The sequence below is a fragment of the Engystomops pustulosus genome, chromosome 3, assembly GCF_040894005.1.
Source record: "Engystomops pustulosus chromosome 3, aEngPut4.maternal, whole genome shotgun sequence".
Taxonomy (NCBI): Eukaryota; Metazoa; Chordata; class Amphibia; order Anura; family Leptodactylidae; genus Engystomops; species Engystomops pustulosus.
Genome location: NC_092413.1, coordinates 42,849,391 through 42,993,569, shown reverse-complemented (window position 1 = coordinate 42,993,569; position 144,179 = coordinate 42,849,391). Strand labels below are relative to the sequence as shown.

The following is a 144,179-nucleotide window of genomic DNA, read 5'->3' as shown; positions in this document are numbered from 1 at the left end:
CATCACTATCTACTGTTTAGTGTCTATAGGAACCTGTCACCAGTGAGAAATATCCTTCTGTTGACAGGTTCCCGACTTAAAGGGCATCTACCACCAGGATGAAGGACTGTATACAAATTAGCCTGAGGGGCTCCAGGCTCTATTAACACCTATGGAGCCTGGAGCCCCTCAGGGTAATTTGCATACAGTCCTTCATCCTGGTGGTAGATGTTCTTTAAGTCGAGAACTGCCTGTATATCCAAATACTGTATATTATATGTACATCCTTTCATATAGCGGCTGCAATTCTTTATATACAATGACATCCTGGATATCCTCTAATATGCAGCGACCCTCCCCCCATTACATAGATTTATCTCATATACAGTTATATATGCATCCTTATATACAGTGATCTATAGGACATTATACACAGTTATGTATAGGAAATTATATACATTGATATTCACATTCCCCATATACACATCAGACACATCTCCCTACAGTAATAAATGTCTCCTCCTGTGTGATATGTGTAATAGGGCAATTATCCTTAGAAGAATTGTCTATTTTTGAAGCTCCACCCACATGACTCCCACTGATAAGGTAATTCCTAGACCCCCTGCTGTCACTGCTATAGGGTCAGGGAGGTGTATTCTCAACCCCATTAACATCAATGGCCATCACTCCAAGTCCTGGGTAACCAGTTAGGGGACAGGGGGCGCTCTACCCCGACTCTCACCTGCATTATAGTGCTCCTCCGGCCATAGATGAAGCCTCCCCATGAGTCCTTCTGTGCAGTAACTGTGTGACCTCCTTCTCTTCAGATGTCTCCGGGGAGCAGGAGGAGTCCTTCTTGCTGGAGGTCTGGATGGAGGGGCAGCGGCGTCTTCTGGTGTAAACATGGCCGCCATCCCCTACTCCTGGTCTCCATGAAGTCATTGTCACAGCCGGAGTCATGAAGCGGCTGAGCTGTGACCTCACTGTGACAGGTTCTGAGGTTCTGCTGTCTGTATATATGGAGGATGACAGGACCTGAGGTTCTGCTGTCTGTATATATGGAGGATGACAGGACCTGAGGTTCTGCTGTCTGTATATATGGAGGATGACAGGACCTGAGGTTCTGCTGTCTGTATATATGGAGGATGACAGGACCTGAGGTTCTGCTGTCTGTATATATGGAGGATGACAGGACCTGAGGTTCTGCTGTCTGTATATATGGAGGATGACAGGGCCTGAGGTTCTGCTGCCTGTATATATGGAGGATGACAGGACCTGAGGTTCTGCTGTCTGTATATATGGAGGATGACAGGACCTGAGGTTCTGCTGTCTGTATATATGGAGGATCACAGGACCTGAGGTTCTGCTGTCTGTATATATGGAGGATGACAGGACCTGAGGTTCTGCTGTCTGTATATATGGAGGATGACAGGACCTGAGGTTCTGCTGTCTGTATATATGGAGGATGACAAGACCTGAGGTTCTGCTGTCTGTATATATGGAGGATGACAGGTCCTAAAGATGAGGCCTATCTCCCCCTGTGTGTTGACATGTCCTGATCTCCTCTAGTTATATATTTACTGGACGTCTTCTGCCAACTGTCACCACCAGTCATGTACCAGTCATATACCAGTCATATACCAGTCATGTGCCAGTCATATACCAGTCATACACCAGTCATTTACCAGTCATACACCAGTCATATACCAGTCATACACCAGTCATTTACCAGTCATACACCAGTCTTGTGCCAGTCATACACCAGTCATATACCAGTCATACACCAGTCATGTACCAGTCATGTACCAGTCATGTGCCAGTCATATAACAGTCATATAACAGTCATACACCAGTCATATACCACTCATGTGCCAGTCATACACTAGTCATGTGCTAGTCATGTGCCAATCATATACCAGTCATACACCAGTCACACACCAGTCATACACCAGTCATGTGCCAGTCATAAACCAGTCATATACCAGTCATACACTAGTCATGTGCTAGTCATGTGCCAGTCATACACCAGTCATACACCAGTCATATACCAGTCATATACCAGTCATACACCAGTCATGTGCCAGTCATACACCAGTCCAGGGGCGTTGCTAGGATGGTAAAAGATCCGGGGCACGGGCCCCAATGTATGTGTATCGCACTTTCAGTAATGCCCGCTACTGTACATACTCTCCCTCACATTTGGTTCTGCCAATAATAACGTTATTGAGGGTATATGCAGCTACAGAAACACAGGAGAAATCCCTACGTGTAAGGCTACATTCCCACTGCCGTGAGCCCGCCGCAGCGTAGCACGGCGGGCACAAGGCAACGCGGGGAGAGGAGGAGGAGGTGAGCATAGCTCACCCCTGCCCCTCTCCATAGCGATCTATGGCCGTGGCGCGGTAATACGGGAAAAGATAGGACATGTCCTATCTTTTCCCGGGCTACGGAGCGGTACGGTGCCGCACGTGTGCGGCACCGTACCACTCCTGTAGGGCGCCGCGAGCCCATAGGAGTGTATGGGGGACGTAAATCGGCCGCATATACGTCCCCTATACTGTAGTGTGAATGTAGTCTTACAGACAGTGACTGCTGGTGACATGTCCACTATACCAGTGATTTTCAACCTGTGACACATGGTTGAGTGTGCCGCGGGGAAAGTTCCCCGAACCATGGTGTCCATGTGTTGTGCTCCCGCCGCGCCCCTGTATTTCAGCCCCCATACTTACCTACAAGCCCTGCGTCGGCGATCCGCCCATCTTCTGTAGCTCCTGCACCGCGCGGCCCATGTCACGTGCGCGGTGCAGGAGCTACAGGGGGCTCTTAATTAGTAAAGGGAGGCCGCTAGGGGCTCTTAATTAGTAAAGGGAGGCCGCTAGGGGCTCTTAATTAGTAAAGGGAGGCCGCTAGGGGCTTTTAATTAGTAAAGGGAGGCCGCTAGGGGCTCTTAATTAGTAAAGGGAGGCCGCAAGGGGCTCTTAATTAGTAAAGGGAGGCCTTTAGAGGCTCTTAATTAGTAAAGGGAGGCCGCTAGGGGCTCTTAATTAGTAAAGGGAGGCCGCTAGGGGCTCTTAATTAGTAAAGGGAGGCCGCTAGGGTCTTTTAATTAGTAAAGGGAGGCCGCTAGGGTCTTTTAATTAGTAAAGGGAGGCCGCTATGGGCTCTTAATTAGTAAAGGGAGGCCGCTAGAGGTTTTTATTAGTAAAGGGAGGCCGCTAGAGGCTCTTAATTAGTAAAGGGAGGCCGCTAGAGGCTCTTAATTAGTAAAGGGAGGCCGCTAGAGGCTCTTAATTAGTAAAGGGGGGCCGCTAGGGGCTCTTAATTAGTAAAGGGAGGCTGCTAGGGGCTCTTAATTAGTAAAGGGAGGCCGCTAGGGGCTCTTAATTAGTAAAGGGAGGCCGCTAGAGGCTCTTAATTAGGAAAGGGAGGCCGCTAGGGGCTCTTAATTAGTAAAGGGAGGCCGCTAGGGGCTCTTAATTAGTAAATGGAGGCCGCTAGGGGCTCTTAATTAGTAAAGGGAGGCCGCGAGGGGCTCTTAATTAGTAAAGGGAGGCCGCGAGGGGCTCTTAATTAGCAAATGGAGGCCACTAGGGGCTCTAAATTAGTAAAGGGAGGCCGCTAGGGTCTTTTAATTAGTAAAGGGAGGCCGCTAGGGGCTCTTAATTAGTAAAGGGAGGCCGCTAGGGGCTCTTAATTAGTAAAGGGAGGCCGCTAGAGGTTTTTATTAGTAAAGGGAGGCCGCTAGAGGCTCTTAATTAGTAAAGGGAGGCCGCTAGGGGCTCTTAATTAGTAAAGGGAGGCAGCTAGAGGCTCTTAATTAGTAAAGGGAGGCCGCTAGGGACTCTTAATTAGTAAAGGGAGGCCGCTAGGGGCTCTTAATTAGTAAAGGGAGGCCGCTAGGGGCTCTTAATTAGTAAAGGGAGGCCGCTAGGGGCTTTTAATTAGTAAAGGGAGGCCGCTAGGGGCTCTTAATCAGTAAAGGGAGGCCGCTAGAGGTTTTTATTAGTAAAGGGAGGCCGCTAGGGGCTCTCAATTAGTAAAGGGAGGCCGCTAGAGGTTTTTATTAGTAAAGGGAGGCCGCTAGAGGCTCTTAATTAGTAAAGGGAGGCCGCTAGGGGCTCTTAATTAGTAAAGGGAGGCCGCTAGAGGTTTTTTATTAGTAAAGGGAGGCCGCTAGGGGCTCTTAATTAGTAAATGGAGGCCACTAGGGGCTCTAAATTAGTAAAGGGAGGCCGCTAGGGTCTTTTAATTAGTAAAGGGAGGCCGCTAGGGGCTCTTAATTAGTAAAGGGAGGCCGCTAGAGGTTTTTATTAGTAAAGGGAGGCCGCTAGGGGCTCTTAATTAGTAAAGGGAGGCCGCTAGAGGTTTTTATTAGTAAAGGGAGGCCGCTAGAGGCTCTTAATTAGTAAAGGGAGGCCGCTAGGGGCTCTTAGTTAGTAAAGGGAGGCAGCTAGAGGCTCTTAATCAGTAAAGGGAGGCCGCTAGGGACTCTTAATTAGTAAAGGGAGGCCGCTAGGGGCTCATAATTAGTAAAGGGAGGCCGCTAGGGGCTCTTAATTAGTAAAGGGAGGCCGCTAGGGGCTTTTAATTAGTAAAGGGAGGCCGCTAGGGGCTCATAATTAGTAAAGGGAGGCCGCTAGAGGTTTTTATTAGTAAAGGGAGGCCGCTAGGGGCTCTTAATAAGTAAAGGGAGGCCGCTAGAGGTTTTTATTAGTAAAGGGAGGCCGCTAGAGGTTCTTAATTAGTAAAGGGAGGCCGCTAGGGGCTCTTAATTAGTAAAGGGAGGCCGCTAGGGGCTCTTAATTAGTAAAGGGAGGCCGCTAGAGGTTTTTTATTAGTAAAGGGAGGCCGCTAGGGGATGTTAATTAGTAAAGGGAGGCTGCTAGAAGTTTTTTATTAGTAAAGGGAGGCCGCTGGAGGCTCTTAATTAGGAAAGGGAGGCCGCTAGAGGCTCTTAATTAGGAAAGGGAGGCCGCTAGGTGCTCTTAATTAGTAAAGGGAGGCCGCTAGGGGCTCTTAATTAGTAAAGGGAGGCCGCTAGGGGCTCTTAATTAGTAAAGGGAGGTCGCTAGGGGCTCTTAATTAGTAAAGGGAGGCTGCTAGGGGCTCTTAATTAGTAAAGGGAGGCCGCTAGGGGCTCTTAATTAGTAAAGGGAGGCCGCTAGAGGTTTTTATTAGTAAAGGGAGGCCGCTAGGGTTTTTTTTATTAGTAAAGGGAGGCCGCTAAGGGGCTCTTAATTAGGAAAGGGAGGCCACTAGGTGCTCTTAATTAGTAAAGGGAGGCCGCTAGGGGCTCTTAATTAGTAAATGGAGGCCGCTAGGAGCTCTTAATTAGTAAAGGGAGGCCGCTAGGGGCTCTTAATTAGTAAATGGAGGCCACTAGGGGCTCTTAATTAGTAAAGGGAGGCCGCTAGGGGCTCTTAATTAGTAAATGGAGGCCACTAGGAGCTCTTAATTAGTAAATGGAGGCCGCTAGGGTCTTTTAATTAGTAAAGGGAGGCCGCTAGGGGCTCTTAATTAATAAAGGGAGGCCGCTAGGGGCTCTTAATTAGTAAAGGGAGGCCGCTAAGGGCTCTTAATTAGTAAAGGGAGGCCGCTAGGGGCTCTTAATTAGTAAAGGGAGGCCGCTAGGGGCTATTAATTAGTAAAGGGAGGCCGCTAGGGGCTCTTAATTAGTAAAGGGAGGCCGCTAGGGGCTCTTAATTAGTAAAGGGAGGCCGCTAGGGGCTCTTAATTAGTAAAGGGAGGCCGCTAGAGGTTTTTTATTAGTAAAGGGAGGTCGCTAGGGTTTTTTTTATTAGTAAAGGGAGGCCGCTAGGGGCTCTTAATTAGTAAAGGGAGGCCGCTAGGGGCTTTTTATTAGTAAAGGGAGGCCGCTAGAGGCTCTTAATTAGTAAAGGGAGGCCGCTAGGGGCTTTTTATTAGTAAAGGGAGGCCGCTAGAGGCTCTTAATTAGTAAAGGGAGGCCGCTAGGGGTTCTTTATTAGTAAAGGGAGGCCTTTTATGACTGTTTTAGTGTCATTTTGTGCTATTTTGGTTGGTGGTGTGCCTCAGGATTTTCTAAGTATAAAAAGTGTGCCGCGGCTCAAAAAAGGTTGAAAATCACTGGACTATACTATTAGGCATCACCACATGTCCTTCATTGTCCCTATATCTTGGTTCTCCGAAGGCGCGTTAACATGTTGCAATTAAAAATGCATCGCAATCAGTTTTGAGGTGGTTTTAGGTGCATTTTGTTATTTTAAGTGAACAACATTTGTGGAATAGGTTTCCCCTTCAAACTCAAATTCACCCGTTCAGATCAGGTCTTTCACCTGTTAAATTGACAAAACTGCACCTAAAACCACCTCAAAACTGCAACATGTGAACACACCCTCCTATGTTGCTGCCCTAACACTCTCCCAAAATACTGTAAGGCTGCGCTCACACGTTTGCATCTAAACAAATACAAGACACCAGGTGCTCTTATCCATCACATAACCATCACTGGAAACTCATGTGTGAGCAAACCGAGGCCTCATCCTACTGCCACGTGTGAACACGCCCCAAGAAATGTCCCCACAGCCCCCAGCAAATCCTCTCAGTAATGTCTCCCCCACACAGCCCCCCTGCAATGTCCCCCACACAGCCCCCCTGCAATGTCCCCCACACAGCCCCCCTACAATGTCCCCCACACAGCCCCCCTGCAATGTCCCCATTTATGTCCCCACAGAGAGCCCCCCCTGTAAGGTCCCCCAGTAATGTCCCCACACACAGCCCCCCTGCAATGTCCCCATTTATGTCCCCACACACAGCACCCCTGTAATGTCCCCCACACAGCTCCCCTGCAATGTCCCCATTTATGTCCCCACACACAGCACCCCTGTAATGTCCCCATACACAGCACCCCTGTAATGTCCCCACACACAGCACCCCTGTAATGTTCCCAATAATTTCCCCATACACAGTCTCCCTGTAACGTCCCCCTCAAACAGCACCCATGTAATGTCCTCCTGTAATGTCTCCAAACACAGCCCCCCTGTAATGTCCCCCAGTAATGTACCCACACACAGCCCTCACCTGTAATGTCCCCCACACACAGCCCCCTGTAATGTCCCCCCGTAATGTCCCCACACACAGCCCCCCTGTAATGTCCCCACTCACACAGCCCCCCTGTAATGTCCCCACACACACAGCCCCCCTGTAATGTCCCCACACACACACAGCCCCCCTGCAATGTCCCCACACACAGCACCCCTGTAATGTCCCCACACACAGCACCCCTGTAATGTCCCCATACACAGCACCCCTGTAATGTCCCCACACACAGCACCCCTGTAATGTACCCACACACAGCACCCCTGTAATGTCCCCAAACACAGCACCCCTGTAATGTCCCCACACACAGCACTCCTGTAATGTCCCCACACACACAGCACCCCTGTAATGTCCCCACACACAGCCCCCCTGTAATGTCCCCACACACAGCCCCCCTGTAATGTCCCCACACACAGCCCCCCTGTAATGTCCCCACACACAGCCCCCCTGTAATGTCCCCACACACAGCCCCCCTGTAATGTCCTCAGTAATGTCCCCACACATATCCCCCTGTAATGTCCCCAGTAATGTCCCCACACACAGCCCCCCTGTAATGTCCCCAGCAATGTCCCCACACACAGCCCCCCTGTAATGTCCCCAGTAATGTCCTGGCCGTCACTATATAGTGCTCGATGCGGCCATTTCCGGCCGCTCGAGCACTATTACTGGAGCGATGTGGCCGGAAGACAACCCCGGTGCACATCGCTCCATGAACTGGGATGCGCGGCCGCGTGATGATGTCACCACGCGGCCGCGCACCCCTTCCTTCCCGGATGCAGCAAGAAGAAGCAAGACACGGGACCTGAGGTGAGTAAAATGGTTTTTTTTTTATCAAACAGTATTAAAAGATGGTGGGGGCAGAAATATCTAAAATAATTAATTTGTCGTGGGCAGCACATTAAATAGTTAATTGTGTGTGGGGGGGGGCAGCAGCATATTAAATAGTTTATTATGAGGGGGCAGCATATTAAATAGTTAATGGTGGGGGGCAGCATATTAAATAATTAATGGTGGGGGGCAGCATATAAAATAGTTAATTGTGGGGGGGGGCAGCATATAAAATAGTTAATTGTGGGGGGGGGGGGGCAGCATATAAAATAGTTAATTGTGGGGGGCCAGCATATAAAATATTTTATTATGGGGGGCAGCATATTAAATAGTTTATTATGGGGGCATTAAGTAGTTAATTCTGGGAGGGGCAGCATATTAAATAGTTAATTGTGTGTGTGGGGGGGGGTGTGGAATATTAACTCCCTCACGCTCTGAGGTTTACATGTATGGCACAGAGGTGCGGCGCCACCATCTTTATTCCTATCATCGGTTGCCATAATAGCCTTGGGTCTTCATCAGACCCAAGGCTGCATGGCATCTGCAGTTTCGTTACAATGTACCAGTGGCTCATTGTAATGAATACTTTATAAAAATGCCATAAACTGCAATACATATACAGTAGTATTGTAGTATATGGTAGGAATGATAACACCATCTAGGGTTAAAGTACTCTAAAAAGTAGTAAAAAAAAAGTATAAAAAATAAATCCCCCCCTTCCCTAGAACTGATATTAAATTTAATAAACAGTAAAAATCACAAACACATTAGGGATTGCGCATCTCAAAATATCTGATCTATCAAAATATAAAAACGGTTATTGCTGGTGTTGAACCACATTACTGAAAATAGCGCCCAAATATCCGAAACGCAACTTTTACACAATTTTACATCACATAAAAAATGTAATAAAAACTGATCAAAATGTCGCACAGCCCTCAAAATGGTAGCAATGAAAACGTCAGCTCATGACTCCTCACACATCTCAGTACCTTATACACTCAAGTATAAGCCAACCCTTATATAGCCAGCAACTGAACCTGATATAGCCTTCCACCTGCCCCGTATACAGCCAGCCAGCCCCCATATATACCCAGCACCTGCCCCCGATATAGCCTGCCCCTGCCTCCGTATATAGCCAGCTCCTGCCATTGTATAGCCTTCCTCCTGTCCCGTATATATAACCAGATCCTGCCCTTGTATAGCCTTCCTCCTGCCCGTACATATAACCAGATCCTTCCCCCGTTTAGCCTTCCTCCTGCCCCAGTATATAGCCAGCTCCTGCCCCGTATATAGCCAGCTCCTGCCCCTATATAGCCTTCCTCCTGCCCCCGTATATAGCCAGCTCCTGCCCCTGTATATAGCCAGCTCCTGCCCCCGTATATAGCCAGCTCCTGCCCCCGTATATAGCCTTCCTCCTGCCCCCGTATATAGCCTTCCTCCTGCCCCCATATATAGCCTTCCTCCTGCCCCCGTATATAGCCTTCCTCCTGCCCCCGTATATAGCCTTCCTCCTGCCCCCTTATATAGCCTTCCTCCTGCCCCCTTATATAGCCTTCCTCCTGCCCCCGTATATAGCCTTCCTCCTGCCCCCGTATATAGCATTCCTCCTGCCCCCACATATAGCCTTCCTCCTGCCCCCTGTATATAGCCTTCCTCCTGCCCCCGTATATAGCCAGCTCCTGCCCCTTGTAGCACTCAAAAAAAGAAAGTCAAAACGCACCTTTCCTATGCTTCTCTTGTTCCGTCAGCAGCGTCTACGGACCTGCCGCAGGAAAGGTGGGTTTTGACTTTCTTTTTTTTTATTGACTCGAGTATAAGCTGAGTTTGAGGTTTTAGCACATTTTTTGTGCTGAAAAACTTGGCTTATACTCGTGATGAGGTTTTAATTTTTTAAGATGTATTAAAACTCAATAAAACCTGTATAAATGTAGTTTCCCTGTGATCTTACTGAACCAAAGAGTAAAGTGTACAAAATTCATTTGGGGGCCCAGTATACTGCATAATTAATGGAGGGGGCAGAATATAAAATAGTTTAGAGCAGCGATGGCGAACCTATGGCACGCGTGCCAGAGAGGGCACGCAGAGCCCTCGCTGCTGGCACGCGCCCCATCCTCCTAACCACTGCCAGGTGCGGACAACCACTGACCACACCTGGTTGTCATGGCTGCTAGCAGTATCGGAGCTGCGCTCCGATACTGCTAACAGCCATGACAGAGCAGGGTGCTGACACTTCCTGCTCTGTCACTCGGATCACAGCAGCGCACAGGACGGTAAGCGTCCCAGCGTTGGCAGCAAAATGATGTCATTACGCTGCCAGCGCTGGGCACCTTACTCTGTGTGCGCTGCAGTGATCAGCCGGAGGAACGCCGAGTCTGAGGTGAGTTTTTTTTTTTTTAACTCAGCGCTTCCACGGGGCATAGTAGATCAGCAGGAGGCTGATGTCCTGCCCGCTCCCGCCCCTCCCCTAAGCAACCGGCCCGAAACTTACTGCGCCGCTACCACAAGCCCCCGCGCCCGAAACCCAGCCCGCTATTGCAACGCTACCCCCCCCCCGCCCAAACTCCGCCCACTACTGCAATTTGCCTGCCCGAACTCCGGCCGCTCTCACTACCCCCCCCCCATCTCCGGTCACTGCCCCGCATCACCCTCTCCCCTGGAACTCATGCCTCATAACCCCATTGCCCCGAACTCCAGATGCTGCATTACCCCACCCCTTCCCAGCCCTAACTCTGGCCGCCCACCCTCTGCCCATCTACCCTACTGACCCCCCCCCCCCCCCCCGAGACAACAGACACCTGAACTTCTGCCCGCCAGCATGGACAACCAAAGAGTAAGTAACATATGTATTTCTATGTATGTATTTATGTATATGCATATTATATTATATATTTATATGCATATGTGCATTTATATATTTATAGCTGTGTGAGGGCTTATTTTTTGCGTAACATATTTTACTTCTCATTTATTATTCCATGTTGTGTACTGGGAAGCTGTAGATTTTAATACTTTCGCTGTGCGCTCCAAATCATTTGTCTCCTTTATTCTTTGGTTCGGTCCTATCGCAGTGATACCAGATTTGTAGGTTTTATTGTGTTTTAATACTTTTTCAATAATTAAAACAGTGTACGAAAAAGAAAATAGTTTCGCCATCTTGTGACGCTAATAACTTTAGTGCACGGAGCTGGGGAGGGGTGATTTTTTTGCTTAATGAGCCGTTATTTTCATTGCTACCATTTTGAGGACTGCGTGACCTTTTGATAACTTTTTATTACTCTTTTATGTGATGTAAAATGGTGTAAAAGTGGCGTTTCAGTGTGTATAGGACTGCTGGAATCCGAGCTCAGACAGTCCTGTGTAAATTGATTCTAAACTAAACCGTCAGTTTTATGGTTAAATTGCCGTACTGGCACTTTGCGATAAGTAATTAGGTTTTGGGTTGCAGTTTGGGCACTCGGTCTCTAAAAGGTTCGCCATCACTGGTTTAGAGGAAGCCAGTGTATGAAATTTATTGGGGGTGAGGCCCAGTATGTAAAATAGTTCACAGGGTGGGGTGAGGGGGCAGTATATTAAATAACTAAATAGGAGGGGCAGTATATTAAATAATTAAATTAGAGGGTCCAGTCTCTAAAATTCATGTGGCGCCCCAGTATATTAGAAAGGGCCATAAGTCGGTAAATTAATTCATTAATGGGGGCAATATATAAATGAAGTCATGGGGGAACCATATATTGTGTAATTGGGGGGTGACATATAATTAGGGGTACAGTATTACTCAGGGTCTGTAGTATAGTAATATATGCAGGGAACACAGAGGTTTTATTGTGGGGTATATTTGGGGGGGGGGGCATATTTCTGTTATCCAGGTGACATTATACTGTGAGTAACTGTGGTATTTTTAGGTGAACAGTGTGGGGTATGCGCTGCCAGGAGCAAAAGACATCTGGTGGAAGATTCTTCAGCCATAGGTTACGTCGATTCTGGCCCTGAAGTAGAAGAAGTAGAAGTCACCTGTGAGGTACTAGACGCCACTTCTGCAGTACCGGTAATGTATTAACTGACTAACCTTCTAGTGTGAGACATCTCTGAGCTTGTACTGTACATGTCCTGTTATATTCCTAGTGTCTATAGTGAGCCAGCATTGTAGTGTGGGGTTATTGTCATCAGTTATTGTTATGGTTTTCAGCGTTTTCTTATTTATCAAGCTTGATAAAGGCTCCCTGTGAGCCAAAACATCGCTCTACTTTATTGTACTCTTGCTAAACATTGAATAAAGAAGACTACTTGTTTCACCTTACATTGGATATTTTGGAGTGGGTGTGAGGGGTATATATGATATATGTGGGGCACAGTGTGGTCAGTTGTGGTGTGTGAGGAGTATATATGATATATGTGGGGGCACAGTGTGGGCAGTTGTGGTGTGAGCGGTATATATGATATGTGGGGGTACAGTGTGGTCAGTTGTGGTGTGAGCGGTATATTTGATATATGTGGGGGCACAGTGTGGTCAGTTGTGGTGTGAGGGGTATATATGATATATGTGGGGGCACAGTGTGGTCAGTTGTGGTGTGAGGGGTATATATGATATATGTGGGAGCACAGTGTGGTCAGTTGTGGTGTGAGGGGTATATATGATATATGTGGGGGCACAGTGTGGTCAGTTGTGGTGTGAGGGGTATATATGATATATGTGGGGGCACAGTGTGGTCAGTTATGGTGTGAGGGGTATATATGATATTTGTGGGGGCACAGTGTGATCAGTTGTGGTGTGAGTGGTATATATGATATATGTGGGGGCACAGTGTGATCAGTTGTGGTGTGAGTGGTATATATGATATATGTGGGGGCACAGTGTGGTCAGTTATGGTGTGAGTGGTATATATGATATATGTGGGGGCACAGTGTGGTCAGTTGTGGTGTGAGGGGTATATATGATATATGTGGGGGCACAGTGTGGTCAGTAGTGGTGTGAGGGGTATATATGATATATGTGGGGGCACAGTGTGGTCAGTAGTGGTGTGAGGGGTATATATGATATATGTGGGGGCACAGTGTGGTCAGTTGTGGTGTGAGGGGTATATATGATATATGTGGGGGCACAGTGTGGTCAGTAGTGGTGTGAGGGGTATATATGATATATGTGGGGGCACAGTGTGGTCAGTAGTGGTGTGAGGCTTATATATGATATATGTGGGGGCACAGTGTGGTCAGTTGTGGTGTGAGGGGTATATATGATATATGTGGGGGCACAGTGTGGTCAGTAGTGGTGTGAGGGGTATATATGATATATGTGGGGGCACAGTGTGGTCAGTTATGGTGTGAGGGGTATATATGATATATGTGGGGGCACAGTGTGGACAGTTGTGGTGTGAGGGGTATATATGATATATTTGGGGCACAGTGTGGTCAGTAGTGGTGTGAGTGGTATATATGATATATGTGGGGGCACAGTGTGGTCAGTTATGGTGTGAGGGGTATATATGATATATGTGGGGGCACAGTGTGTTCAGTTGTGGTGTGAGGGGTATATATGAAATATGTGGGTACAGTGGTCAGTTGTGGTGTGAGCGGTATATATGATATATGTGGGGGCACAGTGTGGTCAGATGTGGTGTGAGGGGTATATATTATATATGTGGGGGCACAGTGTGGTCAGTTGTGGTGTGAGGGATACTACTACTATATGGTTACTATATGCTGGTATATACTGGTCTGCGTGTGTAGGTTATTATGTAGTACAGGCAGTCCCCGGGTTACGTACAAGATAGGGTCTGGAGGTTTGTTCTTAAGTTGAATTTGTATGTAAGTCGAAACTGTATATTTTATAATTGTAGATCCAGACAAAAAAAAATTGGCCCCAGTGCCAATTGCAATTTAAACATTTTTTGCTGTAATGGGACCAAGGATTATCAATAAAGCTTCATTACAGACACCTTACAGCAATCTGGGACTATAGTAAAGCATACAGAGAGCTTCACCAGAGGTCAGAGGGGTCTGTCTGTAACTATGAGTTGTCTGTAAGTCGGGTGTCCTTAAGTAGGGGACCGCCTGTATTGCAGTATTATCCAGTCATTATGTAGTGGTGATAATCAGGATGTAATGTTATTATTTGGGCCCTGTACAGCGGTATCATTAGTGATATTGCACTTTGCCCGGTGGTGTTTGTATTATAACAATACAGATCATCAGTAAATGGAGTTTCTATGTGGTAAATTATTGGTAATACTGGTCACGTTGTGGTAATCCTGTGGGTCAGTTTCGAGGTATCCTTTGCAAATAGTAGCACTATTGTTTGGATTTTGGTCTTATGGTACTTTTATTTGGTAACAGTATTGTGGTATCATTATTCGGTAATAATATGGCGGGCGTATTTTTTAGTTGGTCATGGGCCAAAATTGGAAATGGTTTAGTAAAGGTAGGAATTTATCTAAAACTAAAGATACCATTGTTTCTAATATCTCTAGAGCTTTGAAACTGTAACTATGTGATATCTTTTTACTTATATTGTTGTGGGAGGGGGCCCCTCATTGGCTAACGAGCTGGGGGGCCCCATCCTAAATGAGGTGCTCCATAGCACTGGGACCCTTAATCTGGCCCTGCCCACACACAGCCCTCCTATAATGTGCCCATACAGATCCCCCTGTGTGCTCCCTCTCACCTCATTCGTGCAGCTCCGTGCACTGCTTCCCCCTGCAGGTCATGTGATCGTGACGTCATCACAGGTCCTGCAGGGAAAGCAATGTACACTGTGCATTGTGAAGCTTCTCATCACGATCTATGTCCAGAGGACACGAATTGTGATGAGACAGGGAAGGATGCCCGGGCAGTGGGATAATGGTCCTGCTGACCCAGGGAGATCCGGGTCACCAGCCAAAAGATCCGGGGCACGAGCCCCGAATCTTTTGACCTAGTGACGCCCCTGCACCAGTAATATAACAGTCATATACCAGTCATACACGAGTCATGTGCCAGTCATATACCTAACAGTCATACGCCAGTCATACACCAGTCATGTACCAGTCATACACTAGTCATATACCAGTCATACACTAGTCATGTGCTAGTCATATACCAGTCATGTGCCAGTCATACACCAGACATACACTAGTTATGTGCCAGTCATACACCAGTCATGTGCTAGTCATATACCAGTCATGTGCCAGTCATACACCAGTCATACACTAGTTATGTGCCAGTCATACACCAGTCATGTGCTAGTCATATACCAGTCATGTGCCAGTCATACACCAGTCATGTGCTAGTCATATACCAGTCATGTGCCAGTCATACACCAGTCATGTGCTAGTCATATACCAGTCATGTGCCAGTCATACACCAGTCATGTGCCAGTCATACACCAGTCATATACCAGTCATATACCAGTCATGTGCCAGTCATACACCAGTCATGTGCCAGTCATATACCAGTCATACACCAGTCATGTGCCAGTCATACACCAGTCATATACCAGTCATACACCAGTCATGTACCAGTCATACACCAGTCATATACCAGTAATACACCAGTCATGTGCCAGTCATATACCAGTCATATGTAACAGCCACACACGCCAGACCACGATGGTCTAGCAGGGGCGAGTTCTTTTAGGATTCTGAGGGTGTTTAGTTCAGGGGATATAAGGCCCAGATAGATAAGCACATGTTCCACAGTCTCTTTGAACAGTTTATTCTCAGCAGTATAAACACTTCAGTCAGCAATCACAGTAATAATAATCCAAGACAAGTTCTAGGGACCGGGGCAGTGACTTCAGTACCTGATGTATGAGGCTGAGGGGTCTCTGTGCTCCAGTGTCCTCCCTCTGCACATGTCTCTGCATCTGGCTCTCAGACAGATCTTTAATAAATAGTGATGGCTGCTGCCAGGGGTGTACCAAGCCTGTCTGCTGCCTGAGGCGAGCCATAGAAAGACGCCCCCCCCCCCCCCGCCCATATATGATATATTGCAGGGAATGTCAGGACCAGATCCATCATATTGGTTTGATGTAAAAATAAAGCAATGCAAAATGCATACAGCGTGCCGTCATGTAGTATAAGATAGATAAAGCATATCGTACCGCCATGTAGTATAAAATGCATACAGCATATCGCCTGTAGTATAAAATACATACAGCATATCGCCTGTAGTATAAAATGCATACAGCATATCGCCTGTAGTATAAAATGCATACAGCATATCGCCTGTAGTATAAAATGCATACAGAATATCGCCATGTAGAATAAAATGCATACAGCGTATCGCCATGTAGTATAAAATGCATACAGCATACCACCATGTAGTATAAAATGCATACGGAATATCGCCATGTAGTATAAAATGCATACAGCGTGCCACCATCTAGTAGAAAATGCATACAGCGTACAGCCATGTAGTATAAAATGCATAGTTTCCCCCCATGTAGTATAAAATGCATACAGCGTCCCACCATGAAGTACAAAATAGAAGTCCTGATAAATATCACAAATACTCCATATACATACAGCATATATATACATATACAAATAGTAGATACAGCATATACACACACTGCACATATATACACACATACACACGCATATACATATATACACACACACATACACACGCATATACATATATACACACACACATACACACGCATATACATATATACACATACACATATACATATATACACACACATACACACGCATATACATATATACACACACACATACACATATACATATATACACACACACATACACACGCATATACATATATACACACACACATACACACGCATATACATATATACACACACACATACGCATATACATATACACACACACATATACACACGCATATACATATATACACACACACATAAACATACGCATATACACACACACACATATATATATATATATACATATATATTTATATATGCAAAGATAAATACCTTTACCTTTCTTTTACGGTTTTGGGGTCTTTTCTGCCTTGTCCTGCAGCACAGCAGGCGGTATCAGGCCGGGAGTGAGGGTTGGAGGGGGGGAGAGTCGGGACCGTGAGCGGGGGAGGTCGGAGCCGGATGCAAGGGATTGGGGGGGGGTTGAGAGCCGGGACCGTGGGAGCGTGGTCGGAACTGGGAGCTTGGGGGGAGTGCAGCCGGCTACGGGGTCGGAGCTGAGAGCGGACCGGGGGGGGGGGGGGGTGCGCTGGTGTCGGCCGGCGTCGGGACCAGCGGGGAGAGCAGCGGGGGGAGCGGTGGAGTGTGGGGGGCAGGAGAAGAGGTATGCGGGAGTGTAATTATGCGGGGGCGGGAGTGTCTGCCAGCGGCCGGAAGCACGGAGCTGGACAGAGCACTGGAGTGCCAGAAGCACGGTGTCAGCGCCAGCAGGGAGCGGGCGCATGGTGGCAGCGGGGAACATGGTACCGGACGGTGGACTGCAACGTGGCAGCGGGAGTGGGAGCACGGTGCCGCCCCCTCGTCGAGCAGGAGGCGCGCCGCCTGAGGCGAGATGCTCAACTCGCCTCATGGCAGGTGCGCCCATGGCTGCTGCTGTGTCTCTTAGACTAATCACTGGACACAGGCAGCAATGTTACCGCTGCCCACGTCCTTTGTACGACCCAGGTGCCATCGCCGCCATCGTCTAAGCCTGGGTCAAAGAGAAGAGCGTGGGAGCGTGGGAGCTGGCCGCAGGGAGCGCTGGTAAGTTAATATTTTTTTTTTTTGTGACTACCTATCTACTAGGGGGCATGTGCTGTGGCTACCTATCTAATGGGGGGCATGTGCTGTGGTTACCTATATACTGGGAGTATCTTCTGTGGCTACCTCCCTACTGGGAGTATGTGCTGTGGCTACCTCTCTAATTAGAGTATGGCTACCTATATACTGGGTTGTGTGCTGTGGCTACCTATATACTGGGGGACATGTGCTATGGCTACCAATCTAATAGCTGCCAGTCTTTATAGGAACCCGGGAAGTGGGTGGCACCAATCAGCGCACTGGCCCTTTAAATCCGCGAGTGCAGGAGGGCGTGCTGGCCAACCGGGACAGAAGCCGGAAAGTGGTGGGATGAGTGAGCACGAAAAGCGGCGCCGCCAGGGAGAGGGGCACAGGTGTGCCTGCAATCCGCTAGCAATCTACTGTGGGGCATGTGCATATGCTACGGCTCTTATGGAATAACATTTTAAAATATGCGGCGTTCGTGGCTCTCTCAGCCAAAAAGGTTCCTGACCTCTGCTCTATGGCCTTCTGATATTGTGTACCTTAGCAGCAGTTCCCCCTCATATTGGGCCTCCCCAGCAGCTACCTTTCACAATGTACCCCCTAGGTCAGGGGTAGGGAACCTATGGCTCGGGAGCCAGATATGGCTCTTTTGTTGGCTGCATCTGGCTCTCAGACAGATCTTTAATAAATAGTGACGGCTGCTGCTGTGTCTCTTAGACTAATCACTGGACACAGGCAGCAATGTTACCGCTGCCCACGTCCTTTGTACGACCCAGGTGCCATCGCCGCCATCGTCTAAGCCTGGGTCAAAGAGAAGAGCGTGAAAGCGATGAGGAGCTGGTAAGTGAATATTCTTTTTTTTTTGTGACTACCTATCTACTGGGGGGCATGTGCTGTGGCTACCTATCTAATGGGGGGCATGTGCTTTGGCTATCTATCTACTTGGGGGCATGTGCTGTGGTTACCTATATACTGGGAGTATCTGCTGTGGCTACCTCCCTACTTGGAGTATGTGCTGTGGCTACCTCTCTAATTAGAGTATGGCTACCTATATACTGGGGTGTGTGCTGTGGCTACCTATATACTGGGGGACATGTGCTATGGCTACCAATCTAATAGCTGCCAGTCTTTATAGGAACCCGGGAAGTGGGTGGCACCAATCAGCGCACTGGCCCTTTATATCCGCGAGTGCAGGAGCGCGTGCTGGCCAAGCGGGACAGAAGACGGAAAGTGGTGGGATGAGTGAGCACGGAAAGGGGCGCCGCCACGGAGAGGGGCACGGGTGTGCCTGCAATCCGCTAGCAATCTACTGTGGGGCATGTGCATATGCTACGGCTCTTATAGAATAACATTTTAAAATATACATAGGCAAAGATTTGGGTCATAAATATTTTTGTAAACATCCAAAATATCACTGCATTAAGTTTAGAAAAGGAAAAGCGGATGTCCAAGAGGAATGTAATAATAACAATCGCTTTATTAAATCAAAATAAGAGAGAGTAAAAACATTTAAAATAGCACATGCAAGTTCTACATGAATCCTAGTGTCCCCAGTGCAGCAATACATAATACATTTTAAGGTAAGGCAGGCTTGTATAGCTATAATCACATTAGGTCAGATAACAATCTACACGAGTGTGGTATCAAAAGAAGTCATAATAAGAGTGAAGCATAATCACAGCCATATATTACCTAGGTGAACACTTGATCGATGCTAGGCACTAGGGGCAATGATCCCCACGCGTTTCGCCTGAGTACACAGGCTTCCTCAGGGGTCATATACGTGAGGGGGTTATATACAGGAGAGGATACAAGTCACGTGAGGGGTTATATACAGGAGAGGATACAAGCCATGTGAGGGGTTATATACAGGAGTGGACACAAGCCACGTGAGGGGGTTATATACAGGAGAGGACACAAGCCATGTGAGAGGGTTATATACAGGAGAGGACACAAGCCATGTGAGAGGGTTATATACAGGAGAGGACACAAGCCATGTGAGAGGGTTATACAGTGGACACTACTGTTAATTTGGGATTTAACATGTTGCATTTTTAATCCGTTTGAAACTAATTACAACAGCTGATTTTCCAGCCAGATCTTGTGCAGTGAGCTCTGCAGATTTTTGTGGCAGATAACTTTTAAAAAAGCATTAGCAAAGCGAGTGTGTGAGCTTGGCGGCGAGTGTGCATTGATCTGAAGTGTGTGCAGTGTCTTAAGTGTGACTTAGGTTTAAGGGACTTAAGTTTGAGGGGCTTTAGCAGGTAACTTCTGTGTTTTGTGTTACTTTGACTGTAAATTCTTCTTTCTGTGCATAATTCTATTGTAATCCCCATTAGAATAATGGACTCCATAAGTGGCATTGCTACACGGTGTACATCCTGTGCCATGTATGCTTTCCTTGAACAGCCGTTCGAGGGGGAATACTGCTGTGTGGGGTGTGTGAAAATTGCTCATCTGGAAGCCCAGATTCTGGATCTAAATGAGCAAGTTTCAAGGCTACGGGCAATTGATAATATGGAACGAAGTTTGCTGCTCCTGGAGCACAAACTCTCTGGGGAAGATGGGTGTGGGGAGGGAAGTATGGAGGTGCAGAGTGAGGGGGCAGCTAGTTGGGTAACATGTAGAAGGCGGGGTAGAGGGAAGAGTTGTAGAGAGTCTAGTCCTGATCTGGTGCACCCCAATAAGTTTGCCAGGCTGGCGGATGAGGGGGATATCAGCTCTGGGGTAGCAATGCTGCAGAAAGACGTGGCCGCTAGCAACCAGGGGAATGTCTGCTCCAGTAAGAAGGGTAATGGGAGCACAGGCAAGGTCAGACAGGTGCTGGTAGTGGGAGATTCCATTATTAGGGGAACACACAGGGCAATCTGTCACAAAGACCGTGCATACCGAACAGTGTGTTGTTTGCCGGGTGCTCGGGTTCGGCATGTTGCGGATCGGGTTGATGGATTACTGGGAGGGGCTGGTGAGGAACCAGCGGTCATGGTCCACATTGGCACTAATGACAAAGTAAGAGGTAGGTGGAAGGTCCTTAAAAATGATTTCAGAGATTTAGGCCATAAGCTCAGGGCAAGGACCTCAAAGGTAATTTTCTCCGAAATACTGCCTGTACCACGTGCCACACCAGAAAGGCAGCGGGAGATCAAGGAGGTAAATAAGTGGCTCAAAAGTTGGTGTAGGAAGGAGGGGTTTGGGTTCATGGAGAACTGGACTGACTTTTCTGTTGGCTACAGGCTCTACAGTAGGGATGGGCTGCACCTCAATGGGGAGGGGGCCGCTGTTTTAGGGGAAAAAATGGCTAGAAGGTTGGAGGAGTGTTTAAACTAGAGACCTGGGGGGAGGGCAACTACACTTGTGCAGGGCAAATAGACGGTGTACATAGAGAGCTGGGAAGAGTCATAGTCCATGGGGGAGGAAGGGGGGCTGGAATGAGATTGGGGAAGACAGAAGGAATACGGACAGGGAAAACCATATAAAGTGTATGTACACAAATGCCAGAAGCCTCACAAACAAAATGGAGGAACTGGAACTCTTGATGTTGGAACGGAAATATGATATAGTGGGTATCAGCGAGACATGGCTGGACAGTAGCTATGACTGGGCTGTTACTATAGATGGTTATAGTCTTTTTAGAAAGGATCGTATAAATAAAAAAGGGGGAGGGGTTTGTTTATATGTGAATTATTGCCTCAAGCCCATCTTGCGAGATGACATCAGTAACGCAAATGTGGAGTCCCTATGGGTGGAGATAAGAGGAGGGAAAAAGAATAATAAAATATTACTAGGGGTTTGTTATAAGGCTCCAAATATAATGGAGGCAGCAGAGGAAATGCTGATAAGTGAAATGGATGCGGCTTCAAAGCATGGTGAAGTACTTATCATGGGGGACTTCAATTACCCAGATATTGACTGGGGGGCAGAAACCTGCAGGTCCTGCAAAGGTAGCAGGTTCTTGTCAACAACAAAAGACAATTACCTGTCGCAACTAGTCCTGGAGCCAACAAGAGGGGGGGCACTGCTGGACCTTATCCTTACCAACAGACCTGATAGGGTATCAAAACTACAGGTTGGGGGGAACCTGGGGAATAGTGATCATAATATCATTGATTTTGTATTACGCTTCACTAAGAGCGTTAGTGAAGGGGCAACCAACACTCTAAACTTCAGGAGGGCAAATTTTCAGCAACTAAGGGAAGACCTTAAAGGCATAGACTGGGATAATGCTCTCAAAGACAAAAGCCCCCCCAAAAAATGGGACTTTTTCTCATATATTCTGAAAAAGTCCTGTGAGAAACACATACCTTATGGGAAAAATCATAAAAGGAACAAGAAAAAGCCTATGTGGCTAACTAGTCTTGTAAGGAAAGCAATAAGCGAGAAAGATAAAGCGTTTAAGGTGCTAAAATGTAAAGGTAGCGATGAGGCATTACAGAATTATAGAGAGAAAAATAAATCCTGTAAAAAGCAGATAAAGGCCGCAAAAATAGAGACTGAAAGAAATATTGCCAGGGAGAGCAAAAATAATCCCAAATTATTTTTCAAGTATATAAATGATAAGAAACTAAAAACAGAGAGTGTGGGTCCCCTTAGAAATAACATGGGGGTCATGGTGGAAGGAGATGAGGAAAGGGCCAATCTACTGAATGTCGCCTTCTCAACTGTCTTTACCCAGGAAAATCCCCTGGTGGAAGACACAATGAGGAATAATGTAAATTCTTTTTATAATGTCAACAGTTTAACCCAGGAAGAGGTACGGCGCCGCCTCGCAACCACTAAGATAGATAAATCACCTGGGCCAGATGGCATACACCCCCGGGTTCTGCATGAATTATGTACGGTGATAGACAGACCGTTATTTTTAATATTTGAAGATTCACTGAGGACTGGTTATGTTCCACAGGAATGGCGCATAGCAAATGTGGTACCAATATACAAAAAAGGATCAAATAGCGATCCTGGAAACTACAGACCCGTAAGTCTAACTGCTGTGGTGGGGAAAATATTTGAGGGGTTTATTAGAGATACTATCCTGGAGTATCTCACTGTGCACAACCTTATAACCCAGCGTCAGCATGGGTTTATGAGAGATCGGTCCTGTCAGACTAATCTGATTGGTTTCTACGAGGAGGTAAGTTCAAGACTGGATCTGGGGGACGCTGTGGATGTTGTATATCTGGACTTTTCAAAGGCATTTGACACCGTGCCACATAAAAGGTTGGTATATAAAATGAGACTGCTGGGAATAGGAGAAAATCTGTGTATCTGGGTAAGTAATTGGCTTAGTGATAGAAAACAGAGGGTGGTCATTAATGGCACATTCTCAGATTGGCTTGATGTTACCAGTGGAGTGCCACAGGGGTCAGTATTGGGGCCACTTCTTTTTAATATTTTTATTAGTGACCTTGTAGTGGGTTTACACAGTCAAGTTTAAATATTTGCAGATGATACTAAGCTGTGTAAAGTAATAAATACTGAGGTCGATAGTTTAGCATTACAGAGGGATTTGTGGAAGCTTGAGGGATGGGCAGAGAAATGGTTGATGAGGTTTAATGTAGATAAATGTAAAGTTATGCACTTGGGCCATGGAAACAAAAAGTATAATTATGTTCTAAACGGTCAATTACTTAGTAAAACTGAAGCTGAAAAGGACTTGGGGGTATTGGTGGATGGTAAACTTAATTTTAGTGACCAGAGCCAGGCGGCTGCTGCTAAAGCAAATAAAATAATGGGATGTATCAAGAGAGGAATAGATTCTCATGATAAAGACATAGTTCTGCCCTTATACAAATCCCTGGTCAGACCACACATGGAATATTGTGTACAGTTTTGGGCACCAGTGTATAAAAAGGACATAGTAGAGCTGGAACGGGTGCAGAGGAGAGCAACCAGGATTATTAGGGGAATGGGGGGACTAGAATACAATGACAGATTACAAAATTTGGGATTATTCAGTTTAGAAAAAAGACGACTGAGGGGAGACCTCATTACAATGTACAAATACCTGAACGGACAGTACAAGGATCTCTCCAAAGATCTTTTTATACCTCGGCCTGTGACCAGGACAAGGGGGCATCCTCTACGCCTAGAGGAGAGGCAATTCTACCATCACCATAGACAAAGGTACTTTACTGTAAGAGCAGTGAGACTATGGAACTCTCTGCCGCAGGAGGTTGTTATGGCCGACTCTATGTACATGTTCAAGAGAGGCCTGGATGCCTTTCTGGAGAGAAAAAATATCACGGGTTATGGGGATAAAACATTTATTTAATTCTTGAAGGTTGGACTTGATGGACTTGCGTCTCCTTCCAGCCTTATATACTATGATACTATGATACATTACTGTTAACATTTGAATAAAAAAAAAAAAAAAGTAAACGCAATGTTAACACATGCATTAACATGGCGTTTATATTGCGTTTTGTAAACGCAAATGTTAAAAGTAATGAAATAAGGCAAATCACCTTTCCTCAGCTGTTGTAATTAGTTTCAAAATGCATTAAAAAAGCAATTAAACTTCTACATGTGACCTCACCCTTAGAAGTAACCAAAAAAAAAAAATGCAAAAATGTAAAAATTTTGACAAAAGAGGTTACTGTGCAAAATGTTAAACAGTTAAAGCATGTGAAATAATTACAATATACATGTTAAAATCGGGTCCATGAAAAAAAAAATTCCTTTGCACCTGCCCTGGACCAGGTGCAGAATTGCGACAAAATTGTAGCAAAAATGTCACAAAAACGGCAAAATGTCACACGGAACATCTGGAAAACTAAGATACATAAGGCACACTGGACAAGGTGCAGACCAAGGCGTACTTGAAAAAGAAAAAAGTTAAAAGTCACAAAAATGGCGCAAAAACAGACAAAGTCGCTAAAATTAGACCCTGCTTGGATCTTTCCCTTTCTCACCTAAGACCATAATTGACTTTTTTTTGACAGTCACAGAGAACAAGGTGAATTATTTTTGGTACTTTCCCTAGGAGTCTCATAGACTTACTTTACCTCTGATCCCTGAGATATACGAACAATAAATAAGGTGAGCCCTTGATATTATATTCACGTTATCATATCATCACGAGGTCACCGCCATTAGATTCTCATACGCTCAATCACAGACTGACCATCAGTGCAGAGGCCACGATTACATCATAAACACTCCATGAGCTTTACTCTCTGTTTAAATCAACTAATAAAAGCAAGCGTATTTTTAAAGGAAACCTACCATTTAGAATGGTCGGTGTAAGCTGTAAGTACCGGGCACCAGCTCAGGGTGAGCTGGTGCCGGTACTTTCTTTCGTTAGTGTTATAAACCGCGGTATCGCGGTTTTAACACTTTTTAAACTTAAGAGCAGAAGGGGCTTCGGCCCTGTGCGCGACCATGCTCGCGCAACATCTCCGCTATTTCCTATGTAGGCGCGTGCAGCGCCGAAGCCTCCTCTGCTCTAAAGTTTAAAAAGTGAGCTGGTGCCCGGTACTTACAGCTTACACCGATCATTCTAAATGGTAGGTTTCCTTTAAATCATTCAATGTTTCTATGTAGCAGGAGGGTGGGCCCCAGAATCATTTCCTCTGGTGGGCCCCAGGCAGCCTCGGGGCGGCACGATCTTCCCAGTGAGCCAGGTCTTGCCTCCTGCAGGACCCAGCTGTACATGTTTCATAAAATCCCTTTACAAAACTGTTTCCAAAAGTTATGTGCGCCAAAATCTTTCCACCGCAAAGGACAACTCAACATGTAAAAAATAAGCCCCAAACCAGATCTGTCACCCAAAAAGTATTACAGTTATTAAAGTTATTAAGGTTATATCTCCTAAAAGATGACGATACCAAAATAAATGAGATTTTCTCTATATTAGTTTTTCTTCAGTAAAAATTGTAAAAATATATTAAAAACTATATAATGAGGTATCACCGTAATCATAGTGATCTATAGATTAAAGATAATATATTACTTTTATAAGATTATTTTTAAAAAGATACAAAAAGAAAGGAAACCAAAATTGATAATTTTCTTTCACCCATACATTCAAATAGAATCTCATCAATAAGCTAATGACCGACTAAAATGAAGTAGGCAGTCCCCTACTTAAGGACACCCGACTTACAGACAACCCATAGTTACAGACGGACCCCACTGACCTCTGGTGAAGCTCTCTGGATGCTTTACTATAGTCCCAGACTGCAATGATCAGCTGTAACATGTCTGTAATGAAGCTTTATTGATAATCCTTGGTCCAATTACAGCAAAAATTTTGAAACTCCAATTGTCACTGGGGCAAAAGAAAAAAATTTGTCTAGAATTTCAATTATAAAATATTCAGTTTCGACTTACATACAAATTCAACTTAAGAACAAACCTCCGGACCCTATCTTGTATGTAACCCGGGGACTGCCTTGTACAGGCGGTCCCCTACTTAAGAACACCTGACTTACATACGACCCCTAGTTACAAACGGACCTCTGGATGTTGCTAATTTACTGTACTCTAGTCCTAGACTACAATAATCAGCTATAACAGTAATCACTGGTGTCTGTAATGAAGCTTTAGTGTTAATCCTTTTTTAAAAATCCAGTTGTCACAGAGACCAAAAAAAATTTGGCTGGGCTTTACAATGATAAAGTAAACGGTTCCGACTTACATACAAATTCAACTTAAGAACAAACCTACCTATCTTTTATGTAACCCGGGGACTGCCTGTAATTGTAAAGTGCATCTATTGTGGCAGTAAATATTTCCAAATTGCCAAAAAATAAAGATTGTGTAGCCACTAAAAAGTGACAATACAAACCTGCTCTGAATGGCGCAGCTTCCCTTCCATGCCCTGGCGTGCGCCCATACAGCAGGTTACCACCACATATGGGGCATTGTTATACACGGGAGGGATTGGGTATCAAGCTTTGTGGCGTTTTGGTATTTTATCCACTGAGAATTTGCACATTTTATAAAAAACACATTCATTTAGCCCAAGAAATTTAAATTTCACAATTTTGTTTTATCCCCTTTTCATAGTTTTGTTTTATCCCCTGTTAAACAGTTATAGGGTTAACAAACTTCATAAAAGTTATTTTACATACGTTAAGGAGTGTAGTTTCTATAATGGGGTCATTTATGGGGTTTTAAAATACCAAAAAACAGCTGTAAAAACTTTTTTTTATGTAAAAATATAATATTCTTTATTGAAAGTAAATACAAATATTATACATATATTTCCCTCGAAAGGGAAAATCCAATACAATACATGGGGGCAGGGGCGGACTGGGAATTTAAAATGGCCCTGGAAAAACTATGAAAGTGGCCCCATTTTATGGGCGGAGTCAAAACAAGTGGGTGTGGTCAGATAATGTGGATGGGGTTATAACAGACAAATTGTTGGTAGATGGCATTACTGGAAAAGATGTTCTTGTTTTGCTTTAAGTGAATTTAATGTGCAAAGAATGTGACCTGTCGATCAGTAAATGATGCAAACACACGACCCGATAAGCCTTAAATACCTTTCCCCTGTGCCATACATGTACAATTCAGAGATATAATATATTGATACTGCCTCCTATGTACAAGAATAATGCTGCAATAACACAGTTCGAATAACACATTCAATCCTGCCTTCTATATACAAAATAAAACTACTACAATACCTTCTCCCATATACAAGCCAATTACTATAATACTGCCTCCTATGTACAGGAATATAACTACTATAATACTGCCCCCTATGTACAGGAATATAACTACTATAATACTGCCCCCTATGTACAAGACTATAACTACTATAATACTGCCCCCTATGTACAAGAATATAACTACTATTATACTGCCCCTATGTACAAGAATATAACTACTATAATACTGCCCCCTATGTACAGGAATATAACTACTATAATACTGCCTCCTATGTACAGGAATATAACTACTATAATACTGCCCCCTATGTACAAGACTATAACTACTATAATACTGCCCCTATGTACAAGAATATAACTACTATAATACTGCCCCTATGTACAAGAATATAACTACTATAATACTGCCCCTATGTACAAGAATATAACTACTATAATACTGCCCCCTATGTACAAGAATATAACTACTATAATACTGCCCCCTATGTACAAGAATATAACTACTATAATACTGCCCCCTATGTGCAGGAATATAACTACTATAATACTGCCCCTATGTACAAGAATATAACTACTATAATACTGCCCCTATGTACAAGAATATAACTACTATAATACTGCCCCCTATGTACAAGAATATAACTACTATAATACTGCCCCTATGTACAAGAATATAACTACTATAATACTGCCCCTATGTACAAGAATATAACTACTATAATACTGCCCCCTATGTACAGGAATATAACTACTATAATACTGCCCCCTATGTACAAGAATATAACTACTATAATACTGCCTCCTATGTACAAGACTATAACTACTATAATACTGCCCCCTGTGTACAAGAATATAACTACTATAATACTGCCCCCTATGTACAGGAATATAACTACTATAATACTGCCCCCTATGTACAAGAATAGAACTACTATAATACTGCCCCCTATGTACAAGAATATAACTACTATAATACTGCCCCTATGTACAAGAATATAACTACTATAATACTGCCCCTATGTACAAGAATATAACTACTATAATACTGCCCCCTATGTACAAGAATATAACTACTATAATACTGCCCCCTATGTACAAGAATATAACTACTATAATACTGCCCCCTATGTACAAGAATATAACTACTATAATACTGCCCTTATGTACAAGAATATAACTACTATAATACTGCCTCTATGTACAAGAATATAACTACTATAATACTGCCCCCTATGTACAGGAATATAACTACTATAATACTGCCTCCTATGTACAAGAATATAACTACTATAATACTGCCCCTATGTACAAGAATATAACTACTATAATACTGCCCCCTATGTACAGGAATATAACTACTATAATACTGCCTCCTATGTACAGGAATATAACTACTATAATACTGCCTCCTATGTACAAGACTATAACTACTATAATACTGCCCCCTATGTACAAGAATATAACTACTATAATACTGCCCCTATGTACAAGAATATAACTACTATAATACTGCCCCCTATGTACAGGAATATAACTACTATAATACTGCCTCCTATGTACAGGAATATAACTACTATAATACTGCCCCCTATGTACAAGACTATAACTACTATAATACTGCCCCCTATGTACAAGAATATAACTACTATAATACTGCCCCTATGTACAAGAATATAACTACTATAATACTGCCCCTATGTACAAGAATATAACTACTATAATACTGCCCCCTATGTACAAGAATATAACTACTATAATACTGCCCCCTATGTACAAGAATATAACTACTATAATACTGCCCCCTATGTGCAGGAATATAACTACTATAATACTGCCCCTATGTACAAGAATATAACTACTATAATACTGCCCCTATGTACAAGAATATAACTACTATAATACTGCCCCCTATGTACAAGAATATAACTACTATAATACTGCCCCTATGTACAAGAATATAACTACTATAATACTGCCCCTATGTACAAGAATATAACTACTATAATACTGCCCCCTATGTACAGGAATATAACTACTATAATACTGCCCCCTATGTACAAGAATATAACTACTATAATACTGCCTCCTATGTACAAGACTATAACTACTATAATACTGCCCCCTGTGTACAAGAATATAACTACTATAATACTGCCCCCTATGTACAGGAATATAACTACTATAATACTGCCCCCTATGTACAAGAATAGAACTACTATAATACTGCCCCCTATGTACAAGAATATAACTACTATAATACTGCCCCTATGTACAAGAATATAACTACTATAATACTGCCCCTATGTACAAGAATATAACTACTATAATACTGCCCCCTATGTACAAGAATATAACTACTATAATACTGCCCCCTATGTACAAGAATATAACTACTATAATACTGCCCCCTATGTACAGGAATATAACTACTATAATACTGCCCCTATGTACAAGAATATAACTACTATAATACTGCCCCTATGTACAAGAATATAACTACTATAATACTGCCCCCTATGTACAAGAATATAACTACTATAATACTGCCCCTATGTACAAGAATATAACTACTATAATACTGCCCCTATGTACAAGAATATAACTACTATAATACTGCCCCCTATGTACAGGAATATAACTACTATAATACTGCCCCCTATGTACAAGAATATAACTACTATAATACTGCCTCCTATGTACAAGACTATAACTACTATAATACTGCCCCCTGTGTACAAGAATATAACTACTATAATACTGCCCCTATGTACAAGAATATAACTACTATAATACTGCCCCCTATGTACAGGAATATAACTACTATAATACTGCCTCCTATGTACAGGAATATAACTACTATAATACTGCCCCCTATGTACAAGACTATAACTACTATAATACTGCCCCCTATGTACAAGAATATAACTACTATAATACTGCCCCTATGTACAAGAATATAACTACTATAATACTGCCCCTATGTACAAGAATATAACTACTATAATACTGCCCCCTATGTACAAGAATATAACTACTATAATACTGCCCCCTATGTACAAGAATATAACTACTATAATACTGCCCCCTATGTGCAGGAATATAACTACTATAATACTGCCCCTATGTACAAGAATATAACTACTATAATACTGCCCCTATGTACAAGAATATAACTACTATAATACTGCCCCCTATGTACAAGAATATAACTACTATAATACTGCCCCTATGTACAAGAATATAACTACTATAATACTGCCCCTATGTACAAGAATATAACTACTATAATACTGCCCCCTATGTACAGGAATATAACTACTATAATACTGCCCCCTATGTACAAGAATATAACTACTATAATACTGCCTCCTATGTACAAGACTATAACTACTATAATACTGCCCCCTGTGTACAAGAATATAACTACTATAATACTGCCCCCTATGTACAGGAATATAACTACTATAATACTGCCCCCTATGTACAAGAATAGAACTACTATAATACTGCCCCCTATGTACAAGAATAGAACTACTATAATACTGCCCCTATGTACAAGAATATAACTACTATAATACTGCCCCTATGTACAAGAATATAACTACTATAATACTGCCCCCTATGTACAAGAATATAACTACTATAATACTGCCCCCTATGTACAAGAATATAACTACTATAATACTGCCCCCTATGTACAGGAATATAACTACTATAATACTGCCCCTATGTACAAGAATATAACTACTATAATACTGCCCCTATGTACAAGAATATAACTACTATAATACTGCCCCCTATGTACAAGAATATAACTACTATAATACTGCCCCTATGTACAAGAATATAACTACTATAATACTGCCCCTATGTACAAGAATATAACTACTATAATACTGCCCCCTATGTACAGGAATATAACTACTATAATACTGCCCCCTATGTACAAGAATATAACTACTATAATACTGCCTCCTATGTACAAGACTATAACTACTATAATACTGCCCCCTGTGTACAAGAATATAACTACTATAATACTGCCCCCTATGTACAGGAATATAACTACTATAATACTGCCCCCTATGTACAAGAATAGAACTACTATAATACTGCCCCCTATGTACAAGAATATAACTACTATAATACTACATATATAAACAGAAGTAAACATGAAAAAAATCAGTATGTATCATATACAGCTACAGAAAACACATGAGATCCTCACCTATTGCATCCAGTGACATCAGGTGACGTCTCCCTGGATTGTTCTCGTTCCTCATCTTCTCCATTAGTTCCACCATCTCCTTGTCTCTTTCTCCAGGTACACAGCTTTCCTACAGAGTTTACCACACAGACGTCTTATGTTCTGCACTTTCCCATTGTCCCTTCTTCTGCTACCACCAATACTGTGCCCCAAATACTGTAATAGAGCCCCCTGAAATATTAGCACCACACAAATAGTGCCCCATAATGTAACATACTGTAATAGTATAGGATATTTTATTTCTTCTTTCTCTCCTTTAACCCCCATCCCCCCACCCCCCAGTATTGATAGAGCTCCTACTATGACCCAGGCATAATAATAATGGCCCCAGCCTTCCCCAGTCATAAAATGAATGCCCCCAGCCTGCCCCAGACATAAAATTAATGGCCCCAGCCTACCCCAGACATATAATATATGCCCCCAACCTACCCCAGACATAGAATTAATGGCCCCAGACATAGAATTAATGGCCCCAGCCTGCCCCAGACATAGAATTAATGGCCCCAGCCTGCCCCAGACATAGAATTAATGGCCCCAGCCTACCCCAGACATAGAATTAATGGCCCCAGCCTACCCCAGACATACAATATATGCCCCCAGCCTACCCCAGACATAGAATTAATGGCCCCAGCCTGCCCCAGACATAGAATTAATGGCCCCAGCCTGCCCCAGACATAGAATTAATGGCCCCAGCCTGCCCCAGACATAGAATTAATGGCCCCAGCCTACCCCAGACATACAATATATGCCCCCAACCTACCCCAGACATAGAATTAATGGCCCCAGCCTGCCCCAGACATAGAATTAATGGCCCCAGCCTGCCCTAGACATAGAATTAATGGCCCCAGCCTGCCCCAGACATAGAATTAATGGCCCCAGCCTGCCCCAGACATAGAATTAATGGCCCCAGTCTGCCCCAGACTTAGAATTAATGGCCCCAGCCTGCCCCAGACATAGAATTAATGGCCCCAGCCTGCCCCAGACATAGAATTAATGGCCCCAGCCTGCCCCAGACATAGAATTAATGGCCCCAGCCTACCCCAGACATACAATATATGCCCCCAACCTACCCCAGACATAGAATTAATGGCCCCAGCCTGCCCCAGACATAGAATTAATGGCCCCAGCCTGCCCCAGACATAGAATTAATGGCCCCAGCCTGCCCCAGACTTAGAATTAATGGCCCCAGCCTGCCCCAGACATAGAATTAATGGCCCCAGCCTGCCCCAGACATAGAATTAATGGCCCCAGCCTACCCCAGACATACAATATATGCCCCCAACCTACCCCAGACATAGAATTAATGGCCCCAGCCTACCCCAGAAATAGAATTAATGGCCCCAGTCGGCCCCAAAAAAAGAATTAATGGACCCAGCCTACCCCAGAAATAGAATTAATGGCCCCAGCCTACCCCAGAAATAGAATTAATGGCCCCAGTCGGCCCCAGATAAAGAATTAATGGACCCAGCCCGCTCCAGACATAAAATTAATGCCTCCTGACAGCCCCAGATATTGAATAATGCCCCCCCCCGCACGCCCCAGACATATAATTAATGCCCCCTGACAGCCCCAAATATAGAATAATGCCCCCCCCGGCAGACATATAATCAATGCCCCTTGCTAGCCCCAGATATAGAATAATGCCCCCCCCCAGACATATGATTAATGCCCCCTGCCAGCCCCAGAAATAGAATAAGGCCCCCCCTCATGCGCCCCAGACATATAATCAATGCCCCTTGCATGCCCCAGATATAGAATAATGCCCCCCCACCCCAGACATATAATTTATCCCCCCTGCCAGCCCCAGATAAAGAATAATGCCCCCCCCCCGCCCCAGACATATAATTTATGGCCCCGCCAGCCCCAGATAAAGAATAATGTCCCCCCCCCGCCCCAGATAAAGATTTAATGTCCCAATTCTATAATTTAAACAAAAAAAAAAACCCATAATACTCACCTCTATGGCGCAGGTTCGTCTCGTCCCCGGTCTTCAGCAGCTTGGTGTAGAGGCGCGGGATAGTGACGTCACTGCTCCGCGCCTCTCACATCAAGCCGCGGAGCTACATGGAGGCAGACTGACATCTGCTAGGTGTCAGCGCTCCTCCACTGAGTGTATGCACAGACGCAGAAGCAGCGGCGCTGCGCTGCGTCTGTGTACTAATCGTACGATGCAGGTACTATAGATTAGATGAAAAGTTGAAGGGAGGGAGTGCGGACCGGCCCCGGACGAGCTCTGCACCGGCCCAGGACCGACCGGCCCACCGGGAAAATTCCCGGTGGGTACTATGGCCAGTCCGCCCCTGCATGGGGGACACAAGTAGCCCCAGATGGAAATAGGGAAAACACAGAAGACCAATGGCCCCCCTTTAACCCAGGGTCAAAAAAGTGTAATATATGGGGTTTTACTATTATTTAGGCCTCTAAAAGTAACTTGAAATCTGAGCAGGTCCCTCAATAGCTGAGTTTGCCTTTTTATGAAAATGTGAAAAATCGCACCTAAAGTTCAAAGCCCCATAACATCCTACAAAAATGAGAAGATGCATAAAAAGCCAAGTCCACATAAAGCCGACATTCGGTTAAAGTTAATGATCAAGTATTTTTGCTCTTATGAAACGCATCCGCTTTTTTTTAAAAGGGATGCATTTTTTAAACCGCATGCGTGTTTGTCAGTTTTTCAGAATTTGCATAATTAAACCCCTTAGGGTGAAGACACATGTGGCGTTTTTAGGCAGTTTTTACTAAGTGCGTTTTCAGATCGTAAAAAACGCATCAGTTTTTTAAAAACGCATGCGTTTTCGTCCGTTTTTAATTACGCAATTTTGGAAAAACTGACAAAAACGCATGCGTTTTCAAAAAATGGATGCGTTTTTAAAAAAAGGATGGTTTTTTTTGCATTTTTAACAATCTGAAAATGCACTAACTAAAAACGGCCCAAAAACGGCCTAAAAACGCCACGTGTGTCTTCACCCTTAGGGTGATGCCACACATGACATTTTGAACCAGTTTTTGGTCCGTTTTTAATCAGTCTGTTGAAAACGCATCAGTTTTTGACAGGTTTTACCAATTATCTTAATTAAAACTGGTCAAAAACGCATGCGTTTTCGGACTGACTGCTTAAAAACGAAACAAAAACGGGATAAAAACGCCATGTGTGGCATCACCCTTTTAATGACACGGGGCAGATTTGAAAAAATGGGCCGTGTCAGGAAGGTGAAAAGTGGCTTTGGCATTAAGGGGTTAAAGGGGAAACATATCCAATAAATCAGATTCACCTGTTCAGTTCATGTTGTTCACCTGTTAAAATAAGAAACTGCACCTAAAACCTCCTCCAATCTGATTATCAAGTAGTTTTTCAGACGCAGTTTTGAAGGCCAAAAACAGGAGTGGATAACAATGGGTGAGAACTGCTCCTCTGCTTTCTTCACTCCACTCCTGATTTGGACATCGAAAAATGGATCTGAAAATCTGAAGTGTGAACACTCCCTAACCGCTTGTGATTGGTAACGAGTATCTTGTGTTCTGAATCTGTTAGAACACGACACATGTTACTTGTCTCCATATACATCTGTGATCAGGACCCCCCCCTCCTCCGCAGTGTGTGAACACGTCCTCATAAATGTTCCCTCATTTTTTTCTTGATAAGGTGAGTGAGATGTGAAAGGGCGTGACCTCTGCAACCTCAATTTTTATATATTTGTGGTAAAAGTGGCCTAAACAATAGTGTCCTAGTTGTCACATCCCTTTCTATCCGCTCTCTGGCAGATATAGATATAGATGATATAACACACGTCACTCACACATCAGATGGAAAGACAACGTTTAATCCCACTTGGACCCTAAATGACAGATCACAGCTGAGCTCTTCCCATCTCTCCATGATGGGGGATTTCCCACAGTCTGGACAATATACAGTAACAGCGGAGCCTCCATGACGTCTTACTATACAATGTGATCATTAGTCTGAGGAGGAATCCCAGGTCAGTGCCTCATCTTCTGGGTGGGAGAAGGAGGCAGAGACGTGAGGCAGTGATGGAGAACCTGGCGCTCGTATAGTAGTCATCAGCCTCAGCTTCTCCAGGTCAGGACAGGAAGCGATGGCTGAGGGGGAATCCTGGGGGATCTGTGTCTTTCTCTTCTCTGGATTCTCCATCTGTAGGATATGGATGAGCGGTCGGATTCCTTGTAGGGATCAGGACACTGTGATGGATGTGATGTCCTGGAGGAAGAAAGGAGACAAATGGCAATGAGGAACAGCAGAGAAAATAATCCTTTATTAAAGGTGCTGGACATCATCGAGGAGAGTCACCCCAATTCCCTTGTTCCCCCTATCAGTGAGAATTGTGGGGCGCTCTCTATTGGTAGGGATTAGACACATAGCACCCCCTCTATCACCTGCCGCAGATCACAGAGCCCCCGTGCTGACCCCCCATAAATGGGTGACCTGGTGCTGTGCACTTACCAGTGACACCCCGGTCTGTACAGGTGGGGTACAGCACTGCGCACCTCCTCCCCCCATGTCCTATCTTATATTAGACACCAAGAAACACATCAGTAATTGTTCCATTATCCTCAATCATAAACACAAGTCACCATCCTGGACACAGTTTGTATATGATATTACAGCTCAGACATATACACTGCAATACAGCTGAAAATCCTGCAAATATATATTTTTACATCCGTATTCCCAATCTCCAGGCCTGACACTTCTCCTTGGAGATCATATAACTATTATAGAATAGATATAATGTAGTCAGTGCAGGTAAGTACCAGGGATGAGACGTTGTGGACTGGAGAACGCCCCTTCCTCAGGCTGTGATGCTGTGTATCCGGAGCATATTCCTGGAAGCTCTGCTGCCGCTGATCTGGAGCCTATATACAGATCCTGTGATCCCTCTATGGCCTGGGTGACCTACTGACATATACAAACACGTCATAAACATGTGTAATTATATATGGTAACAGTAACATAATATAATATCACTACTTACCGGAGAGGAGCGGCTGTGCAGGATCCCTGCAGCTCATCTTCCATCCACCTCCCATGTACTGATTCTGGTACCTAGATATTTGTGTATGTCCTGACGGGTGCAGTTACTCACCTCTTCCTCCAGGAGTCCAGGAGTCTCAATATTAACCCCTCGATCAAATGTACAACTATCTCTTTAAGACACCAGTACAATTGATTACTATATCAATGCACACAGAGATTTCCTCTATATACACTGCCATTGAGTGCAGCATGTGATACTGGCGCCTCTCACAGAAGGTACACGGCGTATGGTGGCACAATCAGCACATATGGGATATATACTGCTTGTACCACACATGAGCTCTGCAAGAAAACAAAAGAGAAATTAAAAAATGCAGGAGAATCAGCAGCACAATAATATACAATAATCAGATGACATTTCAGCTAAGGATTTGGTCCACACACGGGCACCATTAGTTTGGTCCACACTCGGGCACCATTAGTTTGGTCCACACTCGGGCACCATCAGTTTGGTCCACACTCGGGCACCATCAGTTTGGTCCACACTCGGGCACCATCAGTTTGGTCCACACTCGGGCACCATCAGTTTGGTCCACACTCGGGCACCATCAGTTTGGTCCACACTCGGGCACCATCAGTTTGGTCCACACTCGGGCACCATTAGTTTGGTCCGCACTCGGGCACCATTAGTTTGGTCCGCACTCGGGCACCATTAGTTTGGTCCGCACTCGGGCACCATTAGTTTGGTCCGCACTCGGGCACCATTAGTTTGGTCCACACTCGGGCACCATTAGTTTGGTCAGCACTCGAGCACCAATAGTTTGGTCCGCACTCGGGCACCATTAGTTTGGTCCGCACTCGGGCACCATTAGTTTGGTTCTCTCTTGGGCACCATACATTTTGGCCTCTCTTGGGCACCATACATTTTGGCCTCTCTTGGGCATCATACATTTTGGCCTCTCTTGGGCACCATACATTTTGGCCTCTCTTGGGCACCATACATTTTGGCCTCTCTTGGGCACCATACATTTTGGCCTCTCTTGGGCATCATACATTTTGGCCTCTCTTGGGCATCATACATTTTGGCCTCTCTTGGGCACCATACATTTTGGCCTCTCTTGGGCACCATACATTTTGGCCTCTCTTGGGCATCATACATTTTGGCCTCTCTTGGGCATCATACATTTTGGCCTCTTGGGCATCATACATTTTGGCCTCTCTTGGGCATCATACATTTTGGCCTCTTGGGCATCACACATTTTGGCCTCTTGGGCATCACACATTTTGGCCTCTCTTGGGCATAATACAAAGTGGCCTCTTGGGCATCATACATTTTGGACTCTCTTGGGCATCATACATTTTGCCTCTTGGGCATCACACATTTTGCCTCTTGGGCATGGCATCACACATTTGCCTCTTGGGCATGGCATCACACATTTTGGCCTCTTTTGGGCATAATACAAAGTGGCCTCTTGGGCATCACACCTTTTGCCTCTCTTGGGCATCATACATTTTGCCTCTTGGGCATCACACATTTTGCCTCTTGGGCATGGCATCACACATTTTGCCTCTTGGGCTTAGCATCACACATTTTGCCTCTCTTGGGCACAATAGGAAGTGGCCTCTTGGGCATCACACCTTTTGCCTCTCTTGGGCATCATACATTTTGGCCACTTGGGCATCACACCTTTGCCTCTTGGGCATCACACCTTTTGCCTCTCTTGGGCATCATACATTTTGGCCACTTGGGCATCACACCTTTTGCCTCTCTTGGGCATCATACATTTTGGCCACTTGGGCATCACACCTTTGCCTCTTGGGCATCACACCTTTTGCCTCTTGGGCATCACACCTTTTACCTCTTGGGCATCACACCTTTTGCCTCTTGGGCATCACACCTTTTGCCTCTTGGGCATCACACCTTTTGCCTCTTGGGCATCACACCTTTTGCCTCTCTAGGGCATCAGACATTTTGCCTCTCTTGGGCACCACACCTTTTGCCTCTCTTGGGCATCACACATTTTGCCTCTCCTGGGCATCAGACATTTTGACCTATCTGTGGCACCATATATTTTGGCCTCTCTTGGGCACTATTCAATGTAAATATTACAGCTGATACAATAGAACTGAAGCCTCTGAGCAAAACACAACATTTTTTACCGAAAAAATGTGGTGTTCTGCTCAAAGGAAATAAAATACACAAAGCTAAATAAAGTTTTCGATGGGGTCAGCAATCAAGTACAGCACCGAAGCACATAAATAATGATGAAAGGCCCCAAAACTTCTGCTTGTCATCACATTAGTATATTATAGAGAATCTGGCCCAGACTATTACTAAATACCCAAGTCACCCCAGCCCCCACACACATAACCAGACTGAGGCCCTATCATTCCTGTCCCCCAACATGACCCCTCCCTAATCTTACTCCAGCACAAGGCTCTCTTCTCATGGTCCCTATTCTTATAATAATAAACTTTATTTATATAGCACCACCAAATTCTGCAGCGCTTGAAAGCAAGCAGAGATCTTGAAAATTGATACAGAAAGTAGATTGGAGAATTCATGACTCTTCATGACACAAACAATATAAATGATATTCCAGGTTGATGACCCCCCCCCCATTGTTACCCTCTACTACCCCCAGTGTGGCTTCCCTTCCATTGTTACACATCAGCGTGACCCTCTTATTCCATTCCCCCTGAAATCTCATTTTCCAAAATTCATATAATTTACATACGACCTTTCACCACCTCCATCACCTCCATCCTGTAATATATGTGACTCCACTCATTGCAGCGCAGATGGAAGTGTTTTCTTACAATTGTAGTAATTTTTTTTTTCTCAAATGTGTAAAGCAATAAAAAAAGATTTCATCAACAATTAGTAAAAGGTTAAAAAAACAATTCTCATTAATAAAAAATCTGGATTATTTTGGTGACACATTTCCTTTTAGCCCCCATCATTCCTGGGCAAACTTATTTCTGATGTCTAGGGCCGCCCATCTGACAGTAAGAAGCCTATTTAGCATATTGTGTACTGACCCTACCCAGGAACTATTCTAATTAGACTCTCTACTGTCAGGTGATTGGCCCTAGGCTGGAGAAAACGCTCTGGCTCCACCCAATTGACAAGAAAGCAAAAATACTAATGACACTGATGCTTGGGAAATGAGGGGGGAGGGTGGTGGAAGGTCTTTGAGCTCAGCCCAAAAGTGATTGATTTTAGGGGGTTGAGTTTATAAAATTCCATTTTCTCCGCTCATAGAGGGGAAGGTTTTATAGAGTATAAACAAAAATGATTGCTAAAAAACTTGGTCTTTTAGGTAGGTGGTCTTCTCTATGGGGTGGTCTTATGTAGAAATGTGTGGATTTGTCCAGTATCTACTTTAACTTTCATGAAGTTTTCAATAAATTTCCATTTCTTATAAGAATTATCCTGCGAGTAGCATCTCTATCTTCCTCTCTTGGGTAATGTAAGGCAGCGGGTGAGGACCCACTGTGCCACTGAACTGGTTTGGCTTAGGGCTAATCCTGAGGGCGTTGTCTAAGTGATTCCCTGGTTTTCACCCTTTAACCCCCATACGGGGATCTGGTCTTCGCTGCAGGGAACCACCAGGTCGCTACCCCAGGAGTAGTCCCAGTTCAGTGACAGCTGACCCCGAAGGGTTTAGAGGAACTGGTGCGTGACCCTGAAGGGACCTGAAGGGGGATAGTAGCTTGACCTACAGGTACTTGCTTTACTTACATCTTCTCCATTATATTGCTACTGCCTGTCACTAGTGACCCTGCTAGTGATGTCACTCTTGTTCCCGATGACCCTGCTTATGTGGATGCTCTTGTTCTTGATGGCTCTACTGCCCCTGCACCTCTTGTTCCTAATGAGTTTTCTGCTGGGTTTCTCCTATTTGCTGGGACACTTGGTTTCATTCCTGATATGTTCTCATCTTGTCCCATAGAACTTTACAGTATCTTCTGGTGTCAAACATCATCTCTGTCCCTGACCACAATACTTCTCCATCATCACCAGCAATAACCCATGACAACCTCCTTGGTGGGATAATCCCAGTCTATCCGGTGTGAAATGGATGGAGAGAAACCCCACATTCCAGTATGTGACCAAGATATAAGCCCCTTACCCCTGGCTGGGTACCGGCTCGGCTCCATTTGCCTCATCTCTACTGCACTTGGGTTGTTTTTCACTGCAGAAAGTCCCACCTCGCTCCCACACTCATAGTTATGCTATGAGACTGATTGTCTGTATAAAGGAAATCAACCAGCAGGAAAAAGTAAAAAAACACTGAAAATACTGACCGGAGCCCAGAGCACCCGACATCTCGTCCCCATGATCGGCTTTTTCTAAGTCTCTTTTCTAGGTGATCCCGGGATGTCAAGACTAGCAAAGACAAGCGCCGGGATCAAGATGAAGAGTAGGTGAGTATTTTCAGTGGTTTTTTTTTACTTTGTCATACTGGATGATTTCCTTTAATTTCCATTAAATATTTATTTGTCTAATCTTATATCCAGATAATAAATCATAGCACAATCATAAACCTACATAATTATCATACAAACCCACACCCACCCACTTGTTGAGCTTGGTAACGTTTGGCCCCTTTAGGACCCCATAAATTAAGGTGAGATTGATGTATGTACCACTCCTCTCATGGTCTTTGCGTTTGTTCTTAAGTTGAATTTGCATTTAGCTTTAATGGCACCAAAGATTATCATTAAAACTTTATTGCAGAGTAAAGCATCCAGAGAGCTTCACCAGAGGTCACAGTAATTGAAGAGTGGGCTTTAAGTCAGGTGTCTTTAAGTAAGTGACTGCCTGTACTGTGCTCCCTGCAGATTCCGCTCTTGGTTCTCCATTCATCATCAAAGAAACAATATTTATATCCTCTTAGTGTCTCACCTATCCTGGGTCTAAAGGGGTTTAAGATCCAAACTATTATTGACCCATCTATAGGGTAATCTGTAGGTGACTCCGCTGCTCGGCTGTGTTACCCTAAGGAGGGAGCCAGAAGCAGACGTCTGTAGTGTAGCGGCTATCCTGGTTACCACAGTGCACAGTTATACTAGACAGTCATATTCTGCGCCAGGTCTATCCCAGGGTCTGAGGCTGGAGGATAAATCTGGTGGAGGATGAGACGGTCTAGTATAACTCTGCTCCTCCTGTTGTCTTTACTTTACACCAGAAAATGCACTAAAATTCTGCCATTTTCGGTGTTGTCTCCCCCCAACTTTTACCCGACCCCCCGCCCCCCACCAACACCCCACTCCCCTACAACTTTTACCCTGATCCCCCCACCACCAACCCAATCCCCGCAACTTTTACCCTCCACCAACACCCCACTCCCCAAAGACCTTTACCCTGACCCCCCCACTATTAACCCAATCCCCACAACTCCCCCCCCCCACGACCACCCACTCCCATACACCCTTTACCCTGATACCTCCACCACCAACCCAATCCCCACAACTTTTTCCCTCCCCCCACAACACCCCACTCCCCTACAACTTTTACCCTGATCCCCCCACCACCAACCCAATCCCCACAACTTTTACCCTCCCCCTCCACCAACACCCCACTCCCATACAACCTTTACCCTGATCCCTCCACCCACAAACCCAATCCCCACAACTTTTACCCTGATACCCCACTACCAACCCAATCCCCACAGCTTTTACCCTCCCCCTCCACTGACACCCAACTCCCATACAAATTTTTCCCTGATCCCCCCCCCCACCATCTACCCAATCCCCACACATTTTAGCCTGACCACCCACCACCACCCTGATCTTCACAACGTTTACTCTGCCCCATCGCCACCCCACTCCTATACAACTTTTACATTGTTACCCACCATCCTGCAACCCACCACCAATCTAGCGTCCCAAAACTTTTATCCTATTGCCCACCAACCTGATCCCCACAACTTTTATGCTTCCACCACCAGCCCAATGCACACAACACTTACCCTGCTCCCTACCCAGCCCCAATTAACACATCTTTTACTCTACCCCACCACCGGCACTCCACTCACCCAAAACTTTTACCCTGCCACCCACCACCAGTCAGCAATCCCAAAACTTTTACCCTGACACCCTCCACCAATGCCCTCAACTCTTAGGCTACATGCACACTGCCGCTCACCCCCACCCCTCTCCATAGGAACATATGGGCCACGGCACCGTAATACGGGAAAAGATAGGACATGTCCTATCTTTTCCTGGGCTACGGAGCGGTACGGTGCCGCACGTGTGCTGCACCGTACCGTTCCTATACCCTGCCGTGAGCCCATAGAAGTGTATGGGGGACGTATATCGGCTGTATATACATCCCCCATACATGTGTGTGAATGCAGCCTTACCCTGTTCCCCACCACTCTGATCCCCACAACTTTTACCCTGTTCCCCACCACTCTGATCCCCACAACTTTTACCCTGCAATCCCCCACCAATCTTCCATTCCAAAATGTTTACAGCAGAGGGAGGAAGCTGCTAGAAAATGAAGGTTACAAGTCACACAATGAGCAGACATAGAGTTATTCCTTAGTGGACACTGATATCTGTACAGTGTGTAGAAAATTGAAGAACAGCTTTAACATTTCTGTTCCTAACAAACCCAATGATGAGTTTAAATTTTTCTGTTTTCATATTGCAGAGTGGTAGAGGTCGGGTACAATTATTGTGGGGGGACCCTATATCCCTCCCTAGACCACTCATGGTCTAAGGACAAATATTTTTGGAAGTCTCTTTTCTAGGTGATCCCGGCGTGTCAAGAAGCAGACGTCTGTAGTGTAGCGGCTATCCTGGTTACCCCAATGGGACAGATTTATCAAAAGTATCTAAAACTCAGACAGTGCACAGTTATACTAGACAGTCATATTCTGCGCCAGGTCTATCCCAGGGTCTGAGGCTGGAGGATAAATCTGGAGGAGGATGAGACGGTCTAGTATAACTTTGCTCCTCCTATTGTCTTTACTTACACCAGAAAATGCACTAATATTCTACCATTTTCGGTGTTGTCTCCCCCCAACTTTTACCCTCCCCCTCCACCAACACCCCACTCCCCTACAACTTTTACCCTGACCCCCCCCCCCACCAACCCAATCCCCACAACTTTTAGCCTACCTACCACAACTCTACCATCCCAAAACTTTTACCCTAATCCCCACTAGCTCAATGCCCACAACACTTACCCTCCTCCCTACCCAACCCCGATCCATACATCTTTTACCCTGCCCCACCACCGTCACCACACTCACCCAAAATATTTACCCTGCTACCCTCCACCAATGCCCACAATATTTACCCTGTTCCCCACAACTTATACCCTGATCCTCCACCACTGCCATACATCCCAACAGCTTTTACCTTGACCCACAACTACCACCCAGACCCCCCATAACTTTTACCCTGCCCAGAAGCCCGTGCTACCCCAATAATGCTCAGTAATTTTTTACAGAAGCTGTGTAATATATAAAAAGCTATTTGACAAGCGCTGCATAATCTGTGTGCACTATATAAATAAAGGAATTATTATTATTATGAAAGTGCCTCCTCATCATCTTACTATATCTCCATCATCCTCCCTCCTTCCCTCCTAATCGGCTTTTCCCTCTGAAGTCTCTGATTTATGTCATCTTTTCCAGGCACAATCTCACAGAGGAGTCGGATTATATAGAAGTCTATGGAGAGGGGGGGCAGTGAGAAGGAGGAGAAACGCCTCCACCCACCGGCACAGAGGGGACAGAAAATTTAGAGACACAGACCGCAGAGGGAGGAAGCTGCTAGAAAATGTAGATTACAAGTCACACAATGAGTAAACATAAAGTTATTCCAAAGTTGAAGAACAGCCCAACATTTCTGCCCCTTTAACCCCGATGATGAGTTTCAATTTAAATTGCAGAGGGAGGGGCCTAGTATGGTTATGATGGGGGGACCCTATATCCCTCCCTAGACCACTCAGGGGTAAAACATGTTTCAGTGTTACTGAATGTTATTTTATGTTACTCCCCTGTCCTGGAGAATGACATCATAGTATACATTACTAGATACATCACAGAGAGGGCGGAGCCTGGAGGTGCAGGGTTCTGTGTATGCGCCCCCTGTAGGCCAGTGCCCTGTATAACTGCAGGGGGTGCATGTAGCCAAGTCCAGGCATGAATGTACATATCTAATACACAGAATATAAATCCATCATATACAGTCACTTACCTCCTGTTACTTACCCACTCAGCACACAGGAGAGCGACCAATGGCATCACTCAAATAAGAAATTCTTTCTAAACAAGGAAAAAGATTAAAAGACAATAAACCTCTACAATTTTGGGATATTTTGCAGCAAATCATGTGAGTAGTAAAACTAGTTATAGGTGTAACCAGTCTCCTATACAGGCGGCCCCCGGGCTACGTACAGGAGGGGTTTGTTAGGTTTGTTCTTAAGTTGAATTTGCAAGTTGGATTTGGTAGATTTTATAAATTTAGTTCCAAAGTTTAATTTTTGTCCCTTTGACCATTGGATTTTCAAAATGTTGTGCTGTCATGGGAACAAGGATTATCAATAAAACTTCATTACAAACACCTTACAGCTGAACAAAGCACCCAGAGAGCTTCACCAGAGGTTACAGTGGGCAGAGAGGTCCGTCTGTAACTAGGGGTCGCCTGTAAGTCGGGTGTCCTTAAAAGGAACCTGTCACCAGAGGGGTAATTTTCACTGGTGACAGGTTCCTATAGACACTACACAGTAGATAGTGATGATGTGGTTTTTATCAAGTGTGTGACTTACTTTGTTAGTAAATTTGCAATATCAAACTTTACCTGGTTCCCTCCACCACCCGCAGTGATGTCCCGGGGGGGGGGGGGGAGGTGCGCATTTCAAATTCTAACATCCGATTGCTTGTTTGATATTGTATATTTAACTAACAAAGTAAGCCACACATTTGATAGAAATGTCATCACTATCTACTGTTTAGTGTCTATAGGAACCTGTCACCAGTGAGAAATATCCTTCTGTTGACAGGTTCCCTTTTAAGGACATCCACCAACAGCATGAAGGACTGTATGCAAATAAGCCTGAGGGGCTCCAGGCTCCAGAGGTGTAAATGGAGCCTGGAGCCCCTCAGGCTCATTTGGATACAGTCCTTCATGCTGGTGGTAGATGTCCTTGGAGCAGGAACCACCTGTAAATCCAAATACTGTATATTATATGCAGGGGCGTTGCTAGGGTGGTAAAACATCCGGGGCACTGGCCCCAACGTGTATACATAACACTTTCAGTAATGCCCCCTCCTGTACACAACACATACAGCTACATAAAACACAGGAGAAATCCCTACCTGCTACCTTCAGTGCCAGGAGGCCATAAAGCCATAAAACCTATATACAGGTGGTCCCCTACTCAAGAACACCCGTCTTACAGACGACCCCTAGTTACAGACCTTGACGTTGGTAATTTAATGTACTTTAGGCTACAATGAACAGCTATAACAGTTATCACAGGCGTCTACAATAAAGCTTTATTGTTAATCCTGGTTCTTATGAGAAGCCAATATTTTCAAAATCCAATTGTCACAGAGGCCAGAAAAATTCTGTCTGGGGTTACAATGATAAAATATACAGTTCCGATTTACATACAAGTTCAACTTAAGAACAAACCTACAGAACCTATTTTGTACGTCACCCTGTATATATTATACACATATATTCTGGTTTACACACAATAAAGCTGACAATTACTGCTCCAGCACAGTATAAGGCCCCATAATTTGCATTACACCCCCTCAGTGTGCCACCTACTTAATAATGTTCCCTAATCTTGAACTAACAAGTAAGAATGCAATTTACACTTAATAACTGTGGCCCCCACTAATTAGCTCTGAACGTGGCCCTAAACTAAATAATGCCCTGCCTAATCATGCCCACACAAAGAATCCCCTCACCTTAAACCTACACTAAGTAATGTCCACACAGCCCCCAATAAAAAGTTCCCCAGAGCCCCCTGTAATGTTCCCCACAGCCCTCACTAAGAACTTCCCCTCGGCCCAATGCCGTCACAGCCCCCGATGCCCCCCACAGCCCCCAATAATGTCCCCTATGCCCCCCTCAATGTCATCACAGCCCCCTAGTAATGTTCCCAAAGCCCCCCAATGTCGTCACAGTCCCCTGTAATGACTCCCACAGCTCCACTAAGAAGTCCCCCACAGCACCCAGTAATGTCTCCAACAGCCCCCCAGTAATGTTCCCAAAGCCCTCTAATGTCCTCCACAGTCCCCCAATGTCTTCACAGCCCCCCAGTAATGTTCCTAAAGTCCTCTATAATGTTCTCAACACAGCCCCCTAATGCCCTGACAGCCCCAATGTCCCCCACAGCCCCACTATGAAGCCCCCCACAGCCCCCAGTAATCTCTCCAATATCCCCTCAATAATGTTCCCAAAGCCCTCTGTAATGTTGCCTACAGCCCTCCCAATGTCTTCACAGCCCCTTGTTATGTTCCCCACAGCCCCCACAGCTCTCAGTAATGTCCCTAACAGCCCCCGCACCCCTAAAGTCTTCACAGCTCCTAGTAATGTAATGTAATGTTCACCATAGACACCATAAAGTCCTCAATGCTGCAGTGAACGGAGAGCAGCCATGGGAGACAGAGGTGAGTAGCAGTGTTTATTTTTTTTAATTATGCAAGGGGGAGGCCCGGTGATGTCATCACCCGGCGTCTCCTGCTCCCGGCGCTGTAGTGAGCTGCTTGAAGCAGGAGACGCTGTTTGATCACGTCCTTCACCACTACAGTGCTAATCAGTGCCGCCGGCTCCGTTCATCCGCTCTTCAGTGCTCATCGCTATCTACGTCCTAAGGACGTAGCCCGGACACCAGGACATTCGGGGCACAGGCCCCGGATCTTTTGACCTAGCGACGCCCCTGATTATATTATACATCCTTTCATATAGCGGCTGCAATCTGCATATACAATGACATCCTGGATCTCTAATATGCAGTGACCCCCCCCCCCATCACATAGATTTATCTCATATACAGTTATATATACGTCCATATATACAGTGATCTATAGCAGTGATTTTCAACTAGTGTGCCGCGACACATGGTCGGGTGTGCCGCGGGGAAAGTTCCCCAAACTATGGTGCCCCCTGTGTTTTGTTTCCCAGAGAAATGTAAAATGAGAAATACTATAGTCATGAGGCTGGAGTACTACAAGTACCAGCTCATATGCTGAGTACTCATGGCCATAGTACTTCTCATTGTACTCCTTTATTTTGCAGTATATGAGCCATATAATAATCAGCACCATATACTAAAACCAGGGAGAAACTGAGAAGTGTTGAGGAAGAGCTTCGTGTGTGTCTTTCCACCATTCCTGCCAGGATATCCCTTTTGTGTTTATCGAAACAGGCCCAGGTTTCACACTGAGTGAGTAAAATAAATGTAGAATCTATATTATTAACTATATGTATAATATGACTGTTTTAGTGTGATTTTGCGCTATTATGGTTGGTGGTGTGCCCCAGGATTTTCTAAGTATAAAAAGTGTGCCGCGGCTCAAAAAAGGTTGAAAATCACTGATCTATAGGACATTATAGACAGTTATGTATAGGAAATTATATACATTGATATTCACATTCCCCATATACACTTCAGACACATCTCCCTAAAGTAATAAATGTCTCCTCCTGTGTGATACGTGTAATAGGGCAATGATCCTTAGAAAAATTGTCTATTTTTGAAGCTCCTCCCAAATGACTCCCACTGATAAGGTAATTCCTAGACCCCCTGCTGTCACTGCTATAGGGTCAGGGAGGTGTATTCTCAACCCCATTAACATCAATGGCCATCACTCTGCGTCCTGGGTAACCAGTTAGGGGACAGGGGGCGCTCTACCCCGACTCTCACCTGCCTTATAGTGCTCCTCCGGCCATAGATGAAGCCTCCCCATGAGTCCTTCTGTGCAGTAACTGTGTGACCTCCTTCTCTTCAGATGTCTCCGGCCTCCTAATTCAGGAGCAGGAGGAGTCTTTCTTACTGGAGGTCTGGATGGAGGGGCAGCAGCGTCTTCTGGTGTAAACATGGCCGCCATCCCCTACTCCTGGTCTCCATGGAGTCATTGTCACAGCCGGAGTCATGGAGCAGCTGAGCTGTGACTTCACTGTGACAGGTTCTGAGGTTCTGCTGTCTGTATATATGGAGGATGACAGGACCTGAGGTTCTGCTGTCTGTATATATGGAGGATGACAGGACCTGAGGTTCTGCTGTCTGTATATATGGAGGATGACAGGACCTGAGGTTCTGCTGTCTGTATATATGGAGGATGACAGGTCCTAAAGATGGGGCCTACTGTATTTCTCCCTGTATATGGACACGTCCTGATCTCCTCTAGTTATATATTTACTGGACGTCTTCTGCCAACTGCCACCACCAGTCATATACCAGTCATTTACCAGTCATATACCAGTCATACACCAGTCATGTGCCAGTCATATACCAGTCATGTGCCAGTCATACACCAGTCATGTGCCAGTCATACACCAGTTATACACCAGTCATATACCAATCATGTGCCAGTCATACACCAGTCATGTGCCAGTCATACACCAGTTATACACCAGTCATATACCAATCATGTGCCAGTCATACACCAGTCATATACCAATCATGTGCCAGTCATACACCAGTTATACACCAGTCATATACCAATCATGTGCCAGTCATACACCAGTCATATACCAATCATGTGCCAGTCATACACCAGTCATACACCTCCTACCTCCCAGCTCCTTTTTCCACAACCACCACACAGTATGGTTCCCCTTTTAGTGCTCCCTATCTCCCCCTCACATTGGTTCCCCCCAGTCCCCAAATTGTGGCAAATTTCTCTATGGCCTTCTGATATTGTGTACCTTAGCAGCAGTCCCCCTGCATATTGGGTCTCCCCAGCAGCTACCTTTCATAATGTAACCCCTAGGTGCTCCCCTTCTTGCTGTGATCCCCCAAGCAGCACCCCTTCAAACTGTGCCCATCCCAGCAGCTGCCCTTCATACCCTGCTCCGCACCAGCTCCCCTTCTTATTGTGCCCCCCACACCTCTTTTTTTCTTACTGTGCCCACAGTAGATCCCCTTCACACTGCACCCCCCCGCACCTCCCATTCATACTGTTCCCCTTCCAGCAGCTCCCCCTTCATACTGTGCCCCCTCCAGCCGCTCCCCTTCATACTATGCCCCCCTCCAGCAGCACCCTCTTTATATTATGCCCCCCTCTAGCAGCACCCTCTTATACTATGCCCCTGAGCAGTTCCCCCTTCATACTGTGCCTTCTAGCTGCCTCCTTCACACTGCCAACGTCTCTATGCAGACGGTAGAAACATGTTAGGACAGTGTTCATACTATGGCTGTCTGGGTAAGACGCTCCTGTAATAATCGCAGGAATAGGGAAAGTAGGTGTAAGCAAGACTCAGATTCGCACATATGTATACACCCACCTCCACTCGCTAGACTTTCTGCCTGGTTACCAGGCAGAGAATCAGCGTAAATTTTTGCCTTTTCAGAGCAGAAATTTTATTAGATTAAGAATAGTTGACCTTATGCCAGGGTTCCCCAAACTACGGCCCGCGGGCCACATGCGGCCCGCGGACCGTTTCGATCCGGACCCCGACACTTTGCGCGCCAGCGCCGGGCCCCCGCGGCCTGCAACAGTCGGGCAGGAGCCTCTGTCCGTCGGGACAGGAAGCTCCTGCCCGTCACTGTATAGTGCCCGGTGCGGCCGGAAACGGCCGCTCGAGCACTATTACTGGAGCGATGTGGCCGGAATACAACCCCGGCGCACATCGCTCCATGAACTAGGCTGCGCGGCCGCGCGATGTCGTCATCCCCTTGCGCACCCCTTCCTGCCCGGACGCGGCAAGAAGATAGAAGACTTAGGTGAGTACAGGGTTTTTATTTTTTTTATTAAAGGGCAGTAAAAAGATTGTGGCGACTGGGGGCTAGTATAGTTAGTTATGAGGGACAGCTTAGGAAATAATTAATTATGAGGGGTAGAATAGGAAATAATTATGAGGGGTAAAATAGGAAATAATTAATTATGAGGGGTAGAATAGGGAATAATTAATTATAAGGGGCAGATTAGTAAATAATCATAAGGGGCAGCATAGGAAATAATTAATTATAAGGGGCAGCATAGGAAATAATTAATTATGAGGGGCAGCATAGGAAATAATTAATTATGAGGGGCAGCATAGGAAATAATTAATTATGAGGGGTAGAATAGGAAATAATTAATTATGAGGGGTAGAATAGGAAATAATTAATTATGAGGCGCAGTATAGGAATAATTAATTATGAGGCGCAGTATAGGAATAATTAATTATGAGGGGCAGCATAGGAAATAATTAATGGAGCGGGTATAGGAAATAATTAATTATGAGGGGCAGTTTAGTAATTAATGGTGGGGGAGGCATATTCAATAATTAATGGAGAGAGGGAGGTCCCAGTATATTAATTAATTGGGCCAATATATAAAATAGTTCACAAGGGGGTGCAGTACCGGTATATTAAATAATTAATTGAGGGGGGTGCCAGTGTATTATGGATGCGGTCACATGTACCGCTATTTATTTTTAGACTTTAGTCCGGCCCTCCAACGGTCTGAGGGGGACAGTGAGCGGCCCCCTAAGTAAAAAGTTTGGGGACCCCTGCCTTATGCTATAAGAGCTCTATGTGAACCCGATCTGAAAACGCACTACTAAAAACGGCCCAAAAACGTGTGTCACCACCCTTAATTTTTTCAAACAGTGGTGACAGGTTCCCTTTAAGAGCCTTTCAGAAATCAGAAGAGCCGACTCTTTTTAGTGAATGAAGCCTAATGATCCAGCTCACTAAGAAGAGCCGGACTTCCCATCACTACAGCTCACTAAGACAAGACTGTTTGATGCAGAAACTCATAAAACACACCTGATCTGCTGCAGAACCTCGTTAGACACACCTGAGCTGCTGCGGAACCTCATAAAACACACCTGAGCTGCTGCAGAACCTCATAAGACACACATGAGCTGCTGCAGAACATCATTAGACACACCTGAGCTGCTGCAAAACATCATTAGACACACCTGAGCTGCTGCTGACCCTCATTAGACACACCTGAGCTGCTGCAGAACCTCATTAGACACACCTGAGCTGCTGCTGAACCCCATTAGACACACCTGAGCTGATGCAGAACCTCATTAGACACACCTGAGCTGCTGCTGAACCCCATTAGACACATCTGTGCTGCTGCAGAACCTCATAAGACACATCTGTGCTGCTGCAGAACCTCATAAGACACATCTGTGCTGCTGCAGAACCTCATAAGACACATCTGTGCTGCTGCGGAACCTCATAAGACATATCTGTGCTTCTGCAGAATATCACAATACACATCTGTGCTGCTGCAGAATATCACAATACACACCTCAGCTGCAAACTAATCCCTTTCTTATCTGCCTTATTATTATTAAATTATTCTTATGTAACCTTATTCTACCATTTGATAAGATTTATTTAGGGTGACCCCGCCTACTCGCAATGGCCCCGCCTACTTGTGATGGCCACGTTAGATTCCCAGTCTCCTCTCCTGGGATGTGACCATCAAGTGCAACTTTTTTTCCCCCCAGGTTACATATTTATGCCGATTATTTAGTGTTCTCTGTTCTGTATGAGCAGTGGGCAGTGTAGCACAGTGTAGCAGAGCTGACGTAGTGTCCGGGTGACGCGCTCGGCTCCGCTGCCTCACACATCGCGGAGGGGGTGCGCGCTCCCGCCAATGTTTAGTCCGTGTCCTGGAGACGCCCCCTGCAGGCGCGCGCACGGATCTCATCCGGGCTCCCGTGTCACATACAGAAGAAGACACGGAGCGGCTCCCAATGGCCGAGGACGCAGAGTGGGTGCTGGAGAGCGTCCTGGCCTTCCTGTCCTGCCCGGCCTGGACTGTGCCCGTCAGCGGCTTCATAGAACACAAGTGCTCAGGTAGCGCAGCCCCGGGGCATGCCGGGTAGTGCCTGGCTGGATACAGATGTGAGGGGGCACCGCCATGTATGGGGGGGAGGGGGGCTGTGATTGGATCTGAGGTAAATGGAGGAGAAGGAAAAGTATGTGCCCCCCCTCTTCCCTCAGGTTTATGGGGGTCAGTCTGTGTACACCCTAATACTTAGCGCTGCCCAATGTTACTGACCTGTACCGTGTGTGTGAACACGTACTGAGATTCTGCTGCAGATTTTTACATAATGAATATAACTCTGTGGTGACAGCTCCATGTTAGATGCTCCACAAAGCGAGGAAACTGCTGCGAAAACTGACAAAAATTCCCCAGGGCGATGACTGATGATCTCTGGGATCCCCCAGAAGCGACCTGTGCCCCTCTCTGAGGTTGTTGTACTGATCACCGGCTTCTCTCATATTCCTGCCACTTGGACCGCTCCGATCTCTAGGTTCTGTCATGTTTTAAAGGAAATCAAAATCCATCTTGATAAAGCATGGACACTTACTCCAGGCACCATGACTGTGGTATCTTCTTATATTTGTCATCCATCGTGTTACTAGAAACCATCCATGCTGTAGCTTCACAGGCTGTTACACTGTGCCTCATTCACCCGAACAGATCCTCACCCTGGGCGACATCCAGCTGGGTTCAGGAGAGAGGAGGGGTGAGCGCTCCTCACCCGTCCCCTTTCCATAGAATGTCTAGCATGCGGCGCCGTAATGCGGCAATCTATAGGACCTGTCCTATATTTTTTGGGTCACGGTGCATTGAGGCGTGTGCCATAGACGACTATGGAGACCATGATCCAGGCGCCAATTGTTTGGGGGGGGGGATTGTGCTCCCCATTACCTTCACGTGTATGAGGCCTTGGGCTTTTAGCAGTAGAGATTTGCAACTTTCCATCCGTCTCTCCATTTTCATGTCTCTACGAGTTTAGTTACATTTTGCATCTGAGATTAGGTTTTCAGACCCGAAATCTGAGCTGATACACAGTTGCTGGACCGTCCATGATGACGTTCTTGGTTGCTCCGGCCGCTCTTCTCCATCTGCTTATATCCCTGTTTAGGGCAATGACTGTGCTGCGATTCAGGATATTTTCTTGTATCCGTCTTCTTCAGATTTCGGCTGCAGTTGTGCTTAGAAACGCAATTCAAATGTTCGTGTCCGGGGCTCGGCCTATTGGCAGACATGTAAACAATGCAAAACACTGGGTGCTCATTACCAATCGCATACGTTTCAATGGAGATGTGAGGAGGATGAACCCTGCCGATATTTCTAGACACAATACAGCCATCTATGGCTTTACCCCTCTCCCTTTATGTCCGTTTTGTACAGACAGGACCTGCAATCTGTCTGTTCTGTTAGTACATCTATTATAATATTATATGGTCCCGGTTCTTCTGTGGATATAAAACTTTCTATAGGGATTCTGCGTTTTCCAAGGATATCACAGATGACTGGAAGGAATAGTCTTGGGATGATTAGATGGTGTCTATGGTGACAGGTATCCCTGTGTAACCAGACTGACTGCTGGTCCTGTGGGCCGTTTGGCCTGGGGGCTCTCCTGGAGTAGGGATGGGCTCCTGTAGAGACTTGTACGCTCCTGTAATTACTGCCCTCCCAGAGCTTCACTGACAGCACAAGACAAAGTATGAGCTTCCTACAGACGAATGAATGTCTACAAGTAGGCACTGACCCCTCTCCTGTATGGCTGTATAGGACCTTCTGAGGTCCTGTGTGCACAATGACCCACACAGAGGAAGGCACCAGAATTGTGTGCAGGCTGATTGACCCCTTCTGACATTGAATGACTCGTAAGATGATTTATTGACATACAAGGATTTTGAAGGGAACCTGCAAACCATTTTGTCCCTATGTTCCGGCGGCTTAGTGTCCCAAATCGCTCCATAATCTCTTTTGTGGTCTGCAATTGGTGAGTGTAAGACAGAGATGTTACAGGGCGATTCTGGACACTAAATCACAGGACTTGTAGTTGGTTTAGTGTCCCAAATCACCCTAACAGGTTCCCTTTAAGAGGCAGCATTTTTGGGGTATTTAAAATTAAAATACTGGAGTGCGTTGGGACATTGTTCATTTGTATGTTTACCATGAGGAATCTCCTATCAGAAGTAGATGTGATGGTAGATTCCTCCGGCCTCTGCCCTAATCTGTAATGTAATAATCCTGGAAGCTAACTTGTTAAAAAACCTTATTTTAGTAATATGTAAATTACCTGCAGAGGCTACTGGGGTGTGGGGTAGCCTTAGCACCAAGTGCCCGCCTAGTACACGCCCCAGGAGCCTCTGCAGGTAATTTACATATTACTAAAATAAGGTTTTTTAACAAGTTAGCTTCCAGGATTATTACATTACAGATCAGGTCAGATCTACTTGTGATGATAGATTCCTCTTGGTAGATTTCCTTTATGTGGTTTTCTCATGAAGACAATTTATCCTCTATCCACATGATGAAGGATGAACCAATAGCTGGATCCCCCACAATCCTGAAAACCGCAGGACCCCTTGTTCCCCAATATTAAAGGAGTGCATGTCGTCAGCTGTATACAGCCATGGGTGAGCTCTGGAAACCTACAACTCATAGGTGTCCGGCCTGCAGAGCTTCCCCCATCCCTTACATTATACTCTGTGTCCAGGGGCTACATAATTGTTGTGCTATTTGTATAAATGTCTCTAGTGCCAGTGTTTGGGATGGTGAATGCACCTGTATGTATGCCCCTCTACACATTACATGTGATATATACTGACACCCTGATATTTCTGATTCCAGTGTTTGGGATGGTGAATGTACCTGTATGTATGCCCCTCTACACATTACATGTGATATATACTGACACCCTGATATTTCTGATTCCAGTGTTTGGGATGGTGAATGTACCTGTATGTATGCCCCTCTGCACATTACATGTGATATATACTGACACCCTGATATTTCTGATTCCAGTGTTTGGGATGGTGAATGCACCTGTATGTATGCCCCTCTGCACATTACATGTGATATATACTGACACCCTGATATTTCTGATTCCAGTGTTTGATGATGAAGAGGAGAACAAGTTGTCGTATACAGAGATTCACAATGAATACAAGGACCTGGTAAATCTCTTCCTCTACCTCTGGATGGGGACTTAGATCTGATTCTTGGTTCTATCAGTGGACATGTGCATAACAGATGTAGATCCTTTCTCCCCTATATGGGGCATTATACAGTTTTTATCTATGTGTAGGTATATAGCACAACCTACTGACCAGAGATTTAAAGGAACCCTGACAAATGTGTAAAGCTCTCTGGTAAGAGTAATTATTGGGAGCTGCACCCCTTCCTGCAGATGCCCATTATACTTTTTTGTGTTTCAGTTTTTTGCTCTCTTCCTTGAAAAATCCTTTATATTTTTATTTTTCTGTGTACAGAGACATATAAGGGCTTGTTTTTTAAGTAACAAAGTGCACTTCCTAGTCTCATTACTTAAAGAGGACCTGTCACCAGATTTTGACCAAGTCCTCCCTGTATCACCTAAAATTAGCTGCCAGTGGGGGCACTGTACCTTAATTATAGCCATTTTTCTGATATGCAAATTAGCTTTTGTGACTCATGTCTGGTGTTTGTGACTCTTCTCTTTCTCAGGCTGGCAGTGAGCCACGCCCCATTATTCTGACTGACAGCTCTGTATTTCTTCTAATCACTGCTCTGCCTCCATGTACTTAGGGACTGTCTTCTAATATTCAACTACAGACATATAAAGCTCTACGTACAGTTGTGAAATATTGTGTAAATTTTTTTTTTACATGGTGCCTTGTGTTATATTCATGATGTGTGACCAGAGTGACGACATCACAGGTCCTTTAGCCTTCTAAGAATAGCAAACTGTACACCATGTATGTGATTACATGAAATCACAGCAGCCTCCATGGAGGATGGTGTAGAGTAGAAGTCCATGGGGTACAGCTTTCTATTATTAAGAGGCTAAAGTACCTGAGATGATGTCACTCTGGTCACATGACCTGAACTGTGACCAGTAAGGGGGCATAAGGCATGGGGCGGAGTAGATGGGAGGGGCTTGCTGAGCAGGACACCTCCCCCTCTTATGCCTGGTAATATAAGATAAAAGGTGATTTCTGTGGATGTAAGAAAAAACATTTTTAGCTAAAAGAAGGTCAGTCAGTTATTAGAGCTCTATAGGAACCTGTCACTGGCTGCAAATGTGCTGACAGGTTCCCTTTAAGTGTGGTCCACTTTTGGCAAATAATTGATATTGTTTGTAAAATGAAAAGTTGTGCAATTTTCCAATATATTTTATGTATCTGTTCCTCGCTGTTTTCTAGATCTCTGCTTTTATATTTGATTTCCTGTGGATATAACCTGGTGGAGGTCATGTGATATGGCACAGGTGCACAGCTCGTTAGTATCACAGAGAGTAATCAGAGCTGTGTGACATAACGAGCCTTTAACTTGTGCCTTCAGGCTGCAGTTACATGTCTATAAATGTGATGCAGGCTCCTGGGGGCTGGCCTTGGCCGGATCGCATGTGTTTTGTTTAAATGCAAGACAGTAGGTGCTGGTCACAGAACACATGCCTTTCCAGATACAATCGGGTTGATGCTTGTGTTGTGTTTTTAAAGAGAACCCGTCATGCAAAATAACCCCCCTAAACTAAATATATTTTCATAAACTGCCATTAGAGAGCATTGCCTCTATCCCTTCATTGTCCCTTTACATGCCTGTAAACCTAAGCAATGAGGTCCTAAAGCTGTATGCAAATGACCTGTGAAATGTCCAATGAAGCATTAGCATATTCAAGCTGTCCACTCTATTCATGAGTGGGAGGCGCAGCCACACCCCCAGTGCATGACTGACAGCCTGTATAATGATGTGAGGCTGTATAATGATGTGCTTCCTGGTGCTGGTGGCCACGCCCCCTGCAGCCTGTGTGCATGTGTGTGTATATAGGAGAGATACAGCAGCTCCAGGCAGCCATGTTACAGCAGAACATGTCAGATTCATGTGTAGCTGATGTCTGTGTCTCACCTGTATATTAGGAGGATGCAGCATGTCAGCAGATGCAGCACACACACTAGCCATGCTTTACTATACATTACACACAGACATGAGCAGGGGGAGGAGAGGGGAGGGGTAACAGGGGTGACATCACTGCCTCTGACCATGTGACCAGCCTCATTTACATGATAAAGAATAGATGATTTTACAATGAATAATGTATGAAATAACTAGATAAAGGCTGGGATGGGATCCTTGTGAGCTGCTCCAACAGGTAGTAGTGACAGGACAAGTGACACAGACCTGATGACAGGTGTCCTTTAAATGCAGCGCAAGTGCCACGTGTGACCGCACCCTTTTTGAAGAAAGCAGTCACGGAAATCAACCTGGACAATTGGGGATGAAAATCTGCCTAGAAAAAAAGGGATAAATCTATAAGATATAAGGGCACATTAACGTATCCGTCCTGTCGCGATCCCTTAGGTGCGTTGTCCGACTAAGATTCAGAGCTGACGCGATTCATTAAGATCGTGCGTCCAATTTCCTGCATGTGTCGCTCCCCGCTCAGGTCCGCCGGAGTTCACCTTCTTCTTCCTGGTGCACGCACAATTTTGAATGTTAAATCCCGCGCTTAGTCCGAATCAGTCTGGTTGTCCGATGGCCACGCCCCCCCGGTTTGTGTCGCATAAAAGTCGGTGCAATTGCACCAAAATCTGATCGCGTGCGCCAAAAACCCCTGTTAAATGCGTCGGGAAACCCGACGGAAATGCAGTCTGCGGACCCTTAGTAAATGTGCCCCATAATGTTTATTAACCATTTGTATACGAACTTAGTTCTGAAACCCCTCGTTCTTTTGTAGGTGGAAAAGCTGATAGATGAACATCTGACGGAGATGGGGATTACTGAGGAGCAGTTCCAACAAGCGTGTTCTTCTCCCATCGCCCATTCTCCAGATGTTAAGGTGAATAACATAACCCAGGGGGCGGCCTGTACATGTAATTGGTTTGTTCTTAAGTTGAATTTGTATGTAAGTTAGAACTGGTATATTTTATATTTGTAACTTCAGAAAAGTTTTTTTTTTTTTTTTAGTCCTTGTGACAATAGGATTTTCATAATTTTGGGCTGTAATTGGACAAAGGATTATCAATAAAGCCTCATTGCAGACACCGTACAGCTGATCATTGCAGTCTGGGACTGGAGTTCAGTAAATTACTGGCATCCAGAGAGGTTACATGAGGCAGAGGGGTCTGTTTGTAACTAAGAGTCGTCTGTAATTCGGGGACTGCCTGTATAGGGAATGTCACAGTGATACCGTCTGTAGATCTGTGACACATTGCCCAGAAGCCTACTTTAACCCTTTCATGACTGAGGGTCATTGATTCCTGAATGTCCAGGTCAGTTTTTGCATCTCTGCTTTGTGTTTATGTAAATGACCTGATATCTCTGGAAAAGCTTTACTTATCATATCATCAATTTTTACTTTTTTTCATGACATGTGAGACTTTAACTTGATAGGGTTGTTTTATTGATATAATATATATATATATATATATTTTTTTTCTTTATAAAATGACTACAAATGTCAAAAAATAAGTTTTTTTTTTTTTTCATTTTTCCACTTTTTTTTTTAATAAGTAGTACAAACACTAATGGGGGTTTCTGCTGGAAATTTTATTAAATTGCATTGGCTGCATTTTCCACCCTAGGCTTATACTTGAGTCAATAAGTTTTGCGTTTTTTGGGGGTAGAAGTAGGGATCTCTGCTTATACTCGAGTATATACTGTACATCTAAATACCTACAACAGAAGGCAATACTTGTTACCCCCCCAAATATGATGAAAGCGACCCCTGAGTCAGAATTCAGTGAGGTTTCTGGAGCCTTTTTGTGTGTGGTCACACGGCCTAGCTAGATTTAAAGGGACACAGAAGATTGATCTATTCCCATGTTTGCATCAAACAAATAGCAATGCGGATAATCCTCTTACTAAAGTATCATCCTCGGCTCCATTAATCAGATCTCCGTGTGACTGATGATGTGAATGATGCAGTGTCTTTATACGCATCTATGTGCATGTTCATAACCTTCACACATCATAGACTTTCACTGATGTTAAATTATAGACACATGGCACTCACTGGTAGGGGACACAATGGCCGGTACTTTGGGAAAAAGCGTTTTTTATGAGGCTTTACCTCTATGGTGATGTCTACTACAAGCCACATCATGGGACACGTCTACAGCTCTCAGGTACTGCAAACCCTCCACATCATCAAACCCAGAATTAGAGGTTATAAGGCTACAGCTACAATGAGATGCAACCTAAAGACTCGCCCACTTCCCATGGGCACCATCATTAAGGCACAGGCTTTGTATTAGATCTATACCACAGAGAACAATTAATGTTACGTAGATCCTTGTCACCTGAAAGTCACTGGCAGCCATTGCCCCATGGCAACATCTAAAACTTCAGTTCCCAGACTATGAACTTTGGGTTCCCAATCTCCGATTTGGGAGCCCAAATCTCAACAGGATTAGAACGGGTGCTTAAACCTGCTGACAGGTTCCCTCTTGCACTAATAGGTTATTTTTAAATTTGTCAACCCCTTGATAGTCACATGTCTATTAGACGACCATCATTGTTACGGAATAGCTTCATAATATCTATAGTTTCCAGTCATGTTGAGGCGACATATGTCATGTTTTCTCCCGCCATAAATCTTTCCGGATAGCCTTTTGAAGGATAACATAGATTAAGGGATAATACACTTGTAATCCTCCTATTGACCTTAGGTAACTTAATCTACACAGCAATCGGCGTGTGCACCGCCATGCACTAAGCTTTCATTGATGGGACCAGGAATTATGGGAGACCAGACACAACCTTCAGTTTTTTCTGACAATGGGATGACACTGACTTGTTTTGTCCTTGTTACAGAATATACTGCAGGGTGTCGTAGCTGTAGAAGATTTTGCCGTCTTTAAAGAAATGATGCTGCAGAAGAACATAGAGCTTCAGCTACAAGCCATCCAGATCATCCAGCAGAAGAATGGTAGTACATGGACATTTACCGCCATCACTTTATATGTTATATATAAGATTGGGGAGTCCCCTTGTTTCTTACATACAGGTATAACCATTTATTCTATTTTATTTTTTTTTTTAGGTGAGCTTCCAGAATGCCTGAAAAACGGTGCCGATTTCATATCGGACCTCGAACAACAGGAGATAAGAATGATCTCAGAAGCTTTAAGGTACTTGGTCCATACCCTGTGGTAAAAGATTGGAGCCATATTAAAAAAAAAAAAACTTTTTCTAAATCCTGGACAAACTAGAGATGCTGCTTAGTATATCCCAGCACTTAACATTTGATGTTTAAGTCAGTTTTCCAACCCCTGAGAGTGAGTAGAATGCAAAGTAGCATCTGAAGAATGGCAACGCCGCCTTGTATGTATTATGTGCAAATAAAAGACCTTACCAGTGGTTTTGAGCCCCAGCCCAGCACCCCACATAGTGCTCAGCACTGTAACAGCCACCAAGCATCATCACACCGTGTGGTACAGATTTTAGGCCTCATGCACATGAATGTGTACATATCATGGGTTGCAAACAAAGGCTTTGTGATCTGTTGTTTGTGACCCCGGTGGTAAAGGTGCACTCACTTATGACAGCAGAAAAGACCCAGGCAACACAGTCGGGAATATGCCATGGCCTTCAAATTAGCTGCATGTTTTATTGACATGGCACTCCACCTGTTGGCGGTCTACACAAAGAGGTGGGAAACATATATATATATATATATATATATATATATATATATATATATATATATATATATATGTGTCCCCTTTCACTAGGCACTGGGAGGAGGAGGAGGGGGGGGGGGGACCTGAGAGGGGAGCTGTCCCTGAGGGGAGCTCCAGAATGTGACAATATTCTATTGGTACAGAGAAACACATCCTGAAACTCCTGGGATCCTTGAAAGGTTTCCCTTGAAAGCTTTCTGCTCCATCTTTTGAATAACTGGAGTTCCTAAATTCATTCAACCACCAAGGGGGGCAGAGAGGAGACGGAGCCTGGCAAAATCGATAACTGGGATACCAGGGGTTTGGCAGAGATCCGTTTACCAGTGATATGTCAAATGCCTTATTCCAGAAAAGCTGGTGCAAAGAGCAACTCCACCAGATATGAAGAGTAGAACTCACCTCCACACTGCACCTTAAACATATATTGGGCACCTCTTGAATATCCTAGGTATCCATGTCAGAGGACATGGATACCTTGGAGATGGTACCTTATAATTCTCCTGGACACTACAAGTTCAGTTTCATAGTTTATATGGTTGAAAAAAGACACTTGTCCATCAAGTTCAACCAAGAAGGGATTGGATAAGGAATGGATTTAGGGGAAACAATTCTATATAATATAACCATCAATGTTATTTAGGTGTAAAAAGGCATCTAGACCCTTCTTGAAGCTCTCTGCTGTCCCTGCTGTGACCAGCACCTGAGGCAGGCTATTCCAAAGATTGACAGTTCTCATAGTAAAAAGCCCTGTCGCCTCTGAAGATTAAACCTTGTATTCTCCAAATGCAGACAGTGCCCCCTCGTCTTTTGATTTGATTTATTCTGGAACAACTTTCCACCATATTTTTTTGTATAGATCATTCATATATTTATGTAAATTAATTACCGTATATACTCGTGTATAAGCCGAGTTTTTCAGCACAAAAAATGTGCTGAAAAACCTTGCCTCGGCTTATACACGAGTCAATGATAAAAAAAAATTAATACTCACCCTCCGGTGTCCCCGATGTTCGTTGCGGCTCCCGATCCCTGTCGCGGCTCCCCGTGTCTCCTCTTCTGTCTTCTCTAGCTGGCAGAGTCGCGTCCATGCGATCTGCTGGCCGCCGCACAGTGTGATGCAGCGCTGTCACCGCTGATGACGTCATTAGAGGCGACAGTGTCGCATCACAGTGTGCAACGGGCGGCGCGATCTCCCGGCCAGAGAAGATAGAAGAGTAAAGAAGCTGCCGGGAGCCGCGGCGAACATCGGGGACACCAGAGGGTGAGTATTAAATTTAATTTTTTTAGCTGTATGCTGCAAGGGGGCAGGCTGTATGCTGCATGGGGGCAGGCTGTATGCTGCATGGGGGCAGGCTGTATGCTGCATGGGGGCAGGCTGTATGCTGCATGGGGGCAGGCTGTATGCTGCATGGGGGCAGGCTGTATGCTGCATGGGGGCAGGCTGTATGCTGCATGGGGGCAGGCTGTATGCTGCATGGGGGCAGGCTGTATGCTGCATGGGGGCAGGCTGTATGCTGCATGGGGGCAGGCTGTATGCTGCAAGGGGGCAGGCTGTATGCTGCATGGGGGCAGGCTGTATGCTGCAAGGGGGCAGGCTGTATGCTGCATGGGGGCAGGCTGTATGCTGCATGGGGGCAGGCTGTATGCTGCATGGGGGCAGGCTGTTTGCTACGTTGGGCTGGCTGTATACTACACCCTCGGCTTATACTCGAGTCAATATGTTTTTTCTGTGGTAAAATTATGGGTCTCGGCTTATACTCGAGTATATACGGTATGTCCCTCCTCGTAGACGTCTCTTTTCCAGACAAAATAAATCTAGTTTTAATCTTTCCTCATAACTGAAAGTTAGTAGCATCTTATGAGAAGAGAGGAAGGCTTTTTCGCATCAGTAATCTCGGTAGATATTTCGGATTCCCTGTGTTAGCATCTTCCAAGGGGGATGGCATCCTAAAAAGGGGCTACAGGTCAGTCGCGGAAGACCGAAGTCAGAATGGTCATCTGACTGTATCCTAACCTAAACAATTGGATATCTGGATAAGAGGCCTGTGCCATTTCCTGGGATGGAACGGGTGCACCATCTACAATATGACCCAGTATGATGTTGGATCCTTTGTCGGCCTAACCTGGGGAAGGAAGAGGGAGCAGGGCTGTGGCTCAGGTGGAGAAAAAGTAAAGAGAAAATTGTGAGTGAAGTCAGGTTGACCTTAAAGTTACTATGAGAACCAAATCTTTGGAATTCCACCTGGAGAGATGGAAAGGAAGCTCTGAGGCATTTAATACTCTTTATTCTCTCTATCATAATGTAAAGAAGTTCAGTATTCATCAGTAGTATATAAGGCTTCCTCCATGTTCAGTGCGGATCATTCTCCTTTCAATTTATTTGTGTGTTGTTTTTCTAGGATATCAAGAGAGGAATATGAACAGGAACAGTTGCGTAGAAAGGTTGGGAAAGATCACTTCTTTATTCATATCACTATGTTTTATGAAGAGCTTGTAATGTTCTATTCTTTTTCATCCCCTCCCCCACCCGCTCAGGAAAAAAGTGATGTCGCCATAAATAGGAATGTCCCCAAGACGTCCAGACCTGACAAAGTGACAACTCCAGAGAGAGGTGAGGCTGGGATTATTTAAAGTTATTTTCAGACCCCCAAAAAGTTCTTCCAACTCCACTTTTGTAAAAAGCTATGTAAAAAAACTAAAGGCATAATACACCAGTTGCTGCTTCCATCAATGGCTGGTGGATTATCTGACATCTACCCCTTTTCATGCTTGCACTGTACTGCTCAGCTGCTCACCTATAGAGTCCTTTTTGTCGCTTGTATTATGTGTTCATTGCGCTTCTAATCTACAGAACAAGCCAAACCTCTTCATAGCATCAAGCAGCCATCAAAAGACCAAGAACTTCCATACAAGCAACCATCCGTCAGACTCAAAGAGCTTAGTAGCAGCGAAGCAGCGGAGGCCTGGATGGACCAAGCCAGGAAAGAAGCCGGAATACAGGGCACTGTAAGTGTGAGTACATGACATAACGGGGAATACAGGGGCTACAGGTATGTCCTCAACATTGTCACTCTGGACGTGTAGAATGGAGATTCCAAAGAACATCCAGACAGGAATAATGGATAGAAGAATAGAGAAGACTCTACAGGAGCGCGAGGGGGAAGAGGTGGCAGAGCATACAGTAGACTTCTTCATACATTTCTCATTTTAAATTGTAATAAGGGATAAAAAAAATTAGATTAATGGAGGAATTGCTGAGATTTGTTTGTGCACAATGCTTTACATAGATATGAAGCTTTCTACAATGTTTTCAGCAGAGTTTGACGCAGACAGAGAAAGAACAGCTCCAGGCACGAGCAGAGTATCTGAAACAAAGGAGAGCAGAGCTTTTAGCGCGCAAAGGGGAATCTAAGAAGGAAACCCAAAATACTGAAGAGCCAAAGGAGATGGTGCCTTTCCCAAAACAGGTAACTTGTCAACAAACTATTTCTTTTGTTATTTTTTACTCTTACAGAAAATCACTGCAATGATACAGATGTATGACATATTAATTGGCTTGTCCCTGGGATAGGGGGATAGGAATTAATTTAAATGTAACCTTTGTTTAAACACAGATACACATGTAAGTGTAAAAGGAATCCACTGGTTTTAACTCCCTAAATGTTCACTAGGGGCTCAGTATCCACAACTAAAATGACACAAGTGTATAAAAGTAACAAATTGTCAGTGACCTCCGTGTACCCCTCCGTGTATTAATGTCTTATAACTGCATCATATAGTTAGGCATAATGGTATATATAACGCTCTTATTCCATATAGTTCTGTGAACTCACTCAGTGGGGCTTATTTATCAAATGCCGGCGCTCTCATCATACAAGGCTTTGGCCTCTTGATGTATCCGGGGGGTGGCGTCACCAGCCGTGCTCCACTTCATGCTCTCCTATGCCCCTTGGGTCAGAAGCCCTGATAAATAAGCCCGGGGTGTGTTAATGTAAGACACTGAGCGTCACCTGCCTTGCTTTAGCTGACCCCACAGTGCCCAGCATTAACTTACTGAGAGTTTGTTTTACTTGCCAGCACTGTCTGGGTTAACCAGTGAGCAGGACTATGAGATAAATGTTGTATACGTGATTTGTCCTCTTTGAACTAGATGATGCAGTTGTGTAGATAATACTAGTCCTTATGTCGGTCCCCAACTTTTTTGTTACTAGGAGCTGACTGCAAGACAATTTTTTATTTTTTTTTGCTCTCCAAAATTTGAGTGCCCTGACTTTACCCTAGACCTAATCCAGCCTACCCCCTCTCCTGAAACCTCCCTCTTTATAACGCCCCTTTTCACACAACTGCCCCCATAATGCTATCTTTCATATAGAAACCCCCTTATAATGCCTTCTATCCTGTACCCCCCTCTTTACAGTTGCCCCTTATATTCTCCCTTTTCTGCACCCACCTCTTAGAATAGCCCCTGCAAAAAAATAAACAGATATTCCATGACTGCAGAATCTGAATGTGTTTCCTTTTGAGGCAGGTTTTGAACCCAACATGAAGTCACAAATTATTCTTTAGTTCTCGTGCCTTGTCTTGTTGCCTGTTTTGGATGTATTGCCCTTGGATCAGAACTGGTTTTGGGGCCTAAATTTCAACAGTATGTTTAAAAAAAACATTTGGGAGAGAAAACAGAACTGCACCACTCATCCACATCCACTAACTACATTACAAAACAAACTCGAGGTTCTTGGTTACATTTTGATTGAATTGTATAGGCCCAGTAACCACTTCACGGTGACCTCGTTGTAGTGGGTCCTTATGCTATTAGGTGCTGCATCACGTGGCATCCACTGCTGCTGCAACACAGCGCCAGCAGGGACCAAGACCCAGTCGCCCCCTAGCACCCATACTGGCAGGCATAGCACCCATGGCCATGGGTCCCCACCACAGAAGCGACAGACGCCATGCAGTACCACAATGTAACTAAGCACCTCCAGTTTGTTTAGTAAATGGAGCCTAGTGGCAATAGATCATTGTAAAAAAAAAAATAATCTCTCCCTATGTTGGTTTAGTATCTTTAAAGGGTTTGTATCTGCAGTATTGACCCCTCAAACCTGCTGATAACTCTTTGTGAAGTTATTAACTTACAAACCAAAGAAAAACGTATCCCCCGTTATTTACAAGAAATAAGCAAATGAAAAATGTGACCACTCAATCAATACAAAAACCTACAATAGTTCCACCTAATCTTATAATAAGCATGTTTTTCACAAGTGTTTATCACCGAACACCATTAAAAAAAAACCCTATACACAATATACAGCGATAAGGGGACCAATATGAGCCACCGTGGAGCACATAGTCTCCTATTGATCAGATATAACACCATTCTTTTAGGTATTAAAGGGCATCTACCACCAGGCTGAATGACGGTATGCTAATGAGCCTAAGGGGCTCCAGGTTCCATACCTGAGGAAATAGGATTGCATAAAAAGTGAATTTCTTGGTTAATGTACTGGCATATGCCCAGGAGGATGGGATCATTCTTTTACTAGTCAAAGCCTCGTATAGTCCCCTATTAATGCCTCTTGGGCCCCGGAGTTCTCTAGTGTCATATTATTTTTACATTTTGCAGCAGCAGAAGGCGATGACTGAAGAAGAATTGAAGAACTTACAGAAAAGAAAGCAACTGGCAGAAAAGCTTAAAGAAGAAGTGATCAACAAGTAACCGCTCCGCCATTGCTCCGCTCCGCAATCTTCCATAGAACTAATTGCCAAAGCCATTTACATACACGTTCTGCAAGCCTTAAATAAATGCTAAGCCACAACCTTTCCCTACATTCATCTCAAAGGAGATAGTGTGACAGCGGGTCGTGGCCACCAAAAGTCCTACCTACCAAGGCTTCCTCTAGGCATTCGCAGCATATATGCGAAATTCATGTCTGATGGGTAGTGATGGGGTCCAGGTTATAGAAGCAGCAGCAGCCTCTGTGTGTGGTCATTTTCTATATAATCCTTGTATCACAGGTTTATGACAGGTCAGATATTTATGGCTTTCTGGTAGAACCCTTTGCATTTAGTCATGTGACTATGGTTGCCAAAACAAAACCTTTTACAGGAGACTACTAATAATTATTTAGTATCTAAATCTTTAGCAGGTCCAGTCTCTCTGTGACTAGTCTTCCCCCTGCAGTGTATTGTGAGATCATACATAGTGATAGACTCCAGGAAAACCCAGCACCAAGACACAATCCAGACTTTGGGGTCAGCTCTGATGTTAGCCATTGGTTAGTTTTAATTGAAGGGATAGCCATGTGTTTGGCCTGCGCTGCAATCACACAAGCAAACAGGGACTCCTTCCATCATCCTATGATGCAAGGAGTCTCATCCCCTGCTCTGTGAATTGGGGCCAGTGCTCGGAGCAGACTTGTTGCAGCAGCAGCCTTATATTGTTTGATTTCAGTAGGATTCGGATGGTCACGGGTCCTAAAAATGGAGGGGCAGAAGTCCTTTTGGTGGTTCTGTTAAACTAGGTCTTCCTGCAGCTGAAATCTATTTTAAGCCAGAACTTTTTGTTTTAAATATTTTTTTAACTACTAGATTGATTGATTTATTTTTCCTCTTCAGTGGGTGATAGGGGGCTGCCGCCTTCTTTCCACAGACACAAGTCATCTCCTTTACAGCAGCCTCATGCCAATAAGCAGCAATAGACTGTAGTAAATTTAAGGTCCACATCCATTTTCCCATTCAGTACTTCAGTTGTGGCAAGAGGAGAAGTGGCCAAAATCTGTGTAGCCCCCGCCTACAGGCTCCGATTTAAGGAAATTTGTATTTATAAGATATTAATATTTACATAAATGTCACCATAAGGTAAATCTGTTCAACAACTATCAATTTTTCATTAAAGTTTAAAGTATAGACAAATTCTGTGTGACGACTGGGGGTCCGCACTGATCACTACTACAGGGATCTCAAGCTCCCATGTACTGAGTAGGTCACTGTGGTTGACCTTATGTCCTGCTGCCTCATTCTGTGTAAAAAAAAAAAAAACCTGTATTTAATGGTCTCCGTCTGCATGTTTTAAAGGTTTGTGGTCCAGGTTGGATGCTGATGAGCAATCCTCTGGATATATTAGTATGGGACATGTGTGGGTCCAAAAGTCAGACCCAGCACCGATCAGCAACCCCAGAAGCCTCCCCCCACTAGGGATGACAGAGTCTGAGTATAGGTCAGCAGTATCAAAATTAACCTTTGTCCATGAATCCCCCCAGTCTAAATGTCTTTCCTCATTACATGGAGGTAGTTGTCACATGAATTGTTGCAGGTTTTAACAAATAGAAATGTATTTTTACATATTTTTATTTTTGATGCCATCAGATTGTATATGCACACAAGCAATAAACCTACAGCATATAATGTGTACTTATTGTAGACACAGTCTTGGCTTTCTTTGTTTCCTGAGAATTTTTCAGTTTCCACAGGGTGCGGCGGTGTGGACTGCCAGGACGCCCTGGGGGTCAAAAAGACCTGCCACCAGAATTTTACCCCCCCTAACCAACAAAACCTGCTTATAAAAAGTGTAAAAAGCCCTCCCCATATTACCCAAAGTTAGCTGCCAATGAGGCACTGCACCTTAAAGGAGACCTACCATCTCGGATCTACCTATTAGAAGATAGATCTGGTGGCAGGTTCAACTAATGGATGACATGGGAGTCTTTTAGGGCTAGTCCTTGAGTGGCCTGTAACTTTATAAATCTTTTATCACCGAATATGCAAATATCTGAAAGAGGCTCCTGGGGCGTGGAGTAGCCTTAGCTCCCAGCCAGGCTATTATGCACCAGTAGTCTCTGTAGTTCATTTACAGATATGTGAAGCTGGTGACGGGTTCCCTTTCAGTGCAGGGCAGGGATCTGTATTATACTAATTGCAGGGAGCACAGTAAAGGTAAAGAAATAAATCTTATTTCAAATTAATCTAAAATTGTTTCTAGGAACCAGAGATATTCACATTTAAAGTGAGAATTTCAGGGGCAATTTTTATATATGGCACTTTAACAGTTAATATCTCCAGTTTCCTTAACCCTAGATACAAATACACAGTGCTGGTGTAGCACTTTATGCCAGTTCTGACCCGAATGGGCCCAAGCTAAAGTGCACAAGACACAATTTTCGTGCACCAGCCCACTGCCCTGTCAGCTGCGCCCATTTGGTGTGGAGGTGGTGAAATATGCCCAATTCCTGACCCATCTCCGGGCTTGTATGCCATGAATTCTCCAACACAAGCCCTGATAAATTCTGCAGTTGAGGGACATACTTAACCATTGATTGCAATGCAAAACGTTAAACTATCCCCCTTCCACTCATGCAAATGCCACAGCAGAAACCAGCCACGTGTCCAGTTATAAGTGTGGACAATAGGCTGAGAGGGCCAAAAATATGGAATGTAATTGGAAGGGGAAAAAAAAAGTGCTCAATAATCAAGCGAAAGCCAAACATGTGGAATTACAGGGTCACATTTTAATTCCTGAATGTTACAGTTCAGCATTAATCTCACCACGTGTATACAAATGGTGTAAAACAAGTACAGTGGTATTTAATACAAAATAAACTTCTGTATTTTTTTTTTTATGGAAAAAAAAAAAGAACTATACTTCATATCTACACAGACGGCCCATCTTTCCAAACAAATAGCTAAAATTAGAATTAAAACTACAAAATAAAAAAACTCCAAAACTGGGAAAACTACTTCAACTATTACTCAGGAGAGAATGGATCTAGAAACCGGTCACGTGGAGAGGACTGTGGCGTCTCCGAACTGGAAATTCAAGTGAGAGGAGGGGGACCGGGGGGGGGGGGGGGGGGGGAACACTTTTCTTCTGCATGATCTCAGATCATATATGGGCAAGTCTAAAATATTTACAATTCGGGGAGGGGGGGGGGGGATGTTAAAAACTATCAAATTAAATTGTATTCTGCAAGTCGACCTTCGCGGTGTAACCCCTGCAATTCATTCCCATCCATGGAATGTGCTCCGAAGTGCTGTGTATATAAAATACGGTCAGCTCTCGCTTTACACCTTTGCCGAAATCAAGAAAAAGGTCTGATGGTCGACGTTAACTCACTGCTTGCTGTGTTAACCCCTTTGGTATATTGGTTTCTTGTACAGCCATGATGGATTCACTCAACAACAAAAGAAAAACTGGATTTTTTTTTTTTTATAGACTAGGAACAGTGTGGAATCCGAACACTAAAGAAGATTTTTGAAAAAAAATAAAAACCGGGTAAAACACATGGTCTTCTATCATTAGACACGGAAAATAGTAGTAACACTGCAAGAGATTGAGGCACTGGTTAGGAGGTGAAGGGGCAGTTTCCAGACTCGTTTCGGAAGCTACTGATCCTTGGCGTCAGGATTTCTGGAAGTGCAGGACGGGCGACTTATTACATCCGTCCTTTCTGGCTTCAGATTTTTAATAAAATACACACTGAAAAGATTCTTTTTTTTTTTCTTTAAAACTTAACATGCACTACAATGTGTCTCCCCCATTCCCCCCCCCCCCCCGATCCGACTACCGAAGATGGGAATCAAATTTACAAAGAATGGTCCCAAAAAAAGTTTAGATCAGAATTCATTCCCTTCGATTTCTTCTTTTATAAAAGAGGCGATTAATAAAACACTATGGCCAGCACCATTAAAATGAAGATTACCGCTGTGCAACTGAAAGCCCTCAGCTGGTCGTTTTATTATTTCGGCTAAGTTGACTGACATCTTTGGGGGTGGGGCAACCCTGCAACGTTAAAGTGTGTGTCTTCCCAAGTGATCCATTCTGTCCCCCTTCCCCCAAAAACACAAGATAAAGCTGAAGCAATCGTCTTGTCATTGCGGATCCGTCATTCTGAAACCCTCCAAGGATTGGTAAAACGCTTGAAGGGCTCCCGGGAAATCTTGGCATTTACCCCCTTCTAGCGGAGTTTGGCTACTTCCAGATTATTCAAGGGAGAAAGCTTCCCGACTCACTCTAAGCTCAGACATCAGTTGCTTCGATAACCCAAAAACTAATAACGGTCAATTTAGGATCCCAGTCTAGGTCTTTTCCTTGGAGATGTGTCTTCCTCCTCCTCCTCTTCCTCATCATCGGGGTAATCCACCAGTCCGATCAGACTTCCCTGCTGCAGAAGCACAAGAGCAGCGGTAAATCAGCAAATAAGGGATATGGTTTATGTAAGAAAATCAGCAAGCAGAGATCTAGAACACCATGAGGAATTGATACAGAATAACAATTGCTTTAGGGTTGCCATGTACACATCATCATGCACTTATGGTAATGGCTACTATGACTTGCCAATTTGGAGTAAGTTTTCAAAGGTCACAAAAACCCCCAAACTCCCAAACCACACAAAAATGTCTGTAAAAAAAGATCTGTAGCAGAACTGAGGGGAACCTAGAGGCGCCTTACACTACTTTCATAGCTTGTAAGTAAACATTGGGTGGAATCCCAACATATCCTCACGCCAGGAGCTAGAATGTCCATAAACGGGATACATTGTCCTGTTACACCACCTCAGCTCTGAATGCAACTATTCAGGGTGTTTCCCCAGTGATACAACCCTCAATGGAGGCAGGGGATCAATGTAATACATTCTGGAACCAAGTGTATGAGCCCACAGAAATGCAATTGTTCTGTGCACCATTTGTTGAATTAAAGAGTAGCACATGGGGGGGGGGGGGGGGGGCGGGGTCTAGACTGACAAGACTCCCCCATAGCCAGCGGCTTCCATCTTGGCTCACCTTAGTAGATGTTACGGTGCTTGATAAACTTGTGTTCTTTGAGGATGACCCGTTGGATCCTGCTGGTGGGGTCTGAGCTGCCACGGATTTGCTGTTTGCACTATTTGCACCATTGGCTGAGCTGGCAGAGTGAGAAAAAGTGAACTTGAATCCTCCCACTGAAGTTCTCTTTGGAAGATTCTCCTTGTCTTCACTTTCTTTAGCTTAAAAGAAATAAAGTAAAAAGAATACTGTAATTTTTGGCCACCGAATACAATGAGTAGATCTATTGTCAGAAGATCCCCCGATACCTTTCTTAGTTTCCATAAATTTCTCATAACTGTCAGGAAAGTCATCCTCTGCCTTCGTCTTCTCAATCGGAGGTACCACGGCTTCACCCTCCTCCTCCTCGTCTTCATTGAACCATAGCTCTTCATCTTCCTCCAGGGCTCGGGCATCTCTTCGGAAGCGGTTGCTGCGCAGTATAGACGGTACGCTGCGGAGGAGCACACCAGACACGATTAATGGGATATTCTTACAATTACATGGAAAACCGTTCAGGAATAGTAAAGTGAACCATATACCGTATATACTCGAGCATAAGTGAAGGTACCCAATTCTAGCACAGAAAAACCTATTGACTTGAATATAAGCCGAGGGTGGGAAACGCATTTGGTTACAGCCTACACCCATTATATAGCCAGCCCCTGCCCCCTATGCGCAGCCTACAAAAAACCCTGTGTAATCACCTTTCCGACGCCCCCTGCAGGTCGGTCTCCAGGTCCACGCGCGTTCCCGACACACATACCACGACGCCAGCCTCTTGCTGACATCATAGTGTATGCCAATGTCGGCAGGCGGCATGGTGTGTGCGACCCAGCAGGGACCAGAAGCCGGAAAAAGGAGAGTACAGAGGGTTTTTTCCCCATAGACTCTAGTATAAGCCGAGTTTTTCAGCACAAAAAATATGTGCTTACTCTGTTTATACTAGAGTACATACGGTAAATGCAATTCACTAATTTGGCAAAGAAACAACATTTATTCTCTTTTTCAATATGTATCCAAGTCCTGCAGCCGTCCCAACATGATGGGCAAGAGAAGCTCAGCCGGTAGCTGGACTGACAAGTGGTTAATTTGCTCTGCTAGGAATGGAGGCCATTACCATATAAGGGGTTATACAAAGTTTATTTCTTATGGCTTATATCCATCTGAACGACAGTTTTCCAACTCCTGGGACCCCCATTGATTACAAGAACAGGGGTCCCAGTCTCATCAATGGAATGCTTCCTGCTGCTAAATTTATTCTCTGGGAACTGCAGAGCACAGTGATCAGCCTTCCATGTCTATGAGAGTGCTGGAGATAACTGAGCGCTGTTAGTGCAACCACCATATGCTAGCATATAACATACGCCCACCATAGGAGTGCACGGTGAGCACACACACTGTATGCACAGCCCCCTATGGTGACGGGCACTGGGCATAGCTCATGTTTATATGCAAGGGCTCTAGCACAAGCTTTTTCTCCCTCCAGTATTGGGGCCTGTGCACATTGTCACACATTGCCACATCCCATACTATACTATACAAAAACACACTGGACTTCATACAGTGGGGCCTCACCTGTTTAATTTCTGACTCTGTCTGTCCTTCTCTTGCTCATACTTGGTCTTCAGCCCCTTGAAGGTTTGCACATACTCAATAGACTCCAGAGACTTATAGAAGTTGTCCACTATGTGCCCAGTCAGAGACTTAATGTCTTCCTGCAATATAAAATGATACGGCTTAAACCCAACTCTACACATTATATTGAGTGGCCCCTACACAAGACCTGTACAATAAAGGGACATCACACTTATAGAACAGAATTTTTTTTTTTTTGATCTTCTCAAAAAAGGACAATGCATGACCTTACTAAAAATCTATTCCACTAGGACAGTGAATAAGTTTTGATTCCAGGATTGTAGCTGGACTTTGAAGAAGATTGAGTAGTGTCCTCAAACTGCTGTTACCAAAGTCCTGTTTAGTAATCAACAAGAAGCCTTTCACTCCAAGCACAGGAGAAGGACTGTGGAGCAAACCATTGCAGAGAAGTCAGCACTGCAGTGTGAGGACACTCACCCCAGTGCATAAGGCTACAACTCTGGAAGACACCCCTAAAGGTAGGTAGGGTATATTATTTATCTCCACCCCCTCCCCAAAATAATAATAATAATAATAAATAATAATAATAATAATAATCTTTACTCATAGCACCATCACATTCCGAAGCGCTTTACAAAGCAAGCAGAGATCTAGAAAATTGATACAGAAAGTAGATTGAAAAATGTATAACTCTCCATGACACAAACAATATTAATTATTTTCTGAAAGTGGGCAACCCCTTTAAGTACGGGCACCTACAAATGCTCTAACCCCCTCCCATATACATAGAAGAACCTGCATGTGCTCTCCACAAGCAGAAGAAAACAAGTCTATGCCAGACACCTACAGCAGAGGTTTGTCTCCCAGTCCTACCCCCTACTCAAGGAGTTTGCCAACTGGAGATGCCCACATTGCCAGAAATGCCAGTCCCTCTGTGTATGGGCACCACAGGTACTTACCACTCTGATGAATTCAAACAGCTCTATTATTGCTGAGTTCAGCAGGTTGTATCTGGTTCCATTATCCAGAAGCGCATTAATAACCGGCTCAAAGAGGTTTCCCCTTATAATATACCGGTTGTAAAATTCGTCTTTCAAACCAATTATTCGCCTCATGAAACGTAAAGCACCTAAAAATAAAATGTACTACATCAATACAGAGCATGACAATTACATACACAGTAACCGAAGCAGCATGGAAGGTCCCCCAACACTACGGGCAAGTTCACACAGGACTTTTAGGAGCAGATTTTTCCACTCAAAGATGCAGTGAACAACACAATACTCATAGATCCAGGCACTGTGATTGTAGCAATCCTCTTATATTTGTTATCCATGGCTTCCTTCTAAAATCAACTTCAACAAAAATCATGCTAACGATCCTGGGGGCTGCTATCAGAGCCCCTCAGTGCTGTCTTTTCACTGGTTGTTACAATGAGCAGAACATGGGACCAGGGAAGCTCATTGTAACAGCCTGGGAAGTAACAGAACCAAGGGGCTCTGGAAACAAACACCAGAGCCCCAAGCCTCATTAGAATTATATTCAGAGTTTATTTTAGGAGGAAGGAGGCCATGGATAACAAATATAAGATAACCAAAGTCACGGTGCATGGACCTATGAGTAAGTGTCCCTGGTTTATCCTGATGGTTGATTTCAGATTTTTATGCTTTGCAATACAGAGTGAAATCTTTAGGAAAGTGCTGGCTATTAGATGCCATAAACACGGCAGGACTTGGCATGTTTCTTGCCGCTGCAGATAATTAATTGTGGAAAAGCTGAAGCATACATGTCCGACATATCGGAGTCACAGTACATTGTATTCCAGACTGACTAATTAGATGAAGGTTCAAAAGTGATCTCTACAGAACAGGAAATTTTAGCCCATTATGGGACTTAGCAGACAGAGTAAACAAACAAAAGAACACCTTTTTGTGACCCCATTAAACCATTACTCCTATAGTAGAGTATCTCCATCATGTTTAGTGACCCCATCTATAGCAGAGAGAAGGACTTACAAAGTGCCAGGAAAGTATGTTTGGAGTTCATCAGTATCAAGACCCTCCGCAGCAAGTCCTTGTTCATGATGTAGTTCTTGATGTGGTACGTGTGATGTTCTACACAGAAGGTCAGCAGCTCCAGTATTAATGCAAGAAGTTGAGCCGTCTGATAGTTATCTAAAATATAGGAAAAAGTTCTTGATGTCGGCCGTCACAAGATCTACAACACACGGGAAACTGCCTTCAAGCATAACCCCGAAAAATCCTAATTCATTTCTTATAACTTAACCACCTGTGGCTCCCCCTAGGGGCATCTGCAGTGTAGCACAACACATTTACAGATAAAAGTGAAGGCACAGCCTATACCACTGGTGGCGGGACTATGGCACGGGTGGCGGGCCTATGGCACAGGTGGCACCCATTCTGTCACCCCAGCTGGAGTCAGAGGAAGTCCAGGACACGCCGAGCTCAGCGCTACATTAATGCGACATCCTTGGCTGCTTGGGACTACAGGAGGAGCGAGGAGGTGCAGACAGGGCTGGGTTAGAAACAGAGCTCCTACTCTGTCTAAGGGACCCTGGAGGGAAGCCAAATTACTGGTATCCTCAAGACGCCACAGACTATTGAAATCTTAGAGCAGGGAGTTACTTCTTAAATTGTTGCCACTTTAATAGAAATAATTGGGTTTTGGTTGAAGTTTGTGCAATTTGTCTCCCCCATCACTGCCCTATAAAGTATCCAGGGCTAAAGTAACATCCAAATCTCCATGTAGCTTTCTACAAGTGGCCCATGTTGTTAGAATTTTCTTCCATCTCCAAGTATTATACCAACAAAATTGATTTCATAGAAATTTGTTCCAAAGTGGGTGTTGATAGGTGGAGCATTGCAGTAAAACAGAAAGCTGTGGTGGGCATCGGAATAGATGTAAAAGCACTTCTAACATTCATACAGACCACCCTCAATAATGTACAAATATTGTGCGACAGAAGCTCCAGCGATTTCCATTCTCCATATCTATAACAGGCACTTACCTGGACAGATCGTGCTGCCCGTCGTGGATCCAATACTAGAATCTACGGAAAAGAGAAAGTGTATTTTTTAATTTTATTAAAATCCAGATCACAATCTTACAAGAGGCTGCATACACGCCAAGCAGAAGGCGCCGACACACAAAAAGTATCCAACAGTGAGCTAGAGCCTATGCATGGTCTATGGACAAGGCTGCACAATGTAAGAGTTACAATACCTTTGCTTTTTTTTTTTGCCAAAAAAAAAAAAATAGCCTGCTGCAATAGCCGTATGCACATCCACACTTTGTTTGCCACAAAAAAAAAGTTGATTCCTCATGCACAGTGTAACAGCCTGTGCAGCTACAGCAGGAAGGGGTAATGCCCCAGTAGCCCTTCAGTCTCATTAGCATAAATATAGAAGTTGATTTATAGAAGGAAGGAGGCGCTGCATACCAAAGAAGATTACTAAAATGGCAGTGCCTGCCAATGGACAATTTTTTTAAGGAGTCAAAGAGGGTCCAAACATGAGCTAGGGCATTATACATTCATGTGAATGGGCACATATAGCGTACACTGTGCAACTCTTCTTGGCCCATGTACTTGGATTCCTTTTATAGTCCATTCAGATGACAAAAAAGATTTTTGGTCAAGAACAAATAGATAATGAAAATGGAAAACGTAAAAGCAATTTTGCTGAGCAATTCCGCAATGGATATGGCACAATCTATGAGAAAATATTGTAACAACGATTGAAATGTGCAGAACAGCCTTTAGAAAGAGTTTAATGCCACAACTTAAAGCTATAACTGTTCATAGGGAAAGTGATTATCCTCCAACATCACACACTGAGGAGGACAAGGGTCAGACTGAGGGGCCAGGTAGTGCCGGTCACTGGCTACCGGCCGCTGAATACAACAGATGGAGTTCTATACCTTTATGCTTGTTATTCTATATATCTATACATTATAGGAGGTCATATACGTCACGCTGCGGCTTTCATACCTTTTTCCGGTTTATCTTCTGAGGTGTTTGCCAGGAGAGGTGCAGTGAGGACTTGCATACAATGGTTATAGAAGAAATTCAGGAACTCGCTTTTTTCAGTTTTCTATCCCAAAAAAAAGACAAATACGTAGATTAAAATATTTTTTTTATATACTACATATGAATGGAAATTAAGCAAATTAAAAAAATCTACTAAGACAGTGCCGCAGGGACTGCAGACTCCTAGGAAACTGCTCATTGCAAGTCTTTATCAATGTGTAAAGCAGATTAAAGAACAGGAGTAAAGAGAAAGAAAAATAAAAAGTGATGCTTTTACCCATGTGCAGGTTCTTACATTAGCTGTCGCTAACATGTTCTCTGGGTCTATGAGGGTCCGCAGGAGTCCCATCAGTTGTACCGCTCCTCCAAGCTCAGGGTCCGTGTCGCAGATCATTTGCTCAATCACAACATTTATCAACAGAATGTCCTGCGGGGGGGAGAGGAGCAAACGGCTTATCAGGCTGAATGCAGATATCTAGGTCTACCCTGCCCTCCTGTAACCTGGAGAGGATCCACATTACTATTATATTCTATTATAGACTACTTTCACACAAGTACAGGACAAAAAAATTGGCCGTTCTAGTCATTTTAATCATACGACGTTTTCAAAGATCTCACGGGTTATAACACTTATATGTAAATACCACTCAGGGATCTGGAATTTTATCAAAGTCCTCTGACCCATCAATGCAGATGTGAACAGAGCCTGATTTGTCACTCAAGCCTTTTGTAGAGCTCAAATAAAGCTCAGTAGTAAGACAAGTGCAGCCTTGTTTCTGTCAGGCCCAGGACTATACAATATAGAGGTCAGAACTTCGGTTTTGACAATATTAATCATGATAAACAAGGGACACTTAGTCATAGACCAGGTACCGGTACTGTGATAATCTTATATTTGTGATGGCCTCCTTCCTTCTTAAATAAACTTTTATAATTATACAAATGAGTCGGAGGGATACCCACCCACCCTGTTATCTGGCTTTACAGGCTGTTATACTGTCTCACCCACCACTCTGCAGGAAGTGCTCACTGCAGAAATGCTGAGAGAGCAGGAGGGCAAGACCGTGTAACAGCCTATAAAGCTAGATCAGTCATATACCTTCTAAAAGTTGTTTCTAGAAGGAAGGAGGCCATGGATACAACATATAAGAAGATGACCACATTCATGGTGCCTGGATCTATGAGCAAGTGTGCCTGGGTTATGTAATGGTAGCTTTTCTTCAAATTTTTAGGCATATAACATCTAATCCTTTGCATATCCTTTGTCCTTTTTTCATTCCATCTTGATTTTTTTTTTTTGACCACCACTTGGGGGAAAAAACATTATAAGATGGTTATGCATACAATGCAAAAAGATGCAGCAGGCTAAATGTCTTGGCTCAGTGCATCCGGTTTTGTCCTATGTAAAATTTCCTTTCAGCCATGTTGATTCAGTAAAGATTTGGGGCTGCATTAGCAATGACAGGAGTGCCAGTCTACATGAGGATCGCTGGCAGGTGTCAGGGACTTGACTACAAATGACAATCTACAGCCATAAAATGTAGATAACAGCTAGAAAGAGGTTTAAAGGGGTCAGGACAGATGGGGAAATGAGGCGTAACTAGGAGCCTACTGAAACGGCCAGGCACAGGCATAATGCACAGATGGCGGTCATCTCCAGTGTGAGCAGCGCTATACACTGGTCAGTATGGGAGACACGACCCAGGTCAACAATATGGAGGATTTTAGGGATTAGGATTCGGTTCTTTAGAGAACGTACCAGACACCATTTTCCACATGTGGGACCTGTGGTGATCATGAAGTAAATGGCTGCGTGCCCTACTATAGTCCAATATAATAGTCCATATCCAAGCATAGTGCAAGACTGTCCACCTTAAAGGGCTGTCAGTGCGATGAACATTTTGGTAAAACACTGCAGTATATGGGCAGCCTGTGCGTGGCGTACTTACATCATCACTCTGCTGAGCTTCCTGCATCACAAATTCCCGGACCATAGACGGACTAAATTCTACTAGATATGAAAATATATCGGTAGCAGCTGCTCGAACTTGCAAGTCGTCCATACCCTGCAATGAACACAACAAATACTTGTCACCTATGCACATAATAGGAGCTAAGTGTCCCGGTTCCTGCCTCTGTGGCATCTACAGGATACGATTACTAAGTGGGTAGGAGGACAAGTATATCAATGCTTACAGTGTGCGTGTTGGGAATTGTATGCAGAGAGTGTGTGTGTGTGTGTGTGTGTGTGTGTGTGTGTGTGTGTGTGTGTGTGTGTGTGTGTGTGTGTGTGTGTGTGTGTGTGTGTGTGTGTGTGTGTGTGGAAATCCTCTTGAACATCCTTTTGTCTACGGTCTAGTTCACACACAGAATAGTTAATGTGAGGCATCATGTATATTGTATTATGTGTATGTATATGGGAGACAGATATTAATGTTCTTGGAAGGACAGACAATAAGGCCTAATACACACGATTGTAACCTGGCGGTAAGCACAGAGCATCTCACCATATCATGAATCCTCACCCTGGCCGCTGGCTTTCTATGGATAGAGGAGAAGTGAGGAGCACTCGCCCCTCTCCCTCCCCCCACCAGGCCATGTGCTATGCCCAGGTTACGGCCCAGTAAGCCCAAGTTGTACAGTAAACCTACAAAGAGGATTACGCACCATCACAATTTCCAGGGCAGGAAGAATTCCTAGGTTTGCCAAAGTTTTGAAAAAAGCGTCTCTATTTTGCGGCTGTAATGTCTGCGAAAACGCACAGAATTCCTTAAAAAAATTTACCTGTAGAAAAAAAAAAAAAAAAAAAGGTTTTAAAGTATTTCATTTACTGTACAGTTGCATGCAGTCTACTGTCCCCTATTGTCAATCATTTCAGGATAGTGAGACTGACCCAAAAGGTCCGGGTATACAAGTATCCGCCAATCACTACCTACTCCAGCAACCTAGAGTGAGGTAGGACCCCCACCGATCACAAGATTAATGGGCCAAGTACACTAACTGGATCAGCAGGATAAGACCTGGTTGGTAGGAGAGTGACAGTGATGGCGTCCGCCAGCCCTCCACTTATTTGGTGGAAATTAATATTTTTTACACCTTCATTCAGCAGGTTCTATTCCCACTTTTGTTATTAAAACAGAAAAAATACTTCCTTTTTTCTGCTATTACAATGGAAGTTTATAAATGGGAAACGGCAGAGAGACCTGCCGTCCACATTCTGTCCACAGCCTACACCTGCGTCCATTTTAGGAGAGGGTAAAGGAAACGGAGCCCAATACACCAGGCAGCACAATGGTTTATCCCAGTACCGGATCAGTATTTCATCTTTTTATAGTTCAATTTTTTCTTTTTTGCAAAAAAGTAAAACACGCCTCTTACCAACTCCCGTCTTTTATCATCATCTGTCGATTCATCCGTCAACTGCGCAAAAACTTCTGACAAAAATTTTTCATCCTCCTGTAGTGAACAATGTCAAAAATATACAACTTATAAGACAAGACATCAAATTCAGAAAGCAGAAAGGAAAAAATAAATTATTTCTCTCCGCTGTTTACAAATGCAGAATTTCCATTGTCTAATCATTACCTTTAGGGGCGACTCGCCCGGGAACCAGCACTAGAAGAGGTACCAGCAGGGGGGGGGGGTAACAGTGCAGTTGAGAGGTGCATAAGTGCTGGGGGAAGACTACAGCAAGATTCCATCATCCATGACTGTCTAGGAAGCCATACAGTGCAAGGACTGCCACCTCTGCACATTTTAGTGTAACATGGGAAAGCAGCTCATTGGTGTCACACAAAGCGCCCCCCCCCAATTTACAGGATAAGGAAATAAGGAAGAACTTGCTGACTGGACAAGAATGAGGTCTGTTGCACATGTTGTCTGTTGTCGTATCTGCTACTCTATTCATCTCTATGTCACCAACAGATACCCGAGCGCTGTACTCTGCCACCTCAGTCAGTGGCATAAACCTTTAATGTAGTGGCGGTGCACATGCCAAAAACCTGCTGCTCTATTCATTTGGGGAACAAATGGACCAGTTAAAAGAATGGGGAAACACAGCACACGTTGTTTCCTAGCAATAAGTTTATGACACTTTCTATCAAGCAGAGGATGCAGGTGTATGAGGGAGTTTCGAGAGATGTCAGAACATCATGCAGGTGACGGCCATCTAATGTATACTCCAGGTTTATTAATAGCAGCCTCTGTATACAGGAGAGAAGCAGTGACGGGGGCCGCTGCACCGGACTGAAGGCACCGATGAATGCTAGTATTGCCGTTTTATTTGTTGGAGTCAACTGCATAAACTTTAATGAAAGCGACAACCCCTTTAAGAGTTTGACAAAGAGGACCTGCTTATACAGGAGGGAGCGGCTTGTGTGTGCACAATGAGTGGGGGAGGTAGCAGGAAGGAGTGCGCCACGGCTTCCTTTTACCTGTGCATTGTATTCATTATCTGATGGGTCGTCTGACCAGTAATTGCAACACACGGGTTACATAATCCATCTCGCCGTAGGCTCCCGGTTGTTCTCACCTTAGAAAACCTGTCTTATATTTGTACACAACACATCCCGTCCTTGACGATTCCAAACATATCATGACTTCATGGCACAGTAATGCGGAGGTATGTAAACAGGACCCGGCCGTGTACGAGGATCAGCTGATCTACCGCACAACATTCACTACATACAGACAACACCAATGCACAGAAGATGAGGATCATGTGAAGTCAGCCTTAAAGGGGTTGAAAAACAAGGCTCCTTTCTCGCCACAGCTGCTCCAGGCCACATCATGGCTTGTGCTGGATTGCTACTCAGCCGTACAGAAATGAATGGAGCTTAGGTGCAATAACAGGCACTACCCATAACCGGTTGTGGTGCAGTTTTTGATAGAAAGCAGCCATGTTTTTGAAACCCTGGACAACTCAAGGGAAACCAGAAAAACATTGCCAATAGCGTTGTCTCACAATGACAACTTCTGTCCATTTACCCATGGAGGTCAAATAGGGTGACCCACTGCACAGGACACCCTTTTGAGTCACCTCATACAAGTGGAGGAATCAAACCATCTGCTTATTACATGAATGGTCATGTAGTGGTACTTACCCTTACAAATATAAGAGGCCACTAGAAGGACCTTGCGTTGTATAGCATTATGGAGTCATAAATTCACAGAATAACACGATAGGGGAGGCAACAAGCCAACCATGAGGATTGGATTAGCAGAAATCCAGAGAATGGGGGTCCCAGTAAAACTAATGGGTGGAGCAGCAGGTGGCACAAATAATCCTGCTGCTCCACTAAATTGCAAAGAAATCTTGGAAATTATTGAAAACAGTGCTCGGCTATCTCTGGGGAATGCCAGAGATAACAGAGCACTGTGCTCTGCAATTTTCCATACTTTGATACTATGGAAAGGCAAGATTCAATCAAATGGCAGGGGGTCCGGTCTTTTAGAACCTCACCGATTGTTCTTGTTATCACCCATCCTCTGGGTAACTTGGTACAACCCCTTAAAAGCAGCTACAAACCACCAATTCCTTATTTGGATCCCTATAATTACTTCATCTGGTTAATTTATATAAGGAAGCTAACAGCGATAAAGATATTACACGGGACTAACAGACTCAATACTGGTCAACCCATAAAATCTCAGCTTATCAATTGACCAGTTGTGAAGGGTGCGCATTGCTCGGCTGGTATCTACCTGCCATCTAGTGGTGTACATAACTGTAATAACCCATTCCAAACCCATCAAATATTGGAGGCTTAGCTCATCAGTCACTATTGTGGAGCATATATAGAGCGCTAATGATGATACACAGCTTTGATCTAGTCGGTGAGTGGGGAACCTGGGAAGACTCAGAATGGCAGCGACAAAACAATGAATGCAGGATCACCCATTACTGAATCAGATGATGACCCAAAGAGGAACCACAAATCACTGGAGAATTTAGTCACAATAACAATAAAAGCAGCCTTCTGTACTTACTTGCAGCATGCTGACTATCTCCACCTTGTTGAAGAAAATGAAAGATGTGAGGGTAGAGAGAAAGTTGTCTTCAAAGACTGACGGCGTAGGCAAGATGACATCTTGGATGTATTGTACCCTGTACGTTTGGTGAATCTTTTGTCTAAGTTCGGAGTCTGTTATGGGGATCACTTCCTTGAACTTTGCAGTTTTGGTCAAGAATTCCCGGTGTCTCTTTGGCTGGGCCAAGGCTGGGTCATACTCTAAGCACCCCACAACATCCATAATGCACTCATCCGAAAACATCACCTCAAACAGAGTCGCTTTATTGAGAAATAAAATCCCCCGGATAATCTCGTATAAATGATGCAAACCTTCGGCGTTCTCCAAATTCTCGCAGGTTTGGAAGAGCTGCAGCAGTTTCTTTATATAGCCCTCGTTCTCCAGGGCCAGCGATAGCTTCTCTCTACGGATAGGCGATGACAGGACTGAGGTAACAAGGTCAGCAATCTCTTCAAGTTTACTGAGCTCACAAGAAGGAAGATCAATCAAGTTGCTTGTGTCAGGCATCTCCTCAAAGCGTTCCTCTTCAGATTCATCGATGGGATCTTGGGTGACTTCCACGGAGGGGTCTTTTCCTTGAACCTAGAAATGAATATAGACAAAGTAATGACACAAAACCTGTGTATAGAAAACTGTAAATTTATTAAATTAATGTAAAACGATTGCCAAAATTATGCATGTTATTAGTCTTTGGGTGGAAATATCAGAACATACAGGGTAAGACTGTATGGTCACCTCCACACATTCCCAAGCCCGGGTCCAAGAAGTGGTGCACAGATTTTGGCCACATGTGAAACTCGGAGCTTATGTTCTCACCACATGCACACTTTAAAGGGGTTGGCCACTTTAAGCGTGGGGGAGGGGTGTCAGAATATTAGGGATTTTACCAATATACATCAATTAATAGTTCTTCACTACTTTCTTGATATGTAAAGTGAAGCCTCCTGTCTCAACTCATGAGCCGGACATTCCTATCCATAACAAGGCTCATTAAAGGGTCATGTGATCTGTAACTGAACATGAACAATCGCCAGATAGAGATCACATGACCCTCCATCTGCCGCCATGTTATGGACAGGAATGTCTAGCTGGTGAGGTAAAAGACAGGAGGCTTCACTATACTTATCAAGAAAGCGGAGCAGAACTTTTAAGTTGTATATTGCTAAATTACCTAATATCCTGCCCTCCACACATTACAAAAAAGGGGGCCAACCCCTTTAACACACCTAGAACTATCCTCCAGATCCTATCCTGCAGCAGATCTGTGAAGCAGCACCTTGACGTGTTCAAGACCAGGCTTGTTCTGTGGCCATGGGTTCTGTACCTGTAAGTAACATTTCACTTAAAAGGGAGATCCGATAGTCTTCAAGCCCCGACAGCCCAGCTATCGATTACCTGGGGTCCCAGAAGTAGGACCCTCAGCCATCAGACAATGATCTACTTAAAAGGGTTTTAGTAAAGCTGACAAAACATGTCTATTAAAAGTTTACCGTGTGTCTAAAACTGCCTTGGTATACAAAACAAACTAAGAAAAGGAAGGAGTCTTACTGCACGGACTTGGAGAAAAACAACATTGACATGCAAATTCAATATGTGCGCATTCTGATCACTTGAAGACAAGGGGGACAAAAGGTGCCAGACATCAAACTAAAAGTGGATTATACACTTACACGTCAATGGGAGACGTTATGGACAGGTGCTGTGCAATAGTTTATGACAAATTTTACAGTAAAGGGGTTTTCTGTAAAAGATGGCACAGAACCTAAACATGCAGATAGATTATATCTACAGGGTTTGTCTTCATCTATTTGAGCACATGCACTTCACAAGCTCCCGCTCCGTGAGCCAGAACTGAGAGGAGCTCAAGTTATATGGAGCCATGATGGCCTTGTATTACATTGCAATGGCCAGCATGTAAAGCAAGGCAGTATAACACATCCACACTTTGCAAGATGCACCTAACGTGGTTGGATTATTGCAGTCAGGGTGCAACTACCAAACTTTTGCTATAAGGTTGACAGCAGATGACCCTGCAAAACCGACGGTGCAGAGGACGTGACTACATGCATCACATATACATATAATTCCCTTCTTCCACTGTTCGGTGGGGTAGGAGGGTCTCCTTGTATCATTCATCACTATAATGCACCAAGTCCCGTCCTCTGCGCTGTGATTTGTCCGTGAAATTCAGTCCCCGACTCACTGACCAACCTCAGACATGTGCCGCCAGCTTAAGACTTAAATTTTGGTTGCCTGGTTCTGGATACAGCCCAAAGTAACATGAATTGTGGCGATCCATTCCTAAAAGACTGATCGGACTGAGATAGGACCAGAGCCGCATTACCTGACAAATCTTTTCCCATATTTCATCACAGCCGGCCTTTTCTTGAAAGCTGAGAGCCAGGTCATAGTTTTCTGCTTCGGACCAAACGATCAGCGTATCCTAAGCAGAGACAAGCACACGACTTAGCCACAACCTCAATGGTGAGTTTACGCACATGCAGATTGGGCAAGGTAGGAAGGTTTTGTGCTAATGAGATCCCCCAATACATACCTGCTGCTTCTGATACGCAGTATTCGGATTTATCTTAGACTCTAATAGCAATGAACCTGAGAAGACAGAAAACATGAATTAGAAGTGTGTGGGGCACGGTTGTTGGTGGTTTTGCTCCATTACAATAGCCCAGTATCTGTGTGTTACAGGGAGGGGGTCATCTGTGCAGCACATCCATTCCCATGACAAGCCGCATCCTCCACTGCTCTAAGTGCATGTATGGTAGTCACATAGCAGGTCTAGGTCACACCATGTATGTCTGGGGCAGGATCCTGCAGTATTTCCATGTGGGAGCAAATGACTAACTCAGCAGATCAGTCGCAGAGATTCTTTTTATTTTTACTACTGAACGCCTGTTTTATTGTACAATTATATAACTAATCTGACATTATCAAGTGCAAATCCTTCGATATATGTAATCTTGTGTCTACAGCCCAATACATCACCTATACATCACCATGATCCTGCATAGAAAACGTCTCCACTTCTTGTCCAACTCCCAAATGTAATTTTAGCAAGAAGTAAAAAGGGACAGATGGAATGGACCGTGTCAGCAATACATCGCTACGTGAGGGTTACTAGGAGCCGGTAACCATGGAGACACATAAGAGCATAGGTGCTGTCAACACACATGAAATTCTTTAATTTATAATGAGACGGTATGGCCAATGCTGCCCTTCTGTTCGTTATGACATGTAAAGCAGGGAAAGCTCCCGACAAACCGTACCACTGTGGCGCCATTGTGGTGATTGAGTCCGCTGGGACCCTCATCACAAATACCAGTCAAGGCGGATACAAACATCACTGCGCATGGGTCCGATGACCACAGATTCATTATACTCAGGTTTCCGAAAGACCGAAGAGACTGGGTGACTCTCCAGACACAGGGAAGGCCAAAAAGTCTGGCACCCTAAACCTGTGCTGCATAAAGACCAGTTGTTAGCTCAATACTGACTGGTTTCCTTCAACAAACGAGCCCAAGACTAGAAAGGAGCAGACCCGACATTCATACTGCTGGCCAAATAGCCAATCCGGCAAATTGATGCCCCGATGAGCAAGCCATGGCTAGTCGGCACAGCTGTTTGAACGCCCATCCGGCAATATGTCCAGGTCGCACCCTAACGTCGGATGGATGGCAGAGCAGTCCATGTAATACAGGAGTCATATAAACCTGCAATACTACATCATACGGGGGAGGAATGAGCGGGCGATGTTATTAACCCATCCTCCCTGCTGGGGGGTCTACAATACCGTGTCGCACGTCCACAGATTTATAGCATTGAAGGGTTTCTCACACTACCAAGAAATCAGAGATATCTGCCCACAACAGAAGTAGCAGGATAGACTATTGAACTGCGGGCAATGATTACCATTTATTGGCTAGTAAAAGATAACACGCACTAGTGAACCCTGTGCACGTACTCCGAGAGACCAGAGAAATCGCCACAAAACACTTCATAAAACAAGTTCCTGCAGAGCAGCCGCTATGAGACAACACTGCCCCTGTATAGCGCCCCCTCCACACAACAGGCCAGCACGGAAACGACTCTCCTACACCCGACTTCCTGTCTCTACTGAATCAGATACAAAATTCCCTTCAGCTTTGCTTGCCCAAAAAGGGGTGTAACACTAAAAGCAGAGGGCATTTGTCATACACATAGGATTATTATGCTGAGCGCAGTTCTCCTATACAGGACATATAGGAGCCCCAGTCATCCCCAGGGGTGACAACCCTCCTCATGAAACGGAGAGATCTCTGCAGTCAGAGAAAAGCATGAAACCGCTAACTGCAATGTACATTTGTCTGCTCCCTGTGTTGGCCCTATGGACATCTTATTTCCACAGGGATGTCCGTATCCAGACGAGTGGCGGGAAGTGTGGACACAGGGTGGTTGGCGTATTCCCAACAGCACATCACATCCAGGCTGGTTTTCACCAAGAATTTATCACTTTACTTTCAAGGAATGAAATCTGACAAGGTAGCGCTAGGACTAGCGAAGTATTGTGTGCATGGGGCTGGGATGCCCGGAGCTAATGCCGCCTGATCAGACATCTCTTCTTGATGGAGTAGACAGAATATCATTCACCTCAACAATTGTGGCAGAAGTCCCATACAAAGCCCTTCCCATAAAGTCCATATGCCCCAATACAATCTAAAAGAAGGGGTTATGTTAGGACACCAGTTTTAATAATCAGGACAAGAAAGTTGGGTGTAGATCATTATACAAAATCCACAAGCAAAACTATACGTGGGACCACGGAAATTTCTAGCTTTTCTTGATTTATGCCAACGCTACACCAAAAAGTAAATAGATTGTCGAAATCTGCATCTACAGAAGTGGATACTAAGACACGTCGGTAGGTGGAAAATATCCTCGGCTCCCGGGCGGCTCAGTTTGGCCTCTGATCTGGAGGTACAGGACTACCCGTGCGCTAACTTCTGAGTTTTGTTCCCATTTGAAGACATCATTGCGCTGTGTTACAGCTACAGAGGCAGTGAAGACTGGTAATACTTGACTAACAAGACGGGAAGAGGTTATTTTACAAAGGATCCTTTTATGTAATCCAAACGCTTCACCACTATGGAGACGAAAACAGAAAGATCCTGAGAAGCCCTATACATGCAAGTCTGAACACAAGAAGTATATACACCGCTAACAGCCATGAAACCCCACTGTCACACGCACAGCTACACAAGGACTAGAGGACTAAGGCCCGACCCAAGGGAAAAGTACGTAAACGCCATGTAGAGGCTTCTAAAACTGCGACATACTGAAAAACATGGAGCAGGGCAATGTATAAGTACAGAAGAACACATGCATTTATCATCACAGAAGTCAAAGAAGGGGGGGGGGATGCTGCACACAGATACCAAAAAAAATGGCATCTATTAAATATCCCCAATATTGTAGATACATCAACCTACCACCATTATGGCCCCTTACACATTAGCAAGGGTGGCGTGTCCAAATTGCCGTGTATGCTGGCTGGAATGTCCGACCCAAACGCCGTTGACCGGAACTGAAAAGTTCTGATTGTCAGCGTTTGGGCCGGATGTTCCAGCCAGCACGAGTTGGATGCATTACTCCGGCTGGTGTGGAAGGGACCCAACTCCTTCAAGATGCTGCAGGTAGAAGCCCCCCTTTAGACTGGCAATGAATGTGCTGCGGGAAGGACAAGGGCTGCAAACAAACCCAGCGACTGATATTGGCGACACAGCAGTTTTCCGTCATACTGATGGGAAATGGAGAACTGCATGCATCACTATGCTTCCCATCACAGCCAAATGAATATGTAATGTAGATACGAGCAGATCCTCCAGTGACCCTTGATGCGTCCATGTGGTCATCCACAGGCCAGCCTGTCTGTGATGTCTGCTGTCACATCTGATAGAGGGGGGAGAAGCTCTGTCACATACAGGTGCGTATGGATTGGGAACAATTGTTCTAACAAGCCAGTCTGCGTTTCTGACTCTTATTGACCCAAGTACAACTGAGGTACACACAGCGAGTCGGGGAGGAAGGGGTGTTCTGGGTCGGGCAGCTGGGAGAGAAACAGTGCTGCTTTCTACAACCACACGCAATGACTGACAAGCTTTTACAAGTTAACTTCTTTGATTCTTTAACCACTCTGTGTTTTTGATAGTTTTTAAGGTGAACCCTACAAATCGGTGGGTTAGTGTGCCAAATCGCTATTAGGCATTTTTAAGCAATCACAATAAAAAAAAAAATCAAGTCATCCCTTCGGCGGGTGCGTGATGTAGTAAGTGAATCTGGCATAGTACAACCAGCTTCTCAGTGCAAGCTACAGCACATGCGCAATGAAGCAGGGCACTTGCCGCGAGAGGAGGTGCCGGATCTACCGCATCGGGCTCACACTAAGGCGAGTATAAAGGTTATTAAAGCACAAAGACTTAAAGGTCGATTTTGGACCCTAAACCCCAGGTACATAAGAGCCATATTTGGTTAAAACGAGACAGGGAGTGACGATCTTTGTGCCACCATCTTTTTGAAGCTACCGGCAGTGACGGATGGGAAAACAAGACTTAACGGCTATGGAGAGGGCTCAGCCCGTGAGCACTCTCATGCACCGGGACCGACGGGCGTTTGGGAAAGGGTTAATCTCCAGTTTCATTTTTTCAGAATGCTGTAAAGTGGCGTCATAGTTACACATAAAGAGAACCTGTCAGGGTGATATGGGACACTAAACCACACACAGGTTCTTATGGGCCAGTTGTTAAGGGTCCCAAATCATCCTGTGAGCATAAAATAGTCTCGCCCTGACATTTGAAGCATGTAACATGCACTATCCTCCGTATATGGTTCACTTGCCGCATCGTGAGGAGGAGGAACTGGATGTTTGTCCAATGTGCCTCATCAGACTCTAGGTGAGTAAAAAAAGTTTTATTTTCTTTACATTTTTGCCCGCCCAGCGCCTTCTTACAGGTCACACTGGGACCCTTAACCAGAGGTCCATAAGGACCTGTAATTGGTTTAGGGTCTGAAATTGATCTTGGGTCCTCTTTGAAGGGGTTTTCCCCTCTATGGACCACATATGATAGATGTGGGTCCTACCTCTGCTGAAGTGATCTGAATCCCTTCCCACAGCTGGGCTGAACGTGGATTGTGATGTATACGTGCACCCAGCATATAGTCATGGCTAGAGATAAAAGGACCTGATCTTTAGTTCCAGCAGACATGTTATCAGGCAGCTTTATGCCCCCAGCAACTAGGCACGGCTGTGATTGGCCAAATGTACACGTGCAGTTGCAGAACCTAAGGTTCAGGTCCGCTCATCTCTAGCAGTGACCATTTTAGTGGCTCCAACAGAGTTGAATAGAGAGTGGCGGCATGTTTGCAGAACCCTCCACCCCGCCCAGCTGTCAGCGACCCCTGTTCCAGATAGATGATGGATGCAGGTCCCACCTGTGCGAGACAGATCTATTGAAAGCATATACCTCGAATATCAGTCTACATGGGAAAACCCATCAACTACCCTATAGGTATTAGCACAGTCACATGACGGAGATTGGCCAAATGTTTTGCCCTGCAGATGGTCACGTGACATAACCTCATGCGTCTGCGCACAGAACATTACACAGAAAATAATGTCATGTGGAGTGAAAGCTCGTGTTATTTGCTTCCGCCACATTGGGATCAGAGAGGACATGAGGTTTCCCATTGCATGTGGCGTCCATTACTGGGAAGCCATGTGTCTTCTACAGGCTGAATATACAATCCAGGCAATAACATGAGGCCTATGGGCGCAGGGCAAACGTACACTACGGACGGGGAAAGATGCTGAGGTGCTCCAGGGGTACCCTCTGCACAATTTTGGCTTTCATGCCCTTTTTTCGGAGGCATTTGCAAGTTTTTAGGTGCCATTGTGAGAAAACACAGACACCCAACTACTAACCATGAGGAGAAAAAAAAAACCCCGAAGTATTCTCTGAAAAAAAGGCCAAGAAGGCAAAATTCTACAAGGGTGAGTAAACTTTTGAGCATGATCGTATGTGAATTTGGCCACATTTTCTATACCGCTATCTACATGGAAGCGCAAACAGTAAAAAAACACCCGGTTTTGAGCAGTTTTTCTCTGCATCTAACCAATAGGTGTCACTGTATAATCACAGATTGGCACGGTTACCGTGTGTGAATATGCCCTTATACTAATGCCCATACTGCGCCAATTACATCCGTATGAGGCTGTAGCGGCGTCATAATACGCTACACATGGAATTAAACTCTAACCGGTGACCCCCCCTCCCTCCCCACAATGGCTACATATTAACTACAGGGTTACAAAGATTTAGGCAGCGGCCTACTACTACTACTGGTCATGCTAAGAGTTGTAGTCCCCTCTCACCGTCAGCCTCGGCCCGGACCAGCAGGGACATCCCCTTGAGCCGGTCCACATAGGTGGAGGACACATGGCCGGTGCCCCGGTCGTCCCACTGGCGCTCCTCGTTCAGGGTGTAGACCTTGACCCTCCGCCTGGTGTCGGACATGATGGCGCCGCTCGGTGAGGCTCTCGTCACGCACTGCCCCCGCCGCGGCTCATCCTTTGCCGGTTTCCTCAGGGAGTGAACTCGGAGCCGCTGGCCGCCGCCTCCGTAGGAAGAGTCCCGGGCCGCCGGTGTCTTCTCCCCGCTCCGATGCTCGTTACCGTCTTCCTTCCGCCAGCGGCGATCCCCCGCCTCCTCTTGCTGCTCCTCGGTTTTACTGGTAGATCACACAGCCGCCATCTTGTAACCCGATTCTCTCCTTTCTCTTCCTCCAACGATAAATGAAACAGGTTGTCCTGGCGTGTTCGGCAGGGGCTACGGGGCCTTTCCAGGGACAAAAACCTCACAAAACCCTTCCGCGAAACAAAGCTGGCCAGCAGAGGGCGCGTGTCAAATAGTGGCTACCGTGTCCTTCTAGGGTCAGAAAGCTATACCAACACTTCCGGGAAATGGAGGCGGTGGGCAGAGAGCAGAGTATTACTGCGGAGATATTTTATGTGGGCGACACAAATTTCCATTATAGATACTGCTAGAACCAGCTTCAAGGTTAGGAGGCGCTGCCTATGAGAGAATGGCCAGAAACAAAGATGGCGCCCGGCGCTTCACGGCTCTGCTCTCTACCGCCACCTACAGTTTTCCAATCCGTATGACTTTGGCGAGCGAATAAATAAATGGACAGGGTTTATCTTTACGACCCCAGGAAACTGCAGGAAAACAAACACTGTCCTCAGCCAATCACAGGCGAGCGATGCCATTGCAGGCCCCGCCCCCTGTCAGCTGTCTCTGTACACAGCCGGGATCACGTCCGCAGCGCTGCCCTGTGTGTACATGTACCTAGAGGAGGAAGCGACTTATACACCCCCATAGTAGTGTCACTGGCAGGACATTGCTCCAGTCACAACCCAAGCTGCATATTACTGCCCCAGTGTGAATGACGTCCATAAGTCCAGGTCTAAACCATTATATACCGCACCTTCACTTATATACATATTATCTCTGTCCTTATTGTCCCAGAATGCTTTAGTAATACATGGAGCAGATTTGGGGGTCCTGGGAATGCGAAATCTGCCCTGTATAAAGTCCTACATAGTATCACACTCCCTCATAATATATACAATGTCCTCCCTTCTATACAGTGACCTCCAGTAATACTATATAGTGTCCTGTTTTATATAATGTCCCTTATCATCATGTAAAGTGTCCCCCTATTATTATAACGACTATTACAGTCCTACCTCTCTGTCCACTCTGATCTCTGGATGCGGGTAATTTACTGAACTTTTGCCCCAGGCTGCAATTCTCAACTGAAAGGGGTATTCTCTTCTGGGCATTCACATTCAGTTTCATGAATCTGACATATAAATACATTTCTTCAATTAGATGTTATTAAAAATTTTTTACCTGTGTGAAGATAATTTCTCATAAATGTAGTCATATGGTCCCTTAGAAACAAGACTGTTTCCTTGGACACGACCACCTCTGCTGGATGGATTGCACAAAGATACAAAAGGTGTTTGTATATGAATGCGCCCTCAGGGTACATATACACCACCGGCCGGGCATACTACTGTGCACTGGAGAGGAGGAGGAGGTGACCCCTCCATAGAGAGAAGTGGCTATATCTTTTCCCCGTGTATGACGCGGAACCCGGATCGCCATTGCCGTCTATTGGGACTTATATGCGGTTGCATATACGTCCCCATAGATGGGCGTCTGAATGCACCCTATGAGTGAATGGCCTCCTGATATCAATAATATCTGTTTTAACATAAGGTAGCTCACATCAATCGTAAAACAGTATAGTGACCCCATCCTATACATCCGAGGAACCAAAATACACAGAACTCATGCTAATAACTTCTTTTGGTATCAGATATTTATTTGGCAGGGCATTATATGCAAAATGTAAGATTATGTGCAAAAACACTCATCATATCTGGTTCATAAATAAGACTAGTGGTCTAGTGTGCCACATTGCCCTGAAAGGTTCAGACATGGTAATTAAGGAGTTAAACGTACTCACGGAGGCAATGAGTGTTCAGCCGCCATCTATACAGATGATGTGTATGTCCACTGGTAACTGCCATAACACATCATAGACTCTGGTGTTATGTATGTGTACTGAGCGATCTCTTATGGATAATACCCCCATTAGGTCCCCCACAGAGTATAATGCTTCCTTGGTGGTACCTTGTGGACCACGGTACCAGAACTGTGCATGTTTATGTAAATATATTTGTGTGGATATGTATATACTGTATATATGTATTTGTATGTGTGTATACCAGTTTCTGACAATTACATGTTATGGATTATTTTGTGAAATACACGTGTTTTACGGTGTGGGTAAAACTTCTTCTTTTTTTTTTTTTTATAACTGTTTTTATGGATTTTTTTCCTCTTTCTGGCATTAACAATAATAATGTGACATAAGCATAAGGAGCAACAGATCATTGTTCCAATAGGGTAATATAACAGGGTCATGTCAACTGGCACAGACTGATTTGTAGGGGGAGGGGGAATCCCTCCAGGGTAATTGGGGTAACTTCCCCAAAAAGTACAACCAACAAACAGAAAAGAGTATTGAAAAGGGGGATCAGACAACGGAGTTGAGACATAAGGGAAAAGGGTGGGGGGTGGTATCTATGTGGGTGATGGGTGCTGCCTAGCGTGGAAGATAACATTTTCGCAGACACTCCGGCCAGTCCAATAATCATCCCAGGAGGACCGTATGCGGTCACATTTTTCTACTGTGTTGTGCAGGAGTGCTGTGATGTGTTCTGAGGTGCGGATCTCCTGTATTATTGCGCCAAGCTCCACTCGGGAAGGTGGTGTGGGTTGTTTCCATTTTGCAGAAATTAAACATCTGGCTCCAGTAAGAAGGTGGAGGAGTAGCCTTGACGTTTGCTTATGCATTCCTTTAGGATAGAGATTTAACAGACAGATACTAGGGTCTAGGGGGATCTGTCAAACCGCACCCACCGGAGCGGACCGATCACTTTGGCGTTTCCATGGCGGCTCGTTCCAGATCACAGGCGTTTCGATAGAACCGCCGATGCGATCGGGCCATGGCCCGCCCCGGTGTGCGCGGTTTGGTCTGCATTTGCAAACGCAGCCAAAACACAATGTGGGACAGCGCCCTTAAGGTAGATCTGGTTGCAGGTTCCTCTAATGTATAGTAGTAGCATAGCCCTATCTAGGTGAGGAATTTTGGTAACTAAGAACTGTTACTGCTACTGTTACACTGTGACACAGATTTAATGCCTTAGTATATAGAGAGGGATTTTCTCAGAGATTATTATTGTAATTATTGAGACAATTATTATTATTATTATTATGGAGATGATTATTATTATTTTTACTATTATTAATAATACAAATACTAAAATTTATAATAATAATAATAATTGTCTCAATAATTACAATAATAATCTCTGAGAAGATCCCTCTCTATACATTAGGGCATTAAGTCTTTGTCACTGTGTAACAGTAGCAGTAACAGTTCTTAGTTACCAAAAATCCACATATCTACATAATCACTTGCTTCATAGCTCAGTTGGTAGAGGCTCCTATCCCTAATGCAGAGGGTTTGAATCCCAGACTGGGCAAAAATTTATTTAATTAAATAAAGAGCTTGTGTCTGGGGAAGCCCTAAGAGACCATATATGGACAGATGATGTCTCCTCTGCTTACCCGACACATCTCTCAAAAGGATTCCCTGCCCGATGTCTGCTCTGGGGAACCCTAAGAGATGTTACCATATATGGATAGAGATCTGAACCTGATGACGTGGTCCCTGTTCTCCGCTAACCCAACACTTCTGTCAAAAGGATTCCCTGCTCAATGTCTGTAGAAGCCATTCAGTAATATGAGTTCAGGCTTTGAAAGTATTTACTATGTGGAATCCGTGACAATCTGACAGCTGCCCTTGACGCAGGGCAGAGGTAAGAAAAACGGGACTGTCCCGGCAAAATCGGGACGGTTGGGAGCTATGCATTGTGTGTAAAGCCAGCAACACTGTATGGTTAGTTCTGATCTCAGGGGTACTGGGCAGCTGGATTTGACTAGATTAAGAAATGAATGGGTTGTACCAGGTTTGCATTTTACGTTGTACCCACAGGATCTGATCGGTGAGGGACAGACTGATGGGACCTTCCCCAATCATGACAGCAGAATCCAGCAATTCAGAGGACAGGGGCTCAAACATGTGTCCTGCCGCTCCTTTCAATAGTAGGGGAGTGTCTGGAATTGCCGAGCACAGCAATCTGTTATCTCCTGCTCTCCCATTCACTGTCTATAAGTGTGTTGGAACTATCCAAGTGCTGTTTATAAGGCCCCTTCCACACTTGCGTTGCAGATCACATCACAGTCTGTTCAGGGAGCGATCAGAGTTTGTTCAGTGTCTCAGTTTTTCACGTGCGTTTTCAATGCAATTTCAATGCGTTTTTCACACGCAGATAATGCGCATGAAATGGACTCAGGACTGAGCTCTATCTTTTCTATGGCAATTGCTGCGTGAAAAACGCATTGCACTTGCAAGTGTCTCAGAGTGCAATGCTTTTTGATGGGTCTCCATAGACTTGTATGGTCACTCTTGTGATTTGCAAAAGTAGAGCATGTTGAGATTTAAACGGGCGTTAAAAAAAAATGCGCGCGTGTGCGTGAGAAAAAAATACAAGTGTGAAAAAGGCCATTGAATACAATGGGTCAGAGTGCAATGCGCAGAACACACGCGTGAAAAACGCAAGTGTGGAGGGGGCCTAACATGCATGCTTTAGTACCACTCCTTTAAAGGGAACCTACCACCACGATTCTACCTATAAAGGTAGATCGGGTGGTAGGTGGATGAATCCTGGGCTAATCCTCACGTCCCAGCTATCTTTTAGAAAACTTTAATCCTGGGATATGTAAATTTTCTTAAGCGGCTACTGGGGCGTGGAGTAGCCGGACATGAGGCTACATGGCGCGGCTACTCCACGCCTCAGTAGCCTCTTTACTCCGCCTACCATTTAATCTTCGGTGCGCAGCTCCTCCTAGCTGCGCGTCCTCGTCCGAGTCCCCGGCGTTCTGCGCATGCGGGGCCGGAGCTACTGCGCATGCGCAGAACGTCGCAGATGCCGGTGACTAGGACGAGGGCGCGCAGCTACGATAAACTGCGCGCCGAAGATTAAATGGTAGGCGGAGAAAAGAGTCGACTGAGGCGTGGAGTAGACGCGCCGTGTAGCCTCATGTCCGGCTACTCCACGCCCCAGTAGTCGCTTAAGAAAATTTACATATCCCAGGATTAAGGTTTTATAAAAGATAGCCGGGACTTGAGGATTAGCCCAAAAAAGGGCTATCCTCACGTCCCATTTATCCACGTACCACCCGTCTAGAAAATATTGTTCCTTTGTTATGCCTCCTGCAGGCCTAAAGTGGTGGTGCATGAGTGGTCACTGAGTCCAGGGCCTTGCCCCAACTCAAATTATCAAAATGCAAGATATGTGAGAATTAGAATTAGGCCGTCTAAGTGGTATATGCTTGCAGATTGCGGCTGTTGTGCCTAACACATGTATAACTGGCTCTGAAAGTACAGCGACACAGACAGCAGGGAACGCTTGCTCAGCTATTTTTGTTGCTTTTAGTGAAATGTGAATGTGCAGTCAGTTCTTCATTTTTGCTTTGAAGCTGAGGGCAAGAGGACAGGAGAAATCCATTACCATCCTGGGTACCAAATAGACATTTATAACATATTCTGTACATAAGATGAAAAATCCTCCTAAAGAAGCGTGAAGTCCATGCAATGACTGAACTAACAACGATAAATGAGGATCTGGCCAAAGTCTCCTCCTTTTTGTCAAGGCAAAGGTCACTCAGAGCACCCACCAAAGTAATGGTGGCAGCCTCAGAAACATATACCATAGGGCAGTGATGGCGAACCTTTTGGAGACAGAGTGCCCAAGCTACAACCAAAACCCACTTATATGTCACACAAGTGTCAACATGGCAATTTAATCATATTGGTGTCCTGAGTTCACCAAAACAATAGAAAGATGGAGAAATTTGGATTGTAGCTTCCCTCCAGGGTCCCCTTGAAGAAGAAGGATCCGGGGACCCAGAGAAGGAGCTCAAATGACAATCCATCTCTATCCACACCTTCCTGCTCCTGGCAGCCAAATATGTAACTTTAAAATGGCGCTGAGCATGGCACGTCCTGGGATGTATTGGACCACAGGAGAAAGCCTCGAGTCATATCTGGGAAACTCTGTGTTGGTGTGAGGGCTTGGGTGCCCACAGAAAGGGCTCTGAGTGCCACCTCTGGCACCTGTGCCATAGGTTCACCACCACAGCCATAGGGGGTCCAGACCATTCTTTTATGTTTTCTTACACAAAAGGGCACAAGAAATCAGCCCTTTTAGAGGTTAAAAGTTGCTGGTCAGGGAGGCAGTCAGCATTTCGTCTACACTATTATGTTTAGGGAAGATGAGCAGAGGACCTAGGAAGAGAAGGAAAGAAGACTCCTGCTGAGGAGAGCTAGAGTCTACCTTGACGTGGAGGGTATCCCTGACGTCCTGGTTTAGCTCCTCCATAGTGGAGATGACTGGAAGCCAATTGATCACGAGAACAGAGCATTCTCAGCAATCCAGAGAATGGGGAATCCATTCCCACTAATCGTACTGTTCCCACTAAGAGCTGTCTATGAGTGTACCGGACATAGCCATTCTCTATTTGTAACCTGAAAACTTGGGACAACTCATTTAAAAAGGAGCAATCCAGAAAATATTGTTCTTGTGTTATGCCACCTGCAGGCATGAAGTGGTGGTTCATGACTAGTACGAGAGAACAGGACCTTGGTCCAAGCCAGATTTTAAAAAAAACAAGATTTGTGGGCCCAGAACACAGGATGAAAGTTGCCTTGTCCTGACTGCTAACAGATTGGGGCATTTGCACCTTTCACATGGTCTGCATAACTGCATCTAAAAGTACAAGTAACACGGATAGCAGAAAACGCTTGCTCAGCTATTTTTATTGCTCCCATGGAGTTGAAAGGTGAAAACGCAGTCACATCCCACCATGAGACAGAGGTCGGGAGACATCCAATATCAAGATGGGTGCAATCCTGGGTGCAAATACTGATAAGACATTTATAACATCTACTTTGGATTTGTTATAAATATGTAAGAAAAGAGACACCGGACCAAAGTGAGAGAACCTTGGCCTTCCGGAGGGAACATCTTGCTCGATTGGGTATACAGGAACATTTCCAAATGTTAGATTCCCTGGGATGGATTGATCAAAGAGGACATTCCCTCTCTGATATCCCACCCAAAGCTCTGGAGGACAGAATTATCCAGAGGATAAGGTTGTTAACTAGTCAAAGGCCTTTACCGGGTAAGGAATCAAAGCAACTAACTGGGTGGCAAGAAGTGACATGAGAGTGAAGGCTCAGTCTGAAGGCTGTTTTTAATGTTTGTATGCTATTTGTGATTTCCATGGATAGCATACAGATAGCATACAGCCCCTGGAACCAGAGCTGAGGTGAGCCAGAAGACAATATGATGGGGGTAATGAACCAGAACTGCCCTCCTAAAGCAATAACAAGGAGGTAAAGTTATCACTGACAAGTCTACTTATGTATATGTATGTTACATATATGTGTGTATACACTCACCGGCCACTTTATTAGGTACACCTGTCCAACTGTTCGTTAACACTTAATTTCTAATCAGCCAATCACATGGAGGCAACTCAGTGCATTTAGGCATGTAGACATGGTCAAGACAATCTCCTGCAGTTCAAACCGAGCATCAGTATGGGGAAGAAAGGTGATTTGAGTGCCTTTGAACATGGCATGGTTGTTGGTGCCAGAAGGGCTGGTCTGAGTATTTCAGAAACTGCTGATCTACTGGGATTTTCACGCAAAACATCCAGTGAGCGGCAGTTCTGTGGGCGGAAATGCCTTGTTGATGCCAGAGGTCAGAGGAGAATGGGCAGACTGGTTCGAGCTGATAGAAAGGCAACTGTGACTCAAATCGCTACCCGTTACAACCAAGGTAGGCAGAAGAGCATCTCTGAACGCACAATACGTCGAACTTTGAGGCAGATGGGCTACAGCAGCAGAAGACCACACCGGTGCCATTCCTTTCAGCTAAGAACAGGAAACTGAGGCTACAATTTGCACAAGCTCATCGAAATTGGACAGTAGAAGATTGGAAAAACATTGCCTGGTCTGATGAGTCTCGATTTCTGTTGCGACATTCGGATGGTAGGGTCAAAATGTGGCGTCAAAAACATGAAAGCATGGATCCATCCTGCCTTGTATCAACGGTTCAGGCTGGTGGTGGTGGTGTCATGGTGTGGGGAATATTTTCTTGGCACTCTTTGGGCCAATTGGTACCAATTGAGCATCGTTGCAACGCCACAGCCTACCTGAGTATTGTTGCTGACCATGTCCATCCCTTTATGACCACAATGTACCCAACATCTGATGGCTACTTTCAGCAGGATAATGCGCCATGTCATAAAGCTGGAATCATCTCAGACTGGTTTCTTGAACATGACAATGAGTTCACTGTACTCAAATGGCCTCCACAGTCACCAGATCTCAATCCAATAGAGCATCTTTGGGATGTGGTGGAACGGGAGATTCGCATCATGGATGTGCAGCCGACAAATCTGCGGCAACTGTGTGATGCCATCATGTCAATATGGACCAAAATCTCTGAGGAATACTTCCAGCACCTTGTTGAATCTATGCCATGAAGAATTGAGGCAGTTCTGAAGGCAAAAGGGGGTCCAACCCGTTACTAGCATGGTGTACCTAATAAAGTGGCCGGTGAGTGTATATGTATGTGTGTGCGTGCCTGTGTATTTTTCTGTGTGCGTTTATGCAAAAAAAAAACAAAAAAAAATTACACCAGCTCTCCAAAAGTTTGAATGTTAAAATAAACTACTTTCATTACCAAATGAGGGCACTTTTTTCTTTTGGAGTGCTGTCCTTTTTTTCGCTCTTAAATCTACATCCTTGGCCTTACACCTGACATACTGTAACATTTTGCCATTAATGCTGATTTTCTCGTTTCTGTACACATCTATTTGTATAAATATAATGTATAATATATAGTTCCAATTATTACAAGTTTTAGAATATTACTAGGATACACTACAACATTGGTTATGGTGTGGGGAAGGTTGCTTGTAAATATGGAGTTTGTATAGGAGAACTGCACAAGCCGTGCCCCAAAGCCTTTCTGTATGAAGCCAGCAGCACGCTACGCCTAGCTCTGATATCAGGGGCACGGGGCAGCTGGGTTTGTGCTAGTTAAAACAAGTTAGCATGTTATACCTTATCCATAGGATAGGGAATAGTAATCACATATGTAAGGCTCCAACTGCAGGGAAGCACACCAATCAAGAGAACAGACCCCCAGCAACCACAAGTACGGGGGTCGGTTCCCACTAAATGATGGAGCGGCAGGTCAAGCATTTGTCCTTATGCTCCTTTCAATAGTATGTGAGTGTCAGGAATTGCCAAGCACTGTGGTTGGCTGTATCCAGCACTCCAATTTGCTGTCTATGAGGATGCTGAAGCATCATGTAACATGCAAACTCAGTACAAGGAGTTATCCAGAAAAAAATATTCCTGCGTGATGCCTTCTGCATACATGAAGTGGTGGAACATGACTGGTAAAGAGAGGCCAAGGCTCTGGTCCAACCCAGATTATCAAAAATAAACAAGATATGTGGGGCTAGAACACCAGAGAATGAAAGTTGCCCTGTTCTCACCACTAAAGGTGGCTCTTCAAAGTTTGAAGGTAAATCCTTGCAAATTGGTGCTTTTATGCCTCACACATGTTAGTCCGTCCAGCGGGTTTAGCTAGTGCACAGGTGTGGGACAGGAACGCCAACATAACTCCAATTGGCTTCCTTCCACAACCCATTTGCACGGAGGTGGCATAGAGGGGTAATAATCAAACTTTCTAGCATTGCTCCAGAAATTGCAGTTATTTCATGGTTTGTTTGTCAGAAAACTGGGGTACAAGCCCTATTAAATAATAGCCTATTTGGAGATGTAGAATAACCTTGGAGACTCCTGGAATCAGAGATGAGGAGCAGGAGAGCCAGAAGACTAGATGATAACGGTACAGTAAGAGAAATGGGGTTGGAGCTGGAATCAGACATCACCTCCTACAGCAATAACAAAGAGTTAAAGTTATCACTGACTTATGTACATGTAAGTGATATATATATATATATATATATATATCTGTGTATATCTTTTGTAAATAAATGTACATGTCTATGTATGTAATATATGTATAGGTGTGTAAATATTATATATATATATATATATATATATATATATACACACATACAAACACGCAATGTGTGAAATACAAGTTTTTTTTGTGCTGTTACAAGTTATGGAATATTACTGGGCTACACTATTACTTGTCTTGTGGTGTCTTATAGATTTAGTAGAAGACAATCCCACAAGAGCCACAAAGCCGCTCTGTGTAAAGCCGGTAGCACTGTACGCCTAACATTGATATCAGGGGCGCTGGGCAGATGGATTTTTCCAGTATACTAGAAACTCAAAGCGGTTGTACCAAGTTTGCATGTCACTCCCAATCCACATGATACTTGTGGTGGTCAGACTGCTGGGTCCCCTCCAATCATGAGAACGGGATCCTGTTCCCACTAATTGATGGAACGTCATCAGACGTGTCCTGACACTCCTTTCAATAGTTTAGGAGTGTCCGAAATTGCTAAGTGTTGCTTGTAACATGCAAACTTGGTCGAAATTCTTTAAAATAGCAATCCAGAATAGTGAGCACGCAGTCAGTTCCCACAATTTCTCCGTATAAGCTGACAAAGAGACAGAGGTCAGGAGACCTCCATTATCAAGTCCTTGTATGATCAGGCATTTATAACATATCCTGAGGATTTGTTAAGGCACTAACTCTTTAAACGAAGATAACTCATCAGCCAAAAGGTGGGACTTCTTCCCTCAAGAGTCTATTGACAGATGAATGGAACGCAAGTGGAACTGGTCATATGGAAAAGACCCATAGGTGTCCAGGAACATTGCCAAATTCTATATTCCTTGGGATGGATCAATCAAAGAGGATTTGCCCTCATTGAAATCCCACCGAAAGCTCTGGAGGACAGAACACAACTACCTGGGTGCCAAGTTTCATGGGAGTGAGGGTTCAGTCAGAAGGCCGTTTTTCACATCTACTATCTGATATCTATGGATAGCATACAGACTTTATTGTCTATTCACACAACAGTTTTCTTTCATGGACCTGCGATCTACTGAAAAAGAATTGCCACATGCACTATGTTTTCAAAGAAGTCAGGAGGCTGCCCAAAGTCTGCACTTTTTTGTCACTTAGAGCATCCGCCAAAGTAATGGTGGTAGCCTCAGAAAAATATGCCAGTGGGGGTCTAGACAATTTCTTGATGTTTTCTTAAACAAAGGGACACAAAAAATCACCTCCCTTGGAGGTTAGTAGATGCTAGTCAGAGAGGTTGTTAGAATTTCTTCTACACAAATATATTGCAAAAAAGTCCAGCTCACCAGTCTTCCGGGGGCAGTTTCTATTGCGGTGTGTAGTGTAGATCCCATCTCGGTCCGGAGTAAGCAGTGCAACAAAATAGCAGATTGATCCAGCTGGATCTGCTATTTTGTTGCAGAATTTCTTCTTCCCTACTTTGTTTAGGGATGAGTAGGGGTCCTAGGAAGGCAAAGAGGAGAAGACTCCTGCTGAGGGGAGGTAGAGTCTTCTTTGGTGTGGAGGGCATCCCTGACCACCTGGATTAGTTCCTGCATAGTGGATGAGATATTTTCACACTGCTCCACAGAGGAAGCACCTTAAGCTCTGTCCAAAGATTTAGAGGACTTTGCTGAGCAGAAGATCAAAAGCTCTTCCACTGGCACGAGGCACACTAGAGGGTTTACCATTCAAATCCAAGTAGAATAGTTTAAAAAATGGTGGCAGCAGGGAGAGGACTAGACCATAACCATGGTAAATGCCCTTAGCCAATTGTCCCCAGGAAGGACCAGAGAAGGTCCACAGGGGGAGGAAATAGTAGCCTTACAGCCATGAGGCACCACCTTATCTGGGGTCTTCAGATGCAGGTGGGGTTATTATTTCAGTGACCTTGCACATAGATATAGAGCTAGTGTATACACAAACACTAAAGATCCTTCTGCTGTAAGGAGATACAGCCAGTGTGGTGGACCACGTTAAAGCACTCTTCTAGGCAGGAACCTAATCCTGACGCTTAGAGAATAGCAGCAAGCCTAATTACAGGTCGTGTCTGTTGCCTTCAAAGACTAAAGCTTTAGTCATATGGCCATGTGCTTGGCTCGGACCGAATTCCAGGCATAGCATATGGCCAGGTGGAGAAGGGAAGGGGAGTGAGTGCTCCTCACTTCTCTCCATTGAAAGCTGAGTGGCCGGAGGAGAGTGAAAACCCCCATAGAGCACTTTTTCTTTCTTTAACAGGTGTCAGTCTCCTTATCACCAAGTCTAAATCCACAGTGCACTGTCCCCCAATGTGCAAACAGATAAGTTATAGTGTTCACGTGTTATGGTAGCTTGCTTATGTAACATTGATATAGGGCAGTGATGGCTAACCTATGGCACTGGTGCCAGAGGTGGCACTCAGAGCTCTTTCTGTGGGCACTCAGGCCATCACCAGAGATGACTCCAGGTATCTTCCTGCAGTCCCAGACAGCCCAGGACTTGCTGTGCACAGAGCTATATTAAAGTGACAGCTGTACCTGGGACTATTTTCTGCTTTATTGGTGTCCTCAGGGGCTGGTATCAATGAAAACTGTGACAGAGAAGGAAGTATAAATCACAAATTAAATTTCTGTGTTGGCACTTTGCGATAAATAAGCGGGTCTTTGTTGTAGTTTGGGCACTCGGTCTCTAAAAGGTTCGCCATCACTGATATAGGGGGTCATTTACTAAGGGCCCGATTCGCGGTTTCCCGACGTGTTACCCGAATATTTACGATTTGCGCCGATTGTACCTGAATTGCCCCGGGATTTTGGCGCACGCAATCGGATTGTGGCGCATCGGCGCCGGCATGCACGCGACAGAAATCGGGGGGCGTGGCCGAACGAAAACCCGACGTATTCGGAAAAACCGCCGCATTTAAAAACGGAAAATGTGTCGCTCTGGACGCGCTTACCTTCACTCAGCTGGCCTCGGTGAATTCCGGCGCGTTCAGATGCTTTTCAGCGCAGCAGCGCCACCTGGTGGACGGCGGAGGAACTACCTTATTAAATCCCGGCCGGACCCGAATCCAGCGCAGAGAACGCGCCGCTGGATCGCGAATGGACCGGGTAAGTAAATCTGCCCCATAGTGTCTAATAAATGTAATATATTTACTATCATAATTCTGCTCTGATCCTTGTGTCATCATCAGGCCGCAATAACATGACAGTCGGAGGGACGTTTATACGGCCGCAAGCTTTAGCTGTACATGAGTCCCCCATAGACAGCAATGGCCGCACTGAGTGATAAAGTGCCGCACGTACCGCTCCAGACACGAAAAAAAGAAAAGGACATGTCCTATCTTTCCACATGTTATGACGCCTAGCGCCATGCATCACTATGGAGAGGGGAGGGGTAACCTCTTCATTGCAGCAAACGTCTGTCCGTCCAGCATACGTTCGTGTGAATGCAGCCTAACTCTGGGATCCAGAAACTTTACATGACATTTGTGAGCCCATCAACCACTTTGTCTCCTTATTATGATGGGTCCCTACACTAAAACTTTACATACAGGACAGGACAGAACACACTTATATTCTTGTTGTAACATTAACATCTTGAAGATCTTGATCTCTGGGGTCTGTAGGGGGTCAGCATTTATTATACAAGTCAAGTCTTAGTGTAGGGACCCATCTGAATGAGGTCGCCGTGACGTGGCAGATGGGCTCGCACAATTCATATAACTGCGCTAAGAACCTCAAATGTAGTCAGTGATAGATTTTTTTGACAGATTTGCAAAATGTTTCATTAAAAGTTCTGCATCAAAAGTATAAACTCAGAATTGGGTCTGTGTTGAAGACCCGGAACCTGTAACTGATATATTCAAGTAGACTGATGGGTGGGTTACTGGTTGTAACTACCCATGTGGGAAAAAGAGACGTCTGGAGTGCGCTGGTACTCTTTATTCAGAGAGAATTATATTATGTTAATGGGGTCCTGCATATGCAGATATATCACTGCACTGCCCTGGCTCTCTGTTCCTGATTGACAGGTCTCACATTTATATAGTTGGACTCACATCAGAGGTGAGCAAATCGTTTATCATTACAAGAGATTGAACAGCCACTTCAGATCCTGAGAGCGTACTGAAAGAGGAATCTAAGTACGACCTGATGAAGCACTTTGCATAGTGAGAAACGCGTTGTCAATATTCTTTCTGAATAAAAAAACCCTTACTCTTGAGTACCAGCGCCCTCCAGACGTCTCTCTTCCCCACATGGGGAGTTACAACCAGTAATCCACCCTCCTGTCTACTTGTACACACCCTCGATACCCAACCCTTGGGTAAGGGTGGACGCGGCAGCGGTCACTCGCCACTCATGCCCACACCAGTGTTGTGCCTGTATTCAGCACAACCAAGAAAGGAGAGTACATGGCTCACCTATATGAGCACCTCCAACCAAGGGTAACCCCGCACTAGGAAGCGCTATTTCTCTCTGTTTTCCCCCCTTCTTTTTCCAAACATCCATAGTGATATCAAATTCAAATTAATAAAAGCTTAGCTACAGTTCCTGGGAAGATCTCCGAGTATCAGGCCGCGGACCATATTTTCTATAATTCTATTGCAGAGGGCACTGATCTCTTCTAAATAGCTATGAAATCTTCTTTACGCAATGGGCTTCTCCAATATTGCTCAGGGATGTTGTGGTCATAATAGTGTAGTACTGGGGCGTTCCATACCAACTACTAACCCACTTGTGGCAAGTCTCCTGCAGGGTTATACATCTGGAGGGTCCTGAGCAATCAAAGTGTCAACCAAATGTTAGATTTTTAGAGAAATTAGTGCTTAGCTCTTTTTCCCAAGCTTGGATGAATTTGGTGGGGTATCTGACTTTTCAGCTATGTTCCAGAGGTGCCAGGTCACTGATTTGATATTGATGACCTGTTGATGAATGTGTTATCAATATCTTGAGCCTTGAAAACCCCTTCAATCATATCTATTAGATGCATTGTTCTGTTGGTTTGGTATCCAGAGCCGGTATGTAAAGCTTTGTTACAGACTTATCTTATAGATACACAACACAGCAGGACGGATGTAAGAAATTATATACAATCCATTTATTGAGACCGTATCAAATACATTGTTATCAGGTATTTAAAACAGGTTATGTACAGAATATACAGACAGGTCCTTCACAAGTCTTCCGGATGTATCTATGAAGGTGTAGAGGAGTTCACGCCGCTCATGGTGATACTGTTCTTGTCACTCAGGGTTCTGGTCACAGTGCTAGCGGGGGACTGCAGGACTTTTCTAGACAGCCTCATCCTACCATCGGTTGGGTCACGGCCAAAGTATTTTACCTGTAAGGAAAGAAAAGGGCAGATAAAAGCAGCAAAACTTACTAGTTTATCCCCCTCCGATCCAGTCTGGTTTTCCTAGCGGGTCTCTGTTCACTAGGCTACAGCGGTGATGTACACGTATATCCAGTGTGCACTGCAGGCAGTCATTGGCTTCAGAGGTCGTGTGCTATAAACCATTGAAGGCAATGTATGGCTGTAGTGGCCATGTCATGTTTATGTCACTGCTGCAGTCAAGTAAAGGAAGACCACTAAGCAGAGCAATGGGGCTGGAGCTAGTGGAGATACACAAGTAATGCTTATCTAATCTCCCTTCCCCAGAAAAATTATTTTTAGCAAATAAGAAGTCACATGGTCATATAAAAGAATAGGAGTGAGGGCCCTGATCGCAAGAGCTTACAGTCTATGAGGAGGAAGGGGTGAGCCGGGACATATGTGCTTGTACAGCAGAGCAGCCATTTTTATAGGGTATAAGAATAAATAGATGAAATAAATAATGCTGCTTTCTGAACCAGTCATCAGACGCTTTTTGAGGTGCATGCGACAAAAGCGGGAAAGTGATTGAATACACAGTGAAAAGGAGAGGTCCGAGTCGAGCACTACCCCAAGACAGCGGGGCCTGGTGCCTCAGAGTTACTGTGATGCCACAGAGAGATGGGTAATAACAGAGATTGAGCGGTCAGGATTAGATATGGTTGGTTATTAGATATTGGAAATGTTAGTTTTATAAAGCTTAAGTTTCAAGTAGAGAGAGAGAGACATAATGTTAGAGAATCACTGGTGTTCTGTAGTAAGGCAGGGGATGATGTTACCTGCACTTTGCCCTTTAATTTGATACATTGCAGGTTGTGGAACTGCTTCTTGGCCACCTACTTAAGGTTTGGTGGAAGTAGGGATATTAGTTATACTTTTTTTTATCAGGAGAAGGGACAATTTAATAAAGCTTACTTATATTAAGTAGCGAAAAACCTCAGAATCTTAATGACACACATTGCATGGGTGTGAGGAGACTCTCCAAGTTCCAAGGTAGTGACACAGGAGGAAGCCTCCAAGTCCTGTGATTACAGCAGCATCAGCACCTATTACTCAAGTCTGTTTACATATGGAAAAGGCTGCAGACACAGCAGTCTGAGGGACTTTTATAAATTTTGTGTAGAATAAAAAATTTCCCTCTTAGATTGACAAATTGCAGAATATGCAGCACTAGATGTAAGTACGGTGCAAAAAAAATAACCCCTCCTCTCCACTAAAATACATTAAAAAAAAATCCTCAGTAGAAATACCTGAATCTGTTGATCAATTTCGAAGCCCAATGCACTTGGATGCTGTATCTGAAAAAACATTCAAAAGGTATTTGATTTAATTAATGAATACAAAAATGTAATCACCAGCCCTCATTTACCCACAGACCCAAAGCTTTGGCAAAACCCACAAAAATGATAATTTTATTAGTGAATTATATGTACTCTGGGGAAAAAAAAAAAAAATACAACCGGCTCATAAAAAGTACAAATTACCAAAAAATTAGCTCCCACTGAAAGCAGGAGGTGAAAGCAGGAGGTGGAGTGAACATCGGCAGAAGGCAATGATTCACTGCTGCCAATGTTGTGGATGTCTCCCGAGTGATGTATATGGACAGTGACCTTCCAGAGCGTACACTCAACGGAGGCCGGGGATAGATGCAATACAGTTTCACCTGTATTTCAACCGCATTGGCTGCTATGGCCTCCGCTGAGCGTAGACAGTGCTCTCCAGCAGGAGGTTGCATCCAGTGTTTGCTGCTGGACAAAATGTGGATGCCTCCACCTACCAGTATAAGTCTATGGACACGTTTAGTGTATATGCCTGGATCCCTCTTGTCTTATATACCAAACATGTAATAAAATGAGATCTAAATGTAGTCTTATTAGTACAAAAAGCACAAATAATCACACTCATTCTACAACAGCACAAAATATTAAGCACAAACTTACTTTTCGATGATCGAGCTGTGAATTGTGAAGCAAAACTGGAGTCATATTTGGGTAAAGCTTTACCATCACCCCAATATCTCTGAAAATACAGAAAACCATATGATGACTACTGCATATGTAGCGATAAAAAGGTAAGATGAGAACTGTGACTGGCTTATAAATCTTAGAAATATTATTTTCTTAGAAATTAATAAAAATCCATCAGGAATTAGAATTGTCATCACTCCCTGATCATGGGGGGCTGAGACCTTGCCCCTGCACTGATCATCTGTTTGACCTGTCATAAACACAGGGCATTGTACTAGTGGCCAGAAGCTGTAACTACAGCCATGGCTCCCATAGCTGTGCCCAGTGCTGTAGCTCATCCCATTAAAAAGATTGGTACCAGACACAGCCACGATTGTATGTATGTATGTATGTATGTATGTATGTATGTATGTATGTATGTAGTACAGCAGGTATACTGCGTTAAAGAGGTTTTCCCACAAACAAAAGTTAGGATCTATCCACGGGATAGGGCTTAACTTGCTGATCATTGGGAGTCTCAGTGAAGAGACCCCCACAGATCACAAAAACGAGGGATCCGATGGGGTCCCACATACCTCCGTTGGACCCCTCGTCGCTCTGGAAGACTAATGGAGCAGACGACCGCGCATGACCATTCTGCTCCATTAATCTCTTTGGAGCGGACGGAGATCGGTGAACGCAGCGCTCGGCAAATTAAAGCCTGGGGAAAAAAAAAGTTCAGTTTCCCTACAGTGTCCCTGTAGGATAATAAGGCAGGATAATTTAGAATAAAGAAAGGTTTTTAAAGGACACCTGTCATCAGGTCTCTGCCACTAGTCCTGTCACCTCTACCTGTTGGAGCAGCTCACAAGGATCCCATCCCAGCCTTTATCTAGTTATTTCATACATTAATCATTGTAAAATCATCTATTTTTTATCATGTAAATGAGGCTGGTCACATGGTCAGAGGCAGTGATGTCACACCGGTTACCCCTCCCCTCTCCTCCCCCTGCTCATGTCTGTGTGTAATGTATAGTAAAGCATTGCTAGTGTGTGTGCTGCATCTGCTGACATGCTGCATCCTCCTAATATACAGGTGAGAGACACAGACATCAGCTACACATGAATCTGACATGTTCTGCTGTAACATGGCTGCCTGGAGCTGCTGTATCTCTCCTATACACACACACACATGCACACACAGGCTGCAGGGGGCGTGGCCACCAGCACCAGGGAGCACATCATTATACAGCCTCACTCCATTATACAGGCTGTCAGTCATGCACTGGGGGTGTGGCTGTGCCTCCCACTCATGAATAGAGTGGACAGCTTGAATATGCTAATGCTTCATTGGACATTTCACAGGTCATTTGCATACAGCTTTAGGACCTCATTGCTTAGGTTTACAGGCATGTAGAGGGACAATGAAGGGATAGAGGCAATGCTCTCTAATGGCAGTTTATGAAAATATATTTAGTTTAGGGGGGTTATTTTGCATGACGGGTTCTCTTTAAGGCTTAGAAAACCTGGTCACATAGTCCGAGGTCCATTGTCAAACTTCAAGGTAAAACCAATATGACTTTGGCTCTGTCTTACCTAATTTCTGTGATGGTGGCCGTGTAGATGGCTCCAAATTCTAACTGAAAATCTTGCTGCAAAATAAAAGTGTGTTTAGCAAAGAGAAAGTACAAGGTGCAGAGTGATTACTGCCTGCACACAGAGGGGTTACACTCACATCATCTTTACAGAGGTCACTGATGAACTCTCTGGCCTCCTGCATGGCACTGGGTGTTGGGGCGAAAACAGAAAATATCTCTTCATCCAACTGACTGACGGTCACTCCTGGAGGGGAAAAGACACACACAATCATCTACTTATCCAATATATATATAGTGACACAGAGACATCTGCTAAGAGCTTTGTTAAGTAGACTATGGTGGGAATTTATCATACCCTGGCGTATTGTGACCAGCTGATGATGTGAACCTACACCTACTTAAAGGGGTATTCCCTTGAAGACTAAGATTCTTAAATATACTCAGTATTTTGTTATTTTATAACAAAATAACATTCCCTAATTTAATTTCATTAACAAAAATACAGCATTTCACAGATATAATTCCACTTGTCTTCATCTGTCTGGTGTATGCAATTTCGGAAACCCGGGATATGAATGTAAATCTTCTGACTATGGTGAGGCAGGGCATATTCTTCTGTTGAATAGCTTCTCCTGTCTGCACACTCCAGTGCTCTCTGCATGCAGCCCCTCCCTCCTACATTACAACACCAGCTCAGACACAGCAAGCAGCAGTGTGCAGAGACTTACACTACAATCTACAGATAAGATCTTTAAAGCAGGGGAGGGAGGGATGTAGCTGACTCCGTGTGTTATAGGTGAGATATAGCAGAGGTAAGACTGTCATTGTGTGTTATATTATACAACTCATGGATCTTATCTGTCATCTCTGATCTGTCTCATTTCTCTTTTTCTGTGTGTCAGGTACTAGTAGAATTTTCAGAAGCCAAATGAAAGTGTAGATAAACCCTGTACCCTGATAATTTAAGAACACTGTCATCACACAACATCTCATATCACAGAGGAATCATGTAGAGTCTTAGAGAGTCTCCACCCACATTCTGGAATTTTACGGGGACCGCAATAAAACTGTAAAATGGTAAAGTAAGGGGTTAAAAATTTTCTTTAGTGTGTAAACATCACTAAGGGATTACAATTTGAGAACTTTCTTTCATGGGAAAACCCCTTTTATTGCACAGGAACACCTCAATCCAGCCCACTCCGCCGCTGGGCGCACCCTTCCACGCCAAGCTTGGCAAAATGGGAAAGTAATTGCATTTCCTGGCAGTGAACCATGAAGTGCAATTATTTATCGGCTTGTACACTAGAAAATCGCTGAACAAGCCATGATAAATCTCCCCCTATGACTGTGTGTACATGCAACTTTACACAGTGGTCCTCGGCTACGGTCACATCATTGTAAGGACACGTATGCCACAGACATATCTCACTATATGCTTATACAGTGGGATATGTCGCCCGGGGAGTGAATGTGGGGGGAGGAGTGACGTCGGCTGCTGACGATGTACGGGGTTTTTCCCCAGTCACTGTCCTATTATGGACATCTCCCCACTCCGGCTTAGTGACGCATCCGCTCAGCTAGCCTTGAGGAGGGATGCACTACGCTGCCATAGGCTTTTATCTCGTCACTGAGCACATACATTGCTCATCAGAAGGCAGCAGGATGGAAAAAAATAGCTCGCAATGTCTTTCCATCCTGCCTTTTCCGGTGGATCCCATTCCTAGTGGCCAGACAGGGGCCAAAAACTATGCCACTGTCAGCCACTATATGCCACTGACGAAAATGCTTAGCGTATACATAAAACATTATGTCAACCCAACCTTGGGCTGCACCAGATTTGTCATAGTGTCAGATGTTAGCTGGTGTAATATAAGTCAACCTGGTCCTAATCTGCATCTCCTACTAGTTGATTTAGTTTTAGTTGGATCATGGGGAAGTTTTTCCAATGGGAAGGTGTTCATGTACCATGAAATAACCAGATTGATCTCTGAAACTGATTGCCACAATCACATTTACATTATCTCTTGTGGTTCCCAATAGATTCTCGTTCGGGTTGGATCCAGAGTTTTCAGCTCTTTGAATTTTTTTTTGTGCAGGAGGTTTTAATTTTTGTAAATGTATAAAAACATTATACCACCTATACAAATTTGGTATCCCCATGATCATACTGATCCAATGAATGAAGAAGACTTGTCATTTGGGGCGCAAAGTGAAAGCCGCAAAATGCCAGGCCACAAGAAATGGCGCAAATAAGGTTTTTCATAATTCTCACTGCATTCAGAATTTTTTTCCCTGCTTCCCTGTATAGGGCATAGAATATTAAATACCACCACTATGAAGTGCAATTTGTTACGTAGAAAACAAGCCTATACACAGCTCTTTACATAGAAATATTAAAAAAAAAGTTATAGATTTTTGAAGGTGGGGAGTGAAAAATAAAGATGCAAAACGAAAAAGGGCCTGGTCCTTAAGAGGTTAAAGATGGAGGCCATGTTCCTGACAGAAAATGGACGACGCCACCCATTACTTACTGGGTTATAAAGATCCCAGGATATCATGGGATTTTTGACTCACCCCATATCTTATTAGTTCCTGCACCAAGTCTACAATGCACATCATGGAAACCAGAACCCACTGCAGGAGAAGGTGGCGTCTAAAATGGACAGCATTGACAAAGCTGCATCAGAGCCCAGTACATCCCCCTCCGCTTCTCACCAACAAACCCTGGAAGAAAAGTCAAACCGTGGAGCCAACCTGTTTCAGCTTGAAGTTTCTTTAAATTATATCCTCCAGGTCCGACAAATCTGGTTCTCTTGGATAACGGCACTTGAACAGTTTCTAGAAAGATAACACATCATATAATATCTGTACTGTACTATGATAATATCACTAAATAATAAAAAGATCCAATCTATCAGGTAAAGGTTGAAGGTTGGATGTATATTACCTATTACAGGGCTGTTTTCCTTCCGGTTTTCTCTTGGCTTTGCAATTTTTTTATTCATGATTTGCAAGATTTCTTTTTTTGCAACTGGAAATGAAAGATATATCAGAAAAGGATCAATGAAACTGTAAGAAAGTAATGATGATGTACACAAAATATTACAATATTGCAGTAAGAGGGAATGTTTTGGGGCAAAATTGAACAATTGAAATGAGCTCTAGGATCCTGTGGAGCACATCTAGCCTGGATTTAAGAAGAGTTGGACATGGAGATATAAAGGTTCTGTCGGTATCCTGCGGGGCATTGACCACAGTTGTTGCAGTAGGATCTATAGATCCTGCATACTTACATGTTTGTCAATACTGGTGTCCAAGCCGTGGACTGGATAGGCTACAGAAAACTACAGAGGCCAAAGCGTTCTCACAGAGATATTCCTGGGTAGCCATTTTTACTTGTGGTAGAGCATTAGACTCCTGAAAAATACTATTCGGACGTCTGCTCCAACTGATCCTCTCAGATGCCAAAGTGACTGGGAGTCAGATTTAGAGGGACACTGACCAGTGACATAAAGACCACTTCCTCGAATAGCTCTGCCCTCCATAAATGCCGGTCCGATCTCTGGCATAAAAAAGGACACATTTGGCATTTCCTGGCAGCTGCCAGATATTTCCTGTTGTCCCCAAGATGGAGGAGTGGGTGCCCTCCCTCATTCAATTTATACATCTTCATTTATATATTGCCATCTAATTACCCAACGTTTTACAAATCAATGGTATGTATGGTAGGGCCTCTACATTTTACACTGTCTGGCACTGTAAACGCTAATGTTTACAGCTCTTTAAGTAGGCAAATCTCTCTTCAGCTGTTTCAATGCATTTTTGAAACAGACTAAGCGAGTGCCGACAATTGCCTGAGACTATACGCTCAGCACGCCAAGTGATAATTGAGTTGAGTGGTCACACTGGGCCCCAGCCGATACGTTGTATATAGACTATATGGGAAAGAATGGGAAAAATTTATGTAAAGGCAGGAGGACTTCTGGGATAATGAGGTTATAAACTGCACCTACAAAACAAGTTTGGGGAGGTTCACCATTTTTAATTGCAATATTTAATTAAAATATTAAAAACTGGTGGGAATAGGGAAGTGTTAGCTGCAATACAACAACATGAATGGCTTTAAATATGGGTGCAAGGTAAAGAGGAAATGAAGCGCTCACCACTGGCCTGTTGGATGGCTTCCATGACAACTTTTAGCGGTAAACCTGGGATCTTAATATCAGCCTATACACAAAAAAGAAAGATTATTAAGCAAACAATGTAAAGTAATATCAGGTAAAAGTAGAAAGTAAATCTACCATCAAAATATACATAAGATAAGATCCAGGCACTGTGACTGCTATAATCTTCTAAATTGTTTCCTAACTTCTAAAATTATGCTAATGAACCAGAATGGCGTTACCAAAGCCCCTCCATGCTGTAGCTTCACAGACTGTTACACTGCATCCCTCTCTGAGCACTGCCCCCCTCTCTGCCTACTGTAATCTCCGTGAAGAAGCACACATGTTCCAAGGGAGCAGGAGGGTTAGACAGTGTAACAGTCTGTGATGACAGAGCATGGAGGGGCTCTAGTAGAGCTCTTCTGGCTCATTAGCCTAATTTTAAAAGTTGATTTTAAATATAAGAAGATTACTACAGTGACGGTTCCAGGATTTATGAATAAGTGTCCCTGGTTTATCATGATGGATTTTGATGGTAGATTTCCTTTAAATAAAGAAAACTCAGGAAATGATAACTTACTTGCAAAGCAGTTATACCTTTGCTAGTGCCAGCCATCTTAAAATCCATGTCGCCAAAATAGTCTTCAATGCCCTGAAAACATTGACATGCAATGTCAGTGGATATGTCAGAAGAAAGGTGAATAACTGTGCGCTGTGTTCTTAATACCAACATGATAAATGCTCTTTGTGAGCAAAAATGGATTGAAGGGGTTGGCCCAGGATCAGGGTTTTATAATATAGGCCCAGGGTGTAAAACATAAAAACAAGATGTACACCCTCTCTCTGACTGAGCACAGCACCTCTGGCCTCTGTCTGTGAGAGGGTCACCAGGACTCCCAAGAGGTCTCATGAACTGAACCTCTCATGAACTGAATCTCATTTGGTGAAAATATCTCAGTATGCAATATGATGAAATGTGGAAATGTGAGTAAACCCCAAAAGCCTCTTAGATGTTCTTGTAACCAAACAATTTTTCAATCTACAAAAGTTCTTGATGTCTGTGAATAAACTACCCGGAAACATTCCCTCCCCCCATTAACAGTCATGAAAGGGTGAATGAATATATAGGACATATGGGATATGTTTAGTTAAAGGGTTTGTCCACTTTCACTAAATAATTTCTACAGTTTGTGTAAGGAAAAGTTATACAATTTTCCAATATCCTTTCTGTATCAGTTCCTCACTGTTTTCTAGATCTCTGCTTGCTTTAATTCTTTAATTCTTCCAGCTGATAATCTGTGTGTGATGGACAGGCAGGTGCATGCGCCATTATTATCACACAACTCCGATTACTCTCAGTGATAATAATGGCTCATGCACCTGCCTGTCCATCACACAAACATGGACAGATTTTTACAACTGAAAGTTAATAGAGAAGCTTTCTACAGCAGACCAGCAAGCAGAGTTCTAGAAAACCATGAGGAATTGATACAAAAATCATTTTAGAAAATTGCTCAACCTTTCATCATACAAACCGTATACATTTTTTGTTGAAAGTGGACATTCCCTTTAAGCATTCTTTACCTCTTTAGTAATCAGAGGTTCTTTTTTAAAATTAATTAATTAATAAGGGGTGTAATAACTATGATATAGGAGGCCATAAAATTATTATTATTATTTTCATTACACAAAAAATATCATTTATTTACTGGAAGTGGTCAACCCCTTTAGCTGCGCACATCTCCTTTATGTAAGACAATGCAACACGGCTCCAAAACGAGATTTCAATAAATTGCCTCTACATGACTAGTTCCGAGGATCCATTATGCAGAAACAGGGATAATTTAGAATAATGGATCTAGTGGTAAATACGTTCTGTAATGAGTCAGAAGTTGTGGGTGGAAAAGGGAACAAATGTGCCAATTACATAGAAGTGGAGGAGAACATTCGGAGGCATGCGGATTATCTGTAATATATGTAACAAGTCACATCAGTGCTGTACAATAAGGGAAAACATGTATCCACAAGGAGTTATCTGCGAGGCGTCTTCTCCATAATCTCTAGAAGGGTTTGGTTATGTGAACAATGGTCACATAACGATGACACTGGATATGGTTTGCCATGAAGAATTCCTTTGCGGAGGTTGTATATGAAGGGTCTGTAATGGTCCTCACCAGTATATCGGTCAGTATGCGATAATCTTCCATCTCTCCCGTTTTTTCTTGACTGTATTTTGTAACCAAACCAACTGCGACGCCAGCAACGGGGGCAGAAATAGGGACTCCTAGAAGTCACAGCACAATATAGGTATCACATTTAGGGAATAAGTAGCGGGATGGAGACATCAGAAACAAGCCGAAATAGGCTCCCGGCAAGATTCTGCTACGACAGGTGGAGCTAAGCCTTTGTATTGCAAAGGCTGATTCCACACCATAATCTGCAGAAATAAGAGAATCAGCAGCAGATTTTTTCAGCATTGTGTGTATGGGATTACCTCCAATCCTATACACAACAAACCTAGTGTATTACAGCGTGTCCGTGCTGCAAATCTGCAACGTGTGCAGTGAGACTTACAGCATCTAGCATTTAGTAGACCCAGGTCAAATGGTCATTACAAAAACAGAGCACAAGGATCAGGAACAAGTTTGTACCCTATTCATGGAAGCGATGACAAAGGTCACATTCACTTTCTGGTGTCTCACTGTTTAAAGGAAATTTACCATCAAAACCAGGCATGATAAACCAGGGGAACTTTCTCATAGACCCAGGCACAGTGACTATGGTAATCGTCTTATATTTGTTATCCATGACCTCCTTCCTTCCAAGTGCTCTGGGGGGTGTTACTAAAGCCCCTATGTGCTACAGCTTCACAGGTTGTTAGACTGCCTCCCCCTCCCCCTTGGCACATTCCCCCTCCCTCTGCCTGATGTAATCTCAGGGAAGGAGAGTGTAATGGAAAACCAAAATGGAGTCGAAGATACAACATGTCTACTCTTGAGATAAAAGACAGTTCATGTAACCTTATTTCAACTGTGAATGAGCCCAAATCAACATATTTTGATCCTCATTATATTTGACATTTTTATTCTCATTAAGTTTGACATATTCTTATCCTTATTTGGCACTCTGTTAGGCATTACACACCTGCTGGGATGCGCCTATCTCCTGGGATGCGCTCATCTCCTGGGATGCTTTCCAATGAAAACTGGCCACTTTCATGGGAAACTATACCATTAGGAGAATAATGAGAGAAGACATGTGCATACATATGTTTTTTCCATATAGTTTGGTGACGCACAGATATGGGGTATAAAACTTCCGTACTATCACCTGGCGGTAGAGATTTGAGAGAATTGAGAGCTAGCTACTGACTGATGCTATACTGCTTGGGTACTTGTGGGATGCCTCAAGACCTGATGATACCTGTCAATACCTGTCATTCTACTGCTTGGTGATAGTCCGTGAAGACCCCGACCTGCCGGAAGGTCATCAATGATGCTGGACAGAGTTGTAAGTTGATAAGCCCGTGAAGATTTTGTGTGCCGGAGCTCATCAATGAAAGTTGACAGTGTTGTGAGTATAATCTTTTGATATTTACCTCTTTATATACTTTTGTATTACAATAAACCTTTTAAATATTGTTAATAATAATAATAATAATAATTTTTCTTATTCTATAACACGAAATCCAAAGAACCTGTCACTCTTTGTAATACAGAGAGGAAGTTACAGCACACAGTGGGAGGTGTAACGACATCTGGAGCTGCAGCACTGAGGGTACCCTTCAGACACATTAGCATATTTTTAAAAGCTGAATTTAGAAGGAAGGAGGCCTTGGATAACAAATATAAGAAGATGACCACACCCAAGGTCCCTGGATCTATGAGTAAATGGTAGATTTCCTTTAAAGGCTGATCAGTACTTGGGTCAAGTTTTTGCCCCTCACAATAAACTTTTGATTGTAGCAAACCTTGTACTGTACTTTGCTCTCCAGCATAGCTTACCTAAGCCTACATGCATGAATAGGTTGTTCTTGTCCATGTGTTATACGTTAATTGAACAGGTAGCACAGTGTCACATTCATTTTTTGGGCTCACGCATAAGTCTGTGGTTTCCACACCATACCATGTGAGATGCATCTATCTAAACCACAATACTCCCAGTAGTTCCTATTTTTACCATAGTTTGTGGCTCCTTTTTTCTGTTATTGGCGCGGAAGTGACACACGGGCAACAAACAATGGACTGTGGATCCGTTGTTTGCGGTTCAAACTGTGTTGTGCAGGTAGGTTAAATATGTTAATGTCATCAGATGTATATGGCGCAGCTAACTGGACACTACAGTTATATGTGAACCTAACACTAGTATTATGGAAGGCAATAAAAGAGTACAACAAGCTATGAAAAAACCTTTATTACCTGCATCCATTAAAGCCAGGGAGCCGCCACAAGCTGAAGCCATGGAGGAAGAGCCTAAACATACAAAAACATATAAACCTCCAAAACAAGAAGTCCCATCAGGATTAGAAAATATATCTTCCCGTATAATGGGCCACAAACTGGAAATCCCAAAGTCTGAACTCCCATAATTTACCACAACCCAAAACAAGTCCATCACATAGACAAATGGTTCACAAATTCAAATGAGTGAGGTTTCCACAAAGAACAACTGAGTTTGTGCCTTGTTTGTATTTGTGTGTGTTTTTTTTTTAATATATACAGGCGGTCCCCTACTTAAGGACACCCGACTTACAGACAACCCATAGTTACAGACAGACCCCTCTGCCCACTGTGACCTCTGGTGAAGCTCTCTGGATGCTTTAAAATAGTCCCAGATTGCAATAATCAGCTTAAAACTGTCTGCAATGAAGCTTTATTGATAATTCTTGGTCCTATTACAGCAAAAAAATTTGAAACTCCAATTGTCACTGGGGCAAAAAAAAAAAATTGTCGGGAACTACAATGATAAAATATACAGTTTCGACTTACATACAAATTCAACTTAAGAACAAACCTACAGTCCCTATCTTGTATGTAACCCGGGGACTGCCTGTAATAAAATTTGGAGATTCTTAGTTATGATAATGGATACAATTTAGCACTTATTACAACATGCAAAAAAATTTGTGTTGGTCTGTATTCACATTTTTTTAAGTCAGAAATGGATGCAAAAGACAGTATTTAAAAAGAACTATTCACTCCAGGTTTGCACCTTTTTCTTCTCCGTTGACATTTTAACCAGCCTCCCCATTTCTCAAGAAGATCATTTATGATGCCAGTTTTATTTTCCAAAGCCTCAATGACTTGAATGGTGCCCTTTTCATCTTGGACTTGGATAAAGGTAATTTTACCTGGGGTTTTCTTACAGCAGCCCAAGTTCGTAAGTTAAAAAAACCACCATTATAAATGAAGGGACAATAAGCAGCGCAATTACCGTATTAATCAGATTTGACTTACCATTGGATTCCAGGACTTCTGCAGTTACTCTTATTGTGAAAGGAAAATCTTTCGGTATCACAGGCTTTAAAGCCTTTTCCGCTAACGCACCTAAAGAACATAGACATAAAATAAAAAGAAAATATAACAATACAAAAGGAAATTAAACACATAAGATCAGAAGCCAAGTAATATCTGCCATTAAGTGTTGTCTCAGGTCCACACTTTCATTTTACGTTCATTGAGACCCTCCCCGATAAAAAAGTAAAAGCAAATTACTTACCATGACCAAGTTCTCTCCTGTTCATTCCCAAGACTTTACCAATCTCATTTGTAGCATATGGGGGAAACTGAAATAGACAGCCAGGACAAGCACAGACATTACAACCTACATCTGTGTCCAGGTTACAGGTGAGAAGAAACATCAATGTCTGCTGTGGCTGAACTTGGCAAAATATAATTCATATTTAGGTCAGTTTTAGGATTCAGACAGGATTCATAGCAGGTGTAGGTGCCTAAATCCTGAGACAACCCTCTAATAGTTTGCTGTTATATCAAGTAAAGGTCCATTCACATGTAACTTCATGTTTATTACTGCCATGGGGTTCGCACAAGCATTTTTCTCCAAATACTATCGACATTTATCATTGGTTTTGCTGGGCATTTTTGGCGTATAAAAGTCAGAAAATAAGTTGCATAGAGGGTTTTTGCAACTTTTCATCACTAAAAAGTCTCACAGGACCATTCCCACACCTTCACTATACTGCCGTGAACATAGAGCTACTGCTAGTGCGACACTGTGCAAAGCCACATTCATGACTTGCGCAGTCACTCCAGCCCCTGCTGGTCTATGTGCTGCCACTTTTGATGCATTTTGTGCCTTTCTTGAAACTTTTTGAAATAAAAATCCCAGACACAAGTAGAGCTGAAGAACATTTATTAAAGGGAAAAGCCACTTTAATGAATCTGATAATGCCGCACACAATAGCTTAGGGACCCACTATAATGAGGTCACCATGAAGTGGTTAGTGGGCTTATACAATTTGAGCCGAGACCCCTAATTTTACCACCAAAAACTAGGAAAACCTATTGACTCGAGTATAAGCCGAGGGTGTAATATACAGTCAGCCAGCCCCCCTGTGGTATACAGCCAGCCGCCCCTGTGGTATACAGCCAGCCGCCCCTGTGGTATACAGCCAGCCCCCCCTGTGGTATACAGCCAGCCCCCCCTGTGGTATACAGCCAGCCCCCCCTGTGGTATACAGCCAGCCCCCCCTGTGGTATACAGCCAGCCCCCCCTGTGGTATACAGCCAGCCCCCCATTGGTATACAGCCAGCCCCCCCTGTGGTATACAGCCAGCCCCCTCTGTGGTATACAGCCAGCCCCCTCTGTGGTATACAGCCAGCCGCCCCTGTGGTATACAGCCAGCCGCCCCTGTGGTATACAGCCAGCCGCCCCTGTGGTATACAGCCAGCCGCCCCTGTGGTATACAGCCAGCCGCCCCTGTGGTATACAGCCAGCCGCCCCTGTGGTATACAGCCAGCCGCCCCTGTGGTATACAGCCAGCCGCCCCTGTGGTATACAGCCAGCCCCCAGCCAAAAAAAAAAATCAAAAACGTAATACTCACCCTCCGGTGTCCGGATCGTTGGGGCAGGTCCCGATTTTCAGCGCGAGGCTCCCGATCTTCGGAGCGGGTCCCGGCGGCCCCTCTTCTCTCTTAATACTCTTCTGAGTATTAAGTTTTTTATTTTTTACTTGACTCGTGTATAAGCAGAGGTGAGTTTTTTCAGCACATTTTTTGTGCTGAAAAACTCGGCTTATACACGAGTATGTACAGTAAATGTAACCAAGAACCTCGAGTTGGTTATATAATGTAGCCTAATGGCAGTAGATCGTTGTGTGATGTGTGGATGTGCGGTCCAGTTCTTTTTCTCTCCCCATGTTGGTTTCTTCTTATTGAAGTCCTTGAGATACCATTTACAGGTATTATATAAACCATGTGTAATGTGTATCAGGGCCACCCCTTTCTCCCCGATGGAGGTTACTGGAGAAGTAAAGGATTTCATGTGGTCAATCCTTTTGTTCTCAGGAAGATCCACCACTTCTAAAAGTCTGGAAGCTTCATCAGTGCCATAGACTTTGCGTGAAACAGGGAACCCGCCATTATCAGACACTTGGTGTCCCATCTGTATTATTCCAAGCTACTAGACATTTGTTGTATATCCTTAAGAGTAGGTTCACAGCCCCTTTAAGCCATCTTACCTCATAATGCAGCATAAAGTTCTTATCTTTTACACCGCTATAAAAATAAAAAAGAAGCGTATTTAAAACCAAATAGTAAATGATATTTTTCAATTACTACAATTGTAAACGATCCAAATGAAATATCAGCCAGAAATGTGCTACTTCTTTAAAAGGAAATAGTTCTGTAACATAGCTGGTTCACCATCACCCACTCATCCAGTTCCAGCAAATACAACGTAAGCAGTAGCACAACGTAAATGTCAAATGTGTGACTACATGACTTGTCACCATGTAACTGGCTCTACTGCAACAAGGGAAAAAATATCACACAGAATTGCCTTGTGAGCTGAGATAAAATGTATTTCTTTGCTACAAGAGAGAAATGTATAGTAGTAATATGTTCCCATTGTTGGCTAATCTATGGTCATAGCATAAAGAAAAGGTGCTTCATGATAAAAGGGGCAGAACTAAGCTTCCCTGACAGCTTTATTCCTCCTGCTACCATTAAAGGGGATGGCCACATATATGAAAGCTTATCCGAGTAAGTACAATAACCTAATAGGGTCATCCATATTGTACTCATCTTGCTGCCTGTAAGTGCCCCGGGTCATGTGACCCGCCAACCACTTTCGTGACTTCCTGTGATGACCCGTGCCCGGATTTCACACAGATCATTACTGAACGCACGCCTTTCCATGAACAACAGGCCCATGTCACAGATTAAAGGGGTTTGGATATATCCTTTTTACCTCCCCTCCAAGAGGGAATAATGGGGTGATGTTTACAGAGGGCATTCAGAAATGAGCACAAGACCCCCTGACCCAACAGAAGTAGCAGGACACGGACCTCCACAAGGAAGTCCTGAAATTCTGGCCTTGGAATTTATTACTTTTCTAGGACATTGATGCAATGGGAACATGTTTTTAATTGAAAAATGAAAACGCAAAAAAGGGCTACGGCGGGAAGGGGTTAATAGTAATACAATATATCACTGCAGGGTAGAAAGGGTTCAGATTCATTTTTACAATCTTAAGTTTTCCTGCAAAATGAAATTGAGTCCATATAAGATCAGAGTGGGGCATCGCAATGGTGTAATAGATATTACGAGGCAATGCTTATGGACATGGAGCCATGGACATGTACAGCCTCCGGGTCACAAAAGCAATACTTTTATAAAATAATAATAAAATAATTTATTTTGGAACATTTCTAATTGTAAAACAATCTTTAAAGCACATACCTTACATACATAAATTACATACCTTAAAGCTGATGCTATGTGATCGGCCTTCAAACTGGATTCAATGGAGTCAAATGTAACCGTAGATAAAACCTAATAATGGAAATTAACGTAGACTGGTTACAAAAATGCAATACATTCAATAAGATGAGAAACCACAAATTATAGTTATTGCCTATCCTGAAAGTCCCATGTACGTCAAAGCATTGATCGGTCATGTATACGTGGGTTCCACATTTACAGCCAAATGTTATGTTATGGTGATGACTGGGGGTCTCAGGTGGGGTGGTTCAAGTCATGTAGCACACTATGACCTATGACCTATGTTACTGTGCTCCACATCATCACTGCTTGATTCAGAGGAATACGTAGTCGGAGCCTGTATGCCCCCCCTCCCGTTTCACATGAAAATACTGACCTGTGTTTGCCCCCGCTGGAATAAAGCAGATCCATGCAGGGGTTCGAACAGATCCACTTCACAGCTGATGTCTCTGAGGGATGTCAAGTCTCGGCCATCACATCTTCAGGAGAAAAGAGAAATGTCTTACTATCTGCTCAGTGTCGCCTAGTATAATAAAGGGAGGTAGATGGGACTATACCTTCTGTATTCATTCAATATGATATTTCGGAAAACTTCCTTGACAATAATATTGAAGGACTCTATTATATCAAATGGCTCTGCATTTGGGAATTTCTCTAGAAGAAAGAAAAGAGTTGCACATTACAAAGTGAGAGATGCAACAGCAACAACAACAATGTGAAATACTGTACATACCGTACATATACAGGCAGTCCCCGAGTTACGTACAGGATAGGTTCTGTAGGTTTGTTCTTAAGTTGAATTTGTGTGTAAGTCGGAACTGTATATTTTATAATTGTAACCCCGGACAGAATTTTTTAGGTCTCTGTGACTGATTTTAGAAATGTTGGATTGTCATAAGAACAGGATTTACAATAAAGCTTCATTGCAGACACCTCTGATAACTGTTACAGCTGACCATTGTAGCTAAGGCTAAAGTACAGTAAATTACCAATACCCAGAGGGCAGTTTGTAACTAGGGGTCGTCTTTAAGTCGGGTGTTCTGAAGTATAGGACCGCGTGTACGCTTTTATATAGCACCAGTATATTTTTCGGTGCTTTAAGTCAGTCCCTGTTCACATTAGGACAGTGGTTCTTAACTGGGGTTCAGCAGAGCCTCCGCCACGGAGGTCAAGACACACACATATTTAATTTATCACTAAAGAACAGTTCAGGGAATGTGCATATAAAACTGGTGGGTTCAGTGCCTCAAACAAGGTTAAGAACCACTGCATTAGGATCACTATTTAACTATTGATCTGTTAACTATTTAACAGATCAACATATGGAGTACGAGAGCAAATTGGATAAGCTGTAGAGCACCCCCATGGGGACAACATACAAACTGTATGGGGGGTGTTTATCAAGAGCTGGAGCATTGTGCCCCAGTCTTGAAGTCACCCTCTACTGGCGCACATCGTGCTGGATATATTAAGATATTCTGATGGTGTACAATTGAGAATTGGTGCACCGGCACCAGAAAAAAGCGCACTCCGTGTCCACACCCACTTGGCAAGGAGGTAGCGTCATGGGAAAAGAAGTATCAAAAATAGATATTGTAAACTACAACACAGAGACATAATAAATTACTTCTGCTGCATTTAAATTTTCCTGATCATAGTTTTGAAGGATTTTCACAGACATGACCCCTATTGTGGAGATCAGCAGTGCCCCCTCTAATGTCATAGTTGTAACATATCTTATCGGAAGCTGATTATATATTTTCAAAGAAATAATTTAAAAAAATGTTCCTGTTTTATCATTTTATGTCAAAGATGAAACTTTTTTTTTTTTTTTTTGCTCGGAGCAGAGTGATGATATCTGTAAGGTTTTGTTCCCTTTTTTCTGGGAGCATTTTTACAATGTAGAACTCAAGATCCTTGCAAAAAACTGTTAGAAGCAACATCTATGCCCTGCATTCATGGCAGGATCAAATACAACCAGCGACATACATTACTCCTTACCACTGTATGAACAATAAAGCAATGATGATGTATTATTAAAAGGATTCTGTCACCAGACTTTACCCCACTAAACTACCAGGTATTTAAATGTCCTCTCTAGAATTCCCTCTTTACTGTAAATCACTCTCATTTACCTATAATAGAAAATCTCCTTAAAAAGGTGAAAAAGAGCAGAGTTGTTTCTGACAGACCTTTGGTTCTATAGTACCTGGAAGCTTTGGTGTCAAATGAAAGAAAATAATTTTATTTTTCCGGTCACAGTGGTTCCAATTCCATCAATTTTTAAACTGTATCTCCAGATCTATAGTACCTATAGAAAGATAGAAGCATTTGAAGCGACTCATCACAGGCAAATATGACTCTATTCTGCTCATTTTCACATGCTTCTGGAGGAGATTTGTTGAAGGTAAATGGGTGCAATTTCATATAAAAAAGGGAAGTAAAATCTGGTGATTCCCTTTAAATACATACAATGTAACATTAAGATTTGGAAGTAAAATCTGTAAAAATGAACTGCAGGCACCAGTGGCACAAGAGTCTAAATGTTTGTAATACCTTTCAGCACTTCCTCAGTTTCAAGTCTGACCTTGTTCACAGATTCATCTCTTGAAATCTATTTAAATAAAAAAATGAAGAAGAAGGGGGATCATGCATCAGCAAATTGAAGTAGCATGTGTAGTCACTACTCATGAATGTCAACATGAAACGATCACTTGAGCTGCAGAAAAAGCAAACCAGTCACCAGGAATATAATTTTGGCTGATAGCAGGGTCCAATAGCCTATGTTATGCAGATTTTAAAAATGCCTTTGTCAGCATTCTGAATCATTTCAGTACTTTATCAAACTTTGTTTCACACTACCTGGCTCCCTGCCAGCAACTGAGACTTTTATTACAAGGCAGGGGCCACAAACATGGGAAGAAATAGGACCTTCTCTAAGTTTTCTACAGCCTCCACACGATTTGTAAAAAACTGTCATTTGCATTTGGGGCCATCCAAATGAAAGTTTGTACCATACGGATAGTCCTCGGACGTACTTGTAGCTCAAGTCAGAGGAGTTAGTTTTAAGATCTGCAGCTCTTTACTGTAGTTTGTGACAAGTGTATGGTAAAATCCTCCCTAGACTATGGCAAGGCAACCATGTATGCCAGGAATGGGGGATAGGGCCACATTTATGATCTTTATAACCAATAACTATTAGTGTGTATGACAGCAAAACCTCCTATTTTAATTACGCTGCAATGAAAACTTATTGACAGGCTCGATAATCACTATGGCTCCCCATCTGAGAAACCTGTGAACATGAACTATAGTATACGCGTTATCAGGAGGTTGAAAAACATGGCTGCTTTTTCCAGCACCACACCTGACCATGATTAGGGGCAGTATTGCAACTCATGCTCCATTCTTCTCTATGCAGCCGAGTTGCAATACGGGCACAAACCAAGGCTTTTAAAGTAAAAAAATGCAAAAACACTTACTTTGTCATGGGTGAAATCTGAAAAAATTGCATATAACCGCTCAGAAACGAGTCTGAAATAGAGGAAGGGTGAATAAAATCTGTATGAAAAAACATTTCCAGATACAACGCTCCTTACAGTGTATTCAGAGTAATCTTAAAGGAATCTACCAGCTCCCAAACCACCTACAAGATTAACCAGCAGTGTAAAATCTTCCCAGAACTCCCTCTCCTGCTTCACAGGGACCCGACCCTTTAGAAAAAAAATTCTGATTTGATACTTAAGCAACTTAGAAGACAGGAGCTCTAGCAGACAAGGCCCCACCCCAATTGCACCAAGCAGCTCATTTGCATAAACATAAAAAAAAAAAAAAATGTTATAAAATGTAGTACAAAATGTCTTCATATTTTTTTGCTTGTGGGGTTGTTTGGAGCCTCATATGTAAAGCAACAAAAAAAAATATGATGCTCACAGCAAAGTCACCACTTTTAACAATAGACATTTCAATAATTTATCACGTTTTTACATGTCAAGGAAGAATAGCATTCCCGGAAACACAGCGTGAGCGCCACCTAGTGGAGAAAGAAGCAAGATACATGCAGGAGCTGACTGGATGATAACCCCTCTATTTTCTGGGCAACTTTGTTGCTTTATAGTCCAGTCCAAATTCTAACAGGATCAAAGGACATCTACCATCAGTTTTACAGATGGTAGATGTATCCTACTAAGAAGTTCCTGGACTTCTTTTATTAAACACAATACAACGTAATTACAATCATTCTAATTAGCCAGGGGCGTCAGAGGCCTTGTACAGGCAGTCCCCGGGTTACATACAAGATTGGGTCTGTAGGTTTGTTCTTAAGTTGAATTTGTATGTAAGTGGGAACTGTATATTTTATCATTGTAATCCCAGCCAGAACTTTTTTGGTCTCTGTGACAATTGGATTTTAAAAATGTTGGATTGTCATAAGAATCAAGATTAACACTAAAACTTCATTACAGACGCCTGTGATAACTGTTACAGCTGATTATTGTAGCCTAGGACTAAAGCACAATAAATTACCAATATCCGGAGGTCCGTTTGTAACTAGGGGTCGTATGTAAGTCGAGTGTTCTTAAGAAGGGGACCGCCTGTATTTTAATTTATTCAGTCCCTCCATTGCGCCATCACTGTCCCGCCTGGTCCCAGCCATCACCTGCTCTATGGAGGGACTGGTCAGGACCGCTAGCTTAATAGGGGGAGTGAATAAATTAAAATACATTAGTATTTGAATTAGTGCTGGGGATGCAGTCACTCCTGCAGGTTTTCTTGATGCAGATTTTGACGTTCAGATCAGGAACAGATCATGAAAGGAAAAGACGACAGCATAGAAGTTTTACGTTGTTAAAAGAAACCTGTCAGCAGAAATTGACCTAATAAACCACTACCAGTAAGTTGTCAAGCATTTAAAGAAAATCTCCCATTTGATTTAATGCATTAAGAAGCAAACATACCTTGAGACTGCTGTAGCTACACTGATGCAGGATCATATATTGGTTAATCCCTGTGCTTAGGGGCTTTGCTGATAAAACAATTATAAAATTATGATAATGAAGCTGTCTTGCTTCTGTACCAGGGCTTAGCACTTTCCCTAGCACATTAGTTATGCTCTGCTACACAGGATGATGTTATCCCAGGGTTGTGCCTGAAGGCAGAATAATCAATTGTTGCACCATCCCCCAGCTGCTGTGTATGAGTGATCCAGCTCAGGTCCTGTCTGGACTAAGCCCAATGTGTTAAAAAAGCTGTAATACAGGCTCTGTGTAACTTGTGCAATCATGCAATCCAGCTTTCCCAAGGTCCTAAACGTTATAATAGTTTTTTTCAGCAAAACCACTCAACTCAAGATATGATCCCGCATCAGTGTAGCTACAGCATTCTCAAGGTATGTTTGCTTCATACTGCATCAAATCAAATGGTAGGTTTCCTTTAAACACCTTCCAGATAATGTTTTTACATAGCCCAGCAAGGTGGTATCCTCCCGAAAACCAACTTTGAAACTGGATAAAAACTGGCTGCATAAAGTCAAGGAGGTGGAGAGTTTAGGACTGAAGTCAAGCTCCCCTCATCTTGGAGTAGCCCGTTCACTGTTATCGATGTCTCAGTGTACAGGGACATCATACCTGGCTCTCAAGTATTCTAATGAATGATATCAATCACAGAGAGGACACTCTGAGGGGGAGGGGGGAGTACTTGACTTCAGTGCTCTCTAAAGAGAGTATGCATCCGTTTCCTCACGTTTTTGTAGCCTCTGCAATCTCTTCAGGAGGGTTAAACATTTTCTGCACAGCGCGTTTCGGCTTCCCGTGTTCTTTGGCTAGTTGCTGTATGCAGCCGATTATTTGACTCGTTTGCTTCACTCCCAGTTTGACGGCGTGACAAAAATCCTGTTGTAATACGTTCTCTGCTGCGGCCTCCAACATCACTACCCAAGAGAGAGAGAGGGAAAAGGTCTTTGTACAATGGGAAAAAATATATTTTAAAGGAAATCAAGCACGATAAACCAGGTGCATATGCTCATAGATATATAGGCCGCCTTCCTCCTAAAATCAACTTTTATAATTATTCTAATAAGGGGGGGGGGGTGCGTTACTAGAGCCAGTCCGAACTGCAATTCCCCCTACTAGTGTGTGAAATAAAAAAAAGCAGAGGGAGGGGGGAGGTACTGAGGGAGCAGGAAAGAGGGGGCACCAGTGTAACAGCCTGTGAAGCTGCAGCATGAAGGGAACCCTGGTAACACCAAACTCCTTACCATAATTTTAAAACTTGATTTTAAAAGGAAAGAGGCCAAGGATAAAGAATATAAGAAGATTACCACAGTCACAGTGTCTGGATCTCGGAGTAACTGCCCCAGGTTTATTATGCTTGATTTTGATGTTAGATTTCATTTAAAATGTGGTTCCCACATTGCAGCTTTATTGAAGGTGTCTCGCTTTATGACCCCTTATAAAAAAAAAAGTGACTCGGTGGAAACACAAATCTCTACACCCCCCTCCACCTCCTTTCCCATCTACACATGAAGTTCTGCTATAGATACAGATTATTTTGCAGTGCAGCCCTCTTGATTTTTAGGTTTTTCTTCTGCCCTGTCCACTTTGGTTTGCAATCCCATGATGCCTCGGTACAGCCTTTACATGACATCTAGCTGGCTGTGCACTCTCATCCATCTTAAAACTATAAGTAGACAACCAAGAAGGCTGAGCTGTCAAAGGGTGATAGGAGTTTGGCCCCCACTATGAAGAGCCCATATGGTACAGTGCGAGCAATTTTCAAAATACAAGACAATGGGAGGCACATCACATAAATGACCTAAATTTCTGTAGACCAAATTATAGAGCACATCAATAGAGGCAGATTCACGTTGCTTTTAATGTAAGCTATAGAGATGTCCCTTTAAGGAGCTCCCCGTTTTTGCATCCCTCTTGCTCAGGGGTCCCCAAACTTTTTACATAGGGGGCCGTTCACTGTGCCCCTCAGACCGTTGGAGGGCCGGACTAAAGTTTAAAAATAAATATCAGTACATGTGACCGCATCCATAATACACTGGGCACCCCCTCAATTAATTATTTAATATACTGCACCCCCTTGTGAACTATTTTAAATATTGGCCCAATTAATGACTTAATTGGGACAATTAATTATTAAATATACTGGGACCCCTCTCCATTAATTATTGAATATGCCTCCCCCCCATTAATTACTAGACTACCCCTCATAATTAATTATTTCCTATACCCCCACCATTAATTATTTCCTATACCCCCACCATTAATTATTGCCTATGCTGCCCCCCACCATTAATTATTTCCTATGCTGCCCCTCACCATTAATTATTTCCTATGCTGCCCCTCACCATTAATTATTTCCTATGCTGCCCCTCACCATTAATTATTTCCTATGCTGCCCCTCACCATTAATTATTTCCTATGCTGCCCCTCACCATTAATTATTTCCTATGCTGCCCTCCACCATTAATTATTTCCTATGCTGCCCCCCACCATTAATTATTTCCTATGCTGCCCCCCACCATTAATTATTTCCTATGCTGCCCCCCACCATTAATTATTTCCTATGCTGCCCCCCACCATTAATTATTTCCTATGCTGCCCCTCATAATTATTTCCTATGCTGCCCCTCATAATTAATTATTTCCTATAATGTCCCTCACCATTAATTATTTCCGATTCTGCCCCTCATAATTAATTATTTCCTATACTGCCCCTCACCATTAATTATTTCCTATACTGCCCCTCATAACTAACTATTGGCCCCCGGTCACCACAATCTTTTTACTACCGTTTTTAATAAAAAATAAAAACCCTGTACTCATTTAAGTCTCCCGCGGCGTCTTCTATCTTCTTGCCGCGTCCGGGCAGGAAGGCGCGCATCCAAGTTCAAAGAGCGATGTGTGCCGGGTTGTATTCCGGCCACATCGCTCCAGCAATAGTGCTCGAGCGGCCGTTTCAGGCCGCATCGAGCACTACACAGTGACGGGCAGGAGCTTCCTGTCCGGACGGACGGAGGCTCCCGCCCGACTGTCGAAGGCCGCGGGGGCCCGGCGCTGGCCGTAGTTTGGGGAACCCTACTCTTGCTGGTGATCATGAGGGACAGTGGCAACATGTCAGTAGTTTACTTACCAACTTGGTTTTGGGCAGACCCAGTGACTACTAAATTCAATAAACTGGTTGACATTTCCTTTCTGTTAGGGTTAACAATAAACTCCCCATCACGTAGGCCAATTCGAACAGCTCCTATAAGGACAAGAAAAATACCGTATAGTATAGTTATAACATGTCTGGATTAGAGTGTAAGCAGGCAGCCAAAGGGATATGGTCCAGGGCAGAGGTCGCATTAACGCCTCACCACGCGTCATAGACGCGTGATGAGGCGCCATTACCCCCCAAAATAATTGCCATGCGTAAAGTTACGCTTGGCAATTATTCCTTGCAGCGCGCAGGCTGAGCGGCTCGGCGCGCGCTGCAAAAGAGGTAAATGTCGCGCGATCACAGCGCGCGCCGGACCGCTCAGCGCGACACTTGACACAGTGATCTGTGTCATCAGCGCTCCGGAGAGAGAGCGCAGGCCCCGCGATACCTGTCGACAGCGGGGCTGCTGCTCCCTGTCCTGCTCCATCTCTACCTGCCCGCAGATCCGGACGGGTGAGTGTGTAATTGTAGGTGTAATGTTCTGTGTGTGAGTGTAGTGTGTGCTGTGTTCTGTATGTGTGAGTGTAGTGTGTGCTGTGTTCTGTATGTGTGAGTAGTGTGTGCTGTGTTCTGTATGTGTGAGTAGTGTGTGCTGTGTTCTGTGTTCTGTATGTGTGAGTAGTGTGTGCTGTGTTCTGTATGTGTGAGTAGTGTGTGCTGTGTTCTGTATGTGTGAGTAGTGTGTGCTGTGTTCTGTATGTGTGAGTGTAGTGTGTGCTGTGTTCTGTATGTGTGAGTGTAGTGTGTGCTGTGTTCTGTATGTGTGAGTGTAGTGTGTGCTGTGTTCTGTATGTGTGAGTGTAGTGTGTGCTGTGTTCTGTATGTGTGAGTGTAGTGTGTGCTGTGTTCTGTATGTGTGAGTGTAGTGTGTGCTGTGTTCTGTATGTGTGTGTAGTGTGTGCTGTGTTCTGTATGTGTGAGTAGTGTGTGCTGTGTTCTGTATGTGTGAGTAGTGTGTGCTGTGTTCTGTATGTGTGAGTAGTGTGTGTGTGTGTGCTGTGTTCTGTATGTGTGTGTAGTGTGTGCTGTGTTCTGTATGTGTGAGTAGTGTGTGCTGTGTTCTGTATGTGTGTGTAGTGTGTGCTGTGTTCTGTATGTGTGTGTAGTGTGTGCTGTGTTCTGTATGTGTGTGTAGTGTGTGCTGTGTTCTGTATATGTGAGTAGTGTGTGCTGTGTTCTGTATGTGTGAGTAGTGTGTGCTGTGTTCTGTGTTCTGTATGTGTGAGTAGTGTGTGCTGTGTTCTGTATGTGTGTGTAGTGTGTGCTGTGTTCTGTATGTGTGAGTAGTGTGTGCTGTGTTCTGTATGTGTGAGTAGTGTGTGCTGTGTTCTGTATGTGTGAGTAGTGTGTGCTGTGTTGTGTGTGGTGTGTGCGCAGTGTGGTGTGTGCGCAGTGTGGTGTGTGCGCAGTGTGGTGTGTGCGCAGTGTGGTGTGTGCGCAGTGTGGTGTGTGCGCAGTGTGCGAGTGTAGTGTGTGCGCAGTGTGCGAGTGTAGTGTGTGCGCAGTGTGCGAGTGTAGTGTGTGCGCAGTGTGCGAGTGTAGTGTGTGCGCAGTGTGCTACCGAAATTTTCATACTCCTCCTCGGGTAAAAATACTCCTCAAAAATGGTGAGAGGAGTATTTTTACCCTTCTGGAAAAATGTTAGTGCGACCTCTGGTCCAGGGGGTTCAATTTAGAGATAAGTGGGTGTCCCAGAAGTGGGACCTGCATCTATCAGACATTTAGATCATAAAAAGGGCTTTAAAAGGAAGATTGGAAAGATTCATGACCTATGGAATAGTTCATCAATATCAGATTTTAGGAGTCCAAAATTTTGCTCCATTTTATCGGTTAAGGTGTCTGATCAAAGCCCAAAGAATCCTTTGAAGTCTTTCTGCCTTTTTTAACGCAACATGTTAGAAGCAGATTTCTCGTAGAGTCCAGTTATTTTATTAGTACAGGGGTCGGGAAACTGTGGCTCTTTTGGTGGCCGCATCTGGCTCGCGGCCAGGGCCGCATCCTGAGATCGCGTTCAAAAAATGTACTCACTTAAAAAAGCCCCGAGTGTATAAATGCGCTTGGGGGCTTCTCTCCTCCCTCAGTCCTGGCAGACACTTACGCCCGATGGATGGTCATGTGACCGGAGCCAGTAATTGTATACACACCGTTGTTGCTGCGGTCACATGACCACGAGGTCTTCCGGGATTGAGCCTCGCGCTGCTGGAGCTGTCCCTCACCCTCTCCAGCAGCAGCCGACTGTGTGAGGAGGGGGGAGGGGCTGAAGCTCATGTCTGCCGGGATCCAGCTCAGAGAGCAGAGCCTGAGCTTCCTGTGCAGCCTCTGTACAGACCCCTGCACTGATATCCTGGGCGATTTGGGATCTATTCAGAAGATGTAAGTGTCAGTGTGTGACATGTATTGTACTGTGTGTGTGCAGTGTGTGACATGTATTGTACTGTGTGTGTGCAGTGTGTGACATGTATTGTACTGTGTGTGTGCAGTGTGTGACATGTATTGTACTGTGTGTGTGCAGTGTGTGACATGTATTGTACCGTGTGTGACATGTATTGTACCGTGTGTGACATGTATTGTACCGTGTGTGACATGTATTGTACTGTGTGTTTATGTTTGTGCAATGTGTCACATGTATTGTTCTGTGTTTATGTGTGTGCAGTGTGTCACATGTATTGTAATGTGTGTTTATGTGTGTGCAGTGTGTCACATGTATTGTACTGTGTGTTTATGTGTGTGCAGTGTGTCACATGTATTGTACTGTGTGTTTATGTGTGTGCAGTGTGTCACATGTATTGTAATGTGTGTTTATGTGTGTGCAGTTTCAGTGTGTCACATGCATTGTACTGTGTGTGACATGCATTGTACTGTGTGTGACATGCATTGTACTGTGTGTGACATGTATTGTTCTGTGTTTATGTGTGTGCAGTGTGTCACGTGTATTGTTCTGTGTTTATGCGTGTGCAATGTGTCACATGTATTGAACTGTGTGTTTATGTGTGTGCAGTGTGTCACATGCACTGTGTTCAGTATCAGTGTGTGACATGTATTGTTTATGTGTGTGCAGTATTAGGCCACTGTGACTGTGTGGGATGCAAAGACGGCAGGTCTTACTCCTGCCGTCTTTGCATGTATGAGGAGGTTCTGCATCAGCTGAGGCTTGTGCGTAACAGTGTTCCTTCCTGCTGTACTAAGCCACCACTGGACCAAAACAATGGTAATTCCCTGTAAAATAAAAACTAGATAATTTACATTGGAGCTTGTGATGCTTGACAACTCTTCCAGGCCTCTGGCTTCTTCTTTTTAATGGGCATGACTGGATCTGGCTTCTTCCCACCTGATGAGAGATGCCAGCTTTTAGTCGTGCGCAGAAGAAGGAAGAGTGCTGGACAAGATGTCATGCATTCGCAGCGCGACTGTAAATTATCTATTTTTACCATTGTTTTTCTCCAGTTGTGGCTTAGTACAGCAGGGAGGAACACTCCTTGCTGTACTAATGACTGCTGGAGCCCTTGTTCTGTCAGTGACCCTTTAAACATATTGTACGGCTCTCGCAGAATTATATTTTAAAATATTTGGCGCTTATGGCTCTCTCAGCCAAAAAGGTTCCTGACCCCTGTATTAGTATATGTTGTTAATTGTTTAGGGATCACCACCAAAAACGTTGTGTAAAATAAAGTCAGATCTGCTAACAAATATCCAGGATATATCTGATATTGGTGACCTATCACTTGAATAGGAGCTGAGCTGCAGTTTTCTAACAAAGTGTACAGAGCCATCTGCTTTCAGCAGCCTCCACTATATAGTTCCGGGTGTCAGATTCCTGCTGACACAGTAATAATCCACAGAATAGGTCTATAAAACCAGAGTTTTGGCAAACTCTTTAAAGAGGTTGTCTTAAGTATTTAAGTTATTACCTATCCTATAGCTAGATGATCGTTGAGGGTCTGAATGCTGGGTCTGCCACTCATCACGAGACTCCCCAGCTATCCAGACAATGGGGAACTATTGCATGATGAGAATGCACCATGCTGCTCCATTCACTTACATGCAAATGCCTGAGATTGCTGAGCACAGTGCTTCGTTACCTCCAGCACTCACACAGAGTGGAAATGAAGGGTTCATGCTCATCCCCTACCCATTAGTGATAATGGGATTCCCATTGTATGGAGAGTTGGGGGTCCCAGCAGTCAGATCTTCACTGGTCTCTCTTTGTTATCCTCTATCTTGTGGGATAACTTCTAAACTTGAGACAAATCCTTTAAACTTAGTAATAAAGTTACTATATTTATTTACCTACTGGTCCATTCCAAGGTATGTCCGATAATGCCAGTGCAGCAGAGGCTAAAAAATACAGAAAGGTTAAAGTTATATATAGGACACATAGAATCCAATCATTACAGCAAAGTCAGTCTAGGTGACATGTCCTCTTCAAAAAGGTTTTCTCAGTCTAAATCTTACATTTATACAATTAAAAGAATACATTTTGCAATTCCATGTAGCAATTCATGGTATAGTCTAGCAATGTCCCACAAATTACTAATGGTAAGCAAACCTGTCAAGGCCTTTTAAGGACTAGAGATAAAAACACTATTTATTAGCAATACCTCCATTTATGGCTAACACGTCAGGTTCATTGATGCCATCGACTGCCAATAGATTACATAGGATCTGTAATTGGTAACAAATAACAAATGCAATAATGTTAGTAAATAAACACAAGAAAGATTAACAACTATGAATAGAAAATACTATGCGTGATAAGAAAACATACAAGATTTTTCTTCATGAAATACATCACTTCTTTCAATGGGCTGAAATTACAGCTTATACACAAATGCAGTTTCTGGGAAGAGTGTTGTTGTGGGATAAAAGTGCATTTTTTATACTGCCTGCAAAATCCCTTTTTTTTTTATTGGTATAAGCCTGGCCACTAGGAGCCTGAAGCTAGGTTTTACAAAAGTATTGGCTCAACACTCAGCAAAAGGGGTCAACAATAGAAATGTGGACCACAAATCAATAGCTCTTAGGATTCAAAACGACTTTGCCTATTATCTTTGCTACCTATACTCAGTGGTTTCCATGCTATCCCCCTCAGATTACATCAGAGCTGCAATAGCTGCTTTCTCTCCATGTGCTAATCCCTATGAATCTATACTTTATTTACACTTTGTTTCTGAGTCGGTTTCACAGGAGGGGCGGAGCTGCTGCTCCTTGCTCACCGAGGAGGCGGCCATGTGACAGTGAATGTAGCAGTGCTGGATGTGTGAATGCAGATGTCTCCTGCACAGAATAGTGAGGTACAAGATCCTTCATGTTCCCTATCAGTCCCTCCATCTCAGTCTATGATTCTACAGAACTTTCTCTGTCTCTCTCCTCTCCTTATGCTGCTCACTTCACCCACCTTGTCATCGGCAGTATCTGCTCTGTGTAGATAAGCTATTAACCCTTAGTGCTCGCACAGCACAGGTTATAGACTTCATGTACTAATGATTTCTCCACTTATTACATGTTCCTTACTCCTCCATCTGATGGAAGCTGCCAGGCTGTCACCATATACATCCTGTATGTGCACTGTGCAGAGTTCACTGGATTTACATTTAGGAAACTGAATGGATTTAATGCTAAATTACTTTGAGAGAGAATACAAGGCATCATGGGGTCTGTGGACAAGCTAGCTGGCCTCCGCCGGATGGCATAGACTGACAGGTATTAGTCTCCGCCTACTTCACCTCTGGTGAGGAAGATTTTTGTCAAACACTCTTAGAACAGAAAATGCCAGAACTTTGGAAAGAAAAGAACGAGCAGCACAAAGTAGGCATCGTTCTGTTTCTTTTCAAAGGAGGAATCGCATCATTTGGTAAAATCACTATAACTTTACAGTAACACCTTAAGTTAACCCCTATTCACTGGATAACTAATTGATCGATGAGGTTTCCACTGCAGGGATCTATTAATGGGTGGAGCAGAAAGATGAACATGTACCCTACCATTCTATTTAATGGAGTGGCAGGGCGAATGCTTGTCCAGCTAATGTATTCACTGTCTATGGGAGCAGCCAGAGATAGCCAAGACATTAGTTATCCTCTATCCTTTTAAATTGATGCTTTAACACTCACCTGTGTATCATAGAAATATCCAGCAGGAAAAAGAGGCCGAATTGACCGATCTGAGAACAGAAAAAGATACAGAATAATAAGTGATCAATATCATCATAACATTATTAAACCACGTCACAACAACTTTCCAACACGACAGGCGTCCATGGCACAGCAGTGTGTAGCCATAATAAAGACCCTCAATGAATCAATGACTGTACTAAAGCTAAGGCCAACCTACTCCCAAAGCACTAAGTAAAGGTGGCAGATGTAGACACAGGTTACAATATAGCACTGCTGGGGATGGGACTCTGAGCACCATAGTGATACTTGATGCTAGGATTTCCTGCTTCCCCTCCAAACTATAATCATGTTCTCAGTACAGCACTGCTGTTTTGCAAGGAAACGGTACCATATATCATTATGCTGCTTGGTGACCCGTCCTCAGCACTGCATTACGTCCATGAAATCGGTACAGCACACAGTCTGTGACTCACAGAATGAGAGCAACCGTGTGGTTTTAGCTTAAATGTGAAGTCACACTAATGGTATCTAGCGTGTCAAGTTTCCACCAGTTTTACTATCAATTGTGCTGATTTTGGCCCTTTTTTTTTTTTTGCTCTTGGATTATGTTTGTGCAACCTAAAATGAAAACCCTCACCTATAACTCTGCTTGTAAGAATTTCATGTGGAGTTGAGCCAAGTTCTCTTCTCAGATGATTTGTGGGAATCCTTCCAGCAGCGGCAGCTTTCTGTCTGTAGTCAACCTATAAGAAAAAGTTTCAAATGTTAAAGGGGTTCTCTAGAAACTAAAAAAAATAAACAAAAAAAACAACATTCTCTAATGTATTACTAAATACTTTTATTAGTAACAGGGACCAGGTGCAAAAAAATAAAAAAGCAGCATGAGATTATAAATTGTGCAAAACATGCATTTAATCTTAAATTGAATTTGTATGTAAGTCAAAACTGTATATTTTATAATTGTAGAGCCAGACAAAAAATTTTTTGGCCCCAATGACAATTGGAGTTTCAACATTTTTTGCTGTAATATGACCAAGGATTATCAATAACACTTCATTACAGACACTTTACAGCTGATTATTGCCTGGGACTATAGTAAAGCATTCAGAGAGCTTCACTAGAGGGGTCCGTCTTGAACTATGGGTCGACTGTAAGTCGGGTGTCTTTATAGGGATTATCCGAGTATAAAAATTTACTTAGGGCCGGGCTGTGGAGGGCTATTTAAAAACAACAAACATGTACTTACCTCCTCCGGCACCGCCGATGTCCCGCGCCCCAGTCCGTCTCATCTGTGAGCCGGTTTGTTTACAGGGGCGCACAGGGAGCTTGTAGCTGACCGGAAGCTCCCATCCGACACCATCTCCCAGCGCTTACAACGCTGAGAGATAGGGACGGATGGGAGGAGCCGGCCGTATCCCGGACCGGAAGCTCCCTGTGCGCCTGTAAACAAATAGGGGCACAGATCAAAAGGACATCAGCGGCGCCAGAGGTGGTAAGTACACCTTTATTATTTTTAAATAGCCCGCCCCAGACCTTTAAGTAGGCCACCGCTATATATATATATATTATAGTTATATATATTTGTGCTAAATAGACACAAACACTACTTCTAAAAGCTTTTAAAATATGACAACACACTAAAGGGTTAATCCTGTGAACCCATGGGGATACCAGGTTCGCTTTTGTGCTGTGAAACACTGAGAAAAAGTTGGGCCAAAACATATTCCAAAAAATATGAGCATTGTAGCATAACAATCAGCTAGTCCCTGGCAGTCTTATGGAAAGGTCACAAGACTGTAGGAGAATTTACATGGACCACCTAGATTCTTCTCTGATCCTCTGATGACACTTACCACTAATGGCATGAACTGGGATGGAGACGGTTTTGTTTTACTCACAGCTGTAACCATTACAGAAGTATCACCCAGCTAGAGAAAAAGATACATAATATATTAGATCACACGAAAATCTCCAAAGGTTGAAAGTTATTCAGTGTTATGAAGCAAAATCTAAAAGGGAACATGTAGCCATAAAAATGTAGTGTTATGTGCAAGCAGCATGTTATAGAGCAGGAGGAGCTAAGCAGATTGTACAGTGTCCTATCTGCAGGTAGCATGTTATAGAGCAGGAGGAGCTGAGAAGGTTAAGCAAATGTTTTCAATATGGAGGCAGCATGTTATAGAGCATAAGGAGCTGAGCAGATCGTACAATGTCCTATCTGCAGGCAGCATGTTATACAGCAGGAGGGTTACACAAATGTTTCCTATTTGGAGACAGCAGATTATAAGTAGTTTTAACATAATGCACCATCTGCATATTATAGAGTAGGAGGAGATAAGCAGTCTGTACATAGTGCTCCATCTTCAGGAAGAGGAACTGATTGTACATAGTGCCCTGTCAGCAGGAAGCATGTTATAAAGGAGGGGGATAGTGCCCTATCTGCAGGTGGCATGTAATAGAGCATGTGTAGCTGAGCTGATTGTATATAATGTTCTATCTGCAGGCACCATGTTATAGAACAGGAGGAGCTGAGCAGATTGTACATAGTATACATGTGAAAGCAACCAATAACAATATCAGGGAACTACCATATATACGAGTTATGGTACCTTTACTACCGCACATCCATCTGCAAAACGTGCCAACTTCCCAGAAGTGATTTCCAACTTCCTACCAGCAGACAAAAAAATTAAAGACAAGTGTGAGAAACATATTCAACAACAATAAAGAACAAGGACAGTCTAAGTCTACACTAGATCGTCCAATTAAGACTCTACGGGGTATCCGGGAACAAACATTTTTATTTTATGGGTACCAGATTGTGCAAAAGAACTTATCTCTGGCCCGGCACAGCGCCTCCTGTCACCGGTGACCTCTGCCAGTGCACAGTGGGTCAGCCGTGATGTCTCCCACTACAGTGGAATAGAAGCCGCACGCGCAGGATGTATCAGGAGCCACATCCGGCGGTGATGGGAGGAGCTGCACTAGACCAGAGGTATAGTGTTATGATAACAGCACATGTGGCCCATAAAACCACTGATTTCTGGCCGCCCCTTTAAGGAATGAGCCTATTTAGTTTTTTGCTATATATATATTTTTTCCTATACGTCTGCACTGAGCTGCGGAGTTTTTGAGGGACAGCCTGTAGTTTTTATCGATATCATGTTTGAAAATGTACAACACTTTTTAGTTGAAATAGTTTTGGTTCTTACTGTATTGGATATTTTTATTTGAACAGATTGGGTGTTTTGGATGTGGGTGCAGATGTTTTTTTTTTTTGCTTTTGTTAGGTGTTTAGCACAGGAAGATTTTTTTTAATATCCTTACAGATAAATCGATGTTACATAAATATTTATCTACACATGAATTAACTTTTCTTCAATATTCTAGAACACGGTGAGGATCAGCTCCAGCGAACTGGCGACCCGACCATCATGACAACTTTCCTGTGCGATGTATTTGGCTTCAGGAGCTGTCACACATAGCGTTTTGACTCCATTTAGAAATGATTGCATAGAAGCGCAGGCAATCAGTAACCAGCACCCGGTGTCATGTACTGTCTAAATGCCAAACAACGGGTGCTGGTTACAGATCGCATGCGTTTCAAATAAATGTATATGCGATCAGGCCGCGGCTCACCCCCCTCCATTTCTAAAGCGATATGTGTGACAGCACCCTTATCTGTAGCAGTTTCCTAGAGGTCAAAGAAGTGAAGCGAATGAACCCAGGGATGTTGTAACTAGGACCTCCAGAGCAGAACAAGGGATGGGGAGGGTGTGGGGGGTGTAACTAGGACCACCAGAGCAGTACAGGGGGGGGGGGGGTGTAACTAGGACCTCCAGAGCAGTACAGGGGGGGGGGGGGGTGTAACTAGGACCTCCAGAGCAGTACAGGGGGGATATCACTAGACATTGCAGTTGTGATGCAACCCCCATCCCTTTACATTAGTAAAGGTCAGGTGACAGGACGACTCAGGTCATGCAATAGGTATCACAGACTAAGCTTATGCTGTGAATCCCCTGTCTTAAAGGGGTCTCGGATTTTAAAGGAAACGTTTCTTATAAACCAGTAGATGAAACAGATTACAGAGTGGCAGTAGTAGAGTCCCTGCCATAGTACAGCTATGTGTATGCAACTATGGACAAAACCCCGGATGTAAGGGAATGCTATACTAATATATACTATATCCATGCCCTATGCCAGCCACTACATGTCACGTGTGCCCCATGCCAGCAGTTACCTGCCCCCCAGCTCCACACACACAGAGCGGCTGGCAGCCCGTGCGGCTCCGCACACGTGTGACCGGGGCCAGAGCACAGCACAGCGCCCCCTCCGACCCCCGGCGGAGCCCCATGTCCTGCACAGCAGCCCGCTCATCACTTCAAACCGGCATCGCAAGGAGGCGGCCATGACAGCTGTCTGACGGCCTCCCAACAACGCCTGCGCTAATTGGCTTCTTCCAGGCTACGTCACCACGACCTCTACAGTTTCGCTTCTCAGTGTCTTGGGAGGAGCTTGTAGAGGTCACAGGCAGTGGAGGAATGACGTAATTCTGTAATGTATGTGCCCTGTACTGCCGCCAGGGGGCGCATGGAGCCATCGTTTCCAATGCTATTTGTATAGCTGGGCAGCCACCAGCTACACAAGGACTATATATATATACATACATATAGTACAGGAATAATACTAAATAATAATAACTTCCTCATACATGTTTAACATGTTCAGGTCCAGTGTATGAAATGGATCGAATTTATGTTTAATTTGTTTTAAAGTTTATTTTCTATTCCTCAAAGCTAAAAATCTGCAATCTTAAGACCAGTTCACACCTTAGTGATTTCATCAGTTTTATGCATAAGATGAACATCCTCAGTCTGTGAATCCCTGTTCTATGTGGTTATTGCTGGGAGGGGACTCCAAGCATCAAAGTTATATATCAGGAGTCCCTGCTTCCCTGCAGAGTCATAGCGCTGATCTGTAACATTCATTAAAGCTCAGAGCTCAGACACGTCTTGTATCATATATAAATTTGATGCTTGGAGTTCCAATCCCTAAATGTGACAACTGCAAGGACCAGGGTTCACAGACTGGGCATGATGAAGTGTTTTCGCCCTTATGTATTGACCCAGAGTAGGGGGTCATTCTGTTGTACGGTTCATGGAGAAGCCTGCCCATTTACCCCTTGCCAGCCTCACAGTTAAATCCAGCTTTTACAGCTTACTCCCTATCTGAACGGCATAT

The 144,179-nt window shown here is 44.1% G+C and overlaps 3 protein-coding genes and 2 long non-coding RNA genes across 11 annotated transcripts in view; 1 reads left to right on the top strand and 4 right to left on the bottom strand.

Moving 5' to 3' along the window:
• Window positions 1-1,001, bottom strand: part of LOC140121246 (uncharacterized) — a 12,216-nt gene extending 11,215 nt beyond the window's left edge. For both annotated transcript variants that reach the window (XR_011854048.1, XR_011854049.1), the window contains exon 1: window positions 722-1,001. This is a non-coding gene — a long non-coding RNA (uncharacterized lncRNA). The remainder of the gene's footprint in view (window positions 1-721) is intronic.
• A 34,284-nt stretch (window positions 1,002-35,285) lies between these two features.
• LOC140121245 (uncharacterized) lies at window positions 35,286-48,999 on the bottom strand. 2 transcript variants are annotated; one of them, XR_011854046.1, is made up of 4 exons: window positions 48,379-48,999; window positions 44,694-44,757; window positions 36,251-36,815; window positions 35,286-35,696 (listed from the first exon to the last, which is right to left on the bottom strand). It is a non-coding gene; the product is annotated as an uncharacterized lncRNA (long non-coding RNA). The 2 variants fall into 2 exon arrangements; XR_011854045.1 differs by having other exon boundaries at window positions 44,694-44,761; window positions 48,379-48,996.
• A 3,157-nt stretch (window positions 49,000-52,156) lies between these two features.
• On the top strand, window positions 52,157-67,407 carry CFAP36 (cilia and flagella associated protein 36). Of its 4 annotated transcripts, none has more exons than XM_072140605.1 (10): window positions 52,157-52,479; window positions 55,541-55,605; window positions 58,365-58,466; window positions 60,443-60,557; window positions 60,672-60,759; window positions 63,711-63,753; window positions 63,847-63,922; window positions 64,163-64,323; window positions 64,629-64,778; window positions 66,938-67,407. In XM_072140605.1, exons 1-10 carry the CDS (start codon window positions 52,377-52,379, stop codon window positions 67,025-67,027), a joined length of 993 nt encoding a protein of 330 aa, XP_071996706.1. In that variant the 5' UTR covers window positions 52,157-52,376; the 3' UTR covers window positions 67,028-67,407. The 4 variants fall into 4 exon arrangements, with proteins under 4 accessions (XP_071996706.1, XP_071996704.1, XP_071996707.1 ...); XM_072140603.1 differs by having other exon boundaries at window positions 52,166-52,479; window positions 66,935-67,407; XM_072140606.1 differs by having other exon boundaries at window positions 52,176-52,479; window positions 64,163-64,317; window positions 66,935-67,407.
• A 476-nt stretch (window positions 67,408-67,883) lies between these two features.
• On the bottom strand, window positions 67,884-92,956 carry PPP4R3B (protein phosphatase 4 regulatory subunit 3B). 2 transcript variants are annotated; one of them, XM_072140601.1, is made up of 16 exons: window positions 92,205-92,956; window positions 86,340-86,395; window positions 86,130-86,228; window positions 83,744-84,367; window positions 81,134-81,211; window positions 80,423-80,539; window positions 79,705-79,821; window positions 78,033-78,182; window positions 77,717-77,819; window positions 76,736-76,777; window positions 75,723-75,881; window positions 74,667-74,836; window positions 73,687-73,826; window positions 72,378-72,562; window positions 72,088-72,290; window positions 67,884-71,468 (listed from the first exon to the last, which is right to left on the bottom strand). In XM_072140601.1, the coding sequence occupies exons 1-16, from the start codon at window positions 92,344-92,346 to the stop codon at window positions 71,370-71,372; spliced, it is 2,484 nt and encodes an 827-aa protein (XP_071996702.1). In that variant the 5' UTR covers window positions 92,347-92,956; the 3' UTR covers window positions 67,884-71,369. The 2 variants fall into 2 exon arrangements, with proteins under 2 accessions (XP_071996702.1, XP_071996703.1); XM_072140602.1 differs by having other exon boundaries at window positions 78,051-78,182; window positions 92,205-92,952.
• A 14,697-nt stretch (window positions 92,957-107,653) lies between these two features.
• On the bottom strand, window positions 107,654-143,434 carry PNPT1 (polyribonucleotide nucleotidyltransferase 1). Its single transcript, XM_072140600.1, has 28 exons — window positions 143,179-143,434; window positions 141,548-141,608; window positions 140,792-140,866; window positions 139,576-139,681; window positions 138,936-138,985; window positions 137,424-137,487; window positions 137,113-137,160; window positions 132,757-132,870; window positions 130,358-130,544; window positions 128,101-128,152; window positions 127,175-127,232; window positions 125,176-125,272; window positions 124,995-125,097; window positions 124,599-124,669; window positions 123,355-123,391; window positions 121,374-121,440; window positions 121,112-121,201; window positions 120,074-120,127; window positions 117,830-117,939; window positions 116,236-116,307; window positions 115,656-115,719; window positions 114,440-114,523; window positions 114,247-114,330; window positions 111,630-111,736; window positions 111,491-111,546; window positions 109,889-109,967; window positions 109,199-109,246; window positions 107,654-107,918 (listed from the first exon to the last, which is right to left on the bottom strand). The coding sequence occupies exons 1-28, from the start codon at window positions 143,346-143,348 to the stop codon at window positions 107,772-107,774; spliced, it is 2,355 nt and encodes a 784-aa protein (XP_071996701.1). The 5' UTR covers window positions 143,349-143,434; the 3' UTR covers window positions 107,654-107,771.
• Window positions 143,435-144,179: the final 745 nt, after the last annotated feature.

Bases quoted from the DNA above. Each gene is read 5' to 3' on its own strand.
- CFAP36 (XM_072140603.1), top strand. From the start codon at position 52,377: ATGGCCGAGGACGCAGAGTGGGTGCTGGAGAGCGTCCTGGCCTTCCTG. The intron at 60,760-63,710 runs GTACTTGGTCCA...TTGTTTTTCTAG, and splicing joins ATGATCTCAGAAGCTTTAAG to GATATCAAGAGAGGAATATG. The intron at 64,779-66,934 runs GTAACTTGTCAA...TACATTTTGCAG, and splicing joins TGGTGCCTTTCCCAAAACAG to CAGCAGAAGGCGATGACTGA.
- PPP4R3B (XM_072140601.1), bottom strand. From the start codon at position 92,346: ATGTCCGACACCAGGCGGAGGGTCAAGGTCTACACCCTGAACGAGGAG. The intron at 76,778-77,716 runs GTATGAAAGCCG...TCTTTTCCGTAG, and splicing joins AGAAGATAAACCGGAAAAAG to ATTCTAGTATTGGATCCACG. The intron at 71,469-72,087 runs GTGAGCCAAGAT...GTGCTTCTGCAG, and splicing joins GCACCGTAACATCTACTAAG to CAGGGAAGTCTGATCGGACT.
- PNPT1 (XM_072140600.1), bottom strand. From the start codon at position 143,348: ATGGCCGCCTCCTTGCGATGCCGGTTTGAAGTGATGAGCGGGCTGCTG. The intron at 127,233-128,100 runs GTAAGTGTTTTT...TTATTTAAATAG, and splicing joins CAGATTTCACCCATGACAAA to ATTTCAAGAGATGAATCTGT. The intron at 121,441-123,354 runs GTAAGATGGCTT...TGTCTATTTCAG, and splicing joins ACTTTATGCTGCATTATGAG to TTTCCCCCATATGCTACAAA.